Source organism: Saimiri boliviensis, chromosome X (assembly GCF_048565385.1).
Source record: "Saimiri boliviensis isolate mSaiBol1 chromosome X, mSaiBol1.pri, whole genome shotgun sequence".
Taxonomy (NCBI): domain Eukaryota; kingdom Metazoa; phylum Chordata; class Mammalia; order Primates; family Cebidae; genus Saimiri; species Saimiri boliviensis.
Window position 1 is genome coordinate 89,909,290 of NC_133470.1, and position 144,179 is coordinate 90,053,468.

General features: G+C 37.7%; 3 protein-coding genes and 1 long non-coding RNA gene across 7 annotated transcripts; 2 read left to right on the forward strand and 2 right to left on the reverse strand.

The window, feature by feature from the left end:
• Positions 1-30,292: 30,292 nt before the first annotated feature.
• LOC101029412 (large ribosomal subunit protein eL36-like) lies at positions 30,293-30,644 on the reverse strand. The gene has a single exon (XM_039464131.2). The coding sequence runs from the start codon at positions 30,625-30,627 to the stop codon at positions 30,337-30,339; it is 291 nt and encodes a 96-aa protein (XP_039320065.1). The 5' UTR covers positions 30,628-30,644; the 3' UTR covers positions 30,293-30,336.
• Positions 30,645-39,377: 8,733 nt separating this feature from the next.
• FMR1 (fragile X messenger ribonucleoprotein 1) lies at positions 39,378-77,604 on the reverse strand. Of its 3 annotated transcripts, XM_074392061.1 has the most exons (18): positions 72,063-73,076; positions 71,736-71,836; positions 68,238-68,311; positions 67,708-67,760; positions 63,920-64,013; positions 61,341-61,412; positions 60,926-61,074; positions 59,798-59,891; positions 59,599-59,715; positions 57,252-57,422; positions 57,083-57,161; positions 53,167-53,276; positions 52,122-52,256; positions 48,912-48,998; positions 46,264-46,459; positions 44,545-44,727; positions 43,981-44,063; positions 39,378-41,548 (listed from the first exon to the last, which is right to left on the reverse strand). In XM_074392061.1, exons 3-18 carry the CDS (start codon positions 68,250-68,252, stop codon positions 41,387-41,389), a joined length of 1,800 nt encoding a protein of 599 aa, XP_074248162.1. In that variant the 5' UTR covers positions 68,253-68,311; positions 71,736-71,836; positions 72,063-73,076; the 3' UTR covers positions 39,378-41,386. The 3 variants fall into 3 exon arrangements, with proteins under 3 accessions (XP_074248162.1, XP_074248161.1, XP_074248163.1); XM_074392060.1 differs by lacking the exons at positions 71,736-71,836; positions 72,063-73,076 and adding an exon at positions 77,552-77,604; XM_074392062.1 differs by lacking the exons at positions 68,238-68,311; positions 71,736-71,836; positions 72,063-73,076 and adding an exon at positions 64,498-64,634 and having other exon boundaries at positions 67,708-67,731.
• Positions 76,276-77,934, forward strand: LOC141582720 (uncharacterized). Its single transcript, XM_074391571.1, has 3 exons — positions 76,276-76,291; positions 77,005-77,333; positions 77,501-77,934. The coding sequence occupies exons 1-3, from the start codon at positions 76,276-76,278 to the stop codon at positions 77,870-77,872; spliced, it is 717 nt and encodes a 238-aa protein (XP_074247672.1). The 3' UTR covers positions 77,873-77,934.
• A 156-nt stretch (positions 77,935-78,090) lies between these two features.
• Positions 78,091-90,207, forward strand: LOC141582807 (uncharacterized). 2 transcript variants are annotated; one of them, XR_012515712.1, is made up of 5 exons: positions 78,091-78,155; positions 78,814-79,097; positions 84,155-84,241; positions 86,164-86,269; positions 88,129-90,207. It is a non-coding gene; the product is annotated as an uncharacterized LOC141582807 (long non-coding RNA). The 2 variants fall into 2 exon arrangements; XR_012515713.1 differs by having other exon boundaries at positions 78,814-78,892.
• The last annotated feature ends 53,972 nt before the right edge of the window (positions 90,208-144,179 follow it).

The window sequence follows — 144,179 nt, forward strand, 5'->3', positions numbered from 1 at the left end:
GCATCAGTTGGCTGAAGTATCTTCTCCCAGCCTTAGTGCCCAACTAAGACAGAGTAGACAGGACGTAAGAGGGTATTGTTGACTTTTCCTGGGAGATTCTAGTCTATTTGACTTATTTAATTGTTGTTTCTGTATTTTAAAAAACTTTTTATTTTGTAATGCAAAAGTTGTCAAAATCAAAATGCAGTTACTAATGTTAAGAAAACCCTAACACGGTCAGGAAAGGCCATGAAGAGAGGGTTCTCATGCTTGTATGACCAGTGACAAAAAAAAATCTCAAAATACTACAAAAATCACAATTTTATACAAGGGCCATCACAACCTAATACATAAAAGTACTTCTGCAAGAATATCTGCCCAACAACTGCCTGTCCAACCTTGGACTTGTATCCCCCTTGTTATTGATCTTTGTAGCCAGACAATTATTTCAAAACAAATATATAATTTGCCCCATTTTTCCTTGAAAAAGCTTTTGTCCTCCTTTACTTCCCTAAATATGCACATAGTCTGCTATGACATGAGTATTCCCATTATAATACTCTATTCCCAAATAAACCTATTTTCTTTTAAAGAGGTTTCTCTGTTTGTTATTTAGGTTAAAAAAATAACAATAGATTCATGAGAAGTTGCAAAGATAGAAAAGAGGGATCTGGTGTATTCTTCACCCAGTTTTCAACAATAGTTACATCTTACATAACTACAGTGCAATATAAAAACTTGGAAATTGGCATTGGAGCAACATGTGTATATAGTTCTATTCCATTTGATCACATGTGTAGATTCATTGCAATCATCACTGAAATCCAAATGCAGAAATACAGTAACTAAGTGAAATTATGTATAATGAAACCAGTTTGACCACAGGCTAACTGATATAAACAAGAGTCAAGTTTCTATGGCATATTTCTGGTCACAAAAACATCACTGAACTTTTAAACATAGATCTCAAACACTTCTAATATTAAACATTGAAATAAATGAGAGCTATCCTTACATTTTAAAAAGATTCATAAAAACAAGATAATTATTTACCAAATTTTCATTGAATCAGTGAGTGACAGTGGTCATTGTAGTAGTGGATTAAATGAATAAATAAATGTTTGCAAAGTGCACATTGCTAGGAGCACCTCCTCCCACCACTCAGTTCAGAAACAAGCAGTAACAAATATGGCGGGCTCAATAATCACTTTCTTACCATGTCATGTATGGTCAGGTACTTGTAAGATTACTGTAGGCTTTCCAAATTTTTATTTTACCATAATTTGTACTCATTCATTCATTCATTTTCCATCCTAATCATTGAGGATTCCAGAGGGCCAGAGCCTATCCCTGCAGCTCAGGGTGCAAGGCAGTAACCTACCCTGGCCAGGATGCCATTCCATCACAGTGTACACTCACGCACACCTCCACACTCACTGAGACAACATAGACCAATGAACCTAACGTGCACAGCTTTCAGATGTGGGAGGGAACTGAAGTATTCAGAGAAAACCCACCCACGCAGATATGGGAGGAACATGCGAACTCCACACAGAATGTGGCCCTGGCAGAAAATCAATTTCTTTCCTCATGGATATTAAAAGGAAACATTGTTGAATGAAACAATGCTGTGCAAGGGCCTGCTGTATTCCACTACCAGAAAAATCTCCCTAGTGCTAAGCATTTACAGTTACACCCATCCTCCTCCTCTCTACTTAATCTATTTTTAACTATTTAAGGAATGTGCTACTGCAGATGGGATTTTCCTGCTGTGACCTATACCTAAAAACTCCAAGACCAGTTGTGTCATTTTCATGGCAAAGAAATCCCTGACAACTTGTCAAACCTCTGTTTTGAGCCTAAGCTCACAACTACCAGTTTGCTTTACTGCCGTAAAAAAAAAAATCTGAGCTATATCAGGGCCTTTCTAGGGATATTTAACATTCAAATATGTTTTAGTTAATTTATTCTATTCTTGTCCTTATTGAAGCATAGATTTTTTTAAAAAAAATACCCTTAGTAAGCGATTGTTTAAAATGCCTCCTCCAATGACCTAGTTACATGCTCAATAAGACAATGAAATCTAGATCTAAGGCTCTGAGGAATAACATTTGATAACTTTCGATCTCCAACTTGCAAACGAGCTATGGGTCATAAGTGTTTAAAATGCAAATCCTCTCATTACAATGGAAATATTCCCACTGTGTTACCTCTTCCAATCTGCATCATTGTTCTTCTCCTACCCACCATTCTTCCCTTTTTCCAGCTACTCTTCCTATAAGATTTATTTTCCCCACTTATCTACAATAACTTCCTCCCCACAAAGACACTGAAGTCAATTCTACCTGCAGAAGTTTAGCTAGCTATCACAAAAATTTCAAGTACATGAATATGTAATACATTTTTTCCAACAAAATTGGAATTCATCTATATAGAGAGTTTTGTACTCTGCTTTTTTTCACTGTGCATATGAGCATTTTCCCATGCCATTAAACATTTCATTCCTTTTCTTCTTTTTTTTTTTTTTTTTTTGCTTTTGCAACTGGCATATATACCTTTGCAAATAAACATTTCATTATTCTTAAGGCCCAAATAAGGAGAATGGTGGCAAAAGAACAGATTGAGCTGATATAAATATATACTTTATGCTTAAAAACATCTAGGAATGCTGGATAAAATATAATACCTAAACCATCCAACTTTAACATATAGCCTAGCTTGAAAGGAAAGTTAATTTCCAGGGGTCATAAGGAAAGAAAGAAATAAAGAGCCAGAACTAGGATGACTGTCTCAGGTTTCACACAAAATGTTCCACATCCAGGGAAACTCCTCCATCCTGGGGCAACCAGGGTAATTGGCCATCTTTGCCCAATGCAGTACATACGGGGAAGCAAACATGCAATAAACTTGTATGTGGTTCAGGTCACATATGGGCTCTAGGGACTGGGTCTCTAGCACTTTTAATTCTCTTATTGGTCCCAATTACTTGTTGGTTATCTTGGATTTCTATCACGTAAATAATAGTAATTGTCTGCAGATGAGTGGTTGCCTGTTTCAGACTTTAGAAGTCATTTAATTCTCTTATATAACTTCTTTGGCTAGATCCGCCAGTATTATATTAAATAGTAGCTGTGATAACAAGCATCATTGCCTTACTCTTGACCTTAAAAGGAATGCTTCTACGTTTTCTCCATTAAATATTTTATTTTGGTTTACTTTTATAAGGTTAGGGGAGTTTCCTTCCATTTCTAGTGTACTGAGTCCTTTAAATCTGAAATCGTCATTGATATCTAACAATTGCTTTCTTCTATACCTTTTCAGAAAATCATGTAATTTTTCTCCTTTGTTCCGTTAATGCAATTACACTCCTGCACATTCCAGCAGTAAAACGTTGCTTGGACTCCTTAGAATAAAGTCTACTAGTATATTGTGAGTTTGTAGATGATAGATAGATAGATAGATAGGTGATAGACTTGTAAGGTTTTTCTATCTATGTCCTTAAGTTAAATTGACCTCTATCACTTTTTTCTTGCACTACCTTTGGCTGGTTGTGATAGCTACACTGTATTAGTTTCACGAACATGATGAGCAACTTTTTCTGTTCTTCTATCTTGTAGAACAACATAAATAAGATTGGGATTATTTGTTCTGAAATTTCAGTAAAATTCAAGTGAAAAATTTGGGGTCTGACCCTAAGAAAAAGTAGGAGAAAATAAAGATTGCAAATAGCCTTTACCCTAACCACTCCACCATACGTAGGCCCTATCTTGTACAACGCAGTATGTAAGGGGAAGCAGACATATATTGGCTCTGCCCAAAGATCTTTGATAAACTTTTGCTTGTTAGACTTTTAGACTTTTCATTGCTAAGTTTGACACCAAGTTCCATGAACTCCTCTGTCATTCTTTTGGCATTGGCAAAGGGGAATGTTGGGGAGGGAGCCATATATAATAACTTGGTTTGCCAAATATGACAACTTCTGTTCAATATGACCTGGTTTGCTGATTTAAAGGAACTTTGCAAGAGGAAACATAGGCCTTGACGATTTTTGTCAATTGCCTTCATTTGCTCTTACAGCACATTCAGACACTCTTAGCCTTTCCAGTGTCATCTCTCTTTCCTGTTTCTCAAAATTCCTTGAAACTTTGGAGAATGTTTCCCCGCTCTACCCGCCACAAAGAATATTAGGCATCTCTCCTCTGTGTTCCCACAAGCAGTTATCTGTTTATAAGTCTAAGGCACTGTTGACAAATATCTGCCTCATTAGATTGCAAGCTTCTTAAGAAGGACTGTGGTTGTTTATTTCTATCCACTCCCAGTATTTAAAACAGTGTCTAAGATAGAGTAGGAGGCTGTTAAATTGTGTTGAATCATTCACATAATTACAGAGAATGTTATAAACTAATAGTATCTCATAACAACCTAACATATACTGTCTTGACTATTTTCAGAGAACTTTCCTGTAGGAGGAGATAGGCACAACTATTTTTTTTTTTCTTATCATTTAGGCCAGCATCACTCAAGTAGTGTGTACAAGCCATGAGTAGAAGGATTTAGGAATCCTGACTACCAAGCAATCAACCTACCCATTAGAGCTCTACCCCTCATACTTCCCCTTACCTATCAGCTCATAGTTTCAGTGTATTTGTAACAGTATTCTCAACTTTTAAATTTCAAAGGGTCATTTCTGCCTCTTTATTCTTCCTTCACCTATTGTATCCTGGCAGTAAATGGGCAGTGACTTTGTGGTTCTCTCCTCATGATGCAAATAGCCAGTCTTGGCTATTCCAGAGATTATGATGCCTGAAATTAAAATGAGACCCATTTAGGCAGCAAACACATATGTAAAATGTAGAGCTTATGAGAGCAAGAATGTTTGTGCATTTTGCCCACTGCTAATCCCTGGTACATAGAATAGTGCCTGAGAAGAAATAAGGGCCCTGTAAGTATTTCATGAATGAATGAGTGAATAAATGAATGAATGAATTGTTGAGCATAGTGTTCTGATAGTACTATAAACAGTGTACTCTGCTTTATATAGTGCTATAAACAGTAAACTCTGCAAAGTTTAAGCCAATGAAATATTTCAAGAGTCAATTATTCACAATACACCTTGATATCCCTTGCTAGGCACTCCCATCAGTCCTATGAGCTAACCTATTTCTTAAGGCTGGCTTCATGAGTGTGCAACTTATGCCGTCACATAGCACCCAGTTATTACAAGGGCCCCATGCTTGGTTTAATGCTCTGCTGTTGTTGTCTTGAAATACGACCCCATATTTTCATTTTGCACAAGGCCCCACACATCATGTAGCCAGTACTGCTATTCCTGAATACCTTTCCATTTGAGTTTGGCACCCTTGAAGTCATAACTCATCTACAGGTACATTATCTTGGCAAGTCCCCTGCCTGAGATGTGGGGCAGGCAGCAGTTAACCTGGAGTGCCCACATATTGCAGCTTGGACTGGGGCTCTAAATTCAGGCTCGCAATCCCGTAGTAGTATTATCAGTTTTCTTAGTCCCTCCGAGGGAAGTTTGTGTATCATTTCGACCATGAATAGACAAAAAGTATTCCAAAATGTAATAACGAATAAAATATTCCTTTATTACAGTAAAGAGCCACTTATTTCCTAGAGCTTCCATTGTCCATGATGCTGATGCTGACATCCAAGAGAGAGGTTGTCCACATTTTCCAAGTGACTGAACTTTACATATATCCAGATTCTCTACCAAAGTCTGGTTGTCCTAGGGCTGAAGTGAAAGATATTTTTGACCGCTTGGTGATCCTTGGTTTAAAGTTCCTGTGTCTGTGGAAGTAAGGAGACTGACTAGCACCTCTTGGCTTTAAAGCAGTCACCCTAATCAAGTTAAATTCAGGCTGTTCATCAGAGATACTTCTCATTTAGCTAGTGTCTTTTCATTTGGAACAGTATGGTCATGGCTTGAGGGAATGACTCTGTGACCATCAATGTTTGTGCATTAGTGACACACTTATTATCTACCCATTTATGTCTTGCAGGGCTTGAACATCCATGTCAGACATGAATTGGCACTGGATTAGGCACTGGTGTTGGAGACAACATTCTGAACCACCTTATTTCCTTCCCACTCTTGTGAGTCTCTTTGGCATTTAATGTTTAATAATAACAACCTTCAATTGCCTCAATTTTCATCTCTGGTCCAGCATTTATTCTGCATCATTAATTGTTCAACTTTCACTCTAAGCTTACACTCTTTGACCATTTAATGATAATCTTTGTCTGTATACCCTGAAACCTAGCTTCTAATCTGTTAAAGAATAGTTGCAGATGTTCTACTACTTCAAAGTACTACTATTCAAAGTACTACTTCAGATTATAATTATCTTCTTCATAGATTACAAATGTTTTCACCGAAATTTCAATCAAGTTCTAAAGCAGGGGTGTCCAGTCTTTTGGCTTCCCTGGGCCATACTAGAAGAAGAAGAATTGGGCCACACATAAAATACACTAAAACTAAAGATAGCTGATAAGCTAAAAAAAAAAAATTGCAAAAAAATCTCATAATGTTTTAAGAAAGTTTACAAATTTGTGTTGGGTAGCATTCAAAGCCATCCTAAGCCACATGCACCCCACTGGCTGCTGGTTGGACAAGCTTGTTCTAAAGTATTTGTTTTCTCATGTAGTTTCTCTTTATTACTTCTTTCTACACAATGAACTTTTTTGTTCTCTTTTTCATTTAGTTTCTGCTAAATACAGTTCTTAAAATTTACAGCAGCAGTATCAGATTCTTAGGAAATAACTTGCAAAGGAAACACTTGTTTACTGAACTCTGGTGATCATTTGGTATACGTGATGCCTTCTTTCTAAGATTTCAGTGTGCCTTGGAAATGCCTGCTCATCATAGCAAAAGTGAAGAACTCTACAAGTTATCTTTGTTTCTAATCCAATTATACAAACAGATATTTTATTTGTTGAACACCAGACACTGTCCTGGGCACTTTATACTATGATGGTTAATTTTATGTCATAAAATTAAAAAAGTAAAAAGTGTCAACTTGACTAGGCCATGGAGTGCCCAGATATTTGGTCAAACATTACTCTAGATGTGTCTGTGAGGGTGTTTTGGGATATGATTAACATTTAAGTTGTAGACTGAGTAGGGCAGATTGCACTCTCTCAAATGAATGGGCCTCATCCAATCAGTTGAAGGCCTGAGTAGAACAAAAAGGGTGACCCTCCTTCAAGTAAGAAAGAATTTCCCCTGCCAGAATACCTTCAGACTGAGACACTGGCTCTTCCTGAGTCTCAAGCCTGCCAGCTTTTGAATGGAAGCTATCCCACTGGCTCTCTGGGTTCTCAGGCCTTTGAACTCAGACCAGGACTACACTATCAGCTCTCTTGGATCTCCAGCTTGCTGACTCAACCCACATATCTTGGGGCTTGTCCACCTACATAATCACATGAGCCACTTTCTTATAATACATTTATTTGTGTATATATGTTATATTCATATATACATAATACACACACATACACATCCTATTGATATCTATACAGCTTGCTCCCTTACTTCCTAAGATTCTCACTCAAATATCATATTCTCAGTGAGGGCTATTTTGGCCATCTTATCTAAAGCTACAGCCTTCCCTCATACGCCCTAGTACTTTTCCCTGCTTTTTTTTTTTCCTCCTTAGCACATATTATCTAACATGCTATGTATTTTACCATTTGATTTTGCTTCTTTTCTGGCTACTTCTCTAGAGTGCAAATTCCATAAGGGCAGATATTTTTGTATTTTTTTTTATTGCTGTCTCCCCAACACCACAGTACATAGCACATATTGTTGAATAAATGAATACATGACCACATTATTTTCATTTGCATCCAAGTGAGTTGTACTGAATGTGCATTTCAGTTGCACTGAGAAAATTGAACTCCTGATTCAAAAGGGTATCTGCAACAGGTCTCCTTCTGTCTGGTGTCTATCAAACATCTCGACAGCTTCTTCAGAAGGTAATTTCATCACTGCTGCCTTTACATTTTGCAAGGTACACATTGTAGATCTTACCTTTAGCAAGCATTTTCAATTGTGGGGCTTTGTGCTTTGTTGGCTCACATGACACTTCCTGCAATAGAGCCCATATGGAGATGTGCACATTTCCCAGGCATGGTGTCGTTATGAACCTCTGTTTAACAAAAACTCTTTTATTCTCATTATAGCTGCAAGCTTTGGATCTATCTAAAGTTTTTGTAATAAGAGCTTTTTCTTTTCTGATCCCCAAAAACCAAGACTCCTTACCTCAAAAATGCAATCTATTCATATCAGAACTGAATCCTGAGAAATTTGAGTGTCCTACCCTTTCAGTTCTTCTCATTCTCCAAGCGACTACTAGTCTGGGCAGGCTGCCCCTGTTATATGTTCCCATAGAACTTGGTACTCTTCTTATCATAGCCCTGTCGTTACTTCTTTACCTGGCTTCCTCTCTGGGTATACCGTGAGCTCCGTGAAGGCAGGGCCGACTCTGTCTTGCTCATGACTCTATCTCCAAGCGCACAGAGTGCATGGCACACAGCAGGAACTCAATAAATGTTTGCCAAATGAATGAGTAACAAACCCAGGTAAACTTGAGTCTCACATATTTCAAAAGAAAAAAGTGAATCATAAGCAAGACATAATGTTTTAAAAATAAGCATAATCAATTCATATATATTACAGAATGCAATTATTTTCTTTAAAAAGTAAAGAAAATGCAACAAGAGTATTTAGCACTAGATAGTGAAATTACGATTTGATTTTTTTTCTTTATCCTACATATTATTTACCAAATTTCTTATAAGTGTATTTTACTTTTATAGTGGGAAAAAATAACATTATAAACTATAAAATAAAAAACCCTACAAATTATCTTCACCTTTGACCTCTTTTCCTCAAAATAAACAAAGTATCATACACTGCAAAATATGAACATTGGGGTTTTTCTCTCTGCTTGCTGACAGGTGAATAACAACATGGAATTTCTGTCTTATTTAGCACTAACAGAAGTTTATGTTGACAAAATAACCCAAGTTGCAAAATTTATGTAATTCTTTAGAATCTGAAATCCCACCAGTGTATTGGGCATGTTTTTAAAGATTCTGTAGAAACTATTTTTAATAAAAAGAATTCAGATTCTGGTTTGATGCACAAAAACAGAAGTCAGCTTTATATCATATTTAAAAGTAAATATGACAAAAAGAAGAATCAATTTTTAACTTTCCAAAATGCTCCATCAGATTTGGATGGCTAGTCCCCTCTGCTCTGGATAGCTGATGTTGTCTCAAGGGGAAAATAATACTCTGGGAGAAAAGTAAAGCAGGGTTAAACGACTTGAAAGGACTAGTATTCACATAGCACAGTTTTTCATAAAAGGATGTCCCTGCAACAGAATTATCCAATTCTATATAGTGAATGTTATGATTAACTTACGTGTTTTCAGTTTGCCAGTACATCATCTTCTGTTACTGTGAGGCATACATATAAAATAGACTATAATAATTACAGAGATAATTTCTGAATAACAAAGTTAACTTCCATGTCCCAGTGAATGGTCCACAGAAACCAAGTTTTGTTAGTCTAGTTATAATGTTTTATATATATATATATATATGTGTGTGTGTGTGTGTGTGTGTGTGTGTGTGTGTGCATGTGTACCTATGCACACATGTAGTGCATTAAATTAATACAAGGTAATATATTCATATGAATGATAATACACAGGCATCATTATAGTAATATATATTTATGTATTACCTTAAATAAATAATATGTATCAAATATATATAAAGATTTTCTTTTGTTTCTTCTGAGATAAATCACTTTTTCTATTCATTAAATCAACCTTCTCATTTTGAAGATTGGTGAAATGAGGCCCAAGAAAGTTACAGAACTTGCTTAAGCATACCCTGTAAATAATGGCAGAACTGGGACTAAAGCCAGAGTCTCCTGACACTGAATTCAGTGGTGTGTTATTCCCTTCCTTTGCTTCTCTGTAACTTAATATCTTAATTTTGGGTAGTGCATTGCAATTTTCAAAACATTTTCACATACAGTATATGGTTTAAGTTACACAAAAAATCTAAGATGATGTTATCAAGGAACTGAAAGGTTAATTTCCTTGCCCATGAAAATACTACCATTTAATGACCTGGGTCTCCTTACCCCCAGTCCCTGAGGTACACCTTTGTTTCTCACCAACCATTTCATTCTTACTTGGTCCTACACAGTTATTTTGGAAGGAGGAGACCCAGGTCAAGGCTAGGGATCTGTAAGCCTGTGCCAGTGTGACCTGTACAGGTAGTCCCTAGTATATGATTCTGGGATCCCTCTCTCAACTTCTTCTAACACTACGTGGTGCAGGTTTGAAGAACAGGTAGCTGAGACTAACAGCTAAGATCCAGGATTCAGTCTCAGTTCTGTCAGACTCCTAAGGCCATGCTCCTTCCCCTAGATATGTGATGTGGCCATGTAAGAGGACTATGGCCTTTATCAAGGGTGTCTATGAGGGAGCCATAGTCAGAGTGGGCAGATTCAACCTCTTTGCTCCCTCTGAAAAGCTGACCTGTTTATACCATATAAGGCGGCACCAAAACAATTGGCACATTTCTTATCCATTTTCCTGCTATCTAAATATCCCTAGTGACAAATATTTGTTCAGAAGCTGACCCTCCTGTGATCCAAACATTTGTGTGGTCAAAAAAAAAAAAGATGTGTCAGTCAAACCAAGATGATTGTAGAAATATAAAGCTAAGAAGAATCAGAGACTGAGCACTTCAACTTTATATCCTATTGTCAATTACCTTTGGTCTCATCTTTCTAATCTCCTCCTGCCTCGCCCTCTTCTTTGTGGCTGCAGACTCATTTCCGTTCTTCTGACATCCCTTTCTAAATTGACCCATGACCTGTAACATAAAAGTTGAAGTGAAACCTTATTTCTCATTAGTGATAGAGTAACAATGGGAGGGTTATAAGGAAAAAGATATTTGCCCAGATAACTACACTTTCCCACCTGATATTTTTAACTCACCAGATTTAATAAATCTGATAGAAATTATTCCACTTGGCTGGCTCATATGGATCATCCTAGCCATCATTATTATTCTCTGTATGGTCATTTTGATTATGTGACCTTTCGTAACAGAAATGCTCTCCTACTTCCCTGTGCTGACATCAGTGTTACTCACTCTTTAACACTCAGTTTAGAAATCATCTTGTCTTGGAAGCCTTCTCTTCCACTCCTAGTTTAGAGGGATTCCTTCCGCCTATGAACTTCAAATCTAAATAGTAATAGCTCACATTATATTAGCATTTACAATTTTCAAAGCACTTTCACTTACTACTGTTGTCATTGGGTATACAATCTCGTACCTCCTTGTGTTTGTGTGGATAGTTGGTAAAGGGGCACTTGAGGGGCTACCACACGCCAAGAACGTCACTAAGTGCTTTATTCACTTTATCTCATTTAATCCTCACAACAACCCCAGAAGGTGGATAGTGTGTTCCTATTTCGCAAATGATTAAACTGGGGCTTAAAGAGGTAAAATAATTCACTCGAGGTCACAGATCTCTAGTAATGGAGATGCTAGAATTTAAACATAGATCTGTTTGACTCTAACGTACAAGCTTTCTCCATTAGACCACTTTGCAGTGTGAGTGAATAATGGCTAACAGCAGGTATGATAGACTTCCTATGTGCTGAGGCCTGTACATAAGCACTTCGTGTGCATGACCTCATTTAATCTTCATAATGACTTGATGAGGCAGGTACTATTTCTATCATTTTCATTTTTCATGTGGGGAAACTGAGGCACAAAAAGGGAAAGCAACTTGCCGAAGTCATCAAAGTACTCGGTAGTAGAGCCAGGATTCAATCCAGACCTATCTAAATCTAAAGTACAATCTCTCTCCTACTACACTACGCTAACCTGTCTCATTCTCCCCTCAAAGCTTGTAAATTCCTTCAGACTGGAACCTTGCCTTATCACTTTTTATATCCCACAGAGGAAATAAAAATGTTAGTTGATTTTGTAAGAAAACGTTAGTTGATTTTTATGCTATAGGGCTTTTACTTTCTAAAGAACTAAACACAATCCAAGAAGAAAAAAATAGTAATGTTCATGGCAGAGTTAAGAAGAAAAATCCAAAGACAGAAAAAAAGAGAGAAAGATTTGCATACAATATTATGAAGAAGTAATGACATAAATAATCCTATCCTCATCTCATATTAGGTAGCATACAGAAGAAGATACCAGGACCCTGTAAGTGCTACTTAGCTATACAGAAAAACAAGGTCCTGCGCATGTAGGTGCTAGAGATAGATAAGTCTGCCCTTGAAATTATGACTTTGAAGATGGTTACTAACTTTTTTCCCCTAAAACTATCTTACTAGGTTGACACTGATCTCCCCTAGGTAAGAAAGATGTGGAGGAAAGAAACAAATTTTTTCTCAATTAATCATAAAATTGTCTCCAGGCATAAATGAAATGGTAAGGGCCAAAAATATATTTATGATTTATCTACGGCCTGTTTATGTTGCCATGTTGTGAACTGCAGCCTCAAAAAAATAATAACTGAAACAGCTACACAGTTCTCAGTCCCTTGGGGCCAGATGTTTGAGACTGGAACCTTACCTTATCACTTCAGACTGGAACCTTACCTTATCACTTTTCTAAAAACGTAATATAACATGATATACTGAATTTTACATGACATTCCCATGGGGTCTGGGGCAGCATCTCATAATCAAACACAGTAACATTTCTCTAACAAAATATATAAATATTCACTTTAGGAAATAAATAATGACCAGAAGGAATCTCAGTCCAGGTTTGTTGCAAAATGAGCGCAACAAAGTTTTTAGGGTTGCAGAAATGTTTGAATTTCAGGATTTTAGAGAAATTGGAAACTTACGACTTCTTCTAATGATGTGACGTCCATATATCCTACTTTATATAATTAAAATGACTGTTTTCTTTATCCACAGACTTTATTTTAAATTTGGACATGTACATTTTACCTTAATTAACAACAAAAAAAGCAACATGGCCTTATTACTTATTACACTGATGCATTTCCTCATTTATTAAATAAACATTATTTCAAATACTAGAGATATAAACATGAATAAGATATGGTACTTGTCTTTGAGGAGCTTAAAACTTAGAAGGGAAGGTAGATATGTAGACTAACAATTCTATTACATTGAGATAAGTTCAAGTAGAGGTGATCAGAGATTGATCAGGCAGACAGAAAGAAACCTGACCCCATGTGGTCAAGAGGATTGGAGTAAGCTTCCTAGAAGAGGTGACATCTAAAATGAGGCCTGCAGCCTGAGTGGAATGAGCCAGATAAAGAAAAGTGGAGGTGGGGAGATGCATAAGAACATTTCAGTCAGCAGTTACACGTTATGAGACTCAGAGTGACAAGGTGGCATGCTGCTTGTAAACATCAAGTAGAGCGGCATGGCTGGAAATGGTAAGTGAGCCCACTGGAAATTTCTAATGACACAGATCCACATAGCTGTGGGACAGTTTTTTCTTCTAGGAATTCCCAGGAGCCTAGATCTAAGAGCAGAGAAGTGGTATGGATTCAATTTCAATGAAACAAGGGGACTGGAAGCAAGAATAGATTAAAAAACTAGACAATGGGATCCAGGCTGAATTTAAAAAGCAGATGATGTTAAAAAAGATGGCCGACCAGGAGAAATGAGAGCATTAAAGAGGCTGAAGGCCTCAATGAGTTAAAGAACAGATGCAGCAAAAATAAAGCAAGGAAAAGGCTAGAGGACAAGGAACCTATGGTCAAAGAGTAGGATTTTGAACTTTAAGATTTCAGAGATTCAGAGGTTCAATGTTTAGTGGATAACAATGTTCAATATGAGGGCATGAAACTGGGTGGCCAGTGATGAGTGAAGGGGCAATTCATCAGAATTGAATACATCAGGAAACTTTGAGGCTAGGGGCTCAAAGAAACAAAAACATGTATCATTGAAGGAATTTGTTGGGTGTTCTGGAACCTTAGGAGTTTAACATACCTGATCAGAAAGACAGAAATGGCATGAGGACAGAGCAAGATGGCAGAATAGAAGGCTCTACCAATTATCCTCACCCTTCCCCTCCACAAGAACACCAAATTTAACAATTACACAGAAAAAAAAAGTGCCTTCATAAGAACCAAAAATCAGGGGAGCACTCACAGTACCTGGTTTTAACTTCATATAGCTGAAAGAAGTACCAAAGATAGTAGGAAAGACAGTATTGAATTGCCAATGCCACCTCTCCTCTATCCCCTAGCAGTGGCTGCATAGCACAGAAGGAGAACCTGCATGCTTGGAAGAGGAACAGTGCAGCAATTGTGAGACATTACATTGAACTCAGAGCTGCCCTGTCAAAGCAGAAAACAAAACCAGGCTGAACTCAGCTGATCCCTACTCACAGAGGGAGTATTTAAACCAGCTTTAGCCAGAGGGGAACCACCCATCGCAGTGATCGGAAATTGAATCTCGCAAGTCTTGCCACTGTGGGCCACAAGTTCACTAGAGCCCTCAAATAAATTTGAGAGGCAGTCTAGGCCACAAGTATTACAATTCTTAGGTGAGTCATAGTGCTGGCTTGGGTTGAGAGGCAGTAGATTTGGGAGGCACAAAACCTACTGACACAATAGCCAGGGTGGCTAAGGGAATGCTGGTACCACCTCTCTCCTAATTCCAGGCTGCAAAACTCACAGCTCCAAAAGAGGCTCCTTCCATCTGCTTCAGGAGAGGAGAAGGACTTTGCCTTATATCTTGAATATCAGCTCAGTCACAGTAAGAAAGGGTACCAGTCAGAGTCAAGAGGTCCCCTTTTCAGGCCCTAGCTCACAGATGACAGTTCCAGCTACACCCTGAACCAGGAGAGAATGTACTGCCTTAAAAGGAAGGATCCAGTCCTGGCAGGACCTGCTGACTGAAAAGCCTTTGGGCCCTGAATAACAAGCAGTGATATCTAGGTAATATGCTGTGGACCTTGGGTAAGACTTTGAGACTAGCTGAATTCAAGTATGACTCAGCACATCCTCAGCTGTGGTGGCTACAGGGAGAGACTTTTTCCGCTTGAGAAAAACAGTAGGAAAATTAAAGGGAACCTTGTCTTGAACCTTAGATACCAGCATAAAGACAAGGGAGTAGAGCTCCATGTGGACTTTTAGGGTACCCAATCCCAGGCCTTGGCTCTTGGATGGCATTTCTAGACCTGCCCTGGGCCAGAGGGCAGCCCACTGCCCTGAAGGCTGGTGAGTCCCAGGCCAGTAACATTCAGCACTAACTGATAGAAGAGCCCTTGGGCTTTAAGGGACCATTGGCAGTACTCCCAGTGGGCCTGAAGTGATGGTTTCCACAGCGTAGGGCTCCTCTGCCTGTAGAAAGGGAAAGGAACAGTGGAAAGAACTGCATCTTGTGGTGAATACCAGATCAACTGCAGTACAACAGGACACCAGGCATATTCCTAAGGTTTGACTCTAGTTCTTGGCTCCTGGAAGATACCTCAGGACATGTCTGGGGCCTGTGGGAACTCACCACCCTAAAGAAAAGGATACAAGGCTGGCTGGCTTTGCCACCTGCTGTTTGTACAGCCCTAGTGCCTTGAGCAAGCGTAAGCAATAGTCAGGTAGTGATTACAGTGGGCCTTGGACAAGACCTAGTGCTGTGCTCACTTATGGTCTGACCCAGTGGAGTCCCAGTGGTGGTGGCCTCAGTGGGGCTTGTGTCACCTCACCATAAAGCTCCAGGCAGCTCAGCCCAGAGAGAGAGAGAGAGAGAGAGAGAGACTCTATTTGGTTGGGGAAAAGGAAGGAAAGAGAACAAGAGCCTATGATGGTATCCAAATAATTCTGGTTTTAATCCAAGACCATTAAGGCAGTACCCCTACGAGTTTGCAAGAGCCACAGCATCACTGGGTTTGGTGTTCCTCCTAATGTGAATACAGCTTAGCTCAAAATATTCAAGTCCCTTAGAACACCTGGAAAGCTGTCCAAAGAAAGATAGGTACAAACAAGCCCAGATAGTGAAGAGTACAATGAATACCTAACTCTTCAATTCCCAGACACAGATGAACATTCACGAGCATCAAGACCATCCAGGAAAATGCAAAATCACCAAATGAACTAAATAAGGCATCAGAAATAAATCCTGGAGAAACAGAGACATGTTACCTTTCAGACAAAAAATTGAAAATAGCTGTTTTGAGTAAACACAAATAAATTTAATAGAAACCAGACCAGGAATCCAGATTTCTATCAGATAAATTTAACAAAGAGGTTGAAATAATTAAAAATAATCAGGCAGAAATTCTGGAGTTAAAAATGCAATTGACATACTGAAGAATGCATCAGAGTCTTTTAAAAGCAGACTGATCCAGCAAAAGAAAAAAAAATAGTGAGCTTGAAGTTATGCTATTTTAAAATACATTTAATACCATTTAAAATGGTCAGAGGAGACAAAAGAAAAAAGATTTTAAAAAACAATAAATCATGCCTATAAGATTTAGAACCTGGACCCCTTCCTGAAACCTTACACTAAAATTAACTCCAGACGGATTAAATACTTAAACACACGACCTAACACCATAAAAAACCGAGAAGAAATCCTAGGCAAAACCATTCAGGACATAGGCATACACAAGGACTTCATGACTAAAACACCAAAAGCATTGGCAACAAAATCAAAATAGACAAATGGAATCTAACTAAACTAAACGCCACCATGCCCAGCTAATTTTTTTTTTTTTTTTTTTTTTTTTGTATTTTAGTAGAGATGGGGTTTCACCATGTTGGCCAGGATGGTCTCGAACTCCTGACCTCAAGCGATCTGCCTGCCTCAGCCTCCCAAAATGCTGGGATTACAGGCATGAGCCACCACATCCAGCCGATAACATGCATTTTAAAAACACATTATGGCAACTCTAGTTTTAGGTTTTTCCCAAGCTACCATAGTTTCAACATAAAGAACCCAAACATAATCCCTATCTTTCTGAGGTATATTAATAAATATGTCTATACACAAAGACTCATGTTTACTTAGCAACCAGCAAAGAAAAGTTTAGGTTTGCCTACCTCCTCAAGAAAACGTAGCAGCAACATAACAGCAGAAGTCCCATGATCATGACAGTGACTGCACCAGCTACAAACATTCGCGTTATTTATTTGGGCTTTGTTGGTTTAATTACATCCTGTTACTTTTATGACTTAAGCAAGAGAAGTAAATCCAAGCTCTTTCATAAATTCTTTATTTAAAAAAACCTATCAGTTAATAAAGTAAAATGAGGCGGTATTCTTATATGACAGGTGAATATCCTTGCTACTTTATAAGGAACAGAAGTTCATGAAATGTTCTTGAAATACAACTGAAGGCTACACTTTCAATATGTATCCCTTAATGAAGCCTTAACAAAATGATACCACTCTTTTTGTACAATCATTGATTATTATGATACATACCATATATTTCTTCCTCTGGCCCTAAATAGGCTTTTTCCCTTGGCCACATGTTGTACATCCTAGAGCACTTGGGGAGCACATTAATCTGTGAACTGTTAACTTGGTAAATAAATAGCTTCTTGGTAAATGAATAGCTTCGTAGTACTTGGATGGGAGACTGCCTGGGAATACCAGGTGCCATAGGTTTACTTCCAAATTGCAAAACATTAAATTAAACAAGGAATCAAGAATTCACAGGTGAAATAAGCATATTTTAGTGTTACATTCATTGCAAAATGCATTCTAATGTGATTGGGGAATTGTAAGTCATGGTTAAATTTTTTCCTCTTCAAGAACCAAATGTTACTTCATACATAATATGAAAACCAAACTGATAAATGAAGGATAAACAACATGTGACAGTGTTAAAATTGTAAAATTATATTCATGATCAGGTTTTAGTTTTCAGTATTAATGCTACATGTTCCACAAAAAGCTGCAAATTGAATAGGGACTATATTTACTTAAGATATTATTTTGCATGTATCTTTTTTGTAGTATTTGTTGGTGTTTCATCATATTAAATCCATGTAGCATAAGAGCAATGGAAATACATCCCCATTATCCAAATGAAAGTAGCAACAACAGATGGTTCCGTTCTCAAAACTTTGTAAAGAAAAACATATTCAGAACCTAATTTAAAAACCCTAGAACAAGACTTGGTGTGGTGGCCCACACCTATAAATTCCAGCACTTTGGGAGGCAGAGGCAGGAGAATTTCTGGAGCCCGACAGTTTGAGACCACCCTGGGAAGCCTAGTGAAACCCTGTCTCTGTAAAAAATTTAAAAATTAGTCAGGCATGCCAGCACACAACTGTAGTCCCAACTACTCAGGGATCTTGAGCCCTGGAGGTCAAGGTTGCAGTGAGCTGTGATCACATCACCATTGCACTCCAGCTTGGGTGACAAAGTGAGGCACTACCTCAAAAATTACCCAATAAAAAAAAGAAAAACTAATAAGCAGGCCTTAACCAGAAACATTCAAGTCTACTGCATACTGAGATGTCAAAGACAAGACAAATGGAAAGAATTCTACCCAGGAAGAAAAGCTGGGCAAGGAAAAGTAAGCTAAGGCATGACCAACTGGTATCTTCTCTCAGCCATTGAGCATACCATAGAGCCTGGAACCTTTAGGATAAAACACAGAGAGTGACTAAAGCAAAAGAAAAGGTGATACTAATTTTGAAATACCAAAGTCACCATCTAAAGGCTAAGCAGAAACTGCTACTGAATAGAGTCGTGACCACGTCAGGACTGTGTAAGGAGCATTGATCTAGGGCTGGGAATCCCCTCTCCTTTTTTTTTTTTTTTTTTTTTTTTTTGAGTGGTGCGACTATGAGTAATTTATAATTTTTGAACATTTTCTAAATTTTCTATAGGAACAATAAAAATTATTTGTTCCTGTGTACATATTGTAGTTGTCTTATTCTTACTAACAGAGAAATAGTGATGCTATTGCTTTCCTTTGTAGAAAATCAATCCCATCTTCTAGGAAATCTTCATCTTTTTTGCTATCATCCCATTTGATCAGTGATTTATTCTTGGTACTGTAGAATCTTGCCCAAATGCCAAATTAAGTATTAAGTTGGGAAATCCAAATGTGAACGTATGCCATTGTGATCTGTTTATTTAATTTTAAAAAGTAGAAATAAATGAAAGGATGAACTTACCGTCTCTCAATGGAGCATAACATCTGAAGTCACGAGTCTCAGATGACGAAGAACAGCATTTTGCTCTCATACATTCACAATGAGGAAGGTCTTGCAGCTGACTACAAGGATTTACCACCTGATTTTCCCCCACAAAGCAAGCTTTTAGAAACAAAAATTTAAGAAGGAGAATTCAGCATGGTTAATTAGCACTTTTCCTAATTAAATAATTACTGCAAGACAAGAAAAGCTAACATTTAATGGCATATACAACTAGCGATGAGTGCTAAAAGAAAATTAGAATTAAGCTAAAAGTTACCACCAAGTTATTTAACACCACATTTTCAAATCTAGAAAAACTGCAGAAAAATACAAGTTGTTAACAAATAATTGGTAAGGTAGTTTTAAAGGACAATAAATCATGAACTGACTGGTGGAGATACAAATATAACACAGAATAAACTAAATAACAGCAGGTCAAATGCCTTTAAAACACCCCTTGTTAAAACGACCCCACATGTATCCTCTGGTTTATCATTACTAAGCTACAGAAAGTCATTGAATGCATCAATGAGAATGAATGTAAGTAAAAATGAAATCGTTTGCTGCTAGTGACTAAAGTAAGTGATACACTGGTATTGACCTACTTTTTGTGAACACTTATCATATTGGCACTACAATATATTTTAAGATTCTTTGTTTCAGCCTTAAGTTATGACTCTATAATTTTGAATAGGCAATGATTTATGGCATGAACACCAAGATTAATGCAACTTAATAAATTTGTATATACCTGAATCTAAAAGACTTGCAAGTTCAAATAGCTTATTTTCTAAAATATCCTGCTTTATAAGAGAAATGAAAAACTAAAAAGCATGATATAAGATTTTTATTCCAAAACCAAAACCTCCACAGTATGTCAACGTGTTAAGGCCAGAACAGATTCTGTTCAGTCTCTTATACTATCAACAATTACAAACTTAAAAATAGTAACTGATGTTTTATAATCACTCTAAAGCACTTCAACATCAGCAAAGAATAATATAATTGTTTTATGCAAATTTTAACCTCTTACTATATTTTATTACATTCCTCTTTTTGAAAGATTGGCAATTCCTGAAGCCAAGGTAAAAGTAATAATGTCTATCATTCTTTAGGCACCTATTTGGGCCAGGAACATTGCTTTACACTCTTTATTACTAATCTTAGCAAAAGACTCCCAAATTGAATTTTATAACCTCTGTTTTAAAAATAAGAAAATAAAGGATCAAAGTAACTTATGCAAGATCCCAAATTTAATGCACTACCAAGTGACCTAGATACTCATTTTCCAAACATTTTAGACATGAGAGTTGATCCTCCTTGTTATATATTCTAAATAATCTGCTCTTCAATTCTGCTAGGCCCCGAGTGACTCTTCTCCCCTAGGTTGGATTGCATCTAGTGTTCAGTTCTGAAACGGTGACAATAGACAGGACTACTCAGACATGGGATGGACTTCCTTGCATGCTGAATTTCTCACCTTGGGTACTGTTCAAACACCACTTCCAGAAACACTAAACAGAGGGTTAGGGTTAGGGTTAAATCATAGAAGAGACTAGACTATATGATCTCTAAGAACATGTTGATTTATACTTTAAGTGCATCTGATGGACTTTATGTTAGATATTAAAATTAACTTTCAGGTTCATATTATTAAGAGATGTTGGTAATTTTAAAGAATAAAAAGGGTAGAACAATTGTTTTTGGCCAGGCTTAAGTATATAATTTAGTCCAAAGGGAGAAAGATAGGTGATCTCTCAAGCTTCCCTGACACTGTGTCTCAAGGTTATCATTTTAATATGCAAGAGATAAATATTTTACAGATAATAGCCTAATGACAAAACAATGAACTTTTTTTTTTTCATGCTTAAGTGGTAAGAGTGTTTATTTTCAATGATGTGGGGGAGAAATAAATTGGTTAAAATATTTCATGTTTTATGAAGCTGTAATTATTCTCTCCAAAGAAGACAGTACGTACATTTTATAAATATTTAATCATTGTTTGAATCAACCTAGGTCAGATGTTTCTCTTAAAATGTAACAATTTTATTTTGTTGGACAAAATTGTTACTTCATATAATCAATTTTTATTTACTTTATTGCACCAGGTTGAAGAAATATTTGGGAAATGCAGTTATCTTACCTGGACAAGTTTTAAAGGTGGTTTCAGTGTCTGTACAATGTAGTTATTATGGGTAAGTATGTGACTATTTACATCTGTTATTTTCATAAGCTCTAAAGCTAAAATCATCATTAGTTGTTGTTTATGACTAACTTTGACACTCAAACCAGTCTTTCAGCCAATACAACATAACACTTTCTCAGATTTCTTTTTTATTTACTCAATTTGACTATGGCAGTATTTTGAGTTTATTTAAGGAACTTGTTTATTTTGCTATTCTCATTACTAGATGCCTATTTTAAACTTTAATGAAACAAGTATAAAGAAACAAAGAAATTTATTCAAGGTCACTAAAGAATTCAGTGGTAAGACCTGGAATTGAAGAATAGATCTCATTTTGTGCTTATGGCATATACGAAATTTTGTTAGAATAAATTTTGCATGATTTTTCATAAGAGCTTTTTCTTTATAATTCACATATGCCAATTTATATGAAGCTTCTCCTTGTAAGGGCACCACATGCTATACAAAATGAAACGTGTTTATCTGTGGTTAATAATTCTCAGGGGTCATCATGTGCTTGATAAACACATTATATACAGAGTCACAAAAAGATGGTGGGACTTGAAACCTGGGCTTTCTATCATTAAAACAGATGGGACAACATCTGGCATATTCCATAATATCAGTCACACAGTACCCTCACTAATGCCGCAGAAGACATCAATTTCACAATACTAGGTCAGTGACTAAATTTCAGGTAATGCCATTCAGGTAAATTGTGAAATATTTAGATATTTTTGAAGGAAAAGTATTTTATAAACAGTAACAAACATTTCCGAAATGCCTTACGAATATTATCTCAGTTCATCCTCATAATCCTTTGTAGTAAATATCTTCATTTCAAAGATGAGAGCACAGATGTTCAGAGATATTGTCTTGCCTAAGCCAAAGGGCAGAGTCAGGATTCAAACTCAGCTCTGTCCTACCAATGCCAATACCCCACAGTGCTTCCTAAACATTTACTGTTTTCAAAAGAAGAACATTAGAAGGGGGAGAAATCAAACAAGAACTTACTTGTCGGAAACAGGAAATCCAGCAGTGCTTCCAATACGAAATTATTTGCCAAACATTGGACACAATCAGGTTCAGGGATTGCCAGGCTATATTCAATTTCAGCCTCCTTTGAAAATTCTTAAGAAGTAAAATGATTCATCTCAACATATAAAGCATTCATCACTTTCAATGACCCTTTAATAGTAATTACTTTTGCTTAAATTAATTATAGAAAGTCACATAGCTAATAGATACACTTTCATCTTATAACAGCTTAGGTATTATTAATAATCAGAATGCAATTTTGTTGTGAAACTCAAAAGTGTTAAATTTACAAATGCTTAAGCAATAGGCCGACACACTGTAAGCTGATTTACAATAGTCAACTTGCCTCTGACAAATGGCATTGACATTAAGAGGCCTAATCAACTGATGAACTGAAAACAGCATGTATTCTAACTAAAGCAGATCCCATCATAGAAACTCTTGGAAAATATGTTAGCTTACATATATACTGATAAAAATCAAGGCCTTAGACACAATAAAACCTTCCTTATCCTTCTTTCTCACTATTTTAAAGAACTGGCTTTTAGTCTTATTTACACAATTCTCTCCTATGTAAGAGAAGAAGATAACACAGATTTCTCCATATCATTAAATATTTCCCAAAATTATCTTTAATAATCTCACGGAATTCCATTATATGGCTCTCTTACAGTTGAGTTAGTAATTTCCCCATAGGAAGACATTTAGATTGCCATTACATTATCATTAGCTTGCAATGGTTATGATTGAAGCTTTATGTATTTGCAAATATTCACAAAAAATTACTTAAGATAAATTCTTAAGGCATGGTTCTTGACTATGTTCAAATTACCCTCCAGCATGGCTGCCCCAAAACATGCTTCTACCAGTAGTTCAGGCAAGTGCCAGTTTTCTGACACCTCTCCATTCTTTGTTATTATTTGACAATTTGATGGCCAAAATAAAACAAAATATCTTTTGTTATAATATGCAACTTTCATAATCAGTGAGCTTACATCTTTCATATTGTGTTGCATAATAGAAAACTCTTAATCTGTCACATATTTCAAATATTTTTTTCAAGTAGTTGGTTATCCTTACATTTTTTATGGTGCTTGGTGAAGCTCAGAAGCTTAAAATGTTATATGTAATTAAACCTATCAGTCTCTTCCTTTATTATTTTTACCTCTAGAAAGACATTCTACACTCTAATACATCCTTCTAACATTTTCATGGTTGTACTTTTTACATTTAATATTTAATACACCTGGAGTATATTTTGGAATGCGTTATGGAGTAGGGATATATTTTTTCCAGCAGTCTTAAGGCCCTTTATTAAATCCATCCTTTTCTATTATACTTATGAAAACATCATCATACTCTAAATCCTTACATAGTCATAGATCTGCTTCTTAACTTTCTATTCTGTTCCACCAATCTATCTATTCATGTGCCGATACTAATGTTACTATCTTTTTTTTTTCTGAGATGGAGTCTCTCTCTGTTGCCCAGGCTGGAGTGCAATGGCATGATCTCAGCTCACTGCAACCTCTGCCTCCCTGGTTCAAGCGATTCTTGTACCCCAGCCTCCCCAGTAGCTAAGATTATAGGCAAGCGCCATCACGCTCAGCTATTTTTTGGTATTTTCAGTAGGGGCCGGGGGTTCACCATGTTTCCCAGGCTGGTCTCGAATTCCTGACCTCAGGTGATCCACCTGCCTCAGCCTCCATGAGCCACCACACCCGGCCTATCTTATCTCATTATATGTGTTAATAACTGATCTGGTAGTCCTTTATTGTCTCTGCTATCAAAGTTTTATTCTCAGCTCTGGGAATTTTTTAGATGAAACTTAAAATCATTTGGTTGAGCCAAAAAAAATTCCAATAAGATTTTTATGGTAATTGAGTTCACTTACTTATCCTTCATCCAAAAATCATTTATTGTGTGTCCTATGTGCTGGGAATTTTTTCACCTAAGTAGTTTTTTGTTTCTCCATTCACGCAAGTATCTTTTTATGTCCCTGAATAAGGTTTATCAATGTATTCAGATAGGTCCTGCATGTTTCTTATTACATTTATTCCCACATATCATATATATTTCATTGTTTTGTGAATATAATCCATTTCACCACATTTTGTAATGGATTGATGGTACGTAAGACAGCTTTTGATTTTTTTTTTTTTTTTTTTTTGAGATAAAGTCTCGCTCTTGTCCCCCAGGCTGGAGTACAATGGCGCCATCTCGGCTCACTGCAACCTCTGCCTCATGGGTTAAAGCGATTCTCCTGCTTCAGCCTCCGGGCGCCTGCCACCCCGCCTGGCCAATTTTTGTATTTTTAGTAGTAACAGGGTTTCACCATGTTGACCAGGCTGGTCTCAAACTCCTGACCTCAGGTGCTCTGCCCACCTCAGCCTCTCAAAGTGTTGGGATTACAGGTGTGAGCCACTGTGCCTGGTTCTATTGATTTTTATACATGTATTTTCTTACTACCTTAGTTAACTCTCATTAGTTCTCACTGTTCTTCAGTTTCATTCCAGATAGACAATCATATTATCACTAAATATAGATGATTTTGTCTCCTTTACAATATTAACAGCTGAATTATTTTTCTTTTCTCATTGCCTTGCCTAGAAATGTTTAAACTATGTTGATTAACAACTATAACAATGGGCATTCTTGAGTGTTTCCTGACTTTAATGGGAATGTGGTAGTATTTCATAATTAAGTATAATGTTGGCTGATGGTGTAAGTGCTAATGCTTTATATAGGATTCACAATTCAACATTCCTAAATGAAATGTGTCTGCAGTTTTCTTCTGTGTGCTACATCTGTAAATTTGGGTATGAGGGTTATACCTGCTTCATAAAATAACCTAGGAAGCTTCCTGTCGTTTTGCTCTAGACTAAAACATATGAAACAATATAGGAATTATTTAATCCATTAAAGGTTTGGGAAAACTCATCTATAAAAAGTCTGAGTCTTTATTTTTTGGAGGGGGTGGTTCTTTATCTTTTACTTCCTCATGGTCACAGTTAATTTTGTTATTTTTATTTTGTTAGGAAATCATCTATTTGCAAAGCAATTATTAGCATGGAATCCTAAGACTATTCATTTGTAATATTTACATCTCCTTTATATCAATGATAATATCTTCTTTAATATTTTAATGAGAGCAACTTCCATACACATACATTTGAATGTGTACTCTCACATTGAATTCTATTATACATGTTAAATCAAGCTAAATTGTATTATGCAAATTCTCTGTATCTTTATTTTTTTTTTCCTGCCAAGGACAAAAAGATAAACATTAAAGTATCTCACCATGATTGTGGTTTTGACGATTTCTACTTAAATTTCTATAACTATTTGTTTCATACATTCCAACACTGCATAAATATTCAATCATGACTGTTTTATCTTCACTGTATATTACATCTTGACAATATTAAAAATAATCCATTTTTTCCTGCTTGTTTTCTACTAGTGCTTACTCATTAATAACGCCTACTATAGTCTACGTTTTGAGCATATATCAGTGAGAGTCAGACAAGATTCCCGTGGAGAAGACAGACAAAAAAGAAGTCAACTAACAAATTAAATAATTATAAATTGTAGTGAGTGCTATGAAGAAAGTGGATATTGATACGGAATAAGGGAGGGGGGCTACTCTAAATGGGAGCTGGACTCTGTGAGGAGATGATAAGTAGCTGGAGCCTTTCTAGGTTCTCCAGGTTTTCACCTTTTATAGATCTTTTGGTCATTACAATGGGCTTCATCCATATGTGACTTGTTCAGTCAAACAGGGCCCCACACTTGGGAAGCTCCATGCTTGGTTTAATGTTTTGCTATCATCATCTTGAAATCCATGGATTTTGAATGAGAGACTTTGTATTTTCATTTTACAAATTACGTTGCTACCCCCTGCTCTGGTGGGAGTTCTTACACATGAGGAACTGAATGACGGAGTGAGGAGACAGAAAGAACAGTGGCTGACTGTATCAGTTTCTAAAAGATTTTCCTGGGGCTTCAAGTTGAAGGTCTACCTATGCCACTGTCTTTCTGTGTGTTGGCCTCAAACAGACCTGAATTTGCATCTTGGCTCTGCCACATAGTAGTTGGTAAACTTGACCATGTCAGTAAACTTCTCGTTGCCTCAGTTTACTTATCTGCAAAATGGTGATATTTATTTTGAAGTGTTATAAGGATTAAATGAAGTCACATGTGAAGTGTTTAGCACAATGAAAAACAATAGTTTGCTATATGCCTTTTATTATTTTTATTGCTTACAATTTTAAATTTAATATCATTACTTTGTTTTCAGGATATCTATTTTTACTAATAGCTTTCTTAACAGCAAATATGGTCAGCTTTCCATTTATAACTATGGTATACTTCCCTTTTTATATAAATATATTAATGTAAAGCAGTAAGGTAGCTTAAAAGAAAATAAGAATGGCTGGTAGCATTACGATAACCAAGCATTTTGACTGAGCAGGAGAAATGCCTTCCTAGTGAAATTTCTTCATTTTTTTGACAAGACAACTGAAGCCTAAAGAGGTAAAATGATTCATCAAAGATCACACAGCAAGTTAGTGTGAAAAATCAGGACAACCTAGAATTAATGCCTAGCTTAGGGCTCCTAGTTTGAAATGAATGAGCAGAAGAAATGCTTACCTAGTGAAATTTCGTCATTTTTTTTAACAAGATAGCTGAAGCCTAAAGAGGTAAAATGACTCATCAAAGGTCACACAGCAAGTTAGTGTGAAGAACGAGAGCAACCTAGATGTCCTGATTCCTAGCGTAGGGCTCCTCCAACTACACCACATGCACACAGGGTTAAAGCAAAAGCAAGCCTCGTGCTCAATTAGGTACATGGCAGGCAGCCAGGTGTTCTACCTTATTCACTCCCCAAGGATACCAGATAAATGAAGTATTCTAATGATACAGAAGCTAGTTAATGGGATTTGTCCATGGAGATAAGGCAATTTGAAAATATTACCTACTAGTCCATCTTTATTTCTCATGTTTTAAATTTCCCTGAAAAGGATGAGCAATTAGGACTGACTGAATATACGGAGAATTGGTGGAATCAAATTTCCAGTCCCCAATTTGCTTCTCTCCTCATCCTGTAGCCACTGGTCTGTAGGTCTTCTGCAGAAATATAACCTGAAAGGCATTGTGGCTTGGGAATGGAAATGACAATACAAACTGGAGGTATATCCCAGAGTTCTCAGGTCACTCAACTTCAATTCCTCTCAGTAGCATTAAATCTAAGAGAACTCAGTAGGGTCCACTTAGAAATGAGAAAGGGAATTTTAATTTCAGGACCACATGTTTTGCTTTTGCCATAATTTTACAGGGCCATGGACAATTATTTTCCCTTCTGATGTATATTAGTTTTCTAGGGCTGTTGTAACAACATACCATAAACTGGGTGGCTTAAAACAGAAATTTATTATCTCACAGCTCTGGAGGTTAGATGTCTAAAATCAAGGTGTACAATTTATAGTTTTGTTTCTCAGCTTACTTTTTTTAGAGGCTACAAAGACTTTCAGTATTGTACTATTACAAACTCAGTAATTCCAAAGTACTTTGGTGGTGTTTTCGATAAATAGTAGCAATAAACATGAATAATTTGTAGTAATATTATGATTTATAAACGATCATTAAAAAGACCTTAAAATGTTTTCAAAGAACAAAAATCATATTTCCTAACTTATTTCAAATAATTGATAAAAATCAGCATGTACTTTATTGAACTTCAAATTCTATCCCTCACAAAACCTATAAACCCATGTAGTTGTGACATACTGTACAGAAGTCTCTATTGTTTTTAGTTGTGATGGCACTGCCCAATATTTGCCTCCCTCTTTGACTGTGGGTGGATCTTGGTTGAGAAGATGGAAAACCTCTAGGGAGAGCAGAGAGAAAGAGATAGGGAATGAAATAAGGAATGAAAAACTTTTGACAGAAGGCTTGTGAAGCAGGCAAAGGAAAGTCATTATTACTCCATGAGGGAGGTGAGAAGAGAAAGGGCCAAGGGAACCCGTGAAGGACTGTGCTTTCTGGCCCAGATACTACACTTTCCCCACGATTTTTGCAATCCACAGATGGCAATTCCCTCGTGTGCCTATACGAACAGGGCCCAGGGTTTCAAGCACAAAACTGGCGGTTGTTTGGGCAGACACCAATCCAGCTGCAGTTTTTTTTCCTACCCCGTGGCACCTGGACCTCCAGCTTAAAAAAGTTAAAAACATGTTTAAAATGCCCTTTTATTTTTTTCGCGCTGTCACCAGGCTAGAGTGCAATGGCCCGATCTCGGCTCACCGCAGCGTCCGCCTCCTGAGTTCAGGCAATTCTCCTGCCTCAGCCTCCCAAGTAGCTGGGATTACAGGCACTTGCCACCATGCCCAGCTAATTTTTTGTATATTTAGTAGAGATGGAGTTTCATCATATTGGCCAGGATGGTCTGGGACTCCTGACCTCATGATTCACCCGCCTCAGCCTCCCAAAGTGCTGGGATTACAGGCGTGAGCCACAGCACCTGGTCCTCAATTTTTAAAAACTGTGGGGGCCAGGTGTGGTGGCTCACGCCTGTAAACCCAGCACTTTGGGAGGCCGAGGCGGGCGGATCACGAGGTCAAGAGATCGAGACCATCCTGGTCAACATGGTGCAAACTCGTCTCTACTAAAAATACAAAAAATTAGCTGGGCATGGTGGCAAGTGCCTGTAAACCCAGCTACTTGGGAGGCTGAGGCAGGACAATTGCCTGAACCCAGGAGGCGGAGGTTGCGGTGAGCCGAGATTGCGCCATTGCACTCCAGCCTGGGTAACAAGAGCGAAACTCCGTCTGAAATAAATAAATAAATAAACAATAAAAAATAAAAACGTGGCTACAAGGGAACTGAGTATTTTGTGAGGGGAAGTAAGGAAGGCAAGGCTTTTCTTACGGAAAGTTGGTGAGGGAAGGTCTTCCAGAAGTGAGTTTAGGTGGGAAAGATGTCCTGCCGCCCAGGCGTAAGAGAACAGGTCTTTATGAAGGGAGGTGAGAGAGGTCCGGACTTTGTAAAGAGGACTGCTGAGGATCCGGCCTTTCAGGAGGAGAGAGGACAGGAGCGGCAGGAAAGTCTTTGGTTGGTGCCCACCGGTCGCCACACCCCCCCAACCCATTCGCCAGTACCCCACTCTGCAACCATTTCCCGGCCTGGAGGAACCCACTATGCACGTCACTCATGAGAATAAATATAGTTTCCAATGAAGAGCAGGGTCCCGATGCATATCGCCGTGCATAGCATGGTAAGCCATAAGCTTCTTCAAACAAGAAATTTGTCAGACTTCTCCTAATCTCGGCCAGGAAGGCTTCCCTAGCTGGAGGCATGGTCCGCGTTGCCAAGAAAATGGCTGAGGGGGCAACGGTTCTGTGACCCATAAGCCTCTGGGGCAGTCCCTGACCCGTTCTGGCGCAGCCGTGACATAGTGACTGTGGAGCAGTGACACTTGCGTGACTTGTGCCAACCCTCGCGATGTCTGAAACTGATTCCCTCACCATCTTTTCTGCTTCATTCCACAGGCCCAGACCTTATAATCGTTATAACCGCGTGCACGATCTTCGGCCACTGCGACCTTCACCTTCTGGGTTCAAGCAATGCTCTTGCCTCAGCCTCCTGAGTAGCTGGGACTACAGGTGTGCGCCACCATGCCCAGCTGATTTTTGTATTTTTAGTAGAGATGGGGTTTCACCATGTTGGCCAGGCTGATGAACTCCTGACCTCTGGTGATGCCCCCACCTCAGCCTCCCAAAGTGCCGGGATTACAGGAGTGAGCCACCACACCCAGCCAGAGCATTTTCTGGGTTTTTTTTTGGGGGGGGGGTGCAGCTGTTTATTTCAGGGGACAGCAGGGGACTGGCTCAGTCTTTCTTGGCAGCAGCTTTTCACATGGCAGCCAGGACGTTGCTCAGCTCCCGCTTCCTCTTGGCCTGGATGTGTGTCCCCACCCTTTTCTTGATGAACTTGAGGGCCCGTTTGTCCTTAGAGACCTTCAGCAACTCCATGGCGCGCCTCTCGTATGGGACAAAGCCACACACCTCCCGAATTATGTCCCGCACGAACTTGGTGTGTTTGATCAGACGCCCGTGGCGGCGGCTGTGCCTGGGCTTGCTCACATTCTTGGTTACCTTGTGGCCCTTGTTAAGGCTGATGACCATAGGATACCGAAGAGCCATGGCTGCTCCTCTCCAACGGCAACCGTGGTGGAAGCGAGCATTGTGAATAGTGACTAGTGAATATCATAGATATTCAATAGATTGTTACAGTTTAACAGCTACTGCTTACACCTTCTTTCAGTTAATACCTCAGCCTTTTCCTTCTAAACCCTTTAGTGTGTATTTCCTAAAAACAAGAACATTCTCTTACATAACCACAGCACAATCTTCGAAATTAGAAAGGTAGCATTGTTATATTGTGTAATCTGCAAACGTTATTCATATTTAGCCAATTGTTCCAATAATGTCATTTATGACAAAAGACAACATTTTCTGGTTCAAAGTCCAATCTAGGATTCTGTTACATTTAATTACCATGTCTCTTTTGTATCTTTTGATCTAAAATAGTTTTGCAGTATTTCTTTGTCTCTAATGATGTCAATAATTATGAAGAGTGCAAGCAATTCATTTTGTAAAATTTTCATCTATTTGGACTTGTCTGATGTTTTCATATGATTAATTTCAGCCTATTCATTTTTTAGCAGGAACACTACAGAAGTGAGGCTGTGTCCTTCTCAGTGCATCATATGAGAAGGCACATTACATCTATTTGTCTCTGTAATTATTGTTTTATTTTATGTTAATTTCTGTCTCCCAGTATACTTTTCTTCTGTATCTCCAACATCAAACACACTCCCTGACTCATGGTATAGCGTCAATAAACATCAGTTGAATAAATAACATCAGTCTGTTTCTCCAAAAGACATTGCAAATCATAACCCTAGCCTCTTCCCTCGCCCTTTCTTCTCACATGATAATCAGCAAGTCCCACTGATGCCATCTCTTAAATATCGTAAGAATCCCATAATCCTTCTCCATTCTCACTAGCTTAGCATTGGCTCATAATTTTAACAACCTGACCTTTCTGCCTCTAGTTTTGCCCATTTAGTCTGTCTCTGAAAGATAAGTAGAAGAGAGCACTATTGTGTTATGTAGAATGGGCATAAGAATAGGTTTAATTGGGGGTAGCTTACAAGCCAAAGTATTAGTAAGAAGAAGTACATCGTCTTCTGTTCTTCCGGGAGATGTGCCTGCCCACTGGTACTAAACATAAATTGAATTTTTCAATGAGGTTTCTGGAGTTTGTGACTATGCCAAAGGAAATTTTGTAAAATAATAAAGGTCTTAAATAATAGTATAAAATTTATAATAAAAACCTGTAGAGTTCCCTGAGACCTCTAGTCATGGAGCCCCAGCGAAATTATGAGAAAAAGATCTAAGGCTTAGATTGGGGATGTTTTGGAGCCATGTGGCTAACTCCACCAGTCGCTGAGCAATAGCTCTACTTGTATTGAAATATGCACCCAGAATCAGGCTGACCACAATGCACATTGCCTAGTTAGTAAATAATCCAAAGTTATGCAGATGTCTAACACAATCTGACTTAGGGAGTCAACATCTTTGATAGTGAGATCCCCAGCTGTCTCATCGGTAATCTTCCCTGGTGAGCCTTACAAACACAACTTAATGAAAGAAAAACCCTTGTAAAATAACAACGAACTGTATCTGTAGCGCTCCTAAGGAGAGCCAGCTGATGGTACCAGAAGCTGAGGATATAGTCTGTGCCCACTGGTCTTTGTTTTTTGAAGAGTTGAATGACTACCCTCAGGAAGTGGGCAACCTTTTGAAGGTAAAGGCAGGGGAGGCAGGGAAGTTATCTTAACTGCACAGAAAAACGAATCCTGGAAGCTGGTGAAGGGAACACAAATACTGCTTTGAGTTGGGTCCAAGATGATCCTCTGCATTTGTCTGGCATGCACATCACAGGGGATAGACACATGAGTGCAGAAGGACAAGGCAAATGATGGCTGAGGCCTCTTGCCTATAGGAGCAATACTTGAGGCATCATTTGAGAGTGGGTTGCTAATATGATCCCCCATAGCCAAATCCAGTTGGGAGTGACATATTTAGCTTTGTGATAATTGGCACTAGGGGTCATTGCCTCAGACAGGTATAGTCTGTCTCTAGAGTGAAAATCTGCGGAGACCATGGGGGTAACAATTCCTTTATCAAAGGCAGTCTCTTGAGATCCAGGAAGATGGTTACAGCACAGAGGTGACTTATTACATGAGCTTGAGAACCACAGCAGTGTTCTCAAATTGCAAAGGAGGCGTGTGGCAATCCCAGATTCAGAGTTGTCTGGGGGTGTTGGGAGCAGAGAAAGGATACCAGATGTCACTATGTTGCCCAGGCTGATCTCGAACTCCTGAGCTCAAGTGATCCTCCCACCTTGGCCTTCCAAAGTGCTAGGATTGCAGGAATGAACCACCACACCCAGCCAATTTCCCTCCTGTTTTGGGATCCACACTAGCCATGATGAATACCTGGGAAGATTTTATTGCATAGATCATAGATATGTGGATGAACACAAATTTGGAGGTTTTTTCCTTTTTTCATTGAATCTCGTATGAGGAGAACCCAAAGCTCAAGGGAGGGGGCCATGGAATTAAAACTTCAGACCTTTAGGAAAGGGATACGTTTAGCTAGTACTGGTATCTTGGAGGCAGACCCTCATGGGGCTTGGATTTAGACCACTTAGGAGAGGGTGCCAGCCAACTGACGGACGCTCATGTCTGAGGAGGCATGATGATGCTGGCTCAGAAAGTGTGGAGGGAAAAATCTGGGAACTGGATTCAAGTGCTGCTACTGGAAAAGACTCTTTCTACCATCATCTTCAGGTCTCCTTCGAGAGCCCCTTATTGTCAGAACCTAACAGGAAGCAGCTGGTGAAGGAGACATGTGATGTGCAGAGTCCCAGCCCCAGCATCAAAGAGCAGATTATAGAAGGTTAGTTTGGAACTGAGAGACATGCCTATGACGTCTCACCTGAAAATACCTTGCACATCTAATTCTGTCTTGACATCTGCTTCTTGGAGGACTTGAACTACCACATGGAATATGGCAGTGTATACAGCTGATAAGAATTGTACTAGTCAGCCTCACAGAGTTTGTTCTTCAAGCGGCCAATGTGGTTGCTTCTTAAGCTGACCATTCTAGCACTTTATTGCCCCTACTGAATGAGAATGGAAAGAAGATAGGAGTGCCAGTGAATTCCATGCTGACAGGCTCATTGGCCCCTTGTTTGACACTGGCTATAAATGAGTTGTCATATTGTATTGTGTAAGAACAGGTCAACACGTGACAATGGTAGTAAAGTCAGTCACACACTTTATGTGTGCTATCTGACTGGGCCAGGTGGAAAGCAACCCATACCGAGAGCATTTGTCTAAAGCAGTCAAGACCCACTATCTGGCTCTAATAGGGGCAGAGGGCCTATAGAGTAAACCTGCCAGTACGAGGTAGTTCTGAGTCCTGTATGACAGCCTTTCATGATGGTTTTGTTACTGTGGTGGGTCTAAACCTGGATCCAGTAGGTCACCATAAATAGGATGGCTCACAAGCTCAATTGACTTTCTCATTCCAAATGTTTTGCTTTTCTCAGGATGTGGCCCTTTCTAAGAGACAAATACATATGTATTTGTATTGACTTATTAATTGTGCCTGTGGATGAGTTGCATCTGTTTCCATAGGGAGCACCACATGCCTATGACGTTCATGGGCTCTTCCTGGGTGGTCCAACAGCCTGACCTAAGAGCAAGGCCAGTAGCAGCAGCCCATGTCTATATAAAGGCATTTTCATTCAAGGGGCAGAATGTTTTATTGCCCAAAAGCACCACTTGAAGTACTTCTATTAATTGTGCAGAGGACCCAGTGCGATGGAACATCAACACTTATCATCATTATAACCAATGGCTTAGTATTCCATTGAAATTGAAGCCAGTTGCTCAGGCAAAACAGGAGTGAAGCTTTCTCAGTACCTACTGCATAGGCAACCACTTATCCTTGCCGTTTGCTTGACTCTCTATTGGATGTACCATTTCCATTTCACATTTCTTTAGCTTGTCACACTCTGGCAATTTGAAATGTGAGATGTGCTGCTCTAATACCCAAAGAGGCCAAACAGACCGTAGATCACAGGCCTCCTTTTCTTTGTAGTGTCTGCAAGGCTAATAGATTTTTCTTATTATGCTAAGGAATGGCTCTTTGGGCTTTTTTTTTTTTTTTCTTCCTAATACAGCCCCCAAGATATGTACTTGAGTTGCCTAGCTCTGGTATCTATCCTCATTCAAGGGCCAGGCCACCTGTGGACACTTGTACTTAGATAAGATAGCATGCATTACAGTGAGGACAGTTTCCTTTGTGAGGGCCACTACCAAAATGTCATCAATATAATGGAATGGGCTTGCCCAACCCATTACTGATAAACTGCACTTATTTGCTGGAGAAGTGTGAAATTCCCACAACAAACCAGAAATTAATGTTCTGCCAGGTGAAAGTGAAATCTTTCTTCTCTTTCTGGAGAAATTTGGAGAACATTAGCAATATCTAGAGTAATTCTATCCGGTTGAAATATAATGTGAGCCACATATGTAATTTTAATTTATCTAGTGGTCATTATTAAAAGGGTAAAAAAGAGATATAGATACAATGAATTTTCATGGCATACTTTAGTTAACCCAAGAGATTTAAAATATTGATATTCAACAGGAAATATAAAAAAGAGACATTTTTCATTCTTCTTTCCAAACCAAGTCTTCAAAATCTCTTGCGTATTCTACACCTTTGGCATGTCTTAATTCAGACCAGCACATTTCAAGCACTCAACAGGCGTATATGGGTAGTGGCTGAAGAACTGGACTGCGTAGCTCTAGGACATATCACATTGCCAGTAATGGCTGCAATCAGTTCAGTCATCCATTGATTTATCAGGCACTGTGAGTGCCATGGTGGCCACTGTTAAAATCACAACGATGCAGAATGATCTGTAATCTGAGGCCAAGGACACTGGATTGGCTTATTGGCTTAATAGGCTTGGGGAATTGGAAGGTAGTGTAGCCTATCGTTCATTCAAGGCAATGGCAGTAAATCTGGTATGAGGGGAATGTTTTCTTTGTCATCTTTGGTATGTGCCAGCTTTAACTGCACAATCCTGAAAGGATTTAGAAGTGCAGGAGGTTCTGTAGACTCAGTAGGACTGATGTATGATATTCACCAAGACAGACTGCCATGCTTACATCCATTCAGATGCTTTGCTTTGCTGGGCTGAGGGAACTCAGCATGTCCATATCCATTGGGCAGTCTGACAAAGGGATGGTGAGTGAGCATGGTCTCATCAAAGCAGCCAACAGCGTCTGCAGTAATTGTGCTGAGTCTCTTGGTTCTAAGCAAAACCAATCCCAACTCCTGCCAGGGAAATTTATTGTGGACTTAATCAGGTCCAATAACAGCTCCTTGGGCTCCTGTGTTTGGTTAAGTGCAGGCCTGTTGAGTCCTTCCCCTACCTATGTTCTAGGCTCTGTGGGTTAGGACATAAAGTTAGCATCTCTTTGAAGAGGGCAGAGGCACTGGCCCTGGGACAAGTTTGCTTTCGGTTTAAATGGACTTAAATCTGGATTGAAGAGCTCCTCAGCAATCAGCCTAGAAAATCAATCTCTCAGATGACACATAGGCTTCTGGGGGTAGGGTATGTCACAGAGAGTCTTGCTTCAGCAGCGTTAAAATGTGGCTAACTGCTTAGCTTCCTCTAAACCCTTCTAAAAGGACGCAGGAGGCATTGGAGCTTTGCTGGCCAGGCAGTGGGGAAAGTTAACTGCCTCTATCTCCAAAGGGAACACTCCCATCCAAAACCTCCTTGCATCAGCTCTCCTTGCGGGGGCGGGGGGGGGGGAGGGTCCTTAATGCCTACTCTAATACCAGTGTTTCCTGCATCCTCCTCTCTGCAACCTCCTTAGAGTGATTCTACTTTTACTATCTACCTCCTTAGCTAGTCATCACTTTGTTCCAGACTAAGAGTCATAATGTACTGCCTGTGCAAGCCTAGGAAAAGCCTGGAGTGATGCTCTTCCCTTGACTTTTCATTTTTGCTGAGACATGTTATTCTTCCAGGGCTCCTTATCTCATTGCCCCACTTTGGGTGGCACATATCTCATCCTTCACACTTTGGCAGAAGGAGCAAAGTTAGGGATGTCTCCGTATAAGAAACCATCCACTTTTCCAGCAGCATTATCTGAATTAAGGTCATTTGCTTACAAGTTATGCCAGATGCCTAGGATTTCCATACAACCATCCAAAAATGCAAAGTTGTCTCAAAACAAAACAGCTTTAACCTAAGTAGAGTGGTTCCACTTTGCACTATCTCAGGAAGTCTCTTCTTGGTGATTATGTGAATCTGATTTCCTTGATCACCCAATTCAGGTCTATTTGCTCCCTCCCCATTGGTTAACCCAGCAAATTCATCCGGCAAGAGAATCCTGTGATAAAACCCAAGTGCTTGCCATTCAGCTTCACTAGTTTGTGGGTGTAGCCTCTTCATTATATAAGCAATTAAAGACTCAGGTCACTCTTATAACCATTGCTGGGAGTCCAATTCCCTGTTAGTGCTTTTGAGGCCCCACAGGATGTACCTCAATTCCTCCCAAAGGCCCCCGGGTGGCACACTGCACGACAAGTCTCAAATCTAAAAGTGTTGGCTGGGTGCGGTGGCTCAGGCCTGTAATACCAGCACTTTGGTAGGCCTAGGTGGGCGGATCACCTGAGGTCAGGAGATTGAGACCAGCCTGGCCAACATGGCAAAACTGCATCTCTACAAAAAAATAAAAAATTAGCCAGGCGTGGTGACACATGCCTGTAATGTGAGCTACTCAGGAGGCTGAGGCACAAGAATCGCTTGAACCAGGGAGACAGAGGTTGTAGTGAGCTGAGATTACGCCACTACACTCCAGCCTGGGTGACAAAAACCCCGTCTCCAAAAAAAAAAAAAATGTTTAGATTGCATCAACTATTCCAATGGCACTTAGGATTCTTTTCTCCCAACTTCTTTTTCCTTAAGTCTCACAAAGGCTGTCAGACTTGGAATACAAACGGATTAAACTGTCTCAATCTGCCTTACACAGTAGACTTCCCAGGACCTTTGTGGCACATAGACACAAATAAGCACACTAACACGTTTACTAGAGATTTTAGCTTGGCTAGGTTTCCCACCAACAGCCCCAGAAGGGATGCTGTCCATTCCTAGTATTGCTCAGTTGATCCCTTTTGCAGTTTCCAGAAACCCAGAGGTGGAGTATGTGGATTTTACTTCATGTTGGGCACCATTTTTGAGGTGATGGGTTATGGCAAACTGCACAAAGCCACATGGAAGAAAAATGTTTTAATGAGGGAAACCTGTCAGCAAAGGGTAAGAAAGAAACATGGATACTATTCTCTCATGGAAAGGCCAGAGCACTGCTGGCTGCACCCTGGGTCTGTACTCCAGGGGAAGGATATTTCTTCCCTGTGAGCTTGTTTTAACAAAGAGCAAGCCTCTCCCACTACAAGAAAATCCCTTAGCATAAAAAAAATGAATTTTCCCAGTTTCATTATGGTACACAGAAATTGAAAGAAAACTTTTTAAATGCCCCCCAGATAAACATACAGAGAAAAAAGAAATGCCCAAGATTTAAATTCTGGTACATTAAGCCTTATGAGCAATCAAGACTAGCACATGGTAATGGCTATTTCAGAATAACTGGTTATCAGAGGCATAGAGGTTCACAAGGCTGTTTATGGCTCAAAGGGGTCAGAACCATTATGCAGCCTCTAAAAGACACTGTATTCCGAGCCACCAGGAATTCTAAGACCATGATCATATGAGAGAAACGGCTCTGAGAGCCAAGTTGAGTGTTAAGCTGGCTGCCTCCAACAGACTGTTAATGTGCAATGCTGAAAGCAACTGTGAAACAGGGAAAATCCAAACAAGTTACTTGAGTATGGTTTCAGCCTACCCACCACTGATGCCCAGCTGGACAGAATGGGTAGCAAAGAACCCCAGAAAGGTATCAGAATGAAAAACTAGAAAAGTAGAAAATAAAGATTATTTTTCTAGGGGGGAAAAAAAAAAAAAAAACCAACTCATCCATGTAGACGAGACAGTCTAACATCACTTTGGATTCTAACACTGGGTAGAACACTGACACTATCCATTTGTACCTTTTAGGCAGTAGCAGAGTTCCTTGAAGTGATTACAATAGTCTATTCCCAGGCACATTGTACCTACAAACCTGTCATTCATTTTATTATTGAGATATTTAACTTGAATTGTTTTTTAACTCCACAGACACACTTTTTTTCCAAAGGGCAGGGTATGTTTATGTGTGCACAAAGAGGGGTATATGTTTAATATGGTTTAGTGGCATCTTACGTAATGATGTAATAAATGTGTTGAAATTTTATGTCTGAGAATATGGAGAATTATTTTCAAGTGTCTTTGTTTTTGCCTTTTAAGGGCTCATAAAAGATCAGCTGCAACACACATTTGCTTTGCATAACTTTCCCCCCACATATCATTACTTTTTGTCACATGTAGAAATTTAAAACCAGGAGCAAACATCTGTCAGACTAATTTTTTGCTTTTTCATAAGTGCAACTTTTTAATAAAAATTTACATCTAGATAAACAATCTTCAGATTTTTGAAACTTTAATAAGATTTTAAAAACATCATGACTTTGAACTGAAAAACATACACGTTTAGCACACAAATATTTTAATATGAATCAACTCCAACTCCATTTGAAAACATGTGAATCAAAGTACAGTTTTAGAAGTTAGTAATTCACATTTAAGCAAGTTAGCGCCTTGCTGAATTCAGCCTTTGTAAAAAAGAGACTTAGTGCATATTGTAATGGTACGCTGTTGTTTTGTACCATTTGGTTGAGTTTTTCACTTTATTAAACAAGTTCTTGAAAGTTGGTAGATAAAGGCTAACTTCCTATGACGTGAAATTTCCAATGGTAACAGTTACATTTTGTAACAGAACACTTTCTATAGATTTCTTTTCCTAGCTTAAAATTTTAAAAGCAATCATTTGTAAGGATTGCATCAACATCAATTTAGCAGAGGAAGATCAAACTTTATTGAAACTGCTTGCATACAAAATATATTGCACTATAACCAAACAAATGTCAACATAAAATCCAATCTGTTGTCGCTAATATGTACAGAGAATATTGCCCAAGAGCAGTTACATTACAAGGTCATTCTACCTTGGTTAATTATCTACAGTATTTTAAAACCAAACAGCTTACAGATGATGTGTGCAAGGTATCAATTTCTGTTTTCAAATACTACACATTCCCAGAATAAATAACTAGAAATCAACATTAATGTTTGGCAATACTTTTTAAAAGACTTTTTAATATTTGTGAAATCATGTGCAGTTTGTTGCCATTTTTATATGCTTGTTTGTATGCAAGGAAAAGTAACTGTAAAATGAAAATTCAAAGAAACAAACTCACAAAATACATCAGAGGCAGAACTTCAGTTTTCACGGCTCTGTACAGATTCAGTGGTACCCCTACTCGGAGTTACTTTTTAAGAAAAATATAACATCTTAGAGTGAAGGTCCTTCACATATTTTTCCTCAATAAATTTCATTAAAAAAAAAAAGACTCCAAAAACAAAACAAACCCCCAACACATCAAAAAACAAAAGAAAAAAAACATATTACTTGTTAACCGATTCTAGTCTTTTCCAATTCTGCTTATACATTAGACCTTATATTTCAAAAAGTTTACAAAACATTTAACCTGCTGCCAATGTTTCTTAGACAAAGTATCTCCTGTACTTCACAGAATTATTATGCATACATGGAAATGACCTTCCTATCTCTCCAAAATAAGTTTGAAATTAAAATATGGAAAACTTCACAAAACTTGGGGCAGACAAAATTAAAAAAAAGCTCTAAGTTAAAATTGGTCATCAGGCCAAAGAGCAGGCATACCCTACTAACTTTCGACCAGGAAGATTGGTTCCTAGCTGAAAACATTTTAGCCTCTCTCAAATGAAAAGATAGTTATTTCTTCTCCTGTCTATACAGAAAAATTACACATCTCTCTCAAAAACACTATTTATCAAACTTCAGTGCAACAAAACAAAAACAAAAACAAGTCCTATTCTTTATACTGCCTAACCTGATGTTTATGTAAGGAAAAAAAATATGGAAAGCATGCATTCTTCTATAAAGTACTAATGTTTGACAGGGTTTGCTACATCTTTAACATTTAGTGTTTCCAACTTATCTTCCCTGAACTCTGCATCCAAATATAATATTCCTACCTGCCAAGATATAAAAAAGGCACAGATCATACAACTTTTTTTGCTAATGAAAATGACAAATGTCACATCACACACATATCAGGGTCCACTAAAATACTGGAAAAGTGGACCAAAACATAAAGTGACACAGGACATGAAATGACATAGCATTTCATGAAGACTTCTATACAAGATTGAAAACAGAAGTCTAATATGATTACCATAAACGCTATATATTAAGAAAAACTGAGAATGTACTGGTGAATTATCACCCAATGCAGGAAAATGGTCCAAATTAACAAAGAATATCACTGCTCAGTACTTTAGAAAATAAAAATTAATCTGCCCTGAAGTGCTAAGTAGATTTAAAAGCAATGTTTTAAATTTTAAGGTATCTTTTTGTGCAAATCTGAAAATTGTTGCTTATGGCCAATACCCAAAAAATAAAAAAATTATCAGCAGAATTTGTGTTAATTTCATGCCCTGTGCCATCTTGCCTACTATTCGTCTTTGGCCTAACAAAGTTTTCTAATATGGAATAAGAATTACGGAAATGGTACAGGAAATATAACTTCAGAATTATGCAGTTTAGGGTACTCCATTCACAAGTGGTTGCTGGCCGTCCATGCTGTCTGGCTTTTCCTTCTTCTGGTTACGATCTTTACCCGTGCGCAGCCGATTACCTTCACTGGAGGTATTCTGTAATGTTTTAGTGTGGACACTCCTTTCATTATTGCAGTCAACTCTGATCTAAAACAAGTTATAGTTGTTATATATACAGACCATATCCTACTGTAATCTGTAATTGGCCTGAGAAGAAATTTAAACCTGAAGCGCAAATTCCACATGTTAAAAAGAGAAATGGAGATGAGAATAGAAGAAGGGCAAGAAATTAATGTAAGGTAGGATTCTTTATTTAGTTTAGGATTTTAAAACACTCTTCTTCTTTAACTGGAAGACACTGGTCATCCCACTGCATCCAAAGTTAGAGAAAAACTCACAATCCTATCATGTCGTCTTCTAAGTAGAATAAAACAGTGAGAAACAAACAGGTAATGAATTACTATTACTGACTACCAGAAGACATATATGCTTCTAACACTAAAGTTAAAATGAGTTATTCTCCAAAGATTGTGAAACTTAGGAAGAGAGAAAAAAAGTGTTTTCTTATCCTAGCATTACCACTCAACTCACTAACTAGACTTCAGTTTACAGCTTTCTACCTATCACAGGTGTGATTAACTTTCTCTATACTTGATCATACAGTAGGAAAACACAAGCTTTGGTTTCTGCTGGCTTGTATTTCAAATACCTAAGAAAATTCGGATGATACTACAATGTGAACTCTGTCTGAATGAAGAATGTAACAGCATAAAGAAAACTGAATATAATAATTTGTGGAAGGACTGAGATCCTAGGAGAGTAAAAGATTAATGTAATTTTAAAAACAGTGTTTTAAGAGTTATAAAATATTTTAAGTCAATGCTGAACACAACATTGCTAATTCCAGAGGTACAAACGAAGGTTAACAGTGACAAACGGACCTAAAACAACTACATATGCCGATCTACAGCAAGCACAAATGCTAAAAACATCCCCAAATGGTTATAATTTCGAAATATCTTTAAGTAGTGGGTATGGGCATGTGTCTTAAATGCCTGGTTTCCAAGGATTCAGTACTTTGATTTGTATCTATTTTCATACCTAATAGCGGTAACACCTTTTTTTATTCAGTATTCCATTTCATTTATAAATATAAATGTGCATCCTTTTAACCAATACAGTTAGACTGCCAAGTTCATCAAACATGTCAGTTTAAGTGGAAAGTTACAAAACTGGTACATAAATATCTTACAGCTTTGTAAAGGACAGGTACCTACACTAATCTGCCAATCCATCTAGGTCCAAGGGATTTCTATGCTGGCCCTTAAGAACTTACCAATAGGCTGGGCATGGTGGCTCATGCCTGTAATCCCAGTACTTTGGGAGGCTGAGGCGGGTGGATCATGAGGTCAAGAGTTTGAGACCAGCCTGGCCAACATGGTGACACCCTGTCTCTACTAACTAAAAATACAAATATTAGCTGGGCTTGGTGGCGCATGCCTGTAATCCCAGCTACTCGGGAGGCTGAGGCAGGAGAATCACTTGAACCTGGGAGACGGAGATTGCAGTGAGCCGAGATCCTGCCACTGCACTTTGGCCTGACAACACAGCGAGACTTTGTCTCAAAAAAAAAAAAAAAAAAAAAAAAAAGAACCCACCAATAGTTAACACTAACTTTGAGCTGCTAGGAATTCCAAGAAATATTCCATCTTAAACATTTTGTCTTAAAAAGTGTCCCTCACTAATCTTGGGTGATGGTCCCAAATGAATCCCTAATCAGAAGGAACCCTAACTCCTTAAGAATTAAAACTTACAGAAAAAGTAGAAGACAACATACATTTGGAGAATCAGACACTAAAAAATGTGAATATCATTTGGCCATATGCTAGCTATGCGACTGTGGGAAAAGGACTGAAGCTTCAGTGCACTCACCTATGAAGTGGAATAATAAAACTACTTACCTCAGTGGATTAGTGTAGGATTAAATGAGATAAAACATACACAAAGCACTTAGCAGAGGTGCCTAGATGTGCCCAGGGAATAATTTTAAAATTACTTAACAATTGGTTTACTATGGGTGACAGTCAATTGAGTAGGGATCCTCAGTGTAGGTCCTGGCTGTAAATAAACAGATGACTGACTAAGCAAGCTCTGTCTGTCATGATTATTAGTTGTAAGAGAGACATCTTCTTTTCCTTATTTTTTACATAAAGAGAATACCCTATCCCTGTTAACTCGGAGGAGCAAAGACACACAGGGCTTACTGAGGTCTCTAAGTACATTCCAGGATGTTCTTCGTCTGGGGGATTGCAGGACTACCAATGTGGTATTAAAATCATAGTGTGGCTGTCAAGGTCTTTACAAATACTCAGACTGCATATTATCTAGATAAATCCTCTTATTTGTATATTTGTTACAAAGGACTAAGATTGACCACAATTGTAATACTGAAGGTAAAATATTTCACATAAACCAAATTTGCAATCTTTAAATATGTTTTTAATAAAGTAAAAGAAACTCATACATCTCAAATTACCATATTCAAACAATTTAGATGAAAAGAGGCAGACAGGTTTTACCTGAAGGGATCCATCCGCTGTTCTTCCTTTAGCCTCTCTTGGATTACGTGGACGATTATCTGTTCGGGAGTGATCGTCGTTTCCTATGAAAATATTTTCAAAAGTTCAACAGTTACTGATTCTGAAATGCTTACTGGAAGTTCTTATTCTCACATCCTTTATCTAAACCACCCATAGAATCTGAAATGTAATCAATAGTCCAGTGATTACAGTTACATAATGGTTAATAATCCAGCCTGCTGCAAAGCAACAGAAAATATTTCACAGGTATTATAATTCTACATCTACAGGTCAATGTGAGTTAATGAAAAGATGCTGTTTAGACTTACAAAGATGCTCAATTAGTTATCAACATTTATTCATTTATCTATATGAACCATAAGGAAGGCTGCCTAATATTCTTTCTTTCTACAAAAGTGAAGACTGGTCCTTTCTTATGGTGATCAGCACAAAACGAGAGAGATGGGATCTTGATAATACTTAATTGCATCAACAGAATCTTTTATGGAACTTCAAGACAGCTGTTACAATTCACCTTGATTTCTTAATGATGAAGATCTCTACCTTTGAAGCCTCCTCCACGTCCTCTTCCTCCTTGTCCTCTTCCTCCCCCTCCACGCCGCCGTCCGTCTCCTCTGCGCAGGAAGCTCTCCCTCTCTTCCTCTGTTGGAGCTAATGACCAATCACTGAGTTCGTCTCTGTGGTCAGATTCTGTTTCAGAAGCATTTGATGCTTCAGAATTAGTTCCTATCGAGAGTTAAAAGTTATATACCATTGTCTGACTTAAAAAAAAAAAAAAGAGGTTAACAGAAGCTTCCAGAGATGTTTCAGGGGTAATCCAATACTCTTCCCAATTTATAAGCCCACAAAGACTATTATCACCTTCCATTTTGTAAAACATATAATCCTAAAACTCGAAATGAAGGGCTTTGCAATATTTGAGGTAATTTTGGTTATTAACATCTCACTCTCATTTTTAAAAAGGTATTTTATTAGCCACCTAAGTTCAAACCTTACTGAGCCACACCATTAAACAGCTGTGTTCCTTTAAACATCTATGCTCTCTGGAGGAAAAATTATCTACAACAGTTAAGTGTGATACCTTGATAAACAAAACCTCTATAAAGAGAGCTCCTTTTAGCAAGATTTGGCCCAGGACAGAGGGGAATGTATATATTTTGGTCATTTCTGAGAGGGTGGCAAAGGAGGCCACAGTGGCAACCGCATCAGGGAAGGATCTCTTGTAAGGTAAGGGGTTGGATCTAGCCGAAGGTGGATATGCTTGCCTGATGTTTGGTCCACAACCTGCCCTCCCACTCCCATTGCAATAATTGATCGTTAATAAAGAATTACTGTAATAAACTCATTATGTCTGAAGGGGTTAATGACTTAAGAGGACAGGAGTGGAGAAAAAGAGCTCCACGGTGAGGCAGAAATTCATGAGTAAAAAGAACAGACTGTTGGGAGAGGGGTTAGGGGTTAGGTTCAAGGTTGGCCTTAGGAGTAGGTATCTCTCCCCAACTCCAGAATATCAACTCTACTACCTCTCTCTCTTCCTCTGTTGGAGCTAATGACCAATTATAGCTTCACCATTATAGCTTCATTCCTGTGGATCTTGAAGTCTTTTCCATCTTAAAGAGTTCCTTTTTGAAATGCAAATATGCGTGAGATGGATTACATCTTATACCATCATTAGCAAGTTACAAAGTAGATACACAGTTGAGCAAGAAAGACAGTAGGCACTGGCAGGTGGGGACCAGGTTTACTGAAAGGTACTGGGAGAGAAGAAAGAAGCACGGACAGAAAAGCTGGGAAGGCAAAGAGAAACTTCGCCTACTTCTTGACTGTGCCTAGGGCTGACTTTGGCCATGCCACTCAAAATCACCTTATCAGCCACAAGACGCAGACCCCTGATTTACACAGTCCATCCAGCAAGTATGACCAGCACATACCTGACAAAAAAATGAGCCACAGTACACAAATGAAAAAAGTTTTGGCTATACAGTTATAAAATCAGGAGAGGCCTTAAGAAAGTCATCAACACACAAGGGCTTTGCAGATTAACCCCCAATCAGAACATGAACAGAACTTGCACCTACCCTGTGAACTCTAAGTGTTTATTATCCGGTTTTTACTCTGTCTCTTGTAACACAATTTAACCCACTGTGAATTGGAAAGCATGTAGTGACAAATTGTTATAAAGGGGTTCTAATGAATATTAGAGATTAGCAGCTATAAGTCTAGGAACAGATAAAGTTACTGAGTAAAATGCTTAGTTTGTACCTGAAGTATATCCAGGACCGCGTCTGCCGTGCCCCCTATTTCTGTAAGGTCTACTACCTCGACCCATTCCTTGACCATCATCAGTCACATAGCCTTTTTCCTTATCTGTACGATTTGGTGGTGGTCTAGAACTAGCTCCAATCTGTCGCAACTGCTCATCAATTTGTAATCTCTCCAAACGCAACTGGTCTACTTCCTATTTAAAATATACAAGATAACAGTAAAAATAATTTGACATTTTACTTAATAAAACCTTTCTCCTTTTCATCAAATAAAAATATATTGGAAATATTTCAATTTCAGCTCTAAATTTACAGTAAATACTGTTACATAGAATTATCAGGAAACTGAATGATCTCCTTAAAAAGAAAATTACTACAGATAACAGATTACTGATGTCCAGAATTAAAGATATAACAAAAACACTCAGCATTAAAATTATACTGAATAAAATTTAAAGCTGTCTAATTTGGCACTATTATCCAATTATTCTACTGCTAAGGCACAGATACGCTCTTTTGGGGACTTCTTCATGCTAGGATATTAAACAATGCTAAAATGTATGAATACAGATAAATAACATTGAAGGTTCAACCAGCTAACCTTAAAAATCACACATTGTAAATAATCTTAATTAAAGTAGATTTATCAGTTAATATCTAAATTTACAAAGCATTGAGTCTGGGCCATCTTTTGTTTTAAAAGAACATATACTATGGTTAAGGAACAATTATTTTTCATGAACTGAAAATGCTGACTGTTCCTTATGAAGGGAAAACAAAACTATTTAATAGCTGACCAGACAGCTAGGTCTCATATCATGCCTTGAAAACTTCTTAAAGACTGCAATTCTGCTACAAGCACGAGACACAGTATACATTCAGTTGACAGAAATATACACCTGGGGTCCACTGACAGACCCTTACACACAGTGCTTCCAGTATGTTGGGTTCTGTTAAATCCAGGTGAAACCTCACTTCTAACCACTGTCCTTCCAATCCACTCAGAAACATCTTGTTTACTGGCTACAGGGAATCAGACACATAACTATAGTAGCAGTAGGTGTCTCAGTCGAGCACAGGTTATCATAGAGACTGTCTATATAAACAGTCAATGGAGAAGTCCCTGTAAAACTAAGTTTCTAAAATCTTGATTGTGGCAGCTTCTGGAAAAGAAAGGTCAGGTAAGGATTTGGTGAGTTTCACCTGCACTCTGCCATCATTAGCAAGTTACACAGTTACACCAGAATCTGTTTTACATAGAATTTGAGCAAAGGAGAGACTGCAGCTGAGTGACTTCCTCCAAAGGTATAGTAATAGCTCATGGAATGGGGATATCTTGCAAAACAGAACAGTAGTCCAGGTTATCCCACTTGGGCAAAGCAGTCACCTTTTGGTGAGAGATGCCAGGCCCAAACAAGGGAAGTACTGGTGATGTAAAGAATGGCAACAGGGCAGCTGCTGATAACCAAAGAAGATATTCTTGAGAATAAATCAAAGGATCTAAGAAAGAACATTAGTCAAAATAAAAAGGGATTTGATACAATGCAAACCTAACTCTCCAGGTTTTCAAAATGATTTAAGCTAAGAATATGAAGAAACACTAAAGATTACACATAAACATACTGCAAAAAAAAAAAAAAAAAATCAAAGAGGTATTCCCAACCAATGTAAACCTTGCTGGATGAAACCTTCCCTCTTTTAATTAACTGGCCACCATAAGAATGAATGACATGTCCAGTATCACACTTTTTCTTCCTTTCATTCTATTTATACACAAGCAGAAATCACTTTTTCTTTCTTTCAAGAAATCAGCAAAAACATTCCTAATGCCATAAATAAGAGTTGATTGCTTTCAAGGACATTTAATACCAGCTACATTATCATTTTGATATGTATGGATACAAATAAAACATTATAAAAATGAAGTAGATCAGTTTCCATTTCATTAAATTATAGAACATTTTGGCCAAAAGGAATTTCAAGAAGCATCTAGTGTAGGGAAGTCACTTGCCTAAAGTCACACAGCTAGTTCATTGGCTGAAGACTTATAAGCCAATTGCTGGATTGCCAATCCAGTGCTTCCTCAACTACACCCTGTAGACTCCTGGATCCTATCTTCCAGTTTGAAATTTAAAGGAGGCATAACTGCCTAACTCTAAAATGACTATTTATGAGAAAACACAAATAGTTTGTATTTTGAAGAACAGCAAAGAGAAAAATAGAGAGGGTAAACATTTAAACAAAGGACTTCATGAAATGCTTAGATTTCCTTGATAAATGACACAAAAGGAATAATAAAGGCAAGAGTTACAGACACAAATTTTGGCCTGGAAAAACCAAAATGCTAGAAAGGATCAAATCGGTTAAAAGATTATGTACAGGACTACCTAAATGGAGTGTAAGGGTTTAAGAGAAGAATAGGGGGAAGTATAAAATTTTACTGAGAACTGCTATATTGGTCCTTAAATTTGTAATGACTTCCATTTTTAGAAAAATTATAAGCTAAACAACATATTTTCTCTATTATCTTTGACAAGTCAGTGTTTTACACAGGCTAGAATGAATTCTAACTGCTAAAAGATCTATTATAAAGTTTGTATATTTTAGTACAAAAGGATTAGATGTTAAAGTTCTTTCTGTTCTCACCTTTAAATAGTTCAGGTGATAATCCAAAAGAACAGTGGCATTAGCAATGCTGTCTTTTGTTCCCACAAAAACAAATGGTACCATACCCTGAAAAAGAAATTGCAATGATGATCCTAAAAATTAATGATAGATTAAATCTGAAAAATGTAAATAATGACTAATTCCCTAGCACAGGATCTGATGAACAGTAGGTATACAAATGTTTGCTGAAAATATAAATCAACATATGAAAACAAAAGTAGTTGATATACTACTTTACACATCTACTGTGAATAAGAACAGATCAATAGCAACCTCTTAAATGTATCAGATTATTATATTTTGAAGATTAGTATTCAGTAACAGCAAAATAAAATGTATAATTCAAAACTATAGCAGCTTGATGTATAGACAAAATGAACAGTGTAAGATGCTCTAATTCATTTACTAAACATTTTATCATGATCAGTCTTTTTTTTTTTCTTTTCAGATAGGGTCTTACTGTGTCATCCAGGCTGGAGTGCAGCGGCACAACAACGGTTCCCTGCAGCCTTGACCTCCCCAGGCCCTAGGTGTTCCTCCCAACTCAGCCTCCTGAATAGCTGGGACTACAGATGCATGCCACCATACCCTGCTAATTTTTGTACTTTTTGCAGAGACAGGGTTTCGCCACATTGCCCAGGCTGGTCTTGAACTCCTGGGCTCAGCTGATCTGCCCGCCTTAGCCTCCCAAAGTGCTGGGATTACAGGCGTGAGCCACCACACTTGGCCAATCAAATTCTTTAAAAAAAAAATCAAAATGAAATACCAGGGGTACAAAAGTTAAAAAGTAAATCATGTTTTGCTAACCAAGTAAATAGAGTACATATAAAATACAAAAAAAAAAAAAAAAAAAAAAGTTAGGATAAAAATGCACCAAGTAATCTGCTAGACAAAAAAATAGGTACACTGACAAGCATAAGGTTTAGCAAGCCCATACACATTTCAATAATATACTCTGACAATTTTAAAAGGCCAAATCACAAGGGAAGTTTGAACTTCTCTTTATGGATACTTTTTAAAAGGCATATGTATATATTATGAGACAAAAAAACTACCTCTTGTCACAAGTTATAGGGAAACCTAAACATAATTGTGCAAACTAATAACTGGCAATTATGACAGACATTCAAAGTTGACAACAGTTCAATATTTTGCTGCTGAATAAATATAATGGTTACTGATATTAATAAGTGACTAATGAAAAGCATATTGTAGCTCTGATGTGGATTATAATTTTCTAGGCAAAAATAAAAGGTATGAGAAGCCAAGAAACTGTCCTTTAAACAAAATATCACTCTTTCATAAAGAGCAGGCATCTAGTAGGTGTTACTACTGCTGGGCTGCTCTTGCTTGCTTGCATTCAGTATACAGCATCTTATAGGCACGTGGGGGCTGGAATAGGTTTTTTCTCTCCTCATGAAATGTGGATATCAGTGGAGAACAAAACTGAACAATTAGGAAATACTGCTTGCAAACTGACCTTCATTCAGTAGTCAAAGAACTGACTTTGAGTAGCAACGACCACCTGAAGAACCGGTGTCGTTGAAAATCCATGGGCTTCATATGGATTTTTTTTGCATCAAATATATGAATTATGGAAATAATATCAGCCTATGAATCAGATTTTTTTTCCCAAAAACATTATTTTTGGGTGTTGGGCTTTTCCCCAACAAGCTTTATTTGTCACAAAGCGTTTAACCATATTATTTTCCAAAATGCCATGTGATGGAATGAATGCTACACCCTTCCCTCTGGGTCAAACATCACCAAAATAAGCTTTAAAATCCTATGCAACAGATTTAGTTAGATTAACTTTGGAGCAAATTATTTACAAGTATCTTTTCCTGCAACAATCTAAACTGTTGGAGTACCCCAAGGACCACTCTAATTTAAGCACTTCACTAGTAGACCTGAATAGTAAATTAAAATGAAGAAAGGCAAGAATGGAATGGTGGCCTTCAGTACAGATACCAGAAAAAGCTTACTCCTTGTTCTGGAATAAGAACTGGGCTGCCCAGCAATGAGGCATATCCAATCCACTTGGCGTTACAGTCCTCTTGGTAAAATGGCAACTTTGCTTTTAATCCATGAGTCTAAAACATCTTTTCCATAAATAGTTCTCACGGGCTCTCCCTGCCCTCAAGGAACTTACAATGTGGTTGAGGAGATCAACAAGTAAACATCTATGTTTAAGCACTATGCTAGGGGTGAGCACATTGCAAAAGAGAAGGGGAAGGCCCGTGAACCAGTCAGGAAGGTAGGGATCTTTGGCAAGTACACAACGAAAGCTTTATAAGGAGTAAGGACAAAATAAGGTGGCAAGTGGAGGAGAAAAAGCACTCCAGGCAGAGTAGAACTGTATATATGTCTAGAAGCAACATAAGCATGAGAATGTTCAGAGAACTCAAAGTACTTCAGTATGGCTCAAACTTCTCTAGAATCCAAGGGAGAAGACAATTTAAGATGATACCAGACAAGTAACTGGCCCTACAAGTGGCATGAAGGTGTGTTTAAGTTTAACTCCCTTCCAGTTCCTAATCCTGATGATCATTTGTAACCTTTCTTAACAAGGGGAATAAACATTAAAATATAAACTCAAAGTGTATTTCTCAAGGAATGTTTTCCTACCTGCCAAGCCTTGAGTTCAGGTTTCTGGGATTCCCCTGCTACAATTGATGAAACCACTAATACCCAAAGCAGTATAAGGAATGCAAGGGATGTCTTTAACTGTAACAAATGATACACAGAAGACTGAACACAGGACTTTCACTGCAGGACTTTTAAACCCATTTCTAAATAGGTTTGTTCAAATAGAGAAAATTAGTTTCTAAAATATGGTTTTAAGTAGTAACTACTGCATCCAACAGCAGGTATATTTACAGCTACGATAACTGAAAAATTTAAAGAGAGAAGGCATGGAAAAAGGAGAGTCCAACCTCAAAAGAAAAATGTGACTACCAAATGCAACCCCATTATTTTATATTTACAGCATAAGATTTGTCACTGTGAATAAACTGAAAAGTATGTATCACATTGGTTTGTAGTTATCTCATAAGATGGCAATGAGATTTGAAAAATATAGAATATAAGTAGCCTACAAGTCTAACCAGAGAAAACACCCAAAACACCAATTGTGACATCTGGGACTAATTATTTTTAGTGTAATTCTAAGTGACAAGTAATTCTTACCCTCTGAACTTTTGTACTGTTAGGTTGAGAAAAATGGGTGCTGTTTTCCTTTATATCTAAATGTTTTTTTTCTTCCGGGGCATTAGGTCCAACCCTTGAATTATTGGAAGGAAGGGAATTTGGTGGTATAATTTCCTTGGTACAAAACAGAAAACACAAAAGAGAACAAAAAAGAATCAATTTTAAGACTTTATTTCGCTCTATTAATGTATCAATCATCATACTGTTAAAAATGTAAGTTATTATAAACAGTTTTGGCATATAAAATTATAGAATACAAACTATACAGTTAAAAAAATAAACACCCAAAGGATTTAACTTTAGCAAAACAAAATACAAACAAACAAAAAAAGGATTTAACTTTAGCTAAGAGAATCTTTCACAAAAGCAAGCTAGACAATATGTGAAAATTATGGCACTTTGAGGAGACAGTATCTTAGACAAGAGTACTATTGCACAGAAGGGTGCATCCTCACCTCTCTACCCCATGCAAATACTTTAAAAGTTGCTACAAAAAGCAAATATTTTTGAAGATAAAAGGGTTATTGAATTTAAAGGTATGAAGGATGGGGAAGAGATATTAAGCACAGAAAATAACTTAAAGCACACAGAATAAACACACATACTACAAAATCTCCAAACTAAAAAACTGAAAAGATGAAAGCCAGAAAATCTAACCTGTGTTCCAATTTCGCCTTTGTCAGCAACATTAACATTAAATAGTGCTTTACAAAGCATTTTCATATATATTATTAAACGGTCATTAACACTCGACCCAGCCATGTATGTTTCATATTTAAAAATTTATAACTACTCCTTTTAAAAATCAGGAAAAAAGACTAAAATAAAGTGACTAATCCAATCTCACAGCATTAGAGGACAGAGAATGGCCATTATCTATAACTCTAACATTAATTACAACAAGCATGCTTGATAATCAGAATATCTGCATTCACTTTATGCACATATTAGAGGTCTTTAATGTATCACATAAAAAATTTTATTTTTATTAGACAAACCACAAAATATTTGCACTGTAACATACCTCTTCTTGAGAAACATTTTTCTCATTTTCAGCCTCAATCCTCACCCTCACAACTCCTGACTTGTCCACAATCTCCTGAATCAGTTTTCCATTTTTTCCTATTACTTTGCCTAAGAAATAAACAAATCATGTTTGGTTTTAAAAACACATACCTCAAAGCAGTAAGCACAGCCCTACTGTAAACTATTACATTCATATAGATATTTATATGTGTATGTATATGTATGTGTGTGCACTGAATTGTAAGACTTCAAAACTAGAGGAGAGACTCTTCAAGAAGATGGTTAATCTGGTTTTCTGTTTAATTAGGACATCATTGTTTAAACTCCTTTGGTCAGGTACTAGAGTTAATACTTGCAAACTGATTGGGTAATTTTGAATTTTTAAGGCAGTTCAAAGATAGCCTTTGCACAAAAGGGTACACTCTAAACTTGCTGGTACTGTATCATTCTTTCTGCAAAGTTCTATAAAAAGAATTAAGAACAAAGGAGAAATAACAGGAAATATATTCACTTATTCAATAATTTCAATTCTTATCTGTACCTGATTTAAATCTGCTTCTTTGTCTCATGATAAATATTTTCAGAACTCTGTATGGCAGGCACATTTATAAAAGACATTCTAAGTTTCAAAGTGGCTTAAGTTGCTAGACATACATCTAAAAGGAATACAAATTCTTCAAGGCCAATGTGTTAACGGAGTATCACTCCTGTGCATTACTCACAAACATTAGCAATGTATTAAAAGGTGAAGAGATTAGTCACAGGGTAAAAGATTAAGAAAATTCACTTTAAGATAACTCAAACTCCAATGAAAAAGCTTAAAACCAGTTTAAGTATTCTTTCAGTAACATCTATTAAAACTCGAGATTTCAAGTACCAATAAAAAATAGGTACTTACTTTCCTTATTTTATAAAATTCAATCATATACATTACGGGGAAATGACTGCTTTCATAAGCAACATCACACATGAGTGTGAAAGAAAGAAATTATAAACTTAATTTCTAATTCTAGAAATGTACATGTGAACTACATGATTCTGAGGGCTTACACAAGGTATCTAAGTATCCTTACACTGGCCACATCCATCATGTGCTTGACCTCACCATCTCACCTTCCATTTTCTCCCCCAACTTTACCTTGAGTTTTAAAGGCAAAGCTCTAGGCAAACTTGGGGGAAAAGATGAAAGCAAAAATTTGCTTTGAACCAATGCTAGATAAAAACTCAGTGAAAAGCCTTCTCACAAAAAATTCTTGTGATTCTTGTAATCAGAGCACAGCTTTGAAACTCTTGCTGTGTATGGCTGCCTCATTCACCCCTAGAAACTCTTCGACTGGTCAGGGAACAGAACTGACACCACTAAATCAGGATTCTTGGTCTAGGTCCTTCTATCAATTATTTCTGCTCTTTAATAATGTAAAGAGAAAAGGTGAGGTGAGAGAAGTCACCTGGAGTTTTCACACAGTTTGCTTTTAATCTGCAACACTTATATTTTCATGAATTAGTGTTGACTTTAATAAAAATCTGAGTTAACAAAACAAAAAATGAGATTTTGGGATGTTTTTATTAAGATAATGCCTTAACTATCCTAAGTACTGTGTGTTCATTATAGCTGACCAAATAGTTATACCAATTCATTCTTAGTGAGTGAAGAATCCCATTTTAAAGAAAAGTAGATAAATTAGTACACATATTAATAAAGACAGTTTGTGAAAACTAGAGATGATAAATCATGTTGACTGACTCAAACAAAACTAATGCAATACTGATTATGACACCTCTCTAAAGATCTGCCTTGCAAAATCTTATATAAAAATGCTTTCTGGCTGGGCGCGGTGGCTCAAGCTTGTAATCCCAGCACTTTGGGAGGCTGAGGCGGGTGGATCACGAGGTCGAGAGATCGATACCATCCTGGTCAACGTGGTGAAACCCCGTCTCTACTAAAAAAAAAATACACAAAATTAGCTGGGCATGGTGGCGCGTGCCTGTAGTCCCAGCTACTCAGGAGGCTGAGGCAGGAGAATTGCTTGAACCCAGGAGGCGGAGGTTGCGGTGAGCCGAGATCGCGCCATTGCACTCCAGCCTGGGTAACAAGAGTGACACTCTGTCTCAAAAAAAAAAAAAATAAAAATAAAAAATAAAAAAAAAATGCTTTCTGAAAATTCCCAGCATTCCCAGTGTTACAGTGGACCATCTCTAAAACAGAATTCTCTAATTTTATTAACTAGAAACAACAAAAGAAAAACCAGGCTGATTTACTTTAGCAGTCTTTCTGGTTACTTCTGAGATCCTCTTCTTTCCAGGTAACCACAGATAGAATCTACTTTTAATATTTAATAGGAAATAATCCAATTCTACATTCACACTTATTTCCAGATCTCAAAGGACAATTTACTATAATTCTGTTCTACTGAAATGGAGTTGTTTTGAACAAAGGGAAGAACTAACACAGTTCCCTACTATGTCCAGAATTGTCCCCTACTATATCTTCCCATTTAATTGTCACATCAACTCTGTGAGATGGATACTCATCACATTTGTTTGGTAGGTAAGAAAAAGAAGTCTCAGTGACCAATAGGTACACTGTCACCAAAGAATGAAGTAGGACTGAAATCTGGATCCAATTCCAATGCCCAAGCACTTTCCCCGCTACCATCATGCCACCTCCAAAACCAACTTTAATGAATGACACATAAATCTCTACTCATTTGCTATTAAAAAAAAAAAAAAACCTACCGGCTCTTTTTCCATAAGAATTCCTAAATTTACAATAACCTTTCTAACTACAAAAGGTATGCAACTGCTTGACAAGCTGTAAAGAAGAAAATAAATATTATTCATCACCCCACTGTCTTGAGATTACCACTTTATCTTGTGCTATGCATACATTCTGTACACATACAATTGGTATGCAAGTTACCTCAGTACCATTACAAACACATTCTCTTGTCTGTAACATACAGTTGAGCTAACACGTCTGTGTTGTTTCCCTACTATTTGTAGTTTATCTTCAAGCTAATTTTCTTTGGGAGACATATTCATCATTTCTAGTGTTTGTTAATGACAAGGAAGATGTTTATGAATTTTATGCTGACAAAAAAGCAGGCTAAATTAGCATTGAAACCAGGTAAACAGAATGTATGAGAAGTCCTTGCTTTCTTCTTAAAACTTTCCAAAGAACATCTATTACTTTATATAAAATGGTCACAGTCATGATCTCAACTTTAAAAGATAAAAAACATAGGCAGTATGTCAAAATTTTATTTATAAATTAAAAACACATGTAGCTTTCTTGATAAAACTGCACCTGGTTTTGATATGTTCTACTAAAGACATCTGCAGTATTTGGGAGTATTGGTGAAGAGCTCCTAAATATTTGCTGATACTCATGATGGTGATGGTCATAAAACAGTACTCGAGTCAAAATGAAGAATTACTATTGACTTTGCAGAAAGTCCCAGAGACATTTGAAGTTTCTTCTAGCTTTGATACATTTTAGATTTAAGTAACTTATGGTCAGAGCTTCAACCCTGAGATCATTAAAATGAATGCTATCATTTTACAGTACCATAAGAACAAATACAAATCTACTTCAAATTATGAGGCCCCCAAATACCATTCATTTTGAAAAATTATTTAAGATATAAAAAGTATACAGTAAGGAGGCTGGGAAAGATTTATCCTTTCAGGTATTAGTAGGTTTGAACTAGAAAATCAATCTCTTTTGAATACCTTCTGAAAATGTAATCTTTGAGCATCACACTTACCAAATATTTTTTGTATAAGAACAGATCATATTTCAAAGACTATATTTCAATTAAATTATACCCTTCAGTGAGAAAAAATGGAATTCTATCACTACAAACTGTTTACCTAAACTTTGTACTGTACGTCAACAGATATTTCTGACTCACCTACTAAGTTTCTTGGAACTTGTATGACATCTTCAGCAAATTCGAGAAAGCTTCTAGCTTTTTTCACTGCATCCTGATCCTAATAAAAGGGGAAAAGTTTTAAGACAAAAGATTATCCGGCTGAAATACTCTTTTTGGGAAAAAGAATACTATGCAGTAAAATATTTACCTCTCCATAAATATGAAATGTGCAGGTATCTTCATCTAGATCAATAGCAGTGACCCCAGGTACTTTTCTAGCTTGCTGAATATTAGCACCATGAGTACCAATAGCCAGACCCATCAGATCTTCTCTTACGATAAACTGTTCATGAAACCTCGAGGCAAGCTGCCTTGAACTCTGAAGAAAAATGCACGTCTGATGAATACACTTTATCAACTATTAAGACAACTGTATTTAGGTCAGCCATATAAATTATCTTGACCCTGTATTATTAGGGGTCCATAAATTATTAATAGTTTTAGTTGAAAATTAACAGGCTTTAGAAAATACCTCTCACAGCCTAAGTACTTTTTAGGTTACTAAAGGTCTATGTCATTTTATATTTTTTTGTTAACAGGAAAGAACTTGCTGACATTTTCCAAAGTAACTACTGAAAACCTATCTGCAAGGCTACCTTAGTTAACCAATGACATCAACAATATAATAACTAAGAAGCAGGTCAAATGTTCCCCCGTTAAAACCAGCTCACTTGGTCTGACAAACAGAATGTTACTCATTTAGGTTACAAAGAAGTTTAAATACCATCTTTATAGAAAATTTTATTCGCTTCATTTTTATTAAAAGATAACAGTATATATTTTCTGGAAACAATGCCATTTTTTATAACATCACTAGGTACTGTAGTCTAAACATTCCTCTGTTAAAATGACATTAAAATGATACCTCCCTCAAAACCTAAGGAACCAAAACTGTTGGTATAGTAGTTAAACGAAATAATCAAAAAATGTCAAAAATTAAAAACTTACTAAGCATCTGAAAGCTACCATGAGACCAGAGGCTGTAAGACTTTGTGATCTGGATCCACAAGTCTGATGAGCACTTGTAAATACTCAGTGATGATGAAACTAAGTTACACTGACATCCCAGACTTACGGATAATCAGTCTTTAAATACCATTATCAAAATTTAGTGTTTAGTTCTAGTATACCATTAATGAAAACCAAACATATTAGTGATTCATGTCAAAAAATGGGATTTTCTTATAGGAACATGTAAATCTCTTCAATATTAGTAGTGAAGGAGGATAGGCATGCATACTAGTTTCTCATTCAACAGATCTGATAATTTGAATGAATGAATGAATATAACTATTATAACTAATTTTAAAAGTGCAATATCCATTTGTTTTAGACTAGAATAATAAAATGTACAAAATAATCCTAGGACTTTTCAAGAAGTCATGTTTTTTGAGTTCTGCTTCATTAATCTGGTTCATTCTTTTTTATTGTTAATTCACTGACAAATGGTTAGCCAAAAGTATGATAACAGATCATTTAAGAATAATTCAATGTTTAAGAAGAGGCGTATGAGTATATTTTCATAATACAATGAAAGTAAAGAGGCAGTCTGGGCTAAAAGTTACAAGAGAATCACTAAAGAAACCACAAAATTGTGAACACAGGGACATCTTAGAAAGAATGAGGGCAAAAATTAAGAATTAAACAGACCTCCATGGCCTTAATAAAAAAACAAAGTAGCAAAAGGATTAAACTTTTCCCCTTCTGCTAAGAGTTCAGCACCATACACCAAGTTGGCAGGTGGTAAATTTCACAGGGTTTTACAAGAACAGAGACTTCACTACCTTTTCTCTTAAAATGCAGTTTGGAACTCCTTTTCTTCTTTACTATTTCAAATGTGTGGTGTTTTCCTTCTAATGAAATGAATAATGATGAGGAACTCTGGAATCTGACAGTAATAGAATAGAGCTAGCACATTCATCTAAGATCCACTTAGTTTCTATAGTAATGGATGTACTAGATAGTTATCAATGAAAATAAATGTATGGTGGTGAAAATTATTGGAGGATTAATAAAAGTAGATAAAATGCACCTTAAGAGACTAAATAGTAAGTTAGGGAAATAGCCTCTGGCGGGAATCCGAAGACAGGAGTTTTAAAGAATGACAACCAATTAGAATGAAGAAGTTCTATACCCTTTTAAACAAAGATAAACCTACATAATGAAAGGAATATGAGAATACTTAAATATTCTCTAGTACATTAATGATGTTTTATGGAAGAAGCACTGCCTCATTTTATTAGCAGCTTTGATAAACCTCTAGTAAAAGTGAAAAGACCAGAAGCCCCTTGATATACATGAACTGCTGCTTAATTCTGAAACCTCAGGCATGGAAACTTTAGTATGGTTATGCTTTGTACTATTTTCTAACTACAGAATCTAAGGAATTGCTAGGAAGTAGTAAATAAATGACAAGTGGCCCATATTCAAGTTTTGGAACAATAGGGTTATCATTTCTAGTAGCTTTATAAGCAGTGCTAGGGAAAGTGACATACCTCCAGCTGCTTACTAGCTTCTTCATTTCTCAGTATCAGAGACAACTTAGTGCGCAGACTCCGGAAGTGCATGTCAATCAGCATATGTGCTCGCTTTGAGGTGACTTCACTGATGGACTAAATGATTTAAATGAACAACATTATTATCAAGGCAATCGCCCCAGATGAAATAAACCAAAAATAACTCGAAAATGCTCACCAAAATGACAAGCTGATAACTTTCTGGATCATAAGTTACAGAAAAGGCACCAACTGCCTTTTTAAAGTCCTTGTGAGCCGACTCTTTAGCACACCTAGAAATTTAAAAAAAAATTAAGATGAATAATTACCAACATGGATAGCACCTTTTCTGTACGTCTCTGAAACACGGCTTAGATTACCAAAGGAGACATATTCAGGAACTACTTCACACTACAGGTTTCCTGATTTCAGTTACATGTAAGTCAGCAGTTTTCTTAAGTCAATTGTTGAAAACTTTTGGAGACAGCTACCTACAAGGTATCTGATTTCTTTTTTTTCTTGTAGCAGGCCTGTTTCTTTTTTCCTTTTTTTAAAAAAATTTTTAGTTTTGTGGGCATGTAGTAGTATTTATATGCATTTATGGGGCATATGAGACGTTTTGATACAGGCATGCAATATGAAATAAGCACATCATGGAAAATGGGGTAGGAAACTGCTAACCAATCTGAGAAAGAGAAGGAAATGTGTATGAACAAGAAGGCACAAAAATTTATACACATACACAATCTCTAGAATCAAAAGGGAAGATTTCTATGTATTCTGAACTGCAATTTAATGTTCATCTGAGGTGCAACATGTCCAAATCAAATGTATTGTATTCACTTGATAAAATCTGTAAAAAAATGAATCTCTTCTATTGTCTTTAAGCCTTATTCCAGATCATGGATTATAAGATGAGACGACTTTTTAAAGCTTCTTTAGCTCTACTTATTACATTTATCTGAAAACATTTTAAGAAGAAAAATCTTTTAGTCTATAATTTAGTGTGTGACTTATGACAGAATTAACACATTTGTTTGATCAGTTCTTAAATCTTAGAATTCATGAAGTTAGTTTAGAAAACAAATGTATATTATGTACATCAGCCATGTATACAGCCAAGTAAGTTTAAACAAGTGCAAGGCTGCCTTGATTCTATAAGTAGGAAAAGCTAAATAAGTTTTTCCCCATTGCTCTTGCAAACCGAACAATGTTTGCCAAAGTTCACTAAACTTAAAATCAATTTCTACTATTTTAAAATGTATATGCTTTTAAACTAATTGCATATCAGTTCCAAGTTCTCAGAATTTCTTTTGTATCAACTTACATTTGTCGTAAGTCTTCTGGCACATCCAGCTTGATCTTATGAAAAGTATCTTTTGTGGCAGGTTTGTTGGGATTAACCGATCTTAGACGTTCAATTGTGACAATTTCATTGTAAGTTGCATCACATGCTGCATATTCTATCACATAAAACTGAGAAATAAATAAAAATCACTTCTAATCACAGTTTTTAAAGTAAGAGCAAGAAGCTCTCCCTTATTCAGTTATTTTAAAATAAATTATCTATGGGAAAAAATTTATAACCAACTCAAACATACTGAACACATAGTGAAAACATTTTAATAAAATGTCTCAAAATTAGAGATTACTTCAAAATAGAAATCCACATGGAAATGTAGAACCTGGGTTTAAAAAAAGGAAATAGTATAAGAAAAAAATGTAAATAAGCATTTTCCTACCTCGCCCTTTATCATCCTCACTTTAGCTAACCACCAACAGCAAGGCTCTTTTTCATTTGCTCTGGAATAAACCTACACAAAAATTACAACACAGAATATTTCATGATTAACATAATGTTGAAATCTATGGATTATCAGATATTGAGGAACTTTTCTTAAAATGCCCCTAGGTGTCTTTAAAATCACATGTCATATATCTTCAACCAAATTGTACCCTTGCCTACGTACCATAAGCTAGGCAGAGATACATGATCAGAAACTACCTGAGACTGCTTTAAGGTTCCTTGTAAAAATCAGTTTTCCTATATTTCTGATCTACTTCAGCAATAATTAGTACTCTGAAAATAGGTGCTCATAAATATACGCAGATTTTCCTTAGGTACTTAGTGAGTTACAAAAATGTATCTAAAAATGTATAAGTTTATTTTTGTTTATTCCAGTAGGAAAAATTTACTAAAAGTTACTGACCCTGCCCTACTGTCTTGTTGCTTGGTCACAAAGTAAGTAAGATCACTTAACACGCAGCCCACTAAGGATACCACTCTGGCATTCATATCTCCCGGGAACTAAATGGACAGATCCTTGGTCACTCTCTGGTCTCCTGCTTCCTCTCCACTCAAAAGAACAACTTCATGCTGGCAATCCTCTGGATATCACCTTCCTGCTCTGTCACACACTGTGGATCAGTTCTTCTAACTGATCTCTTTGGTGACCACTTCAAAGTTCACTTAAAATGTACAACATGGAACATTTCGTGAAGACCCTAGCAAATCAAGGTTAATAGGAAAGACAATACAGTATACATGGAGAGAAAGACTGAGATACTCAGAAGCAGAAAAGAGAAAGCCGGGAGGACAAGGGGGATAAGGAGGTGAGGTGCAGAAAGGTACAGAGTATAAGGCTGACAGGCAAGTAAAAGCTCAATCTTGTCTCCCTTTCATAAGCAACGTTAATGATCATACAATACACTGACGGAATACAACTTAACATACCTTTCCCTCTTGCTTCCATCATTCTCAACTACTCCAGCCAGGGAAATTACCTCAGCTAATCGGTGTGTAATACAGTGAGGTCATCCTAGCAATGGCATCTCATTGGTCCCCATTTGTCAAGTGACTAAGCTGGGGAGAAAAAGTCCCTTTCATTCCTCCATGAAACACTATTCTGGGTATTCCTAACATAGACCAAAGACCTGGGCCTTGCTTTCTCCTTGGGAAGTGGACAGCTAAGCATACACTGTGTTTCTGTCCCCTATTAAGATCTCTTGTAAAACCAAGCCCAGTTGCTCACACCTAGTAGAGATTGGGTACATTTTTGGGAAAATAAATAACACTTTATCCTATTTCCACTTTAAAACTGTAGAGAGAAAAACAGACCTGGACATTGAGAGACCTTCCCTGACTACCCTCTAAAACAGCAATCCTGCACCTGTATCACCTTTCATCCTCTAGGTTTTTTTTTTCCTTTGTTAAGATTCACATCTGTCATATTAGCTATTCTCACTGGAATGTGATTTCATCAAAGGCGGAAGATTCTGTCCTGTTTTGCTATACCTTTACTACCTAATGCAGCAAATAAGAATTCAAGGACCAGTTGGGTGTGGTGGCTCATGCCTGTAATCCCAGCACTTTGGGAGGTCAAGGTGGGTGCTCACCTGAAGTCAGAAGTTCAAGACCAGCCTGACCAACATGGTGAAACCCCCATCTCTACTAAAAATACAATAATTAGCTAGGCATAATGGCGGGAACCTGTAATCCCAGCTACTCGGGAGGCTGAGGCAGGAGAATTGCTAGAACCCAGAAGCCAGAAGTTGCAGTGAGCCAAGATAGTGACAATGCACTCCAGCCTGGGAGACAGAGTGAGACTCCATCTCAAAAAAAAAAAAGAATTGAAGGACCTAGAACCACTCTGCCTTACCTGCACAAATGTCTAGTTAGCCACATCCTTCATACTACAAATATTCATAAAACAGCAACTATTATTAGCTAATAGTAAGGCATTATGCTTATTATTGTGGAAAAAGTAGAGAAGAAGCTCAAAATGGAGTATGTGAAAGGATATAAAGGAGAGAGGATACCACACGAACTATATAAGGCAAGGTAAGTACCTTAAATATAAAACCAGTTTTGTAGGTTTTTAAAAATATACCAAGAAGATTCACTACTAAAGAAATTATAGTATACTACTCCGTAATAAAGCATGATTTCTTTCCTGTGTAAAATTAATTTTCATAATCAATTTTGCTTACAATGGGGACACAGTTGTAAACAAACAACACATTATTCAAACTAAGATTCAGAAACCGAGAGAAGGAAAAAAGAATTACTAGTGGGCAAAGAAACTTGAGGCAGTGACGTTTAAATATATGCTCTGAGTACTGCTCGAACAGCCAAATGTAAGCATCATGTATCGTTTTGAATTATTAATAAGATGAGTTAGTCAAATGCACATGTCCATTTTAACTGTAATACTCAAAGTAATTTAAACAGTGATAAAGACAAGGTATAAAAAAAAGCACAGATAAATTAAATAACCCCACTTCTTCAGTGCTAAATGACTTTATAGCAGGGAAAACTCACCTCAACTTCATCACTTTCATTTATATCTTTATTATAACCTACAGGAGGTGGGAATCTGACATCATGGAATGGAATCTGCCTTTCAGGCTGCCAGCTGTAAATAAGCAAACATAAAATTATTTAACATGCTTTTCATGTTTAACTGAAACAATGATCACTCTGCCATCAACTTTTGGTTAAGTGTGACCCTCTTTTTCTAGTTTAAAGAAGCAAAAGCTTTAAAATGATCAATTTTTGCTGAGGAGGGCATAATGGCAATATAGTAACATTTCAGCAAAGTCTGCATGCAACACAGCAGCCTACTTCTATTTGGAGTATTTCTCTAAACATAATATGGCAACATTATGATTTTTCAAAACAAGTCTTCTTTCCAGTAATTTCAACTTCTAAGAGCTTTAAACCTAAGACCACAACAGAAATTTCCTTCAACATTTGAATATTAGTGCCAGTAACTGTTAGTAATATAAATATACTTCCACTTGCAGTAGAATTTTAACCACATTCCGAGGACCACAAAAACTGCCCTCTAATTCCCAAGCAAAATGGGGCAGTCAACACATTAGCAATTCACAACTCACTTTTCCCCCTTTAAATTTTAGATCCCACGAGGTGGTCAATTCTTGCTGTGGGTAGCTGGCTGCTGATCAGTATGACGTTATCAGCATGCACTGGGATGGTGGGCTCTCCTAAACCACAGAAACTTGATGGAGACAGCCTATAGGAGTTTAAGTTGCCTATGTTTTTAAACTTAAAATGATATTAAACAACTTTGAAAGATACCAAATTATTTTTTATATTCATAAAAATGTAAAACATTAGGATGCGGTGGCTCATGCCTATAATCTCAGAGCTTTGGGAGGCTGAGGTGGGAATACTGCTTCAGGCCAGGACTTCCAGAGCAGCCTGGGTAACAAAGCAAGACCTCATCTTCACAACAAATTATTCAAAAAAGTATTAGGTGTGGCGGCATGTGACTATAGTCCCAGCTACTTGGGAGGCTGAAGTGAAAGGATAGTTGAGCTCAGGAGTTCAAGGTTACAGTGAGCCATGATCATGCCACTGCACTCTAAGCCTGGGTCAGAGTAAGACCCTGTCTTTAAATACACACACACACACACACACACACACACACACACACAAAATATTAAAAGACAAACTTTGCAAAAACACTGAGGACTCAACTTCTGAAGCAGCCACATCTGGATTCTTTTTGGTGGTTTTCATCAGTAAATACTGAGATATATTCTATGTATAATGTCACTGTTTTGCTAAAGGGCTTTCTTAGTAAAATTCTACTGAGAAAAGCACTAAGTTTTGTTTAAAGAAGAGCTATTATATAAGAGGGCATTGTGGAAGTCTGACTAGGTCCTAAATTAACTGAACCCTCCTCTGAGTTATTATAAACACTTAACAGATGTTATATGTTCATTGCTAAATTTGATTTTAAAGCATATAATAATGTGTAATATAACTTCTTGGTTCCAAAGAAGAAATAATTATTTTAAGTGTATACAGATAAAAATTCAAATTCCTTATTCAAAAATGTGAAATATGGAAACACCTTTATGCTTTATGGAATGTTTAGGAAGCACCTAAAAACAAAGCACCTAAAACAATCTTGGTATCAGCAACAGGAGCTTTTTCATTACTGAAACGAAAGAAAGGGTAAATACAATCTGGTGTTCTACCAAACACTGTTTTCGTTTCATTTCTAACAGAAAACCAAAAAGGAAACACACAAGGAAGGGCAAAGAGATTACTTTGGTAGGGACCTATTAAATCCTATTGATGTGCTCAAACCCAGTGTTTTATCTCAAACATATTCCATGAACACAAGGAAAAATCGATGATCTATTTCAAACTCCCAGGATGACAAAGAGCTTGAAGAGAAACTTTTATGCAGATATGGTACAAGAAATAAATAATGAAAAGGTCCAAAGATGGAATAATTTTAAGTTTATGGTAGAAATCTGACTGACAAACAAAAAGAAGTGATCTGATAAATCAATTTATAAACTAGACAAATTCTTAAATGCACAGAGGAAATGAGTGTTTGCTTAATATTTTGGATTGTAGACTAGAGGAAAAACTAAAAGAGTAGCAAACAAAGACAACTGTCCCTTTATGGGAAACAGCGTTTACCTAGTGATGTAAGTAGATAAAGTGTATAACTATAAGGAAAAAAATACCTCCAAGTTATCAAAGATTTCTCTGTTGGTGTGACACCATTGTCTATTTTGTTATTTCATAACCATGGATATGTGAAACAGCAAAAAGACAAATTCTGAAACTTTAGGCTTTATGTGTTCGGGGAAAGGTATTCTATTATTCAATCTTGTATTCTCGTCTGAGATTATTAGTACAGAGCCAGAAATAGGGTTAGATACTTTCAATCCTTTTATCTCTGTTCCTCTACATGTGTTTCAGGCATCTAAGGATACCACTTTGTCCTGTTGCTGGCCAAAAGAATCTGCTAAGTTCAATTACAAAATGTATTTTCTAGATGCTGAAACACAGGCCTGGTTTTAAATTATTTAGAAGCAAGACGTGTGTATTTATTGCTCAGTATGTCTGGGTCACATACTACGTTTTAGCAGACACAATCCATATATCATATAATTCATCAATTTAAATGTACAATTCAATGGTTTGTAGAATTCAATGGTTTAGATATGTGCAATAATTACCAGTCTATTTTACATTTTCATTGTCACACAAAAAATCCTGAACTCTTTAGCTATGGCCTCCCCACAAGCCCCAGCACTAAGCAATCACTAATCTACTTTCTGTCTCTATAGATTTGCAGCCTGCTTTTGATACTATTAATTCTCTTGGTATATAAGAGCCAAAAAATGGTAACTGTTAACCATCCATAAGAGTTTAGTAAAAATCCTAAGATAACAGCCACATCTACACTTCTACTAAGGAGTTTATATGTACTTTAGAATCTTAAACAGCTACCCTGAAAACAGTCTTATTAGCATTCAAAGAATGTAGTCAAGAGACCTGTCTTCTCCAATAAAATGTTAACATCTATACTATTGATGCTTTCATACAGTTAATATTCCTAGGCCTACAACTATTTTTATTTCCTCATCTAGCGAAAGAGAGCAGAAAAGATCAGCTACTGCTATTACTGAATAAGTAAAACATAAAAAAAATCAGATAATTGGTAAATATGACTGTTTCTGATAAAATAAACTAGACAACTAAAACCATCAGTTTTATATTTAATGTTAAAGAACTCACATACACTTTTTAGGCAATATTCATGAATCCCTTCATTACTATCCTTTTAAAATTTACAAATAATCCTATGCAAACTCTGTTACTGGCCGGGCGCGGTGGCTCATGCCTGTAATCTTAGCACTTTGGGAGGCTGAGGTGGGTGGATCACCTGAGGTCAGGAGTTCAAGACCAGCCTGGCCATCATGGTGAAACCCCATCTTTAAAAACAAACAAACAAACAAACAAAAAAACAAAAAAACAAACAAAAAAAAACACAAAAAACTCTCAGTTACTAACACACAAGAATCTCTAGTTTCTTTCTTCACATTCAAGGGTATTAAGATGTAAGGATCAATATTATACAACAAAGGACGTCTAGGTCATTAGCAGAAACAAGTCATTCCATTAGTTTAATTCTGAGTTGTTCAGAAACTTCTCAGTAACATGAAGATCCATTCCTAAAAAGCACTCAAACTTGACTTGAATTTTTAAAAAATTAAGAGTAGAATTAGCATAAAATATTAAAGAACCTCATCATTAAAATATAACAAGACACTTACTTGTTTTCAAATGCAACTGTTATTGAATCTTCATGAACATCCTTTACAAATGCCTGTGTAAGAAAAAACATTAACTTGTGAGCTTAAAGTTTGTTTGTTTTTAAATTTTACAGTGATACCAAACGTTTTATGTGTTTATGAATAAAATGGAGTTTCATATGAAAGTCAGTTTTTGAGGATTACTTATTCATTAAGCACATCTATATTGCCACCTTGTATATGCTATACCCTAGAGATATAGATAGCTAAAACACTAAACAAGAAAAAATTGCTCCACAGAGTTCAACATCTCAAAAAATAGACAAGTATACTGAAAATTACAATGTGGTGATGAGTGCAAAGCTGGACATATATTTTAGGCTAGAAGTACTGAAAACTAAGAAAATTGTTCCAGAGTCATATATTAGCCAGTATAGATATGTTGAAACCCACCTTTTTCTTCTTAAAATCTTAGAATACCAATAGTCAATGATTAAATGTAACCTCAAATCTATCTATCTATCTACCCATACACACACAAATATACTAACCTTTAACAACCACATGCTGCAAACAACACTAAACGGTCCAGAATTGAATTTAATTCTCAATCTCACAGGCACTTCTAGAAAAAATATATAAAGTCCAGAGGTTTTGATCTTTTAAATCTGATGACACAATTGCTAGTAATCTACACACAGACAGAAAACAGCTAACTAATTATCAAGAATTCTTTAATCTGCATGCTGTAATTTTACAAAATTAAGCTTTTAATAGGCACAGAAAAAGAGGGTTTTTCTTTTGTTTTGGACAATTAGAGGAATAGGACAAAGCATAAAGAAACTCAAAGGCTTTATATCTTAATTCATTTTAAAAGGGCCTGGGGAGATTTAAGCTTCTTACTCAAATTTCTTCTGTATGTTTCTCCCCTTCAATAGTTTCTCCCTACCTGCAGGACCATAGCCAAACTCCTTCTCTGGCTGTAAAAGGCTGTACAGGAGCTGTCCTCTCCACCCCCACCACTTCTCCAAGCTTTATCTTTCATATTCTTAGAGTTTGTAACCCAACAATGCTAAAAACTACTTTTGCCTGACTCTGTTCTGGCCTCTTTCCTTTCCTTCTTTCCCATTGTCCTTCCCTTTTTTACATAGCTATCTCTTATTGGTCTTTCAGATTTCAGTTCAAATGTCATCTTCAATGGAAGAACTGAGAAGTCTAGGTTAAATTCCTGTCCTCTGCATACTCAAAGCATCCTATGCTTATCCCTACAATAAACTTACCCCCTTCTATTATTATAGCCCATTTTCTCACTCATGGTAAATTTTCTGAGGGTGGTGTCAGGTTTTACTTCACGTACAGTCATATTGCAGAGTGCCTAGTGTGAACTCAGTGAGTAGTTATCAAATAGATCATTGCGAAAGAGGTTTCCATCCAGCCTTAGGGAAATGTATGCATGTGGCCCGTAGTGGTAGGTTGATAAGATAAAGGAAAACACACTGAAGAAGGTGAGGTTCCTACTGACCCCTTAAAGCATAAGGAAGGATTAGCTAAACAAAAGAGAGAGGAGGATGGAGAGGCATTCCACTAAGCCTAAGGGGCAGCAGGCATAAAGATTTAGATATTGAAAAACAGCTGGGTTGTGGCAGAAATAATAAATCCTTTGTCAACAAAGAAGTCAAGACAATTCAATGGGGGAAAGAATACTGTTTTCAAAACATGAAGCTGGGACAAGTGGATATTCACATACAAAAAGAATATGTTTCAACCTTTACCTCATACTGCATACAAAAAAAATCAATGAATATGCATCAAAAACCTAAATATAAAACCTAAACATACACAACTCTTGGAAGAAAACACATTAGTAAATCCTCGTGATGTTGAATGTCTGATCTCTGTATTAGATAGTAAGATGATAACTAGTTTGGATTAAGACCATTCTCTAACTTCTGTGTCCTCAGTAAATGGCAGTTTGTGGTTTATAATGGGTGCCCAATACATGTTTTTAAAAACAAATGTTCCGGCCGGACGCGGTGGGTCAAGCCTGTTATCCCAGCACTTTGGGAGGCCGAGGCGGGTGGATCACGAGGTCGAGAGATCGAGACCATCCTGGCCAACATGGTGAAACCCCGTCTCTACTAAAAATACAAAAAAAAAATTAGCTGGGCATGGTGGCGCGTGCCTGTAATCCCAGCTACTCAGGAGGCTGAGGCAGGAGAATTGCCTGAACCCAGGAGGCGGAGGTTGCGGTGAGCCGAGATCACGCCATTGCACTCCAGCCTGGGTAACAAGAGCGAAACTCAGTCTCAAAAAAAAAAAAAAAAAAAAAAAACACCAAATGTTCCAATGCAGATGTCTTGGTAAACAAGTATGTCTTCAAAGGCCTTATATAAAGATTCTTTTAAACAATGAAATTTCCCAAAAATATCCAATTGAAGCATTAATTAGCTGCTCTTAAGAAAAACTATGGAAGCTGAGACAGGGCGCTGGGAACACTGATACAGAAGCAACTTAAAGAGAGATACCAAACTTCTCCAATAATGCTTAAATAAATATAAGTTAAGCTATGCTAAAAGAAAGTTTCCTTGCAAGTTCAAGGTGGACTATAACGGCATCCATATGTTGTGCTATACCCAAGGTGGCTAAATAATTATTTTTAAGTTAAGCATGGGTATATATCCTTAGAGTTGGGGGAGAAATCAACATTTTCTTATCATTTTGATTCTGCTTATTTTTACTCAGCTGTATTTTCTACAGCATATTTTGAGAACTCTAGCTTAATACTGCCAATGATATTTTAGAATTATTAGATTTCATAAGGGATTGTTTCCCTATTACTTCAACAGAGAGGCCTAATTTTGAGTTACGCTGCAGGAATTGGTAACTCTTAGGCTCTTATTTCTATAAGTTGTAAAAATTATGGAGAATGGGAAAGAGGACTCTCCTCTCCCTCATTTCTCCCTTGTCTTTACAGGACAACTAATAACAAACTAACCGTTTGCTTTTTGGGGTGCTTTTAGATTACTAATTAAAATTAAGACACCTTTTAGGAAGTAACTGATCCCATATTTACAAAGGGCAATTGCTTCTGTGTTCATCCCTGTCTAAAGTTTTATAATGTTTATACATCTTGGCAGTAATTAACATTATCTCCTTACTGTATATTATATGCTAAAAACATTAAGTCTTTTAATCAGCTATTAGGACCTTATTACAGCTAGGTAAAGAAATGTTTTCAGAAAATCAAGTGTCTATCCAAGACTCCTGCCCTTGTATAAAACTATGCTATCTACCACAGCAGCCATGCGTCATGTGTGGCTACTTACATTAACATTAAATGAAATTAAAATCAGTCTCCCATTCACTCTTGCCACATGTCAAGTGCTCAACAGCCACATATGGCTTAAGGACTACTGTAGTAGACAGAATCAATTTAAAACATTTAGAAATGTTGGAGACTGCCTTCAGACTAATCACAAAAGCACTATAATATCAGCCTTATCACTACATTGCTATTTTTCTCCTCTTTGCCTAAAAGTTATTGCCCAGTTGAATCATACTTATTCGCAACATTTGCTTATTTCCTAAAATCAAATAATCTCTCAAATCAAAGGAGGAAGATCTGCAAGTGCTGTGGCTATCAAAAAAAAGCTTTAGTGGACTCTGAATGCATTTCTGGATATAATGTCAGAAATGGTTTGAATAATCATCATAGCTCAACAGGGCCACTGACTGAGTTAATGAGGCTTATCTGTATATGGATGCTTGCATGACTGTTTCAAAACTAGTCATTTTAAGTGAATACAGAAGGCATATAATACCTTTGGTTGCTGCCTTACTAAGTGGAATAAAAGAAACTCATAGGTTACCTTTGGTCTACTCCCGCATGAAGGACAAATACCTCCTGTGAATTCTAAGGTCTTTCACTAAATCTTCATTCCAACAAGGTTTCATCTTCCTGTTTCTCATCATAGTTTTTCCAATAGTCCCCCTTTTGGCACTGTCCTTCCCCTTATCCACCACTCACCCACCCACAGACACACTCATACCTTCCTTCTTTGGCCATCTCCAGAGCACTATCACTCCAGCAATCACCAACTTGTAAAACTGTATTTTGCTGTGATCCCTACCTTTCAGGTAAAGCTGATGTCTGTAGAGAAGACAAGTTAAGAAGATTCTTGAGAGGTTTCCAAAAGCAGCATATTGAATGAGTTTGAATAAACATACAAGGGGGATTACAGTGTATTGTGTGAGAGCTAGGGCTCTTATTGGAGTCCTACTAAGTCCTAGAGGACTTAGTAGTTAATGGTTTTGCTGTAAATCAGATCTAGGTTCAAAATCTTGGCTCTAACACATAATAGCTGTGAGACTCTCACCAAGAAGTGATCTCTGGACCTCAGATTCCTCATCTGCAAATAAGGAACTCGACCAGCCTCCTAAGGTTGTTGTGGGTAATGAAATTATACACATGGGTGGCACTAAATAAGAGATAAAGTAGAGAGTGTCATATTTTACAAAAAATACAGAATCATAAATGCTCTTCCATTTGAAAAATGTACATCACAACAAAAGCACACTTTAAAAAAGCTTTAAAAATTGGGATAGAAAAAGAAAGGAATGTTTCCACAAAGATACTCAATACTAAAAGGTTGTTTAGTCTTGGAAGAAAAAAAATGTGACGAAAATCTTGGGGTTTGAGAAAGGTGATAAAGTACAGTTTAAAAGAGATACAGGTTCTTCATCAGGGTGAATAAACAGAAAATAAATCATTAAGGAATCCCCAATTTACTGGCAACTGGGCAAAAGAGGTAATTTAAAAAATCATATTTACCAAAGTATGTAATGCCTAGAGCTATCCATTCAAACATTCTATTATCAGGACTGATGAAACAAAGAAAGTCCATCTCTATTTGGGTAAACTCTCCCCTACTACACCTTACATTCCTTAGCTTAGTAAGGTATCTTACAAACAGGAGCCACTGCTCACAGGAGAGAATATTGTGTATTAATGTTTCAATGTACACCCGACCACCAATGAACACAACTACTACATTATCAGTAAGCTTCTATCACTTACTGAAGACAGAACATGTAGTGCTATGATAACTTTCATTAGGAAAAACTTAACAGCATTGAAAAATATCTCTCCTAAGGAAAACCTGCAGGAGGCTGGGCCTGGTGGCTCACGCCCATAATCCTACCACTTTGGGAAGCTGAGGCAGGCAGATAACTTGACACCAGCCTGGCCAACATGGTGAAACCCCATCTCTACTAAAAATACAAAAAATAGCCGGGTGTGGTGGCACATGTCTGTAATCTCAGCTACCTAGAAGGCTGAAGCACAAGACTGGCTTGAACCCAAGAGGCCGAGGGTGCAGTGAGCTGAGATCCCACCACTGCATTCCAGCCTGGGGCAACAGAGTGAGACTCTATTAAAAAATAAAAAAGAAAGAAGAAAAGAAAAGAGAAAAAAGACAGACAGGAAAAGAAAAGAAAAGAAAAGAGGGAGGGCAGAGGAGGGGAGGGGAGGAAGGTCAAAGACAGAAAGACAGAAAGCGAAACAAAACCAAACCAAACCTGCAGGAGATAGAGAGGACAGGGACATAGAACATGTGATAAAAGTATGATTCAAACCAAAGCCTTCATATATAAAGTAAGTTATCATTTTGTCCCCCTTTTATGGGGACACTAACAACATAAAAGAACAAACACAGACGATAAACCTCATCAACAGTCCTTCCAACCATACCACATATCCAGGACTTCATATAGGCATTTGCCACAAATTATGAGAAAAACACATTCTGCTTCACCCTGACCAAAAGACAACAGAGACATGTGCAAAGAAAACAGTATTAGTTATTAATTTTCCTTGTGTGTATGTATTCTAATTTTTGAATACTTCAGTTTTATGAGCTCCCAATATAACAAGGCAAATTTCCTAGCTGGGTCAAAGATTTCCAACCTTATCGTTCCTTAATAGGGATCCATATGAAGAAGTACAGTGTCAAGGGTCAAGAGGTAACAACGAAAAGGCTGGCACATAAACTAAATTATTTCATGACAGCTTTCTATTAACAGTAAAACATAGTAATATAACCTTGTAACTATAGTTATAGGATGCTAAGGCAGTATTATAACACAAAATACAATCAAAGACCACAATGAAATTGAAAACTGAGAAGGAAATCAAACCAATTTCTTCAAGCTAAATTTCATCATTTCAGAAAGTCAGAATCCTGACCCTTAATGGCCCTGACACTTGGTAGTAAGCCACTTACCTAACCTCGCTATGCATCATTTAAAGAATGGGAATAACAACAATACCTCAAATAAAGTATTGGAGGTAAAGCACTTAGAAGAGTGCCTGGCACCTAGAAAGTACTCATCCCCTGTTAAATATTATTATAATCGTGATCCTGATCTTCTCAAGAAGCACATTCCTACAGCAGGCAGAAATCAGGAACTCTAGTAATATACCACTGAATTCTGCATCTAATTAATAATTTGGAGGTTATCAGAATACTTAGGTATGGAGTTAGAAAATACAAAGGTGAAAAAGGGGAAAATGATGTAGCCACGAGCTCCTAAAAACTAAAAAGGATAATTAAGCTCTAGGAAGGAAAGAATAAATGTGGTTGACCCAAATAATTCACTTCCTCGAAGTACAGAGTAACACCTTTATGCAAAGTTAGCTCAAGAAACTTCAGAGAAAACATGCTGCAAGTTTATTTACACTTTATGCAAGTTGTTTTATAAACTTATAAACCTTATACAAGTTTATTTATAGTAAAACTGATTTTACTACATTTCACTTAGCATCTGAAATGACATGTTAGACCACTAATACCTTCATTAAAGATTTTCTTTTGATTACATACTTTATCATATTTAGCTGCTAGCTGCCATACTACTGCTCACCAAATTAAAGTCTGTCTGTAAATACTGAAAAAATGAAGCATAATCTAACAACAAAATTAAAATGTAGCACAATTATACCATATGACAATAAGGAATCAGAAATCAGAGGCTGTATTTTCAGAAACAAAAGGGTTCTTATGTCTCCAATTTGCGATGTATCCATCTTTAGTAATTTTCAAAAAACCTACAAATCTTAGGATTTATTAGGGCATTCATATTGGAATGATATGCATTCTACATTTAAAATGGAGTTAATTCATTACCATTCTCAATGCATCAAAACTTCTAGTCCAAAGAAAACAAATTATGTGGGGCACATGCCCCTAGAATAAAGGCTTTATTTCATCACTATTCATTTAGAAAATAGTTTGTAAAGATTTCATGAGGTGTAAGTCAAAGTGTCTTCATATCTTAAATAGCACCCGCAGGGCATTGTAAGTTGTACACGGGACCAACTTTTTCTAAGTCAAATACCTAAGCTTAAAAGTAGTGGCTCTGGTAATTACTAAATCTAACTTAAGTTTTTAAGAAGAAACACCAGAAAAAGAGAGCTGTCCTTGGAAATATGGTGGTTATGTTAAGCAAATCAAAGTCTGAATTCAATTATACCTAAGTTGTTTGATTTGTTTAGTTTTTAAAACTTTTCTATTAATTTGAACAAGGTTCCTATTTATTTTTCCATAAATGTAACACTTCTCCATAGTAGTTCATTTATAATTGGTTTTTATTTCACATCTTTCCTGTCCATCCCACTGGACAAGCAACTCAGTTTACTTTCGCTTTACTTTTATAACTCACAGTAATATTATAAGTCATAAAAAAAACTCTGAGCTTTTTGTTACCGAAACCATTTTTCCATCAGTGCAGACCATTTGACATTTTCTTAGAAATCAAAATTAAATAAATATAAAACAGCAATTTGTCTGACACACACTTGTTCAAGTATTACATTTCTCCTCAGGGAACTAAGGGGCAACCAATCTATTCTTCATTTACCTTCAAGTTAAACAGCTTTGTTACAAAACAAAACCCCAAAAGGGGGGAATTAATAGGAAAAACAGAAGAAATTTCTTATATTCCAGTCAGTTTGGAAGCAAAATCACTGGAGCAAATCCTAAGTGGCTGGAAGAGAACAGTAAGTACTTCAAGGCCAGAATGTGCTACTTGTCGTCTGTGGTAAGTAAACTTTAGTGGCATCCAACCTAAGCTGATATCACAGATCAATCAGAATCCTGCTTACCCATTAGCCCTTACTCATACATATATATGTATATACAGAGTTATTAGTGGCAGAAATCTAGTGACCAAACCCACTAATCTAGGACCCTGAACGATTCTACGCAAACTCACCAGAAAAAATTATGGGTCAATAAAATCAATGCAATTAAAATTTTGACTGCAGAGTCAACTGAAACAACTGCATATTCGTGAGACTGTTAAGAACATAAACGTGGGGGTACTTTGTGCCTCCTTTTACAGCGAAAGGTTTTATCTTTGCGCTCAAAGTATGGAACAGTTTACATAGTTTACTCATTTATGAAATATACTGATCTCCAAATGTCTTCATACAATTGGTAAACCCAGAATATATTAAAGTCAAATTGTTTCTTTTCCTAGCCAAACTTGTGATGTTTGAAACATTCAAGTCATTCTATAATAAATTTAAGAATGGTGTTGGACAATGGTAATAGCTATTTTCCATGCTTCCTTCCACGTGCACCTTCTATTGCCAAAATACTGTAGTAAGGTGGGATATTATTTACATAGATTATAGACATTCAAGAGGAAATGAGAATTATAGATTAATAGATCTACAGCAACTACATACCAACAAACGCACTCCTGCTACATCAAATTTGTAAATCTTCCTTTTAAAAATGAAAGGTGTTAGTTGATCTGCAATGGTGTAACTTTAAAAAGCACAGTAAACCCATGGATCCCTAAGACTCAACAATTCAGTCCACTGCCACACCACAAATTCAAAGGAAATATGGTCAGTTCTTAAGGGCACAAAAATATTTTCGCTCAGTTTAAAAAATGTCCTAGTAATATACTCTCTGTTAATTTCCTGAAGTTCCATGGCATATATTTAGGTCTCTGGAAACTTACACACACACACACACACACACACACACACACAAACATACACTTTTTAAGTCACAGAGTTGCTAATGGTTTTAGACGCTGAAGCGTATGCATTCCTGAATTTACCCCGTTTAACAAAAGGGGGGGCAAGAATATTCACGATGATCAACGTCTTCAATGCATTGCTGAGCCATGTTAGGGTCTTCGTGAAACTTTTGGATATAAAATCTCCGAAATCCACAAAGAGAAGCCACTAAAAATCAGTTGCCATTGTGATTTGTGCCGACTACCGCTTCTTACTATTCTTCACAGCCCTCGCCCAGAGCAGGGGAGCTCTCCGAAGTCCCAATGCTGGACCGGAAAAGAGAAGCCAAAGGAGACCTGAAACCCTCTTGTCGCTGCAGGAGGCGGCCCGGCTGAAGCGCCCACCGGTCCTCCACAACTACCCACACGTCGGGCCCGGATCCCGCTGGGAGAAGATATTTAGGAAAGAAGGAAGAAGCCGTCTCCGTCACTTAGCGCGGATTTCGGCCCTTCCCGCCCCGGCTCCTGTACCTGCCGCCTGCCCTCGCCCATCCCCAGCTCACCCCGGCGGGGCTCAGAGCCGAAAGGGAACCCTGTCCTCGTTCGTCTCTCATCCCGTTAGGCGCTAGGGCCTCTCGGAGTCGGAGCGGGGCTCGAGGGGCTTCCTACAGGCCCCAAGTCCAGTCCTTCCCTCCCAATCAACATCCCGCCGAGCGTGCCCTGGCACCCAGGCGCGGAGCTGGGGTAGAGGGCCCCGGGCCTGCCTCCCGCCAACGCCAAGAAGAAAAAGGAGGGAAGGAAGGGCGAAGATGGGGCCTGCCCTGGAGCCAAGTACCTTGTAGAAAGCGCCATTGGAGCCCCGCACTTCCACCACCAGCTCCTCCATCTTCTCTTCAGCCCTGCTAGCGCCGGGAGCCCGCCCCCGAGAGGTGGGCTGCGGGCGCTCGAGGCCCAACCGCCGCCGCCGCCGCCGCCGCCGCCGCCGCCGCCGCCGCCGCCGCCGCCGCCGTCGCCGCCGCCGCCGCCGCCGCCGCCGCCGCCGCCGCCGCCGCTGCGCTGCCGCACGCCCCCTGGCAGCGGCGCCTCCGTCACCGCCGCCGCCCGCGCTCGCCGTCGGCCCGCCGCCCGCTCAGAGGCGGCCCTCCACCGGAAGTGAAACCGAAACGGAGCTGAGCGCCTGACTGAGGCCGAACCCTCGGCCCGCTGCGCGTGTAAACACTGAAACTGCGTCACGTGATCAACGCTGTTCCCTCCCCCCGCGGGCTCAGCCCCTCGGCCCCGCCCTCTCGCTTCCAGTGGCAGGGGAGCGCGCGCATGCGCGTTCCTGGGAACGGGCCAGAGTGCCGGATCAAACGTCAGATGCGCGGGCCGGGCGTGCGCGGGCTCGGCGGAGGGCGGGAAGGCTGAAGGGCGGCGACAGGTCGCACCGCCTCGCTAGGGTCAGAACTCTCATTTCTGCAGAGGTGCATGCTGTGTCGTGTGAAATCAACTTCATCCGGTTATCCCATTGACCTCGCTAGGATTCCGGGGGCATGTCTGGTTTGGTTTGATTCAATGTAGCGCAGAGCCTGATTGAGCGGGAGGTGGAGTGGAAGGTGAGAGTAAGGGTGGAGTAGATTGAAGAAGGCTTTGAACTAGGAACAGTGGCAACCAGGGTGACCTTGGCTTTCGAGACCCATAGAGGCAGAGGGTGAAGAGTCACGCCCTCTCTCACCAGATTTTGGGCTTTCCTGTGGAGACATCCTGGGCCCTTTCAGGGACAATGTATTGAGTCAGGACCTCAAAATGTTAACCTTTCCTCACACCCAGCTGTGACCCACGTACTTGCCTTTCCTCAATTTATTTTCATACTTTCACTTGACACACTTTAAAAAATAGTGTTAAGCACTTCTTAATGTCTTTGAAGTTCGTTTCTACCCCTACTGTATGCGCACCCTGTGTCGGGGTGAGCATGTGTCTGGCAGTCATGGGTCCTGTCTACAGGGACCGATGCACCTGCTTGCAACCCTTTACCTTCTACTCTAAAACAAAGCCCAACTTTTTCTTATTCCTGTTTCTGCGCCGTGCTTATAGCTGTGTTGATCCATGTTTCCTTAGGGATGCTGGTATCCAACTGAGAAGTTTATGGAGCACGTATCATGTGCCAGGCACTGTGCTAAGTGCTAGCGAGAAATTGGTGAGTAAAACAGAAAAGAGAAAAGACAAGATTACCATCATTGAACTTGGAACCTAGCGAAATAGATGGACATAAATTATCCTGGTAAGAAAATGAAGAGTTGCAGTTGCGATAAGGGCTACGAAGAATAGGTGCATCCATGATGACATAACATGACCCAGTCTGGGGTGGAGAATCAGAAATGATTCCAGCTGGAATATGGCAGGTGAGAGTTAACTGTAGCACTGAGTTGGCAAAGGCAGGATGACTGAGTTGGCAAAGGCAGGTGCCCCAGAATGAGAAGCTGTTGGTGCTGGTGGAATGCCAACTTTAAAGCAATGGATTTAGGGCCACATTCCTCAAGGCCATAGTAAACAGGAAAGACCTTTTTGGACTACTGTCTTTGGAGTAGTCACTTGAGACCAAGACTTCAATAGGGCTGAAAGAGAATCTCATCATAGATTGAATGGGAGCAGAGCATTAACTGTACCTCCAATGTATTATAGTAAAACGGGACACATTGATTAGAATAATTATACCTCTCCACGTGTAAGGTGTTGTTCAATTAACCCAGGCCTTAAAAATAGATCAACTCTTCACAACTATCTTTATTGCAAGCCACACTCATCCTGAACCTGTGATGCACTTTCATCCTTTCATGTCTCTACACATCCTTCCTGAGCCCCATAGAGGCCCTGCCCCTTAAGGTCTTCAGCTGGATTCCTATTAGCTAGTTATTTTATTTCAGGTACAGAGAGTTAACTTTGCTCCTCCGTTTTCAGCACATTGTCGTATCAGTCCCTTCAAGGTCCTTGTTTTATATTATTTTATATTGTTTATATGATTTTTTCCTCATCTTTCTCAATTCCCACTCTCATTCTTCCAGACACTAACTGCAATATGTTTGATATAGATCCTTGATAATTTAAGACAGAGAATGTTTTGTTTATACCTCTTGCATTTACAGAGGTGGTGTTGGACTGTAAATCTCTATTTCCCACTGTTTTACTTAACACTATGTTTTTGAGCTATACCCACATTGCTGTGTGTACACCTAGTTTGCTACTGAATATGCTATAGATTTTATTCATACATATCCTTACTGATGGGGCATCTAGCTTGCTGCCAACTCCCTGAAGTCATACTGTGGTGAAAACCCTTGGGAATTTCTTTACAAACCTTTACCAGAACTTATCTTGTGCTCTTGTAGAGCTTTGTGCAAACCTCCTGCCTCCTCATTACACTGCTTGGCATGTAGCAGGGACTCAACAAATGTTGAATACCTCTACTATTGATGGTTAGTATACTAGAATAATTTATTTATATTTTTGTTTTCCTTATTGGATTATTAGTATCTCCCAGCCAGGGCAAATATCTTTTCTATCCTTGTGTCCCTGGCACATTAAAAGTGGTTGATTTCAAGGTATGTTCGATGAATGAATAAATAAATAGTTTTCCTCATTGCTAGTATATACTGAAACTTAGTCTTGCCCACTTGACTCTGAGTCTCAGCCTCACTCTGATCTCTAGCTTTTGATATTTCTCCTTTCAAGATAGCTTACCTGAACTCAGACACTGGGCTCAGGCCTGATCATGAGCCTGCTCTTCCAAAATCCTTTCTCTCCCTCACCTTCTCTCTCTCTCTCTCTCTCTCTCTCTCTCTCTCTCTCTCTCCAGACAACTCTTGCCTTCTAGTTCATTGCTCAAGCCTAAAACTGAGACATTTTCACCTTCTTCCACACATCAAATCCATCAGCATATCATTGCAGATTCCAGAATCTGCTTCTCATCCTTTGCTCAGCTACAACCCATAGTCCAAGCTTCCATCCTCTCTTACCTGCACTGTGGCAACAATTTCTTCGCTGGTCTCCTTGCAGTCACTATTGTCCCCTCTCTGACAGTTCTCAGCACAGAAGACAGAATGCCCTTGTTCAGGTGTCAATCAAGTCATTCTGCCACTCAGAATCCCCCAGTGACTCCCTACATCTCTCAGAGTAAAAGCCAGATTCGTTATTTATTCTGGCTTCCATGCCCTATATACTCTATATACTTCTATTATCTCCTCTATCTCACCTTCTACTTTCCCCCTTCACTTCATTCCAGTGAATGAAATCTAGTTCCCCGAGACTTTCTCCTATGTTATCTTCCAGAAGTTTTACAATTCTGTGCTTTGCATTTAGGTCTATAATCCATTTTGAGTAAATTTTTTTGTGAAAGATATAAGGTCTCTATCTAGAATAATTTTTACATATGAATGGCCAGTTATTCCAGCACCATTTGTTGAAAAGACCATTGTTTCTCATTCCAGCTATAATATTTTCTTTGTTGTTTCTTGAAAATACCAGGCAGGTTCTGTCTGTCTCCTCTCACTAGAGCGTAAGCTCAGTGAGAACAAAGATTTCCATTTGTTTAATTTACTGCTTGTCCCCAGTGCCTACCACAGTGTCGGAAACATAGTGAATGTTTACTGAATATTACATGAATGAACAGATATGTGTTGAGGACCCGGCCAAGGTTGAGTCAGTTCTCATGCCTATATTTATCTGATATTGCAATGATGCTTCAGTGTTTCTAGCCCTGCCCTGGCCCCTGGTTTCCATTAAATTGCTGCCTGTTGTCTTTGCATTGATTTATTCTCTGCTATTTCCTGCTCCTTCGCAATTTGAGCCCTCTAGAGTTTTTTTCATGCTTCAATCCCAGCTGAAAGGCCTTCTGCCCTTTCCAACTCTAAAAATCTTATGTACTCTTCGGGATCCAGCTAAAGTCACACTTCTTTCTTGACACCTTATCTGACAATTTCACTTAACTGTGACCTCTGATTTGAATGAGATATTAGAAAAAAAATTAATTAGTTGGCTTTATTTTTTAGAACAGTTTTAGATTTATGGAAAAACTAAGCAGATAGGGAGCCACTGGAGGATTCTGAGTGGCAGAGTGACTTGATTGACACCTGAACAGGGTCATTCTGTCTTTTGTGCTGAGAAATGTCAGAGAGGGGACAACAGTGACTGCAGGGAGACCAGTGAAGAAGTTGTTGCCATAATGCATGTACTACCTAATCTCCCCTCCTCCTGTACAGTTTCTCCTATTACTAACATCTTGCCTTCGTATGGTACATTTATTACAACTGACGCATTATTACTCACTCTTGGTGTTGCACAGCTCTGTGGGTTTTGAAAAATGTGTAACATATCCACCATTACAGTGTCAGCAGAACAGTTACATTGCACTAAAAGATTCCTTGTATTCCACCTATTCATCTAGTCTACCTGCAACCAACCACTGGCAATCACTGATCTTTTTACTTTCTGTAGAATTTTGCCTTTTCCAGAATGTCATAGAGTTGGAATCATATGGTAGGTAGTCTTTTCATACTGCTTTTATTTTTTTACCTAGCAATATACATTTAACATTCCTCTGTCTTTTCACGGCTTGATAGTTGTTTTTGTTGTTGTTGGGCACAATATTCTGCTGTATGGATGTACCATGGTTTGTTTATCCATTTATTTATTGAAAAACATCTTGGTTGCTTCCAGGCTTTAATAATAATGAATAAGGCTACTCTAAACATTCTTGTACAGGTTTTTGTATAGACATAAGTTTTTACCTCATTTAGGTAAATACCCAAGGAGCATGATTGCAGGATCATATGGTAAGACTATATTTTGCTTTATCAAAAATTACCGGATGGTCTCCCAAAGTGGCTGTAACAGTTTACATTTTCAGCAGCAATGAATGAAACTTCCTGTTACTCCACATCCTTGCCAGGATTTTGTGTTGCCAGTGTTTTGAATTTTGGCTATTCTAATAGGTGTGTAGTAGAATCTCAATGCTTTAGTTTGCAATTTCTATTTTTTTTTTTTTTTTGAAACGGAGTCTCGCTCTTGTCACCCAGGCTGGAGTGCAATGGCGCGATCTCGGCTCACCGCAACCTCCGCCTCCTGGGTTCAGGCAATTCTCCTGCCTCAACCTCCTGAGTAGCTGGGATTACAGGCACGCGCCACCATGCCCAGCTAATTTTTTTTGTATTTTTAGTAGAGACGGGGTTTCACCATGTTGACCAGGTTGGTCTCGATCTCTCGACCTTGTGATCCACCCGCCTCGGCCTCCCAAAGTGCTGGGATTACAGGCTTGAGCCACCGCGCCCGGCCTAGTTTGCAATTTCTTAATTACATACGGCATTGGCATTGGGCATCTTATGCTTATTTGCCATCTATATATCTTCTTTGATACAGTGTCAGCTCAGATCTAGAAGTGTTCTTTATATATTTTAAATATCAGCCCTTTATCAGATGTGTATTTTGCAAATATTTTCTCCCAGACTGTGGCTTGTCTTTTCATTCACTTAACAATGTCTTTTATAGATAAGATGTTTCTAATTTAAAAATATCAACTGTTCAGTTTTTTTCATGGATCATGCATTTAGCGTTGTATTCAAAAAGTCCTCACCAAACACAAGTTCACCTAGATTTTCTCCTATGTTATCTTACAGAAGTTTTACAGTTTTGTGTTTTGCATTTAGGTCTGTGATTCACTTTGAGTAAATTTTTGTGAAAGATATAAGGTCTGTGTCTAGATTATCTTTTTGCATGTGAATATCCAGTTATTCCAGCACCATTTATTGAAAAAACCATTGTTCCTCCATTGGATTCTTTGCTCCTTTGTCAATGATCAGTTGACTATATTTGTATGGGTCTAATTCTGGCCTCTTTATTTTGTTCCATTGATCTACAGTTGCTCTCTGTATCCATGTGTTCTGCATCATGAAACCACAGTGGCCACATGACTTCTTTGTTTTTTGTGTTTTTTTTTTTTTGCAAATATGTTCTAAACATAAGTTTACAGGGAAGTTTCTAGAAAAGCTTTTGCTTTTTTGAGAAAAGGAGACAAATTTGGCTGATATATCTTCTTTTGTAATGCCTGCTTTAGTTGTGGATGTGACACCTAAAGCTAGGGAAACCTTGAGGCTGTGTTTAAGAGAATCGAAAGCCATCATTCCATGTCAGCCTCTCAGGTAGCTGGGACTACAGACATTCATCACCAGGCCCAACTAATTTTTGTATTTTTCTGTAGAGCCGAGGTTTCACCATGTTGCCCAAGCTGGTCTCGAACTCTTGAGCTCAAGTGATCCACCCACCTTGGCCTCCCAATGTGCTGGAATTACAAGCATACGCCACCGTGTCCAGCCACCACCAGACTTATGTGAGAAAAACAAACCTCTGTTTGATTAAGTGTTCCTGAAGTGGCTTTTCAATAACCTGCATCCATATGCATTTCTGATAGAACACCTAACCTATATGGAATCTGAGGTACAAAACCAATCAGACTAATGGATAACAACTATGAAGAGCAGGAGTCAACTTGTCTACGGTGAGTCATGTTGAGGTCCACCCATTCAAAGAACTAAAGCAAAGATCAGTTGCAACATTGTTGAAATTCCAAGGACTAGAGTTTTGCTGATTGCCATTTGTTATGCACATGTGTCACATGAAATGTGGAGGGGATGTTTTCTCTGTAAACTCAAAGTGCCAGTTTCATTCCTGTAATCCCAGCACGTTGGGAGGCCAAGCTGAGAAGATTGCCTGGGAAGAGGAGTTTGAACCAAGCCTGGGCAACATAGTGAGACCCCCCTACTCTATAAGAAAGTAAGAAATTTAGCCTGGCATGGTGGTGCATGCCTATAGTGTCAGCTACTTAGGAGGAGGAGGTGGGAGGATCCCTCCAGGCCAGGAGTTTGAGGCTGCAGTGAGCTAAGATCAGGCCACTGCACCCCAGCTTGGGCAACAAAGTAAAACCCTGTCTCTAAAAACAGTTTAAGAAAGGAAAAAGAAAAAGCATTAAACCAAGGTGCCAGTGATCAGTAACATGAGAAAATGGCAATTTTCAAGGAGGTGGGAGCCATAGCAGTCTCCCTGAGCTGCACAGATGGATCTGAGAAATAAAAATAAAATTCCTAGCTTTCATTTGAATGAACAGACCCCACTTTGGCCAGGGAACTGAAGAGAAACCTTGAAAGCTGAATTCATGGCCATGACAGGATGAGATATTAGACACGGCTCATTATACCCCGTTCCTTGCTAACAGTCATAGGTTTTACTCCCTAAGGGCTAAACAGAAACCAGTCCTTTCAAAAGGCTACTAGATGATTGTCCCAGGTACAGAACAAAGACAAGACGAGGTTAATCATTTATTTACCTCTCCCCAAGAAATTTGCTTTCTCCATTGCCCTTTTTTTAAATGTTCACCTTATTTTATGTCAGTGTGGTTTTACTGGCCATTAAAGTCTCACAAATATATAATTATTTGTCTCACTGCCACCCCTCATTTTTTAAAGAAAATATATAAATACTAAACCTCCTGTGAACCTTTTCGGGAAAGACACAGCCACAGATGCTTCTGTGACTCACATATTTCCTGGGTGCACCCTCAAGCTGGCTCAATAAACCTTGATGTTTCAAGACTTATGCCGCAATCACTCATTTTGGTTATCAAATCCAACCAAAGGATAGATTTCTAAGGTTTTTACGAATTAGAAATGAGGCTCTTCTTTAATCAGTCTTCTTGGGCAATTTACTTGATCTCTCTGTGCTTCAGTTTCCTTATCCATAAAATGGGGATAATAAAAGCATGCATTTCATTGGAGGTGTTGTGAGCATCAAATGAGGTAATCTATGTAAATAAGTCAGCCAGTGTCTGCACACATTAAAGGTCGTTTCAATGATGTTAAAACTGAATTGTGGCCCTAAGTCTCTGCATATATTGCTCACATCTTCCACAAACCCACACAGAATTTTGCCTCTGAGGAGTAGCAGTCATGAGTAGTTGGTTTTCATATCAAGGAGTGCTTTAAGAGAGAGCTCTTAATACTGAAGCAGATAAATATTTCTGAGCTGCAATGGACCTTGGTTTGAGCATTAATTTGGGCTCAATGAGCTGCCAAAGTTAAGTGAACTTTTACCTGAAGGGCAGTAAACAAATTCTTTCAGAAGTGTAACTCCATTTAGAAAGAATAGTGTTTAAGGTTTTTCCAGGAGTTGATTAAGCTGGGAGGTCTGTATGTTCCTTTTGAAATGTGGAAATGTGGAATATTGTCTATCTCCAATCTCCTGGCATCTTTCTCAAAAATTATTTAAGGTAGTTACTGACTGTCACTGTCTATTGCACTTACTAGGTCAGTACATGTCACAAGTATGGCTCTGTTTATTCATCTGGTTACAGTTGACTATATATCACTTAAACCTGAAAAATATTGACTTAAATAAAGCATTTATTTATTCTTTTTATGAAACAAGAAATCTGGAGACAAGAAGTGAGGAAGTAGTCTGGTGACGCCTTCTTCTTCGCGCTAATCTTCCTTGAAATCCCCATGTTTGGAAGTTGACTCTCCTTCTCTAAACCGTGAGTTTACATTTTATGCAGGAAAAAGGATTTAAGAACAGAGTGTGCAAAAGGCACATGCCAGCTGCTCCTTTAAAAAATAGTAATCAAGAAAATACTAGCTCTCCCAGAAGGCACGTTCAGTAGATTTCTGCTTACATCTTATTGCCTGGGCACATGTTACCTGACTACATGTAGCTACAAGGAAACCCAAGGATTGTAGTCAGATACCTTGCTGTCCTAAACAGAACTGTATTTCTTTTGGAAGATGAGGATGATGTTGTTGGGCATGCAGCTTGCTGTGAATGCTACAGCCTTCATCCCGTTACTCAAAATGAGTAGTTCAACAAACTAGGCAAACTAGTTTATGGAGCAGAGTATATGGCTTAAGTGTAGAGATGTTTGCCCCAAGTCTGAATGAAAAGGTTGTCTGTTTTGAACAAGTAAAGGAAAATCCAACCTCAGTAGTATAATCCATGATTGTATTATGAAGCAATATTCTAGCGCTTTCTTAATCCTCTCTATTGACAAATATGCCTTTTTAGAATTAGTGGGAAATAATGTTTTTCATAAATTGTAGTACCTAGGCAGAGCAGGCCTCAGATCCTTCCTGTGGAACTGACATAAAAATATCCCAACCATAGCCTGTGCCACATGGGGAGACATCATCTCTACAAAAAAAAAAAAAAAAAAAAAAAAAAAAAAAAGCCAGGCATGGTGGTATGTGCCTGTAGTCCCAGCTACTCAGGAGGCTGAGGCGAGAGGATCAGCTGAGACTGGGAGGGGGAGGTGGAGGAGGCAGTCAGCCAAGATTGCACTACTGCACTCCCACCTGGGCAACAGAGCAAGACCCTGTCTCAAAAAAAAAAAAAAAAATCCCAATCATTTAAAAATTAAAGTGACAAGACTGAGAAATGTCAGTAGACCAAAGGAGACTAAAAACACATATTGACAAAATACAATGTGGTATCCTGTATTAGATCCTGGAAGAGAAAAAGGAAGGTAGTGAAAAAATGAGCGAAATCTGAAAAAAGTCTGCAATTTAGTTAATAGTAAGATACAGATGTTGCTTTCTTAGTTGTGACAAATATAACATGCTAATATAAAGTGTTAACATTAGGGGAAACTGGGTGAGGGTTATATAAGTACTCTGTATTAGCTTTGTACCTTTTTTTGTAAATTGAAAATTATTCTAAAATAAAAAAGTAATTTTTCTTCCAACATTTCTTCATTAAAAAAATTAAGGACAGCTGAGTGAAGTGGCTCACGTCTATAATCCCAGCACTATGGGAGGCTGAGACAGATGGATAGCTTGAGCCTAGGAGCTTGAAACCAGCCTGGATAATATGATAAGACCCCCATCTCTATAACAAAATAAAAAAAAAAAATTAGCTGGGCTTGGTGGTGTGTACCTGTAGTCCCAGCTACTCTGGAGGCTGAGGTGGGATGATCGCATGAGCTGGGGAGGCGGAGGTTGCTGTGAGCCGAGATTGCACCCTGCACTCCAACCTGAGTGACAGAGCCAAACTCTGTCTCAAAAAAAAAAAAAAAAAAAAGAAAAGAAAAGAAAAGAAAAAACTAAGGGAATGCTGGAGGAAAAACTATTATATGACAAAATAATTATTTACATTTAAAAAACAGCAACTTTAATCAAGATGAATGAGATCCAAATGTACTAGTAGGAGCCTAAGATATTTTCACAGCTGGAATTTTGGCATGTCCACAAAACTGCTAGTAGAATGGTCCACAATAAATCTGTTTTTTCATGAGGAATAGGAGGCCTATTACAAAAGAATGGATAGAGATATCAAGCAAATGTGTTTCAAAAACAGAGGCCTGCATGGACAGGAAGACTGATACTAAGTATATTATAATATCAGTTTTTCAGAATGTGTCCTGGCTCCAGAACCCATGGCCTCCTGCTGGAATTCTGCATATAAAAGAACCAGTAAAAGCATTCATAAAGGTGGCATACTGAGGAGGCAAGGAATCGATTGCACTGAAACAAGATCTTGATGATGATGATGATGATGATGATGATGATGATGATGATTATTAATTTGTAGAGATGGGGTCCTGGTATGTTGCCCAAGCTGGTCTCAACCTCCTGGCCTCAAGCTATCCTCCCTCAACATCCCGACGTGGCAAGCTACACTTTAAACATGCTATTATTATTCATGGAAACTGACCAACTAATTATTCAGAAGAAATTAATTCTTCAACATTAGCATTTGGGGCTGGGATGTTTTCACTAAACCCAGATAGTTACTGAGTATTTTTTCCCAAGGCCACAAGTCTTGGGAAAATAATAGTTTGTTTGCTTTTCTTTTGTTTTCTTTTTCTTAGACTTAAAATCTTGGCTTGAGGCTGTGGTATCTGAGCTGGCAGATGGAGAATTTGGACTGTCTAATAAAAGTTGAGAAAGTGCAGATTGTAAAAGATGGGAGGGGTTGTTACGTAGACAGTATTATTGGATGGGAGGGAAATCTATAGTATTAACAGTTCAGTAGTAGTTCTGGCATTAGGCATACAGGACAGGAATAAACTCAGCAAGGCATCGGAGATCCCCTGGCCCCTAACCCTGTTAGGTCACATTGAGCTCCTCGTGCATGCGTAGCCAAAACCAGCCACAATGAAAGATGCCATAAGTCAGATTGGCAAAGTAAATCAGAAAGACCTGTGGAAGAAAAGCTGCATTGCCTAGCTTCAGAGCTCAAAGAGTCTGACTGCAGGCACCAGGAAGACATAGAATTAGGGAAAAAAGCTTTTCAGAAAACTGAACTCTGGGGAGACAGGCTTGACTGAGCCCTGCCCCCAAGTTAAATTGCTGCTGAAAACAGGTGCTGATTGGACATGCAAACTGAGAACTGCTAGTATTACCAGCCACAAGAAAAGAGTTCATTTGAAGCAGTTAAATTCCTGAAGAATATATTAATGGGTCCCATCCAAGTCTCAGTAGGAATTTCAACTTCTAGTTGACCTCTTATGGTTCTGGCAAAACCATACACCATTCTTGAGGATTTTATGGACTCTTCACCAGATTACTTGGAAGGAACAGGCTTTGTGCTTTATCACTGTGTAGATCATGAGGTAACCACAGAGTGAAAAATAGAGTTATTTTGGATGTTTTTGTCTTTTTTATTGAAGTGCAATTTACATAAAGTACAATTTACAGGCTTTGATGTGTGGTTCTATGAGTTTTGATAAATCATCACAATTGTACAACCACAATCTCGCCCTCTCATACCTAGCCCTGGCAAAAACTTACCTATTTTCTTTCCCTATAGTTTTACCTTTCCCAGAATGTCACATTAATGGAATTATACACAATATGTTCCCTTTGGAGTCTGAATTTGTGCACTTAGAAAAATGCTTTTGAACTTTGTCTATTTTGTTGCATGTTTCAGTAGTTTATTACTTTGTATTGCTGAGTAGTAGTGCATTATGTGCATATATGGACATGTACCACAGCTTAATCATTGTTGAGAAGACACTAGGTTGTTTTCTCTTTTAGGAGATTATGAATAAACATGGTATAAAAATTTGCATAGAAATATGTATGTGAATACAGGTTTTTTATTCTCTCAGGTTAATATACAGAAGTGGGATTGCTGGTTTGTATGGTAATTGTATGCTTACTATTATAAGAAATTGCTAGCTGATTTTTGAAAGTGGTTATTTTGCATTGCCACCAGCGATATATGCTGCTGAACATTTTTGCCAGCACTGGGCATTGTCATTAAAAAAAATTGCCATCCTAATAGGTGTGAAGTGATATCACATATGGGTTTTAATTTATATTTTCCTCATGAGTAGCATGTTAAATTCATGTGTTTACTATCCATTGTATATCTTCTATAGTAAACTGCTCGTAAGTCTTTTGCCCATTTTCAAAAAGGCTGTTTATTTCTCTTAATATTCTGTTTTAATACAGTACAATTTATTTATTCTTTATAGATTGGGCTTTATGTGTCCTACCAAATAAAATTTTTACTTACCCGAAGATGGTAAAGGTGTCTTTCCTATGTTATAGTCTAGAAGTTCTATGGTTTTAGATTCTAGGTTTAGGTTTATCATCTATTTCAATTTTTAAAATTTTGAATCTATTTTTTCTTTTCTTTCTTTTACTTCCTTCCTTCCTTTCTTCCTTCCTTCTTTCTTTCTCTCTTTCTTTTCTTTTTTTTTTTTTTCTTTTGAGACAGGGTCTGGTTCTGCTGCCCAGGATGGAATGCAGTGGTGCAATCTTGGCTCACTGCAACCTCTGCCTCCTGTGCTCAAGAGATCCTCTCACCTCAGCCTCCTACGTATCTAGGAGTACAGGTACATGCCACCACACCTGGCTAATTTTTGTGTTTTTTGTATAGACACGGTTTTACCATGTTGCCTAGGCTGGTCTTGAAGTACTGAGCTCAAGTGATCTGCCCACCTTGGCCTCCCAAAGTGCTAGGATTACAGGCATGAGCCACCATGCTCAGCCTCATCCATTTCAGTTTAACTTTTGTATAAAATTCATTTTTTTTCAAATAGATATCCAATTGTTCCTGAACCAAATGTAGAGGTTAGGCTGAAAGATGGGAGGTGAAAAGAGATAAAGGTCTTTTTAAAGGATAAGGAGATGAGGTTAGGGTGAGGTGAAAGTATTCTAAATGTTTTATCTTACTGACATTGAAAAAAATGGGGAAGAAATAGAACATTGTGATGGAGGCAACATTTACTATTTACTATTTTAAGTAAATACTAAAGAAGTATGTGTATTAGAAGAAAGAAAAAAATAGCAAATGAAGTAAATAGAAGATATAAAGCAAGATGTAAAACAAAATAATACATGTGAGACTTTATATTTGAATGGACTGATCTCTCTCATTAAACTACAGAGACAGAAAGGAGATTTGAAATACACTTAAATAAATTGATACATATTTAATTTAAGGGGATGGGCAAAAAATATTAGGCAAATGCAAATAAAAAAGAATGCAAGTAGAAGGGTTTTTTTTTTTTTTTCTAGTAAATCTGCTTTAGTTCTTTGTAGATTCTGGATATGAGCCTTTGTCAGATGGGTAGATTGCAAAAATTTTTACCCATTCTGTTGGTTGCTGGTTCACTCTAATGATTGTTTCTTTTGTTGTGCAGAAGCTCTTAAGTTTAATTAGATCTCATTTGTCTATTTTGGCTTTTGTTGCCATTACTTTTGGTGTTTTAGTCGTGAAGTCCTTCCCTTTGTCTATGTCCTGTTTCTCGATGGACAGCACACCTGGGCCTGCCTTGGGCCTGGGGGAACTCACCCACAGCACCTTGAAGAGAAGAATAAGAGGCTAGCTGGCTTTACCACCTGCTGATTATAGAGCCCCAGGGCCTTGAGCAAATGTAGGCTGTAGCCAGATAGTGGTTACAGCAAGCTTTGGAAAGCATCTAGTGCTGTGCTTGCTTCAGGCATGACCCAGGGCTGTTCTAGTAGTGGTGGATGCAGGGGTACTTAAAGTCACTCCACCCCTAGCTCCAGGTAGCTCAGAACAGAGAAAGAGACTCTATTTGTTTGGGAGAAAGTAAAGAAAGAGAACAAGAGTCTCTGCCTGGTAATTCAGAGAAGTCTTTCAGATACTACTCAAGACCACCAAGGTGGTACCTCTATGAGTCTGCAAGAACCACAGAGTTACAGGGCTTGGGCTACCCCCTAATGCAGATATGGGTTAGATCACAACACTGAAGTCCTTTTGAGTACCTGGAAAGCCTTCCTAAGAAAGATTGGCACCAATCTTTGAAGACTTTGAAGACTTTGAAGACTTTGTAGACTTTGAAGACTACAATAAATGCCTAACTCTTCAATGCCCAGACACAGATGAACATCCAAGAGTATCAACATCATCTAGGAAAAGGACCTCACCAAATGAACTAAATAAGGCAGTAAGGACCAATTGTGGAGAAACAGAAATGTGAACTTTCAGACAGAAAATTTAAAATAACTGTGTTGAGGAGACTCAAAAAAATTTAACACAGAAAAGAAATTTAGAATTCTATCAGATAAATTTAACAAAGAGACAAAAATAAAGGAATCAAGCAGAAATTCTGAACTTGAAAGATGCAATTGACCTACAGAAGAATACATTAGATTCTCTTAATAGCAGAATTATAAAGCACAAGAGATAATTAGTGAGCTTGAAGACAGGCTATTTGAAAGTACACAGTTACAGGACACAAAACAGAGTGAAAACACAATGAAGCAGACCATACAGAATCTAGAGAATGCCTCAAAATGGCAAATCTAAGGGTTATTGTCCTTAAAGAGGAGGTAGAAAAAGAGAAGGGATAAAAAGTTTATTAAAAGGGACAATTACAGAGAACTTCCCAAACCTAGAGAGAGAGATCAACATTCAATTATAAGGTTATAGAACACTAAGCAGATTTAACCCCCAAAAGACTACTTTCAGGCATTTAATAATCAAACTCCCAAAGGTCAAGGATAAAGAAGGGATCTTAAATGCAGCAAGATAAAATAAACAGATAACATACAATGGATTCCCAATACATCTGACAGCGGATTTCTCACTGAAAACCCTATAGACCAGGAGAGCATGGACTAGCATATTTAAAGTGTTAAAGGAAAAAATATTTTACCCTAGAATAGTATATCCTAAGAATATCCTTCAAATCTGAAGGAGAAATACATTTCCAGACAAACAAAAGCTGAGGGATTTCATCAATACCAGAGCTGTCCTACAAGAAATGCTAAAAGAAGTACTTTAATCAGAAAGAAAATGATGTTAATGAGCAGTAAGAAATCATCTGAAGATGTACAACTCAATGGCAATAATAAGTATATAGAAAAATGCACAATTTTATAACACTGTAACTGTGATGAGTGAAATCCTCTTAAGTAGAAAGACTAAAGGATAAACCAATTAAAAGTAATAACTAAAATGACTTTTCAAGACATAGTACAATAAGATATAAATAGAAACAACAAAAAGAAAGTTGGAGGAAAAGTTAAGATGTAGAATTAGGTTATTAGGTTTCTTTTTGTTTGTCTCTTTGTTTATGCAAACAGTATTAACTTCTTATAAGCTTAAAATAATGGGTTCTAAGATAGTACTTGCAAGCTTTATGGTAACCTCAAATCAAAAAACATGTAATGAGTACAAAAAAAAATCAAAAGTAAGAAATTAAAACCACCAGATAAAATCGTCTTCCCTAAAAAGAATACAGGAAGGAAGGGAAGAAGGAAGAGAAGACCACAAAACCACCAGAAAGCAAATAACAAAAAAGCAGAAGTCATTACTTACCAATAATAACAATGAATATAAATGGGCTAAACACTCCAATAGAGTGGCTGAATGGATTTAAAAAAAAGCAAGACACAATGATTGGTTGCCTACAAGAAGTGCATTTCACCTATAAAGACAGATATAGACTGAAAATAAAGGGATGGGAAAAGATTTTGCATGCAGATGGAAACCAAGAAAAAGCAGGAGTAGCTATACTTACAACAGAAAAAATATATTTCAAAACAAAAACTATATGAAGAGACAAAGAAGGATAATATATAATGATAAAGGGGCCAATTCAGCAATGGGATATAGCAATTGTAAATATATATGCATCCAGCATTGGGGCACCCAGATATGTAAGGCAAATAGTATTAGAGCTAAGGAGAGAAAATGGACCCCAGTACAATAATACCTGGAGACTTTAACACCCAACTGTCAGCACTGGACAGATCTTCCAAACAGAAAATGAACAAAGAGGCCGGGCGCAGTGGCTCAAGCCTGTAATCCGAGCACTTTGGGAGGCTGAGGCAGGTGGATCACTAGGTCGAGAGATCGAGACCATCCTGGTCAACACGGTGAAACCCCGTCTCTACTAAAAATCTAAAAAATTAGCTGGGCATGGTGGTGCGTGCCTGTAATCCCAGCTACTCAGGAGGCTGAGGCAGGAGAATTGCCTGAACCCAGGAGGCGGAGATTGCGGTGAGTCGAGATCGCGCCATTGCACTCCAGCCTGGATAACAAGAGCGAAACTCTGTCTCAAAAAAAAAAAAAAAAAAAAAAAAAAGAACAAAGAAGCATCAGAATTAATCTAAACTGTAGACCAAATGAACCTAATACATATTTACAGAACGTTTCATCCAACATTTGTAAAATACACCTTCTTTCCTCAGCATAAAGATTATTCTCAAGGATAGACAATATTTAGGTCACAAAAGAACTCTTTTTTTTTTTTTTTTGAGACCAAGTTTCACTCTTGTTGCCCAGGCTGGAGTGTGCAATGGTGCAATCTCAGCTCACTGCAACCTCCACCTCCTGAGTTCAAATGATTCTCCTGCCTCAGCCTCCCCAGTAGCTGGGATTACAGGCATGCGCTACCATGCCTGGCTAATTTTTGTATTTTTAGTAGAGACAGAGTTTTGCCATGTTGACCAGGCTGGTCTTGAACTCCTAACCTCGGGTGATCCACCTGCCTCAGCCTCCCAAAATGCTGTAATTGCAGGTGTGAGCCACCGCACCTGGCCAAGAACTCTTATAACATTAGAAAAAAAAAAACCCTAAAATCATATCAAGCATTTTCTCTGACCACAATGAAACAAAACTAGAAATCAACAACATGAAGAATTTTGGAAAGCATGCAAACACATGGAAATTAAACAATATGCTCCTGAATGACCAGTGGGGTTAGTGAAAAAATTAAGGAAATTGAAAAATTTCTTGAAGAAAATGATAATGGAAACATGACATACCAAAACCTATAGGATACAATGAGAGCAGTAATCAGAGGGAAGTTTTTAGCAATAAGTGCCTAAGAAGAGGAAGAACCTCAAATAAAAAAATCTAACAATGTGTCTTAAAGAACTAGGAAAGCAAGAGCAAATCAAATCCAAAATTAGTAGAAGAAAGGAACTAACAATATCAGCAGAAATAAATGAAATTGAAATTTAAAAATACAAAGGATCAAGAAACAAAGATTTGTTTTTTTGAAAACTTAAACAAAATTGACAAATCTTTAGCCAGACTAAGAAAAAAAGAAGACCCAAATAAATAAAATCAGAGATGAAAAAGGGGCCATTATAACTGATACTGGAGGAATTCAAAGGATCATTAATTGCTACTATAAACAACTATATGCCAACAAATTGGAAAATTTATAAGAAATGTATCAATTCCTAGACACATACAACTTTCCAAGACTGAACCATAAAGAAATCCAAAACTCGAACAGACCAATAACAAATAATGAGATCAAAGCTGTAATCAAAAGTCTCCCAGCAAAGAAAAGCCCATGACCTGATGACCTCACTGCTGAATTCTACCAAACATTTAAAGAAGAAATAATACCAATCCTACTCAATCTATTCCAAAAAACAGAAGAGGAGGGACTACTTTCAACCTTATTCCATGAGGTCATATTACCATGATACCAAAACCAGATAAACATACTTAAAAAAAGAAACCTATAGGCCAGTATGACTGATGAATATTGATGCAGAAATCCTCAACAAAATATTAGCAAATAGAAACGATTGCCATATTAAAAAGATCATTCATCATGACTACATGACCTTTACTCCAAGGATATAATGATGGTTCAATACACGAAAATCAATTAATGTGACACATCATATCAACAGACTGAAGGACAAAAACCATATAATTACTTCTTTCCTTTTTTTTTTTTTTTTTTTTTTTTTTTTTTTTTTTTTTTGAGATAGTCTCACTCTGTCCCCCAGGCTGGAATGCAGTGGCACAATCTCAGCTTACTGCAACTTCTGCCTCTTGGGTTCATGCAATTCTCCTGCCTCAGCCTCCTGAGTAGCTGGGATTACAGGCATGCACCACCACTCCCAGCTAATTTTTGTATTTTTAGTAGAGATGGGGTTTCACCATGTTGGCCAGTATGGTCTTGAACTCCTGACCTCAAGTGAGCCACCCTCCGCAGCCTCCCAAAGTGCCAGGATTACAAGCATGAACCACTGCGTGTGGCCTCCATATCATTATTTCAATTGATGTTGAATAAGCATTAGGTAAATTTCAACATCCCTTCATGATGAAAACATTGAAAAACTGGGTATAGAAGGAACATACCACTATATAATAAAAGTCATACACAACAGACCCATATCCAGTATCATACTGAATGGGGAAAAACTGTAAGCTTTTCCTCTAAGATTGGGAACACTACAATGATGCCCACATTCATCACTAATATTCAACATAGTACTGGAAGTCATAGCTTGAATGATCTGACAAGAGAAAGAAATAAAGTACATCTAAATTGGAAAGGAAAGAGTTAAAGCATCCTCATTTGCAGATGATATGATCTTATATTTGGAAAAAACCTAAAGACTCCACTGAAAAACTATTAGAAATAATAAACAAATTCAGTGACGTTGCAGGAAACAAAATAAACATACAAAAGTAGTAGCATTTCTATATGCTAACAGTGAACCATCTGAGAAAGAAAAGAGTAATATCATTTACCATAGCTACATATAAAACAAAATACCTCAGAATTAACCAAAGAAGTGAATGATCTCTATTATAAAAACTTTAAAACATTGATGCAAGAGTAGAAGAGATAAAACAATGGAAAGATACTCCATATTCATAGATTGGAAGAATCAATATTGTTAAAATATTTGTACTACCCAAAGCAATCTATAGATTTAATGCTATCTCTATCAAAATACCAATGACATTCTTCACAGAAATGGAAAAAGAATCTCAAAACTTATATGAAACTTCAAGTGACTCAGAATAGCCAAAACTATCCTCAGCAAGAATAACAAACCTGGAGGAATAATATTACCTGACTTCAAATTATACTACAGAGTAATACACAATGCTGCATTGTACTGACATAAGAATAGACACATAGATCAGTGGAACGGAATAAGGAACACACAGACAAATTCATACATCTGCAGTGAACTCATTTTTGACAAACATGCCACGAACATAGATTGGGTAAAAGGACATTCTCTTCAAAAATTGGTGCTGGGAGAACTAGATATCCATGTGCAAAAGAATGAAACTGGACCCCTACCTCTTACCATATACAAAAATCAAATCAAAATGGATTGAAGTCTTAAATGTAAGCCTCCAGACTATAAGAATAATAAAAGAAAATATTAGAGTGAATCTCCAGGATTTTGAAATGGGCAAAGATTTCTTGAATAATAGTCTACAAGCACAGGCAGCCAAAACAAAAATAGACAAATAGGATGACATCACGTTAAAAAGCTTCTGCACAGCAAACAATCAACAAAGTGAGAGACAACCTACTGAATGGGAGAAAATATTTGCAAACTACTCATATGACAAGGGATTTATAACCAGAATATATAAAGTGCTCAAACATCTCTATTGGAATAAATCTAATAATCTGCTTAAAAATGGGCAAAAGATCTGAATAGACACTTCTCAAAAGAAATGTCACATGGCAAACAGGCATATGAAAAGATGCTACACATCATTAATCATCAGTAAACCAAAATCAAAACTGCAATGAGATATCATCTCAGCCCAATAAAAATGGCTTTTATCCAATAGTCAGGCAACAACAAATACTGGCAAAAATGGGGAGAATAGGGAACCCTCGTACACTGTTGGTGGGAATGGAAATCAGTACAATCACTATAGAGAACACTTTGGAGGTTCCTTAAAAAAATAAAAATAGGGCTACCTTATGATCCACAATCCTACTCCTAAGTATATACAGAAAAGAATGGAAATCAGTGCTTCAAGGTTATATCTGCACTCCACGTTTATTGCAGCACTATTCATAAGAGTCAAGCTTTGGAAGCAACCTACGTCTCCATCAACAGATGAATGGATAATGAAAATATGGCACATATAAACAATGGAGTACTATGCAGCCATAAAAAAGGAATGAGATCCTGTATTTGGCAACAACATGGATGGAACTTGAGGTCATCATGTTAAGTGAAATAAGGCAAGCAGAGAAAGAAAATCTTTGCATGTTCTCACTTATTTGTGGGAGCTAAAAATCAACACAATTGAACTTATGGACATAGAGAGTAGAAGGAAGTTGCCAGAGGCTGGGAAGGGTCGTGGGGTCCTGGACAAGGGGGAGTAGGGCATGATTAACAGGTAAAAAAAATAGTTGGAAAGAATGAATTAGACTTAGTATTTGCTAGCACTACAGGGGGACTATAGTCAAAAATAATTTAATCATACATTTCAAAATAACTAAAAGAGTGTAATTGGGCTTTTTGTAATATAAAAGATAAATGCTTGAGGGGATGGCTACCCCATTCACTCTGATGTGACTATTATGTATTGCATGCCTGTAGAAAATATAGAAAATATTTTACGTACCCAATGAATATATATACCTACTGTGTACCCCCAAAAATTAAAAAAGTAAGATGGGAAAAATTTCATACAGATACATATATATATATGTACATAAATATATATATGTGTACATATACACACACACACATACATACACACATATATGTGATAAAAGAATTTTTTAAAATCAAGTTTTAAAATAAAATTTGGATCCGCCAGCAACTGATTTTTGAATAGGGCATATGGTTGGATATCCAATTGTCCCAGAACTATTTATTGAATAATCTATCTTATCTCTGTAATACCACTCCTCCATATATCATTTCTCTATCATGCTGAGTCTGTTTTACTCACATTTACCTTCTGTCCAAGAGATACTATCAAAAAGTTGTTACAAGGCCAGGCACAGTGGCTCACACCTGTAATATAAGCACTTTGGGAGGCCAAGGCAGATGGATGACTTGAACCCAGAAGTTTGAGACCAGCCTGGGCAACATGGTGAAACCCTGTCTCTACAAAAAATAAGAAAGCTAGCTAGGCATGGTGGTGCATGTCTGTAGTTCCAGCTACTTGGGAGGCTGAGGTGGGAGGATCACTTGAGCCTAGGTGGTCAAGGCTGCAGTGAGCCCTGACTGCATCACTGTACTCCAGCCTGGGTGACAGAGTGAGATACTACCGAAAAAAAAAAAGTCAAATACTACTAGAAATAGAGATGTAAGTGTAATGTGTCAAGTAAGAAGAGGCAAAACAGTAGACTGCAATGCAGTAAGACTAGGCATTTATTGAGGTCTTAATAGTTGCAATTTGGGAGACACAGATTTGGCTAAGAGTCCAATTGTTTTCCAAAGAGAGGAAGGAGAGTAGGAATTTTTCAAAGGATGCCGAGAGTGATTGCACAAGTTGTTTTGAAAGAATTATCATTGGTGGAGGTGGCTGGCTTAGAACATGAGTCCATGGTACATTGGTTGTTGCTATGCAGGAGTTGCAGTGCTAGTGAAATTCAGCTGCTTTCTAAGATGTGATCGTTGTAGTTTAGCCCAGTTCAAAGGTTCAAGGCAAGTTCCTTTTCCTCTTTCTTTCTTTTCTTTCTTTCTTTCTTTTTCTTTCTTTCTCTCTCTCTCTCTCTTTCTTTCTTTCTTTCTTTCTTTCTTTCTTTCTTTCTTTCTTTCTTTTTCTTTCTTTTCCTGCAGGATGGCATGTTGTGTAGGTAGTAATAGAATGGCTTCCTGACTCTGTTTTAGAGCTCTGAACCAAGTGATACTGTTTTGTATATTATATTTCACATTCATCATGTTGATAAAGATGTGATGCGAGGAAGCATTGCTGATAATCATCAGTTGGTCAGCCAGAGATTTGTTATCTGTTTCCCTTGGAGGTAGAAATGCCTGTTTTTTAGAGTGTCATGTTCCACTCTAGAGGTATTTCTAGAGTTTGGGTTATGGAAAGTCAATGTGCATCCAAGGCATTAGAGATTGGTCTAATTCAAGTAACAATAAAGCCATTCTAATAAGGAGATCTGCATTAGTCTATGGTGATTAGCAGTATGTCAGGAGAAGGGCATATTTGATTAACAATGTCTATAGGTCATTACTCAGTTTTCTTTTCTGAAATAGATTATGAGATTTCAGGGAGAGGATAAAGGCAAATTTACCAGGAATGGTGGGGCACACCTGTAATTCTAGCTACTTGGAAGGAAATTCTAGAGAATACCCCCTTGGCCATGGAGCGGGAGGAACAAGACAAGGTTAGATGAACTTTGATTCTGAGGACTTATAAAATTGCTAACGTAACATCCTATTTCTGACGCCTTTTGATTTTCAAAAGTACTCAGCATGCCAAAGTGCCATATTTTGGAAACTCATTTTCTGCAGCCCAGCATTCTCCTTCCTGAAACTTCCCTAGAAGTTTTACACACTAAAAGCTGAGTTGGTGGCTGTGGAGAGAAAAATTGAGTTAATAGCTGAATGCCAAAGGATACCATTAAACTGGTCTCCTGTTTCTGAGAATAGGCCAGTCAATTAAACAGTTGTGTCTCATTTCAGGAGATGATATTGCAGCCAGGCACTCAAACTGAAGCAAAAGAAAGGTTAATGTTTGGAACACTTTTTAAATCCGTTTCTTTAGAGTTTGACGGGGAGCAGTCAGTTGAAGTGCTATGTGTTAGACTCAAACCATCTCCAGTTAAAGTGTAAGTAGGCAGTGGCAATCTGACATATTTTTCTGGCCCGTAGTTTGTATATCACAAGGTTGTTTATATATGAGCTTCAGCTTGCAGGGCCTCAGGAAAAAGCTGCAATGTCTCTGAGTCCAAGTCAGAAAAATGGAAAAATATGAACATATTAGTTTGGAGATTTGTAGCCAGGAAAGAATTCAGGATTCAGTCCAAATTGTTGTAATCAAATAATAAAAACTCACAAACAATGGACGAGGCTAGAATCTAGCAACATGTACTGTGGTTTTCTTCTCAAAAATAGTATTTCTCTCTTTAGTCTCCCATTTCTACCAAAGACAAAACATAGGAAGACCAATTTATTTGCAAAATAACTTTCAGTCTTATTATACTTTGCCTGATTGTTTGCAGTAAGAATAGTGATTGGCTATATAGGGTATTTTTAAGCTGGCCTTGCTGGAACTTTTAAATAAGAAATCCCAGAATAGACTTTTAAAAGCCTCTTGAGGCTAGGACACTAAGCGAAGGATTCATCTTCTGACTGGACTTGTAATACTTGTGTGAATTTCTCTCTTCTTGAGGTCCCCAAAATATCTGAGGTAGCTTGTTTTGTCACAAAGTGACAACTTTTACTTACCACAAGGTCAGGAACCCTGTAAGGGAATAGTGTAGATAAGGTACCCAGCCATTCTTTTTCCAGCTCTGTCGGCTTTAAAGTAAACTGCTATTCTTCAAAGCAGCCTGGTCACATTTGAAAATATGACACAAAATTACCAGTCAAAGCTTTTGTAATATAACCAGCATTTTCAATTGTGTCCTGTTAATGAAGAAAATGCTCTTATTGAGGTAAATGTTTTCATTTTGCTTACAAAAATATACTTCACCTAATTACTATAAGCTATGAATAACTTCATAGCTTATAGTAATATAAGTAATGGAAGAAAAAGGAGGTTTCTTGATTCTGGAAAACAAAATAGAAAAAGAATTATCCATGTTTAAGCAAAAAGTCATGAAAAATCATTTAAGCCCTTCATCACTTTAGTCTCATGTTCTTCTTCTACTTGAGGTTAGGTTAGCAATTTTCTAATTTTATGTCTAGTTTTTCCTTAGACTTTTCTTTTTAACTTTCTACCCAGTCCAATTGTATAATCTCAAAGTCGTAAGCAGAGGACTGTATTTCAGATTACCTGTCAGTCTTTCCCATGAACTTCCTTGAAGACACATCACTTTAGAATTTACAAACAGCTGTCAGAAAAAGAGCATTAGAGTTAAGCAATTTACTGAATATACAAAGATATATCATATTTTAGGAATCTCATGCAATTTTGGAATACATTAATAACATATCCATTTAAATATAACTCAAAGAAAGTTAGATATCATTTTTTATTTGACAATGCTTCCCATATAACTTTAACATACCAAATAAGCCTAATATGTATCTCTTAGACTTTCAGGGGCTCTTTTTGGAATGTCTAAACATTTAGTTCAAGCTTTAAAAAGACTTAATTTAGAATTCGAAATTTGATTTTGGGATGTTTGTCAAATATCAAAGGTTTAAAACATGGTATCAAAATAAGATCACAAGTCACTGTAAAATGTCAGTCATTCATTTAGTCAAAATGATAATTAAAAGATTTCAAAAAGTGAAAAAAAAAACTTTTCTATTTGATAGAGAGGAGATTAAATTTTCCAAACAATCAAAAGACCTAATAAAGAGAGCATAAGGCAAAGTCTTCCTTTTTTTTTTTTTTTTTTTTTTGCTGAAAGGGTGAACAAATGTTTTACCATTTCTTATTAGTATTACGTGAAAATCTTGTTCAAAAAAGAAAAACAAATTGTACTTTGCATCAGTGTATTATTAATACTAAAGCAAATTTAACAAAACATTATAAACAAATCCATCCAATCTCAATCAGCTTTGACCACAGAAAAGATTTACATGAACATTTTATAATCTTTTACAATTTTTCCCATTCTTTTTTTCCTGAACTTTTTATATTCACTCAGTTTTCTGTCATTTTTTAAAAATCTTTTCAACTTAAAGCAGCCTTTGAATAACCTCTAAACTAGAAAAAATACTTTTTCTTTAACAAAACCACATTCTCAATTTTGTGTGTGTGTGTGCACGCGTGTGTGTGTACGCGCACATGGAGATAGGGTCACCTGATGTAGCCCAGGCTAGTCTTGAACTCCTGGGCTCAAGCAGTCCTCCTGCCTCAGCCTCCCAAAGTGCTGGGATTACAGGCATGAGCCACGGCATCTGGCTTCATGTCTTTCTTATAAACTTCCTCACCAAAAACATATCCTACTTTCTTTGTACACTCTATACAGAATTGTTTCTCTTATATATAGTAGTTTTAATTATATTATCTGCAATTTTAACTTTAGTAACCCCAATTTCTAGTGATAAAGCTAGGAAGTAAATAATTTTAATTGTTATGTATCAAATGCAAAGCCCAGGACAAATGACAGAGCTGCAAAGACAGTTAATGGAGGATCTATCCCCCTTCCAGCATGGCCAGGAGGCAGAGCTGGGCCAGGGAGGAAGTATTGGGCTTGACTCTGCCCTGCAGCTGGTGGTCTAGGTGCTATGGAAGCCTCACCATGACCACCTGTCTAGACTCTGGAATCTAAAGGCTCAAAACCAAAGACATATGCTTAAAGACAAACCAAGCAATTATCAAAAATATCACCAAAACAAGCTTTTTGACCTTAAAATATTTAGCAGAAACAGCATACATTCATATGACCAGTAGACTAAGACAAAAAGGTCTAAAACTCTGAAGACATTTCTATTTTATTTTATCAACAATTTAAAAATTTGCTTTTCATATCCAAGATTACTAAAGTCATATGAATTTTAAAAAATCTTTGGGATTAACTATTTAATTTATGAGTACTCATTTATTTATAACTCAACTCAGTACCATGTAGACAATATAAAAACAGACATAGACACCTTTATACATAAAATACAAACAAACACAAATAAAGGTTTTATAGCTTTTGTGGTAGTCTGTTTTATAAAGAAATACTTGAGACTGGGTAATTTATAAAGAAAAGAGGTTTCATTGGCTCATGATTCTGCAGGCTGTACAGGAAGCATAGTGCTGGCATCTGCTCAGCCTTTCATGGGGTCTCAGGAAGCTTTTACTCAGGGCAGAGAGCAAAATGGGAGCAGACATTTCACATAGCAGAGCAGGAGCAGGAGGGAGAGTGGGGGTGGTGCCACACACTTTAATCAACTAAATCACAGGAAAACTCAGTCACTATCCTGAGGACAGCATCAAGCCATGAGAGATCCACTCCCATGGCCCAAACACCTCCCAACAAGCCTCAATTCCAACACTGGGGATTACGATTCAACACAAGATTTGGGTAGGGAAAAATATGCAAACTATGTTTGCTTTTATTTTAAAATTCTAGTCATGAGACAGATAAAACTCACTAGTTTAAAAGGACAGTTAGATTAATTTGCACCTCTGTAAATGAAACAAGTTAAAGATTGTCTGAGCTGGGTGCAATGCCTCATGCAGGAGGATCACTTGAATCCAGGAGTTCAATACCAGCCTGGGCAACAAGGCAAGACCCTGTCTATACTAAAAAATAAAAAAGAAATTAGTTGGGCATGATGGTGTGTGCCTGGGGGTCCCAGCTGCTTGGGAAGCTGAGGTGGGATTTCAGCCCAGGAATATGAGGTGACATTGAGCTAGGATCATACCACTGCCCTCCAGCCTAGGTGACAGAGTGAGACCCTGTCTCTAAAAAATAAATAAAAAAAATATTTTAAAATAAAGTTTATTTGTCCTACATGGTTGAAGTCCTTACTGAGTTTTAGAGAAACCAGGATTGCAAATTTACATCTCAAAGCATGAAGGAGAATTTAAGCTTTTTGAAGAAGGAATTTGGGTATGTTAGAGGACAATTAAAAGGAATGCTAAGGTAACAAGAAATCATTGAGAATGAGTAGATGATTTTATAAGGAGACCAATTTTAGTTAGATAGGTGGCTTTTAGTTTAGTCTCCATTTTACAACAGGACCACTGACCTCAGGGTAGAGCCCATTAATGAATAGGGCAAACAAAGCATTTGCAGCTTCTGAGGCCTAATACTGACACAGGGAAAAGCAGAAGCAGTAGGAAGGCAAATCACCTATATTCTCAGAAATCAATAAACTCATTTTTACATTGAATCCTGGGATGTCAAAAAAGGGGGAGGGGAATGCCACAGGACCAGGCTCTTCAACACTTCCACAGGGCACATCACTGCAAAGGTGACCCAGTGTCAATCAGCCACTTTGTGGTAAGTTTATCCCCCATGGGAGTCTTATCCCTTGATTGCAGTGATGTATCCATAGCCTCCAAGTTTCCAAACCTCACTTTTCTTAAATAAATGCACAAACAAATGAATAGCCCTGTACAGTAATAACCATTCATTGTAACTGCTCTCAGTCACCCCTAGAATTGCAGCTTTTGCTAGTGACCCACTAGCTATCACACACACAAAGATTAAGTTTTCTCTCATAGTACAAAGTAATCCCTGGTACCCTGAAAAGTTAGAGAGATCACGGAATTTAATGCAAAAGAACAGAGGCTTAGACCTGAGAGCAACCAGTCCACAACTCTTGGGGATCCATGAGAAAAATAGACCCCCAAAAGAGGGTGCGTGGCACTTTTTCTGTGTTCCTCAATGGGTGTTAGAGCTGCTAGAAGTCCCTTCTAGATTTCTTTATGTGGAATTGAAAATGGCAAAAAAGAAGGGGGAGTAGAAGTGAAAGAAAATGAAAAAACAAGTCTCAGATGTACCAATTCGGAGATTTTAAGCTTTCCAGAAGGGCCAATGTAGTTTTACATTTTTCTCTGCAAAAATCATGTGAAGAAAAAAAGCATACAGAAGAACCAATCATATAATTAAAAAGGAGTTTCAGTTGACTGAAAAGTAAATCCCAATAGCAGAATACAAAAGAGAAAAAGTAGAAATAACTTTTATTTTTAAAGAAGTATTATAGTCTGTATATCAGCTTTTAATTAAGCTTACTTCTGACTGTAGAGCTTTTTTAAAAAAATCTTTTTCAATTTTTCATGATCAGATTTTAGCTGGGATGAACACCAATATTCTTTGCTTTCAAACATTTTCCCCCAAAATTATCTTTCAAATAACTTACCAAAACCAAAACTCCTTAACCAAGGTTTTGATTTAACTAAGAATACGTGGGACATCTCCAAAGAGATACAAAGCAGTCCTCAAAAGATCTAGGAGCATCTCAAAGGCAGCTAAAGAAAGTTTTGCCAGCCACAAAGTACAATTCATATTTCTTTCCTGCCAAATTCTCTATGATCTCAGCTTCTCAGCTGACCATATACACACAAAAGTCAACCATCCCATGTGCCCCATAGATAAAAGATTTAGTGTCTTAGTCTGTTTTGCATTGCTGTAAAGGAATACCTGAGGTTAGGTATTTCATAAAGAAAAGCAGTTTATTTAACTCACAGTCCTACAGGCTGTGCAAGAAGCATGGCACCAGCATCTGCTTCTGCTAAGAACCTCAAGAAGCTTCCAATTATGGTGGAAGGTGAAGAGGAAACAGGTATGTCACATGACAAAATAGAGAGCAAGAGAGGGCAGGTGTGCCACGCTCTTTTAAACAACTAGCTCTCACGTAAACTAATAGTGTGTGAAATCACTCATTACTGTGAAGACACACCAAGACATTCATGAGGGGTCTGCCCTTATGTTCCAAATACCTCCCACCAGGATCTATCTCCAATATTGGGGATCAAATTTTGAAATAGATTTGGAGGGAGTAAATATCCAAACTATGTCAGTTGGTAAGACAGAAAATCAAAAGTTGTCCATAGAAGGAAAAAGGATCAATAACAAATTAGCACCCCAAAATGTTGAGTCACACAAATATCAAACGAGTTTTTAAATAAGTCTTTCTTCTGATTTAAAAGACTTACATCAGCAGGGAATGGTTTCCTGATTGGGAATCAAACCAGCGAAAAAGCAGTGAAGTGCCAAATCCTAGCCACTAAACCATAGGATGGAGTGCCCGTCCTATATAAATCCCACAGGGAATCCAAAGCAGTCAGTTTGAGCATACAAAGGATTTTAACCTTGTTTTAGGTCAGATCTTTGTTCTTTTATTTTGTCAGAATTTCTAGGGCTAGCCATGACATTATTATGCACCTTAAATATTTTTAATCCTCCCATAAATACAAATATTTAGAATGACAAATCTCTAAACTATTTTTCAAATAAAGGAGTCTTTCTAATTTAAAAGATTCATCTTTTGGCTACTGATGAGTAGAATTTCTAATGGTGTTCCTATTGCAATACTGACTCCATCCAATAAGCCTCTCCATGGAGCCCAGGAGATAATTTTTCCAGTTTAGAACACATTTTTACCACATAAGCAAGAGGGTACAGAGGGTAGTAGTGGGATAGATGGAAGGGGTAGGGATAGGAGCAGGAGGCAACACAAGCCAAAGACAAACAGAGGCATGCACAATTCCAGATTTGTTTTATTATTATTAATAGAAGCTTCTACTTTTTTTTTCTTAATTTAGGGTATTTGAGCTCATTTGGTATTGTTATCTCTTAAGAACACTAGTTTACATTCCTGGAGTCTTTTAGTTGCCTCCAGATACCAAATTAAAGTAGATGTCCCATTTGGGCTTTTTAATCTTTTAATCTTTCTTTTAGCCCTTCTAATTTTCCATGGAGGAAAACAAGTTTCAGGAGATCAAAAGATCCCAGGTTGGCCATTGTAATTCCAAACCATTTTTAGTAATATTGATCCATCAAGAAAGAAATTTATCAAATGAAGGACTATTTTTTTTTTCATGAGAAACCAGCAGCGCTTCCAGAAGGGAATGACATAACCTATACTCTTAGAAGCAAAAGTATGTATGAATACTCATCAAAAAGTGGAAAATTCCTTTGTCAACAGCCAGCAACAAAAGACTCTCAATAAAGGGCTGAACTTAACCAAAGAGGGAGGTTCAAGGACATAAGAGGACTCATCAGTGAGGTCCTGGGCTGTTGGGGAGACGATGGAACACATAGGGATCCTATAGGTACCATGCTTGAATCCATGGCAGTGTCAGAATGCAGGGGAAAGTTGCTTTGTATCCCACTCTATTCTGACACCATTTAATGTCAACCAAGAAGAGGCAAAAGACCAGACAGTAAAGCAGTAAGACAAAGTGTTTATTGCGACCTTAGGAACTGCAATTCAGGAGACACAGATTGGGCAAGAAACGAAATTTTGTCCGAAGAGGAAAAGGAGAGTAGAGATTTTTTTTAAAGAATGCTGATTCTGCAAGTTGTTTTAAAAGAATCATCATTGGTTCTGGTGGCTGGCTTGGTAAGTGAGTCCATAGTTCACTGGTTGTTGCTGTTCAGGAATTGTAGTGCTGGTGAAATTTGGCTGTTTTCCAAGATGTGGTCACTGCAGTTTGGCCTAATTCAAAAGTTCAAGGCAAGTTTCTGCTTTGTTTTTGTTTTTTGCAAGGTTGCAAGCTGTGTAGGTAGTCCTTCTTAGAATGACTTCCTGACTCCATTTTAGGGCTCTAAAGCAGAGGGATACCATTTTGTTTATCACATTTCACAAGTATTTAAAGTTACCTAAGCAACCAGAGGAGAACTAAAAATAACAAAGATCAAAAATCAGGAAGATGAGAGAGGACCAGAGGGACTGTGTGAATTAAGTGCTTGTTTTTCATATCAGGACTATGAGAGGCTCAACAGATACAAACCATGAAATAGTGGTCTAAGCACATCATCCATACTTACAGAGAGCTCAAAGTGCAAAACAGTAAAAATGGACTGCTTTTGAAAAGTGGGTTCAGGGTTGGGGAAGAGTGAGGCTGGAGAGAATTTCGGCCTTTCATCATAGGATTTTCTGTACCTTTTGGTACCATGTGTATTCATTACTTTGATAAAATAAAAATTAAGACAGGGAAAGCAGCAGTTTTTATGTGTTGGATAAGCTGTGTTAGTCTGTTCTCATGCTGCTAATAAAGACATACCTGAGATTGGGTAATTTATTTTAAAAAAAGGTTTAATTGACTCACAGTTCAGCATGGCTAGGAATGCCTCAGAAAATTTACAATCATGGCAGAAGGTGAAGTAACATATCATTCTTCACATGATGTCAGGAAAGAGAAGTGCCTAGCAAAAGGGGGAAAAAGCCCCTTATAAAACCATCAGATCTCCTGAGAACTCACCATCAGGAGAACAACATGGGGTAAATGCCCCCGTGATTCAATTACCTACCACTTTGTCCTTCCCATGATGAGGATTATGGGAACTACAATTTAAAATGAGATTTAGGTGGGGACACAGCCAAGCCAAGTCATAAGCCGATAAGTCGGAATTACCGTAATTCACTTTTAACTGATTGTGAAGAGAGTAAATTTGATTGCTTTTTAAATATTAAAATACAAATTATTTTTATAAATACTAGATTGTAATTAGATCTAGAAATTTTATTATGCTAATAGATTGGATATTTATACAAATGACATTTCCTTATATTATACTTTATATGCTTAAGAGTGGTTTTATCTGAAGAAATCTTTACTGATTAAAAGGAGATACTATTAAAAAAAATAAACAAAAAAAGGAGATATTTTATTAGGTGGCTGGTGTTTTCAACCTTTACATTAAATAAGTGTGGCTCTCAGACAAAATTAAACAAGATTTTTAAAAAACTGGACATTTTTGTGACAATTAAGTGTGGTAAGATGCATACCATTGAGTTAGTCTGTTTATACCAAACTTAGAACACATCCATTTCAGAATCTGACTTGAAAGAATCATAATTAGGCAAAATCTTTTGCCTTCTACTTTTGTACCTGAAAATTTAAAATTATGCTTATAGTTAACAAATTATTCAAGTACTAGTTATTATTCACTTTTCCTTTGTATTTCGTTTTCCTCCCTTCTTCTTCTCCTTCTTCTCTCCCTACTTCAGTCTTTTCTTTGTAAAGGAAAATTAATATATTAAATTTAAAAAAACCCACTGAAGTAAAAACTCACACTGATCTGAGTCCCACATAAACTAATTGTTTGCCAATAGTAATTGAAAATATTTTTCTCTTTTAATTCTGAAAATACACTCTAAGGAGAATATATATACATATATATATATATATATATATATATATATGTATATATTATATATATGTATATGTATATATATACACACACATATATGCAGATTATAAAGAGTAAATTATGATTGAAAAATAATGTTTAAAAAAATTAAAAAATTGCAAATGATTTATAAAGTGTATTTTTTGATAATTTTTCTTTATATTTTACTTTAAGTTCTGGGATATATGTGCAGAACATGCAGGTTTGTTACATAGGTATACATGTGCCATGGTGGTTTGCTGCAACTATCAACTTGTCATCTAGGTTTTAAGCCTTGCGTGCGTTAGGTATTTGTACTAATGCTATCCCTCCCCTTGCCCCTGTTTTTTGATAAACTTTAAGTCTTTTTTAATTGTTAGTTTTGTGAGTACATAATACATGTATATATTTGTGGAATACATCAGATGTTTTGATACAGGCATGCAATATGAAATAATCACATCATGGAGAATGGGTTATCCATCCCCTCAAGCATTTATACTTTGTGTTACAAACAATCTAATTATACTCTATTAGTTATTTCGAAATGTACAGCTATTATTGACTGTAATCACCTTATTGTGGGATAAAATGATATGTCTTATTTATTCTTTCACTTAGCATAATTATCTCCAGTTCCATCCATGTTGTTGCAGATGACAGAATCTCATTCATGTTTCTGGCTGAACAGTACTCCATTTTCCATTGTGCATAAGTACCATATATTTTTTAAGCATTCATCTGTTGATGAACACTTAGGTTGCTTTCAAATCTTAGCCATTGTGAACAGTGCTAAAACAAACATGTGAATGAAGATATCTCTTCAATATACGGATTTATTTCTTTTGGGTATATTCCCAGCAATAGGATTGCTGGATCATACAATAGCTAAATGTTCAGTTTGTCAAGGAACCTCCAAACTGCTCTTCATAGTGGTTCTGCTAATCTCCATTCCCACCAACACTGTACAAGTGTTTTCTTTCTTCCGCTTTCTCTCCAGCATTTGTTATTGCCCGTCTTTTGGATTTTTTTTTTTTTTTTTTTTTTTTTTTTTGAGACAGAGTCTCACTTTGTCGCCAGGCACCAGGCTGGAGTGCAGTGGCACAATCTTGGCTCACTGCAACCTCTGCCTCCCGGGTTCAAGCAATTCTCATGCCTCAGCCTCCCGAGTAGCTGGGACTACAGGCACATGCCACCATGCCCAGCTAATTTTTGTATTTTTAGTAGAGACGGGGTTTCACCATGTTGGCCAGGATGGTCTCGATCTCTTGACTTTGTGATCCGCCCGCCTTGGCCTCCCAAAGTGCTAGGATTACAGGCTTGAGCCACCGCACCCGGCCCGTCTTTTGGATTTAAGCCATTTTAACTGTCATGAGATGATATCTTGTTGCGGTTTTGATTTGCATTTCTCTGATGATCAATGATGTTTAGCACCTTTTAATATTCCTGTTTGCCATTCATATGTCTTCTTTTGGGAAGAGTCTTTTCAAATCTCTTGTCCATCTTTTAATTGGGTTATTAGGTTTCTTCCTATAGAGCTGTTTGTGCTCCTTATACATTCTGGTTATGAATCCCTTGTCAGATGAGTAGTTTGCAAATATTTTCTCCCACTCTGTGCATCATCTCTTCACTTTGCTGATTGTATCCTTTGCTGTGTAAAAGCTTTATAACTCGATGTGATCCCATTTGTTCATTTTTGCTTTGGTTGCTTGTGCTTATGGAGTACTGCTCAATGAATTTTTGACCAGACCAATGTCTTGGAGATTTTCCTCTAAGTTCTCTTGGAATAGTTTCATTGTTTGAAGTGTTAGATTAAAGTCTTTAATCCATTTTGATTTGATTTTTGAATATGGTGAGAGGTAGAAATCTAGTTTCATTCTTCTGCAGATGGATCCCCAGTTTTCCCAACACCATTTATTAAAGAGACTGTCTTTCCCCCAGTATATGTTCTTGGCACCTTTGTTGCAAATGAGTTCACTGTAAGAGTGTGGATTTGTTTCTAGTCTCTCAATTCTGTTCCATTGGTCTGTGTGTTTGACTTTATGCCAGTACCATGCTGTTTTGGTTACTATAGCTCTGCAGTATAATTTGAAGTCAAATAAAGTGATACTTGCAGTTTTATTCTTTCTGCTTAGGATAGTTTTGGCTATTCTGGGTCTTTTGTGGTTCCATATAAATCTTAGAATTATTATTTTTTATTTCTGGGAAGAATGTCTTTGGTATTTTGATAGGTATTTCACTGAATCTTTAGATTGCCTTGGGTAGTATGGGCATTTTAACAATATTGATTCTTCCCAATTCTTTCCGTGGATGTGGAAAATTTTTTAATGTTTTGGCATCTGCTTCAATTTCTTTCATCAGTGTTTTACTGTTTTCATTGTAGAGGTTGTGCATGTTTTGATTAATTCCTAGGTATTTAATTTTATCTGTGGCTATTGTAAATGGGATTACTTTTTAATTTCTTTTTCCAATTTGTTCCCTGTGGCATAAAGAAATGTTACTAATTTTTGTATGTTGATATGTATCCAGCACCTTTTTGAATTTATTGGTTCTCATATTTTTTTTGTTGGAGTCTTTAGGTTTCTCAAAAAAAAAAAATCATATCAACTGCAAATAAGGATTATTTGACTTCTCCCTTTCCAATTTGGATGCCCTTTACTTGTTCTGTCAGGTTGCTCTAGCTGGGACTTCCAGTACTATGTGGGATAACAGTGGTGAAAGCAGATATTCTTGTGTTCCAGATCTGAGCGGCAAGGCATTCAGTTTTTCCCCATCCAGTATGATACTAGCTATGGGTCTGTTGTAGATGGCTTTTATTATATAGAGGTATGTTGCTTCTAGCCACAGTTTTTTGAGGGTTTTTATCATGAAGGGATGTTGAATTTTATCAAATGTTTTTTCAGCATCAATTGAAATGATCATGTGATTTTTATCATTATTTCTGTTTATATGATGTGTCATACTGATTTGCATATGTTGAACCATTCTTGCATTCCAGAGCTTTGTCATCATGAAGGATTCTTTTAATTTATTATTAAATTTGGTTTGCTAGTGTTTTGTTCAGGATTTTTGTATTAATATTCATCAGAGATATTAACCTGTACTTAACATTTTTCATGTGTGTTTGTCTGATTTTGATATCAGGGTAATACTGGCATCATAGAATATGTTTGGGAATATTCTCTCCTCCTGTATTTTTTAGAATAGTTTGAGTAGGATTGGTATTAGTTCTTCTTTAAATGTTTGGTGGAATTCAACAGCAAAGTCATTGGGTTCCCTGCTTTTCTTTACTGGGAGAATTTTTATTACCACTTCAATTTCATTACTTATTATTGATCTGCTCAGATCTTGGATTTCTTCAGGGGTCAATCTTGTTACATTGTATATTTCTAGATATTTGTCTATTTCTTGTAGATTTTCCAGTTTATTGGCATATGTTTGCTCATAGTAGCCACTAATGATTGAATTTCAGCAGTACCAGTTTTAATGTCTCCTTTTTCATTTCTGTTTCTATTTATTTGAGTCTTTTCTCTCTTAGTTAGTCTGGAAAAGGTTTTTTTTTTTTTTAACTTTTCAAAAACCAACTTTTTGTTTCATTGATCTCTTTTATTGTTTTCTTCATTTCAAATCTGTGTATTTTTACTCTGATCTTGATTATTTCTTTTCTACTAATTTTGGACTTGGTTTGATCTTGCTTTTCTAGCTCTTTAAGATGTATCATTAGGTTGTTTATTTAAAGTTCTACCTATTTTTTTTTTTTTGATGTAGGCACTTATAGTAGAAACTTCTCTCTTAGTACTGGTTTTGCTGTATCCCGTAGGCTTTGGTATTTCATGTTTCCATTACCATTTCTTTGAAGAAATTTTTCAATTTTCTTCTGAATTTCTTCATTGACCCACTGGTCATTTAGGAGCATATTGCTTAATTTCCATATATTTGTGTAGTTTCTTAAATTTTTATTATTATTAATTTCTAGTTTATTCCATTGTGGTCAGAAAATATGCTTGATATCATTTTAATTATTTTGAATGTTTTAAGACTTGTTTTGTGACCTAACATATATTTTATCCTTGAGAATGATCAATGTGCTGAGGAGAAGAGTGTGCATCCTGCAGCTCTTGGATGAAATATTCTGTAAATATCTATTAGATCCATTTGGTCTATAGGTCAGATTAAGTTCAATGTTTGTTTATTTTCTGTCTGGAAGGTTTGTCCAGTGTTGAAAGTGTAGTGTTGAAGTTGCAATCTATTATTGCATAAGGGTCCATCTCTCTCTTTAGTGCTAATAATATTTCCTTTATATATCTGGTACTCCAGTGTTGGGTGCATATATACTTATAATTGCTATATCCGCTTGATGAATTGACCACTTTATCATTATATAGTAACTTTCTTTGTCTCTTCCTACACTTTTCATATTGTAATCTATTTTGTCTGATATAATATAGGTACTCCTGCTTCTATTTGGTTTGCATTGGTATGGAATATCTTTTTCCATCCTTTTATTTTCAGTCTATATGTGTCTTTATAGGTGAAATGTGTTACTTGTAGGCAACAGATCAATGGGTCTCGTTTTTTCATCCATTCAGCCAGTCTGTCTTTTGACTGGATAGTTTAGTACATTTATATTAGATGTTATGATTGGTAAGTAAGGACATAATCCTGCTATTTAATCATTTGTTTTCTGGTTCTTTTGTAGTCTTCTCCTTCTTCTTTCTTTCTTCCATGTCTTCCTCTAGTGAAGGTGATTTTCTCTGATGATATGATTTAGTTTCTTGCTTTTTATTTTCCTTGCTTCCATTATATGAATTTTGGTTTGAGGTGAGCACGAGGCTTACAAATACTATCTTAAAAGCCACTATTTTAACCTTATAACAATGTAACACTATTTGCATAAACAAACAAACAATCAAAAAGACAACTTATAAAAACTCTATGCCTTAACTTTGTCCTCCTGCTTTTTGACTTTATTTTTTGTTTCCATTTCCATCTTCTTGTACTACGTTTTGAAAAGTTGTAGTTACTATTTTTGATTGGGACATCACATAATCTTTCTAATTAGGATGAGAGTAGTTTACACAACACAGTTCTCTCTCCTGTCCTGTAAGGTTTCCACTGAAAAGTCTGCTGCCAGATATATTGAAGCCCCATTTTATGTTATCTGTTTCTTTTCTCTAGCTACTTTTAGAGTATTTTCTTTGTCTTTGATCTTTGGGAGTTTGATTATTAAATGTCTTAGACAAGATCCAAGAGAATTTTCTGGATTTCTAGGCAGAGCCTCTTGTTTTCTTCCCTTACTTTTTCCCAAATATTCTCTCTCTCTCTCTCTCTCTCTCTCTCTCTCTCTCTCTCCTCTCTGTTCTGAGAAACTTGAAGCTGAGGATGGAATGCCACAAGCACCCCTGTGGCTACTACCATTATGACTGTGCTGGATCAGACCTGAAGCCAGCACAGCACTGGTTCTCACCAAAGGTCTGCTATAACTACTCCCTGGCTACTGCCTATTTTTGCTAAGGCCCTGCAGTTCTACAATCAGCTGATGAAAAATTCATCTACACCTGTGTACTTCCATTCAGGGCAGTGAGATCCCCCCACCCCTGAGTGGTTCCAGAGGTGCTGTCTGGGAGACAGAGACTAGAGTCAAAAACCATAGAATTCTACCTGGTGTTCTATTGTACTGTGTCTGAGCTGGCACTCAAACCACAAGATGCATCCTTCCTACTGTTCCCTGCTCTTTCTAGAGGCACAGCAACCTCACCCCAGAGGCACCACCATAGTCCAGAGGGAGTTTTGCCAGACTACTGCTGATATTCCCTTAAGGCCCAAGCTTGTGGTGAATGTTGCATGACCTGAGACTCACTATTCAGAGCAGTCCATAGATGCCTTGGCCCAGGACAGGTCCATAGTTGCTGTCCAAAAGTGAAGTCCTGAATATAAGGACCCTAGGAGTCCACTTGGTGCTCTACCCACCTACGGCCATGCTGGTAACTAAGGTACAAGACAAAGTCCCCTTTACTTTTCCCTCTGCTTTTCTCAAACAGAAGGAGTTTCATGCCATAGTTACTACATCTGGTAATGTGCTAAGTGTCACTTGAAGCCAGCAAATTTCAGAATCTCACCCAAGGCCCTTGATGTAGTACCCGGTATCACTGCTAAGTTGTTTAGGGCCCAAGGGCTCTTCAGTTAAGTGATGACTGCTGCCAGGACTAGGTTTTTCCCTTCAAGGCATCTGGTTCCCTCCTGGCCCAGGACATATCTAGAAATATCATCTGGGAGCTAGGGCCTAGAAAGGGAGCTTCATGACTTTGTCCAGTGCCCTATCCTGCTGAGGCTGTGTTGGTATCCAAGATGTAAGGCATAGATCTCCCCACTCTTCTCTCTCCTCTCCTCAAGCAGAAAGAAGAGGTCTCTTTTGCAGCTGAGAACTGTGTAGCCTGTGGTTAGTGGAATGATGATGTCAGCACTCTTTTAGCTGCCCGGGCTGGTGTCTTGGCAGGTCGTGTGAACCATTCCCTGTCTACTGTCTCTGGGCATATTTCAGCCCTAGGACTCACCTAAGTGTTGCAATATTTATGGCTTCGGTGACCTTTCAAGTTTTCATGGAAACCTAGAGCACTATTGACCTCTGTGTGAAGTTTGCAGGAATTCAAGTTCACACTGCTGGGATCAGCAATTCGCTGTTGGCTACGGCTGGTTTAAATGCTCCCTCTTTGGGCAGGCATCAGCTGAATTTGGCGTGGTTTTCTTTTCTGCTCTAACAGGACAACACTGAGTTCAGTGCCTCATAATTGCTGTGCTCTCCCTCACCCAGCACCCAGAGATACCCTCCACCCCAATGCTGCTGCTGCAGGGTTGGGGAGCAGTGTCGGCAATTCAGGCTGCTTTTCTCTCTTCAGTGCCTTTATCAGTTATATGACGTTAGAGCCAAGTACTCTTAAGTGTGCACTTGATATATGATTCTTATGATGGTATTATTTCTGTGTAAATAGTTGTTTACTTGGTGTCCTTGAAAAGGGGTTGATTGGTGGAGACTTCTCTTGCACCATTTTGCTCCCTATTTGTGAAATTTAGGTTAGAATTATAAACTCCTTTTATCATGTCTTCAACTGTATCATGTATCTTATAGCTCAAATTTAAGACATATGCTGTTTCAGAAAATAACACTGCTTTTTAAAAATTAACTTTTTGCACACAGTTCACTAATGTTGAATTACAGATACAATATTATTTGATTGCCTACTAGGATCTCTATTCCATTAAAAGATCTCATTGAAGTATGCATAAATCCAGGGGGCAGAAACTTTTATAATTGAATTTTTCTGATTGTCCAAGGAATCCTTGCCACAGTTGGAATCTACCTTGGTGAAACTGACAAAATTAGCATATTCTAGTGATTCCTGCTTTTATTAGTCTGTTCTCACATTATTATAAAGAACTCCCTGATAATGGGTAATTTATAAAGAAAAGAGGTTTAACTGGCTCACAGTTTTACAGGCTGTACAGGAAGCATGGCTGGGGAAACCTCAGGAAACTTAACAATCATGGCAGAAGATGAAGTGGAAGCAAACATGTCTTACCATGGCAGAGCAGGAGAGAGAAGGAGGAAATGCTACACACTGTTAAACAACCAGATATCATGAGAACTCACTCACTATCATGAGAAAAACATGGGGGAAATCCTCCCCCATGATCCAGTCACCTCCTACCAGGTCCCTTCCCCCAAACTGGGAATTACAATTCAACATGAAATTTGGGTGGAAACACGAAGCCAAACCATATCACTGCTCATATAGTTATTCTGCTCTGAAATACCAATGTAATGAATTATTGAATTAGTCGAGACTTTTGATTTTGACAGAAACTTATCTCAAATGAGCATGAGCTTAAGCAAAAAGGAAAAACAAGGAGTCTGATGGCTCATATAATCTTGTATCACCAAAGGTGAAGCTAGTTGCAGGCATTCAAATAATATCATTTCAATTCTATTTTTCTCTTTCCATCTCTTTGTTCTGTTTCCCTTAGTGTTGGCTTCATTCTTAAGCAGTCCTCTCACACTAGGCTACAAAGGCAGAATACGACAACTCCAGGCTTATATTGTTCCTGGTACTCACAGTGTTAGAAGAGGCACTTTCATAAACAGTCTCTGTATCAATCCTCAAAAAGATCCAGGTTTGGCTTTACATGTACTAACATTGTAACAAACAACATGTTCAGGAGGATGGTATATATTGATCAAATAGACAAGTACATACTCTTGAGGTAGGGGAAGCAGAGTTGTGTGATGATGGATTTTCTCCCCAGTAAGGCAGAGGAAGGTTTCAAAAAGAAAAGATGTAGGGCAGTCAATTCTATAGCTTCCACTAATCTACTTCCTATCATCATGGATTTGCCTATTCTGGACATTTAATATCAATGGACTCATAAAATATGTGGCCTTTTGTGTCTGGTTTTTTAACTTAGCATAATGTTTTCAAAGTTCATCATGTTGTAGCATGTGGTTTTGTCCTTCCTGAATAGTTCCTGCTTTCCCTGAGTTTTTTGTTTGTTTGCTTTGGATTCTATCTTTTATGTTGGAAGTGTTCCACGAATGTCTGATAAGCCTTGGATGCTGCTAAATTTTAAAAGAGAGAGACCAGATGTCCATTGGAATATCTGAGAGTGTGTGGGCTTTGTCAACTTCATTTCATTATACTGTGTATGTATGGTGAGGCCATTTCAGGGAGAATTCTGGTATAGAAGTGTATTCATTTCTTAGGGCTCCCATAACAAAGTAGCACATACTGAGTGACTTACATAACAGAAATTTATTTTCTCACAATTTCAGATGTCAGAAGTCCAAGACAAGGTGTTGTCAGGGTTTGTTTATTCTAAAGCAGGCGTCCCCAAACTTTTTACACAGGGGGCCAGTTCACTGTCCCTCAGACCGTTGGAGGGCCGCCACATACTGTGCTCCTCTCACTGACCACCGATGAAAGAGGTGCCCCTTCCTGAAGTGTGGTGGGGGGCCGGATAAATGGCCTCAGGGGGCCGCATGTGGCCCGCGGGCCGTAGTTTGGGGACGCCTGTTCTAAAGTCTCTCCTTGACTTGTTGATGGATATTTTCTCCCTGTATCTTCACCATAGCCTTCCCTCTGTATATGTTTGTGTCCAGATTTTCTCTTATAAGGATACTGGTCACATCGGATAAGGGTCTACCTTAATGACTTCATTTTTAACAAAATACTCCTTTAAAGATCTTATCTCCAACTACAGTAACATTCTGTGGTAGGAATTCAACATATGAATTTTTGGAGGCCCCAATAAGCCCATAACAAGTACATGTCTCTCTTCTTGGGCTACTCAGATTCCTTCCAAATTCCTTCCTGGAAGATGATAAACCTGGCAACTACAGCTCTGGAAACTGAGTAGGGAAAAGGAGCTGGAGATCTTGGTATTAACTGAATCCATCCACTATTAGCACAGCACCCTCAGTCCACAAGTGTGTCTGGTGACTCCGTCTGGAGACATTTCATTTTATTCTCTTCAGAAAATAAGCCTCCAACTCCTGCTGGGGTTGTGGAAAGAATCAGGAGCTTTAAATGCTTCCTAAGTAAACTTTATAGTGATCTTTTCTTTCATCCCTTCCAGAGGTATCCACATCTACTAATTAGTTTATCATAAGGGATGGGAGGTCTGCATTGTAAATTTGCTTACCAAACACTGTTGGTTTGGGATTCAGCTCCATACTAAGTCACCATTCAAATGCTTTCTATCTTCCAAAATTTTGTTGCTGTTCCTCCCTCCAGTTATTTTTTCCTCATCAGTTTGTACCTTTTAAAAGATCTTTTTATTGTTGTTTTAGTGGAGTTTCAGGAGGAAGTAAAAGCAAACGTAGGTGTTCAATCCATCATCTTTACTCAGAAGGCCTACACATTTATATTTTTAAATGAGCTCATGCTATACAGACTGTTCTATAATCTGCTTTTATCATCAAATTCTAGTGAATATTTATATTTTTTCCATGTCAGTAGATAGAAATCTACACCAGTGCCTCTTAAGCTTGGCTGCACATTAGAATCAGTGGGTGGTGGGGGTGAGGGTAGATTTAAAAAGTACCGATCCCTGGGCCCCACCTCCAGAAATACTGGTTTACTGGATATGAGATATGGCTGGCACTAGGAATTGTAAAATCTCCTTAGGTGATTCAAATGTGCAGCAAATATGCAGAGCTACTTATTCCATTTTTCATCATGCTGATATAGTGTTCCATGGAAAGAAGAGCGAGCAATGTATTTTAATCAGTCACTTTCTTGACGTATAGGCTGTTTCAAATGGTTTAATATTATAAGCAATGCTGTTATGAACATCTTTGGACACAAAACATTATCTACAATTTTGATTATTTTATTGGCTGTATTACTAGAAGTAGGATCACTTTGTTAAAGTGTATAAACTTTTTAGTAGAATTGACCATATTTCCCTCTAAAGTATTTTGGCCAGTTTAGACTATCCCCAATAGTATGTGAGAATCCCTGTTTCCCTGCACTCAGAACCAGCAGATCATCATGAACAAAATTAATAAAAAACGTTTAAATGTAGTCAGTTTTAAAATGGAAAAATAGTATTAATTATTAATTTAAAATATTACTTTTCTGATTTTTAACATAGTTATTATGGTAACATATATATTACACAAAATTTACCAGTTTTACCATTTACCATTAAGCATTTTTAAGTGTACAGTTCAGTTGCATTAAGTACATTCATATTGTTGTGCAACCATCACCACCATCCATCTCCAGAACTTTCTTATCTTTCCCAGCTGAAACTCTGTACCCATGAAACACTATCTCACCATTCCTCTTTCCTTCATCCCCTGGAAACCACTCTTCTACTTTCTGTCCCTATGAATTGGACTACTCTAGGGACCTCATACAAGTGGAATCATACAATATTTGTCCTTTTTGACTGGTTTCTTTCACTTGGCATAAAGTCTTCAAGGTGGGTATTTTTAACATGTTTTATTATTTGTGAAGTTGTATTAAGTTCTCCAGAGAAAGAGGACCAATTATATGTATGTGTACATATATATATGTATACACACACACACAAACACACACATATATAAATTTAATATCAATAAATGAAATTATACATCAATGTATATGTATGTATATGTATATATATATATATATATATATATATATATATATGTATTTATGAGGAGATTTATTATAGGAATTCACTTATGTGATTATGGAGACCTAGCAATTCCATGATCTGTCATTTGCAAGCTGAGAAATCAGGAAAGCCAGTGTTGCAATTCACTCCAATTCATTTCAAGTCTGAAGGCCTGGGAAACAGAGGAGCCAATGGTGTAAGCCCCACTCTGAGCCCAAAGGCCCAAGAACTGGGAGCACCGATGTCCTAGGGAAGGAGAAGATGGAGGTCTCAGCTCAGATAAAAGCAAACAGATCCTTTCTCTGCCTTTTTGTTCTATTCAGGCCCTTAACAGGATTGGATGATACCTACTTGCATTGGTGACAGCAATCTTTTGTTATTGAGTCTACCAACTTAAAGGCTAATCTCTTCTGGAAATACTCTCACAGAAACACCGAGAAATAATGTTTCATCAGCTATCTGGGTATCCTTTATCCAAGTCAAGTTGACACAAAAAATTAACCATCACGAAAGTGAAATAATATTCATAATTATTGTCCATCTGTCTCTCACTTTTTGTGTGTGAATTGCTTAATCACGTGAGGAACATCCATGAAAAATGCTTTTGGCTCAAAGTATCTGAAACCTTATTAACAGTGGCTTAAACTAATAAGGGTTTATTTTTTTCTCACACAAACAGATGTCTTGAAGTAAGCAGCTGCTGATATTGTTTTATCTGCAAGCTGAGGAATCAGGAAAGCCAGTGTTGGAATTCAGTTCAATTCAGTTCAAGTCTGAAAGCCTGAGAAGCAGAGGAGCCAATGGTGTAAGTCCCAGTCTGAGCAGCTCAGGGATATCATGTTTGCAAGATAACTGCCCAGCTTCAGTCATCCCATCCTTCTGGAAGGAAGAATGAGGTAAGTAATGTATGTGATGTCTGTATTTTTAATCAACGTAGCCAGGTTTCCTAGTAATGCCTCTCTCCTCCAGCAGATACTTACTCGCAAGATTGTGTCACATTACTACCTCCACCCTTGTGTCATTTTGCCAGTGACTCACAAAAAGGGTTAATGTTGTTAATATACAAAAGCTTTTATAAACCAATACAAGAAAGTTATATTTTTGAAAAGATAAATAGGCAAAAGACCATATACTGTTGTTTGGCAAACTTACTAAGTTATATTTTTATTACATTTTTGCATATCACATATGTTTGGTAAATATATTTTACCAGCTTTTTGTTTATAATTTAATTTTGTTTCAACATACAGAAGATTTGCATTTTTTAGTTGTTAGATCCACACATCTTTTATTTCATGACTTTTCGTTTTTGCTCTTGTGTTTGTAAAAGTCTAGCCCATTCTAAGAAAAGATTAACATCCTTCCATGTTTTCTTCTTGATCTTTCATGGTTTCCTTTTAATTTAAAATAGCTGAAATGGTACCCTCTTTCACTTCTTATTTGAGACTAGGAAAGGAGTGATTCAGGGAGGTGGGTACAAACAAATAGAAAAAAACAAACTTAATCTACTACCACTGAACATGGGAAGCCAGTCCTGCCAACTATGTAAAGAAATATTTTATGTTAAAATGTTTATTGGCAGGTAGTGATGGCAGCTAAATGAGGTAAATCCTGGGTGGGGGGGTCTATTTAAAGACAATAAATGTTTTGTGGCAAACAGACCTCAAATGTTGATGAGAAAGAATATGAATGCTGGTTCAATTTCAAAAATAAGAGATGAGTATAAACATACAAATGGAAAGACAACACAGAAATTGATTTTGCAAGTAATTGTCCATGGAAAATCCTGTAAGCCTGATATAGGATCCAAAGTTTGCTGAGAGAGAGGCACCAGAAGAGTATAGCTGAAACTTCCCTGGGCACACTGGTTAGAAGTAGTTTTTATGAAGGGTAGTTTTTATGAAGGGTAGAGAAAAAAACAAGCTGTGTAGTGAAGTTGTTTTATATATTCTGCATTTTTCCTATAGTGGAATTAACCTAGACCTAGATACGCTCTATGTCCCAGATGAAATTACTTTAAGGTAGCAGCCAAGTGAAAGTCCAGCCCTGTATACTAATGAGAATATACACAAATACACAAGACATTTTAGGCTTAGAAAAAAATCTTCCCATGTGTTTGCATCTAATTCCATCTGTCTTTGATATAGAAAGATGAAAAATGGAAACTGAGAATGAATTTTCTAAATTATTTTTCTCTAATCCAAATAGAAACTAAAGAATGGCCTAAAGAATAACCTGTAAATCCCTGCCCCCTAGCATGAAAAACAGCATCAATCATAATATTTTCCAGTTATCCTGAAACAGCAAGACTAAATTGGGGGGAGAATTATATGATAGTTCAATATTTTTTCATATTTAAATTGTCTTTTCTGTATTGGATCTATTAGATTGGGTATTTGGACTTATGGATGGTTTGATATAAATTAGTGGATTAGCTGTAGAAGAAACCTCTGATGAATATTAGCCTTAGGAGGGTCCTTTGAGTTCAACCACTTGCTTACTGAACTCTCGTCATCATTATTGCACAAGGTAGCTGTTCCTTAAGACTTTTGCTCACTTCAGAGGTGCTTGTTTATCAAGGTGAAGGTAGAAGAAAACACTCATTTAAAAAATTAGTCCACCCCAACTGGCTTTTCGTAACACTCACTACTTCCTCAAGAGTTGGTTTGTGCTTCTTGTCATGTTTTAGCCAAATATTTTCCTGTCTACTGGACTGGCTACTTTAGCTTCAGGTCATTCTAGTAAATTGAATAAATATAGTCTTGTTTATAACTGCAAACCTTTGGATCACAAGAACACTTAGCTTTGTTTTCCTTAGTACAATAGTCCTTGAAAAGATGGGTGAATTTGACATCATACTATGTACCTATCTTAATACATTTTGTCCCCCCACAGGATTTATTAGTGACTAATGTTACAGGCTTTGAATGATCCATCTCTGCTTTTGTCCAAATAGTGCTTTCGATCAGTTAGATTCAAAGAACAACTGGCTTAAGGTGTCTTATTTTTAAAAATATGTTATTTTCATCTGTACACAAGGGGGTCTAGGGCACTTTATTAATGAGCATGTAAAAGAGAAAATTGTGACCTAATGATTCACAAGGGTATTAGCAGCAGGTCTCTTATCTGATATCTACTCAACATTTCAGCAACTTCAGATGCTACCATGGTTATCAAGGCTGTTGCCTTGGTAGATCTTGCAGTGTTCTATCTGTGGATCTTACCTTTAGCAAGCATTTTTAAATGTGGGGCTTTGCGCTTTGCTGGATCAAATAGCACTTCCTGCAACAGAACACATATGCACACAGGCACATTTCCCAGGCACAGCAGTGGTGCCCAACCTTTTTGGAATCATGGACCAGTTTCATGGAAGACAATTTTTCCACAGACTGTGGGATGGGGGAAGATGTTTTAGGGATAAAACTGTTTCATGTCAGATTATCAGGCACTAGATTCTTATAGGAGCATGCAACCTAGATCCCTCCATGCACAGTTCACAATAGGGTTTACACTCCTATGAGAATTCAAAGCCTGATGATCTGACAGGAGCTAAAGCTTAGACAATAATGCTCATTTGCCCACCACTCACTTCCCACAGTGCAGCCCGGTTTCATTATCCTTACAGGCCATGAAAGAATACCCATTCATAGCCTGGGGTTTGGGTCAACTGATGTATAGGACAATAACTCCTTTATATTTATTATGTTTGCAAGTTTGGGATCTATCAGCTTTTGCTGGCTGGAGACTTTGGAATTGATGGAGCTTGACATGGATTGGCTCTGTATCTCTATCCAAATCTCATGTTGACTTGTAATTCTCAATGTTGGGGGAGAGAACTGGTGGGAAGTGATTGGATCATGGGGATACATTTTCCCCTTGCCGTTCTCATGATAGGAAGTTCTCATGAGATCTGATGGTTCAAAGTGTATGACATTTTCCCCTTTGCTCACTCTTCCTCCTGCTCCAGCCATGTAGGACGTGCCAACTTCCCCTTCACCTTCTGCCATAATTGTAAGTTTCCTGTGGTCTCCCCCAGCCATGCTTTATATATTGCCTGTGGAACCATGAGCCAATTAAATCTCTTTTTTAAAAAGGTAAGTTACACAGTTTCAGGTATTTTTTTATAGCAGTGTGCAGAGCTTCTGTTTCTTGATGCTTTAAACAGGCTTCACACTGCTTATAGATGCAATTTGTATCATTGTGTTTATACAAATTTTTATTTTTTAGAGGCAGAGGTCTCACGGTATTGCTCAGGTTGGCCTCAAACTCCTGGGCTCAGGTGATCCTCCCACCTCAGTTTCCTGAGTAGCTGAGGTTACAGGTGTGTGCCACCATGCCCAACAGCTTTTAAAATACAATGTTCAGCTTGGAATGATTTTACACTATTAGTAATCATGCCCTAACAGTGGCAACACAGACTTTGATTTCTGGAGAACTGTTGTGTTGTTCTATTAACAACATTAAAGAGGTCATATATTGAGAAGATTGTGACAGCATGACAGATCTCCTGTGACGTGGTGAGGGGGTCAGATACTTGACTAGAAGAGTGCTAAGTCTCTTTAACATCTCTTTTGTATTCATGACCTTATTTGCAAAGATGAAACTGAACTGTTGCTGTGGTATTGATTCATTCCATGTAACCCCAAGAGACAACAGTAAGCTTTATGGTGATGGATGGGCACTTCAAGATCATGGACACTTCAAGCCTTGTTTCTTAGCTTTTCTTCTTAACGACTTCATTGTCTTCAGGCTCAACTGATGATGGTGCTGAGCTCCAGGAAAGAGAGGGTTAAGAGGGGAGGGAAGATGTACCTTAAGAGATAGATCAGCACTCTGGTACAAGTTTCACTAGGTTCATTCCTCAAAGTAATAATGAAAGTAGATAGGGAATAAATGTTGAAATGTACCATGTGATCACAAATGTGTGAAAAAATATGCATGGCAAAACAAAGGAAAAAATACATCAATATGTCAATGGCTGTTAATATTGTCTGTGAGCATAGAATGACTGGCTTGTATTTTCTGCAGTTTTTGAATTTTCCATGTTGATTTTGCATTATTTATTTATTTTAATAAAGAAGAGAGGTTTAATTGACTCACTGTTCTGCATGGCTTGGGAGGCCTCAGGAAATTTACAATCATGGTGGAAGGTGAAGGGGAAGCAAAGCAAATCTTACGTGGTGGTGAGAGAGAGAGAGAGAGAGAGAGAGAGAGAGAGAGAGAGAGAGAGAGAGAGCGAGGAGGGAAGTGCTACATTTTTAAATCATTAGCGCTCATGTGAACTCTACAATTAGAACAGCAAAAGGGAAGGCCATCCCCATGATTGAATCATTTACCACCAGCCCCCTCCACTGACACATGGGGATTGCAATTTTACATGAGATTTGGGTGGGGAATGCAGAACCAAATCATATCAGACACTTTATGAGATCTGATACAACACTTATACCTTTCAAAAGTACAACAACCATTGAAAGAAAAATGAAGAAATTTTTAAAAGATAGGAATCTGATGGTGAGACTATCATTTGTCCTCACCTTACAGCTTTAACACAGGCTAGCCAGCCACTTGGAGGTTTGCATTTAGGTGAATTGGTGGGTGACCTCAATCATATTCCATCCTCAGTTATTTCTTGGCTTCCACTGGTAAGAATTCAAAGTGCAACAGTTCTCTAGGATATTTTATTTCCCTTGTTCCCTGCATCTTGAGTGGAAAGCTCCAGAATGGTGCAGTAATTGCCCAATGACATAAAATTTTCCAAAAAGTCAGAGAGCCAAAGTCAGCCAGGTGAGAAAACAAATGAAGCAAATACTAAAATAACATTGAGGGCAGAGGCCTCCCCACAGAACCTGACAAAAAGATATGAAGTTTGATTAGAATAATTATTTTAGTTGAATTATCATTTTAAATCAATTAAAGGAAAGGATTTCAATTGAAGAATGCCAAATCCTGTGCATGGGATCCATTCTTTGGGCTGTGTGTTGGGAGCCTAAATGGTCTGCATGATGGCTGGGCACATTCATGCCCTTTTTAATAAACACTCTCAAAACCTCTCACAACTGAGCTTCACACCCAGGGCTGCAGACCTGGGCTCTGCTGAGCCCTGTAATGGGATAACTGAGTGTGATTATGTGGTTTAGTAACTATCCATATTTAAGGATAGTGTTTGAAGGCTGCCAATAACAACTTCAGTTTCCCATTATATCCAAGAGAAGTGAATTAATTCTTTTAAGAGTTCGGGGGAAAGGCAAGCCAGGACAGAGAAGATTAGTTCCTTCTATTTCTTCTCTCCCATAATTGGTTACCTTTCTGGTCCCTCCCAGGGCACTGGAAGTGTTTCACACAATCTCTGTGTCTCAATAATAATGTACTTCGAAAAGGAGGCTGATTACGTTGACTGAAATCCATCCTGGCAAAAGGCTTTTGCTATGCATTATTTTTTAGTGGGAGAAAGAATTTTATGAATTAAACATGTAGATAAAAGACTTCAACATGTGATAGATAGGTGAAGCAAGATGGCAGAATAGAAGACTCCATAAATCATCCCCCTCTTCAAGGACACCAAGTAAACAACTATCTACACAGAAAAAAAATACCTTCGTAAGAACCAAAAATCAGGTGAGCACTCGTGGCACCTGGCTTTAACTTCATATCACTGATAAAGGCACTGAAGAGATTTAAAAAAAAGTCTTGAAGGCAACGCCACCCCTCTCTCACCCCCAGCAGCAGCAGCTTGGTGCTGAGAGTGTCTCCTGGCACTGCAGGGGAGGGAAAGCACAGCAATTAAGTGTAACTGAACTTAGTGTTTTCCTGCTAGAGCAGAAAAGAAAAGTAGACCAACTCAGCTGATACCTGCCCATTAAGGGAGCATTTAAACCAGTGCTAGCCAGAGGGTAATTGCTGATCCCAGTGGTCAAACCTTGAATTTCTGCAAACCTCGCCACCAAGGGCTACAGTGCTCTGTGTGCCTAAATGAACTTGAAAGGCAGTCTAGGCCATAAGGACTGCAACTCATAGGCAAGGCCTAGTGCTGAACTAGACCAAGAGTCAGTGGACTGCGGGAGGTACCTGACATACTGAGACGCCAGCTGGGCAGCCAAGGGAGTGCTGACGTCACCCCTCCTATAACCCCAAGCCACACAGCTGGAGCTCCAATACAAACCCATTCCTCCCACTTGAGAAGGGGAGAGGGAAGAATGAGGAGGACATTGTCTTGCATCTAAGACACCAGCCAGTATGAGGCACCCATACCAGGACGTAGGTCCCGGATGATATTTCAAGAAACACCCTGGGGCAGAAGAGAACCTGAGACCTTGAAGGGAATGACCTAGTGCTGGCAGCATTCATCACCTGCTAACCGAAGAGCCCCTGGGCCCTAAATAACAAGCTGCAAAACCCAGGTACTACGTTAGGGACCTTTTGTGAGCATGTGAGACTTGCTGGTTGCAGGTGAGATTCAGCACATTCCCAGCTTTGGTGGCTATGAGGCAAAACTTCTTGAGAAAAGCAGAAGCAAAAGTAAAGGGGACTTTGTCTTGCACCTTAGGTATCAACACAGCCACAGCAGGGCAGAGCACCAAATGGGCTCTTGGGTTCTGCAATACTAGGACTTGACACATGGACTGCGTTTATGGACCTGTTTTGGGCCAAAGGGCAGCCCACTGCTCTGAAGAGTGAGTCCCAGGCCAGGCAACATTTACCACAAGCTGGCTTGAGAGCCCGTGGGTCTTAAGAAGACTGTTGTTTGGCAGTCAGGCAGTACTCCTCATGGCCTGGGGTGGCAGTGGCTACAGGATGAGGCTTCTCTGCTTGTGGAAACGGGAGGAAAGAGTGGGAAGGACTGTGTCTTGTGGTTTGAGTGCCAGCTCAGCCACAAGAAAATAGAACACAAGGTAGACAGGTGACATTCTTCAAAGAAATAGAAAAAATGCTAAAATTTATATGGAACCACAAAGGACCCAGAATAGTCAAAACTAGCTTAAGCAGAAAGAACAAAACTGCAGGTATCATTTTACCTGACTTCAAATTATACTACAGAGCTATAGTAACCAAAACAACGTGGCACTGACATAAAATCAGACACATTGACCAGAATAGAGAAACTAGAAACAAATCCACACAGTTACAGTGGGCACAAACTTGCAGTTGTGTAAAATGAATAACTCTAGAAAGTGAATGCACAAGATGAAGATTATAATATTGTGCTGTATACTAAAGAGTAGCTAAAAGAATAGATTTTAGATGCTTTTTCTATAAAATAAAGGTAACCTATGTGAGGTGATAGATATGTTAATTGCTTGACTGTAGTAATCATTTTACTGTGTAGATTTTTATCAAAACGTCATGTTGTACACCTTAAATATATATGATAAAAATAAATAATTAAATAAATAAAAACTTCACTTGCCAAGATAGATTTACCTCTTGATTTAATATTAATATATTATGAAATATAATTACTAAATATTTTTTCCTATTCTTGGAAATAAATAACAACATAACATTTTCACTTTACTCAGCATTTTTGAAAGAACACACACTTAGAGCAGCAAAAGTACATTGCTGACTATGACTCGAAAACCAACAGTGTTTCATAAACAATTTACAAAATTCGGTAGAAAATAAGCTGAATGTTAAGAATCCTTAAGATACGCAGGTTGAAGAAAAATCCTGTCTTCATATGTATCAGCCTTATTGAGATACGATTCACATACCAAATAATTCATCCATTTAAGGTGTACAATTAAGTGTGGTTTTTAGTGTATTCACAGAGTTGTGAAGCCATTACCACAATCAATTTTAGAACATATTTATTACTCCAAGAAGACACCCCACATCACTTACCCATCACTCCCTCTCCCTCCTATCCTCAAACTACCCCAGCTGCTGGTAACCACTAATCTACTTCCTGTTGCTACAAATTTTCCTGTTCTGTGTTTTCTTATAATTGGAATTTCATAATATGTGATATTTTAAAACTGACTTTTTTTTTTTTTTTTTTGCAAATATTCTATTTTATTCAGGCTTCTATGCTTGCTAAAATATGCTATTAGTCTTAGGTATTTTTTGTGGGTAATCTATCTTTTTCCTTGGAACTTGTATAATTTATTTGTTTCTGATCTTTGTTATCCTGCAATTTCACTATAAAATTAATTCTCATTGGGATTACTTGCATAATTTTAATATGAGGACTTATATCTTTCTTGAGTTCTGAAAAATTCCAAGTCAGTATCTTTTTGAATATTGTATCTTCTTATTTTTTTCTAAGATGTATATTAGATCTTCTTATTCTAACTTTCATCTTTTTTTTTATTGCATTTTAGGTTTTGGGGTACATGTGATGAACATGCAAGATTGTTGCATAGGTACACACATGGCAGTGTGCTTTGCTTCCTTCCGTCCCCTCACCTGTATCTGTCATTTCTCCCCATGCTATCTATTCCCACCTCCCCACCCCCCACCCCTCCCCCATTTCCCCCCAACGGATCCCAGTGTGTAGTGCTCCCCTCCCTGTGTCCATGTGTTCTCATTGTTCAACACTCGCCTATGAGCGAGAATATACGGTGTTTGATTTTCTGCTCTTGTGTCAGTTTGCTGAGAATAATGGTTTCCAGGTTCATCCATGTCCCTACAAAGGACGTGAACTCCTCATTTTTGATGGCTGCATAATATTCCATGGTGTATATGTACCACATTTTCCCTATCCAGTCTATCATCGTTGGGCATTTGGGTTGGTTCCAGGTCTTTGCTATTGTAAACAGTGCTGCAATGAACATTCGTGTGCATGTGTCCTTGTAGTAGAATGATTTATAATCCTTTGGATATATACCCAGTAATGGGATTGCTGGGTCAAATGGGATTTCTATTTTTAGGTCCTTGAGGAATCGCCACACTGTCTTCCACAATGGTTGAATTAATTTACATTCCCACCATTAGTGTAAAAGTGTTCCTATTTCTCCACATCCTCTCCAGCATCTGTTGTTTCCCGATTTTTTAATGATCGCCATTCTAACTGGTGTGAGATGGTATCTCAATGTGGTTTTGATTTGCATTTCTCTGATGACCAGTGATGATGAGCATTTTTTCATATGTTTGTTAGCCTCCCGTATGTCTTCTTTTGTAAAGTATCTGTTCATATCCTTCGCCCATTTTTGAATGGGCTTGTTTGTTTTTTTCTTGTAGATCTGCTTTAGTTCTTTGTAAATTCTGGATATCAGCCCCTTGTCAGATGGGTAGACTGCAAAATTTTTTTCCCATTCTGTTGGTTGCCGATTCACTATACTGACTGTTTCTTTTGCCATGCAGAAGCTGTGGAGTTCGATTAGGTCCCATTTGTCTATTTTGGCTTTTGTTGCCATTGCTTTTGGTGTTTTGGTCATGAAGTCCTTGCCTACACCTATGTCCTGAATGGTTTTGCCTAGATTTTCTTGTAAGGTTTTTATGGTATTAGGTCTGATGTTTAAGTCTTTAATCCATCTGGAGTTAATTTTGGTGTAAGGTGTCAGGAAGGGGTCCTGTTTCTGCTTTCTGCACATGGCTAGCCAGTTTTCCCAACACCACTTATTAAACAGGGAATCCTTTCCCCATTGCTTGTTTTTGTCAGGTTTGTCGAAGATCAGGTGGTTGTGGGTATGTTGTATTTCCTCTGAGGCCTCTGTTCTGTTCCATTGGTCTATATCTCTGTTTTGGTACCAGTACCATGCTGTTTTGATTACTGTAGCCTTGTAGTATAGTTTGAAGTCCGGTAGTGTGATGCCTCCTGCTTTGTTCTTTTTGCTTAGAATTGACTTGGCTATGCGAGCTCTCTTTTGGTTCCATATGAAGTTTAAGGTGTTTTTTTCCAGTTCTGTGAAGAAGGTCATTGGTAGCTTGATGGGAATAGTGTTGAATCTGTAAATTACTTTGGGCAGTATGGCCATTTTCACGATGTTGATTCTTCCTAACCATGAACATGGAATGTTTCTCCATCTGTTTGTATCCTCTCTTATTTCGTTGAGCAATGGCTTGTAGTTCTCCTTGAAGAGGTCCTTTACGTTCCTTGTTAGTTGTATTCCTAGGCACTTTATTCTCTTTGTAGCAATTGTGAATGGCAGTTCGTTCTTGATTTGGCTCTCTTGAAGTCTATTACTGGTGTATAGGAATGCTTGTGATTTTTGCACGTTGATTTTGTATCCTGAGACTTTGCTGAAGTTGTTTATCAGTTTCAGTAGATTTTGGGCTGAGATGATGGGGTCTTCCAGATATACAATCATGTCATCTGCAAATAGAGACAATTTGATTTCCTCCTTTCCAATTTGGATACCCTTTATTTCTTTTTCTTGCCTGATTGCTCTGGCTAGAACTTCCAGGACTATATTGAACAGGAGTGGTGAGAGAGGGCATCCTTGTCTAGTGCCAGATTTCAAAGGGAATGCTTCCAGTTTTTGCCCATTCAGTATGATATTGGCTGTTGGTTTGTCGTAAATAGCTTTTTTTGTTTTGAGATACGTTCCGTCAATACCTAGTTTATTGAGGGTTTTTAGCATAAAGGGTTGTTGAATTTTGTCAAAAGCCTTCTCTGCATCAATCGAGATAATCATGTGGTTTTTGTCTTTGGTTCTGTTTATGTGGTGGATTACGTTTATGGACTTGCGTATGTTGAACCAGCCTTGCATCCCCGGGATGAATCCTACTTGATCATGGTGGATGAGCTTTTTGATATGCTGTTGCAATCGGTTTGCCAGTATTTTATTGAAGATTTTTGCATCTATGTTCATCATGGATATTGGCCTGAAATTTTCTTTTCTTGTTGAGTCTCTGCCGGGTTTTGGTATCAGTATGATGTTTGTCTCGTAAAATGATTTGGGAAGGATTCCCTCTTTTTGCATTGTCTGGAATAGTTTCAGAAGGAATGGTATCAGCTCCTCCTTGTATGTCTGGTAGAATTCAGCTGTGAACCCATCTGGACCTGGGCTTTTTTTGGGTGGTAGGCTCTTTATTGCTGCCTCGACTTCAGACCATGTTATTGGTCTATTCAGGGTTTCGGCTTCTTCCAGGTTTAGGCTTGGGAGGTTGCAGGTGTCCAGGAATTTATCCATTTCTTCCAGGTTTACTAGTTTATGTGCATAGAGTTGTTTGTAATAATCTCTGATGATGGTTTGGATTTCTGTGGAATCTGTGGTGATATCACCTTTATCGTTTTTTATTGCATCAATTTGGTTATTCTCTCTTTTCTTTTTTATTAATCTGGCTAGTGGTCTGTCTATTTTGTTGATCTTTTCAAAAAACCAGCTCCTGGATTTATTGATTTTTTGAAGAGTTTTTTGTGTCTCTATTTCCTTCAGTTCTGCTCTGATCTTAGTTATTTCCTGTCTTCTGCTAGGTTTTGAGTTTTTTTGATCTTGCTCCTCTAGCTCTTTCAATTTTGATGATAGGGTGTCAATTTTAGATCTCTCCTTTCTTCTCATGTGGGCACTCATTGCTATATATTTTCCTCTAGAGACTGCTTTAAATGTGTCCCAGAGATTCTGGTATGTTGTGTCTTCGTTCTCATTGGTTTCGAAGAACATCTTTATTTCTGCCTTCATTTCATTGTTTATCCAGTCAACATTCAAGAGCAAGTTGTTCAGTTTCCATGAAGCTGTGCGGTTCTGAGTTAGTTTCTGCATTCTGAGTTCTAACTCTATTGCACTGTGGTCTGAGAGACTGTTTGTTATGATTTCTGTTCTTTTGCATTTGCTGAGGAGTGATTTATTGCCAATCATATGGTCAATTTTAGAGTAGGTGTGATGTGGTGCTGAGAAGAATGTATATTCTGTGGATTTGGGGTGGAGAGTTCTGTAAATGTCTATTAGGTTTGCTTGTTCCAGGTCTGAATTCAGGTCCTGGATATCCTTGTTGATTTTCTGTCTGGTTGATCTGTCTAATATTGACAATGGGGTGTTAAAGTCTCCCACTATTATTGTGTGGGAGTCTAAGTCTCTTTGTAAGTCATTAAGAACTTGCCTTATGTATCTGGGTGCTCCTGTATTGGGTGCGTATATATTTAGGATCGTTAGCTCTTCTTGTTGCAGTGATCCTTTTACCATTATGTAATGTCCTTCTTTGTCTCTTTTGATCTTTGTTGCTTTAAAGTCTATATTATCAGAGATGAGAATTGCTACTCCTGCCTTTTTTTGCTCTCCATTTGCTTGGTAGATCTTCCTCCATCCCTTTATTTTGAGCCTTTGTGTATCCTTGCATGTAAGATGGGTTTCCTGGATACAGCACACTGATGGGTTTTGGCTTTTTATCCAATTTGCCAGTCTGTGTCTTTTGATTGGGGCATTTAGTCCATTGACATTTAGGGATAGTATTGTTATGTGTGAATTTGATGCTGTCATTTTGATGCTACCTGGCTGTTTTGTTGGTTAGTTGATGCAGATTCTTGATTGTGTTGATGCTTTTTTACCATTTGGTGTGTTTTTGGAGTGGCTGGTACTGGTTGTTCCTTTATATGTGTAGAGCCTCTTTCAGGAGTTCTTGTAGAGCAGGTTTGGTGGTGATGAAATCTCTGAGTACTTGCTTGTTCACAAAGGATTTTATTTTTCCTTCACTTATGAAGCTTAGTTTGGCTGGATAGGAGATTCTGGGTTGAAAGTTCTTTTCTTTGAGGATGTTGAAAATTGGCCCCCAATCTCTTCTGGCTTGTAGGGTTTCTGCTGAGAGATCTGCTGTGAGTCTAATGGGCTTCCCTTTGTGGGTAACCCGACCTTTCTCTCTGGCTGCCCTTAGCATTTTCTCTTTCATTTCAACCCTGGTGAATCTGACGATTATGTGCCTTGGGGTTGCTCTTCTTGAGGAATATCTCTGTGGTGTTCTCTGTATTTCCTGGATTTGAATATTGGTCTGCCTTGCTAGGTTGGGGAAGTTTTCCTGGATAATATCCTGAAGAGTATTTTCCAGCTTGGATTCATTCTCTTCATCACATTCAGGTACACCTATCAGATGTAGATTAGGTCTTTTCACATAGTCCCACATTTCTTGAAGATTTTGTTCATTCCTTTTTGTGCTTTTTTCTCTGTTCTTGCCTTCTCTTTTTATTTCATTGAGTTGATCTTCGAACTCTGATATCCTTTCTTCTGCTTGGTCAATTCGGCTGTTGAAGCTTGTGCATGCTTCACGAAGTTCTCGTGTTGCGTTTTTCAGCTCCATCAATTCATTTATACTCCTCTCTATGCTGTCCATTCTCGTCAGCAGTTTGTCCGATCTTTTTTCAAGGTTCCTATTTTCTTTGCGATGGGTTAGAACATGTTCTTTTAGCTCATTGTAGTTTCTTACTACCCACCTTCTGAAGTCTGATTCTGTCATTTCATCACCCTCCTTCTCCATCCGGTCTGGTTCCCTTGCTGGTGAGGAGTTGTGGTCCTCACCAGCAAGGGAAAACAAACAAGCCCATTCAGAAATGGGCAAAGGATATGAACAGATACTTTACAAAAGAAGACATACAGGAGGCCAACAAACATATGAAAAAATGCTCATCATCACTGGTCATCAGAGAAATGCAAATCAAAACCACATTGAGATACCATCTCACACCAGTAAGAATGGCGATCATTAAAAAATCGGGAAACAACAGATGCTGGAGAGGATGTGGAGAAATAGGAACACTTTTACACTGTTGGTGGGAATGTAAATTAATTCAACCATTGTGGAAGACAGTGTGGCGATTCCTCAAGGACCTAAAAATAGAAATCCCAGTTGACCCAGCAATCCCATTACTGGGTATATATCCAAAGGATTATAAATCATTCTACTACAAGGACACGTGCACACGAATGTTCATTGCAGCACTGTTTACAATAGCAAAGACCTGGAACCAACCCAAATGCCCAACGATGATAGACTGGATAGGGAAAATGTGGTACATATACACCATGGAATATTACGCAGCCATCAAAAACGATGAGTTCACGTCCTTTGTAGGGACATGGATGAACCTGGAAACCATCATTCTCAGCAAACTGACACAAGAGCAGAAAATCAAACACCGTATATTCTCGCTCATAGGCGGGTGTTGAACAATGAGAACACATGGACACAGGGAGGGGAGCACTACACACTGGGGTCCGTTGGGTGGAAATGGGGGAGGGGCGGGGAGGTGGGGAGGTGGGAAGAGATAGCATGGGGAGAAATGACAGATACAGGTGAGGGGACGGAAGGCAGCAAAGCACACTGCCATGTGTGTACCTATGCAATAATCTTGCATGTTCATCACATGTACCCCAAAACCTAAAATGCAATAAAATAAAAAATAAATTCATAATATGTGATATTTTAAAACTGACTTCTTTTACTTAGCACGATGTTTTCAAGGTTTGTCCATATTGTGGCATATATCAATACTTCATTCTTTTTTTATGGCTGAATAATATTCTGCCATATAAATATACCACATTTTATCCATTCATCAGTTGATGAACATTTGGATTACTTCCACTTTTTAGCTATTATAAATAGTGCTTCTATGAACTATTTTGTGTGGATATTTGTTTTCATTCCTCTCTGATTACACTTAGCAGCAAAAGTGTTGAATTATACGGTGACTACGTTTAATGTTTTATAGAACTGACAGACTGTTCTGCAAAGCCATTGCACCATTTTACATTTCCAACAGCATGTATGAGGGTTCCAATTTCTCCACGTCCTCATCAACACTTTTTTTTTTATATAGATATTTTGTAGAGATGAAGTCTTGCCATTTTGCCCAGGCTGGTCTCAAACTCCTGGGCTCAAGCCATTCTCCTGTCTTGGCCTCCCCAAATGCTGTAATTACAGGCATGAGCAACTGCAACCAATACTCACTTGTTATTATCTGTCATTTTGATTATAGTGTTCCCTATCCCAGGGTTATATAGAACAAATCAATACCACAGCAGCAATTCAATTTCTACTTTGCAAAGGAGGTCATGAATACAAATGGAAGCTGTAAGGTGTGAAGCAGTATCTCATTCTGGTTTTGATTTGTATTCCTGTGATGACTAATGATGTTGAGTATCTTTTCTTGTACCCCTTGACCATTTCTATAATCTTTGGTGAAATTTCTAATGAAATCCTTTGCCTGTTTTTAGTCAGGCTTTCTTACTGTCGAGCTGTTGTGTAATGGGAAGGGTGTGAAGCCTGATCATTCTGGATTTGAAGCTGAACTCCAGCATTGATTATCTGAGTGAGGGTACTCAACAACTGAGAACCATTCTTACCGTTTATTATTGAACTATAAGGGATACCGTATTCTCTGTGAAGGAATAGAGTATTATCTATGAAGGAATGGGGTAGTGTCTGTAAATGCGTTTTCTCACCATAACTAATGTCTATCTCTTTGTTTTCCCCAAAATTGGAAAAGTTCTAAAATGCCTCATGCACTTTCTGTGCTTTATTCACCATAAAGTACTTAACCTGATTTAACCCTTTCTTGATGATGCCTTGGAACATTATAGATTATATTTTATTTGTAGCCCTGTAAGGGCACTCAGGGTCCACTTAGAGGGTTTGCACAGGCTTCCGTGGTCATCTAGTGACTTTTCTCTCTGTTTGTGGTTCATTAATGAACCTTCTCACAGTTTTCTTTCGCAGCCCTCTCATTATTTTATACATAATTCAAAAACAATAGTTCTTAGTTGAAAGTCTGAAGAGTAGCTTCCTCACCTACTACTTGCTAAAGTACATGGCCTTTGTTACAGTTTCCTTAAGGGCTCAGGGACACTTTCACTTACCTTCATTGTCTAGTTTGAGCCAGTTTGAGCTTGTTGGTTAAAGTTGCTGGAAGTTAAACTAGGCGGTTGGAGTATTACACTTGCTTCATATTAAATAAGAGCTTTTGCTTCCTTGTCAATATTCTTTCAGGGAAATGAAACTTTCAAAATTCAAAACCACCTAGGATCAAATTTTAATTTTATTAAAAAAAAAATCAGCCTAAACAAACCTCCAACTGTCCATTAAATGAGAAAGCTTTCTTAAAAAAAAAAAAAAAAAAAAAAACTTTTAATCATCCAAAGGTAAAATATTTAGGCTTACTGAAGGCAAATATTATCTTCAATGTATCTTGTTTAGGTGTTTGGATCAATGAACAGCATTCTTTGCTGAAAGTTAACACTTATTCCATGCATTATTATTTATTGATTCTTTTTTTGCATGTAACCTGCACCCTAACAGAAAACATTATAGTTCCACGGAAGGATTGGAACCCTGATTAACATGAAAGGGTTAACTGTATTGGCTGAGGCCTACTAACCAAACCAGACTGCTGTGAGGAGGTTTGTGCTTTGGGGGATGGGTTGGCCTGCAAGTGCCTGGCTGTGTCAGATACTATGCTGTACAGTTTATCTGTTCAAAAATATTTTTCAAGGATTATAGGATTATGTTTTTGGTCATGAGAAACTAGCTTGAAACTTTTCTGACAGTTTAGTAGATGTGGGCTTAATAAACAAGCCGATGGAATGCAAGAGAACTCAGCCTGGGATCCTGCTAAAACTGCAGAACCAGGTGTCACATCCCTTGGGGGAAACTGTGACCTGTAGGGTTAATTGCTGGTACCAGCTTGCCTGGAGTGAGTTCAGCTGCAGGCAGGAGATGGCTGAAGAGGCCCCCACTGCTGAAATCTCCCAGAGTCAGCTTGGTGGGGATGATTTAAGAGAGCAGGCTCTGTTGGAAGAGTGTTCTCCTGGGAAGGTTATTTAGGAATCTCTTTTGTCTAGAAATCCATGCCCCATTATAGCAGGCACACCTTGTTCTAGGTCCTGGTTCTGTCTGTCCTACCTGATCACACTGGACATATATTTTTTTTCATGCCTGGATGCATCATGAAATATTATGAAATATTAAAGTGGTACGCTAGGTTTCAATTCTTTTTTTGTTTGTTTGTTTGTTTGTTTGTTTGGTTTGGTTTTCTTTTCTCCCTTGACAACACGTGCTATCCCTACTTTGGATATCTCACTGGCACTTGATAGTAGACATCTGGGGCTCTTAGAGTCTCGCTAAGTTTTCCTTTCATCTTTGATCCTGATGCAAAAGCATATGCTTTGTATTCCAGTTTTCTGCCGCTGTTACTGCCACTGTTCCCGTGGCTATTGTCATTCACACTGTTTTCTCTTGACCCCTGCATATTTGTTCTTTGTGCTGTCTTTGGGATAGTTCCTTGTGTCTCCATTTTTTGCCTGCAATTATCTCTCAATACTGCACAATTCTTCAAAAAGGTGGGCTGTAGGTCACATGATCCTTCTGAGAAACTCCACCTTGGTTGCATGACCACAGGGTCCCACTCTCACTGGGAACACTGACTATTGCTCTGAGAGACAGCCCTGACTCCCACGCCACCTTGCCCAGTTGCCACTGACTGACCATTACAGCTTCCTGGCTTGTGTTACACTCAAACCGGACATTCCGGCTTTTAAACTGCTGACTTCCATGAAGCTCTGTTTCCCACCACAGTTCGACTCTGTTTGTTGGCCTCTGCCTTTCATCTTCCCCGTGGCTTTAGCCAGAAAGGAATAGCAGTGTCTGGGCAGCGTGCCACAAGAAAGACTATTCCCTCAAGAGGACCACTTTTTCTGCTTCTTATTTTCAAATGTCCCTGCTTTAAATCTTTTTCTTCCCCACTACTGCATGCAGATTACAGAAAAGGAGATCTGAATATAATCTGCATGTGGTAGTGAGGGAGAAAGATTGAGATATGTTTTAAAATGTTATGCAATGCAGTAGTCATGATTAATATCTCTTAAGAAATGTTCCCCTTTTGGTATATGTGTTCCTAGGTAGGTATACACACACACACACACACACACACACACACATATACATATGCACACACATATATACGGTAGGTACATATATTCCTACCTAGTATATGTACTATCTAGTACATATATACCATAAGGGGAAAAATTCATAAGAGATAGTAATCATAACTACTGCAGTGGGTAAAATTCAAATCATAAATTAACTAATGAAAAGCAAAGAGGATTTGCCAAGAGTTTCTGATAACCCTGACCAAGGAGTTATACCGAGTATACTCACTTTATATTTGGGAAATATGCACATTGGTTTCTGGGAAACTATCACTCAGAAACTAATGTGCAACTGTTAATAGAATGCAATTATTCCATCACAAGATAGCCAAATATTCTATAAAATTAACTTTTATATGAACATTCTGTATTAGGAACATTCTGTTATATGAACATTCTGTATTATGTTTATCAGAAAGCTTCCAGTGGGACAATTTTGAGTTAACATCTTCAAAATTAGTTTTCAGTTTAAGTAACTATTAAAATTATTGGATACACAGTGGCAACTTATGTTGCTCAGTTTTGAATATGGAGGAGACTCACTTTACAAAACATGTGTTTTCCTGAAAAGCTTTGTGTTGATACAACTTTGGAAAATCCAGTCATATCTTAAGGGCACTGAGGGAGCAGGCTTTTTCAAGGAACTGAATTCAGTGAACTTTTTTGTAACATGAATAATCCTCATCTAATATGTATATTTTCTGAGTTTTGGTTCTCTCAAGACATGGTGCTCCTTCATTTTTTTCTTTTACCTTAATAATTTTATGGGAAAAACTTTGAAGAATGCAGAGTCAAGTTTTAATTATTTGTTGATTAATTTAAAAGCAAATGTACATAACAAACCTGTGTACAGCCTGAAGGAACAGCCATTTAATTGAATCCATCAACAGCAGAGTTTGACATGTCGCTTTCTTTTTAGTGTTTAAACTACTTAGTCAACTTTCTTACGAGCCTCAAGCCACTTTTGACTGGTCTCAAAAATCTGTTCCTTTAGCAACTGACATAATTTTCTGTTGCAGAACATTCTTTACTGAAAGCTTTTGAACGACCATGGCAGTCTTTTTCTTGAGCAAAAAGAATCCGGATAGGAATGCGGCATGGTTGTAAAAATGCACACACAAGCACATGCACACACACGTGTGTGCATATACATACCCATGGGCAAAATTTCAGCATTTCTCTGGATAAAGAAATGTCATATCAGGGTCTCTAAGAAATGGGGGCTAGGATAATTTAATTTTTCATTCATTAATTCATTAAAAAATATCTGTTGAACATCTGTGTAGAGCCAGGCACTGTAGTTATTCAACATTTTCCACCTTCCATATGGGGAACAACAGAATATAGATAATAGAACACTACGTTTGGAGAAGATGGGAAAAAGAAAGGGCCACATCAGTATTATCCTCATCCCTACTATGTTAAGTCAGTGGGCAATGCTCATTCTCATTATTGCAGCTTATAGAGTGTTAAGGTTGAAAAGAACTTTTGCAATCCCAAGATGAAAGTCTGCATTTTACAGAGGAGCAAACTGAAGCACAGAGTGGAGAAATGACTTGATCAGGATCACATGGTGAGAAAGCAATAGAGCCAGAGCAAAAATTTATAACAATATAATCTGTCTTATAGGAGAGTTGAGAAGATTCAATGAGCTCATACTTATAAAGTGCTCAGAATAGCGTTTGGTACTTAGTAAACACAATATTAGTATCTGTTTAATAATAATAATAATAAACCAGGTGCAGTGGTGCACACGTATAGTTCCAGCTCCTCAGGAGGCTGATGTGGGAGGATTGCTTGAGCCCAGGAGTTTGAGACCAGCTTGGGCAACATACTGACACCCCATTTCCAAAAATAAATAATAATAACAACAATAATAATTACAGTGTAACATGCTGCATCTCAGACAGATCAAATCTTACCTCCTTTACTCCTTCTGATGCCTTCAGAGACACTTACAGAGGCCTTCAGAAACTTGGAGGCTCCACCAAAATGAGGTAAGCGCCTCATTATGATGGAGTTGAGCCTGCAAGGGAATATGATAAACGGTGTTTAGGTCAGAATTTGGAGGCGTGGAAGGCCACAAGTAGGAGAATCACATTCACACATCCTGGGTAGTGCAGGTTATTCTTGATTTCACCTTCTATCATGTTATCCCTGTAAGAACATTTGCCTTTTTCAAACCCCATGTAATGTATTTATTTATTTGCTTATTTATTAATTAATTCTACTTTAAGTTCTGGGATACATGTGCTGGATGTGCAGGTTTGTTACATGGGTGTACATGTGCCATGGTGGCTTCCTGCACCCATCAACCCATCATCTATGTTTTAAGCCCAGCATGCATTAGGTATTTGTCTTAATGCTCTCCCTCCTCATGCCTCCCATACCTTGACAGGTTCTGGTGTGTGATGTTCCCCTCCCTGTGTCCATGTATTCTCATTCTTCAACTCCCACTTATGAGTGAGAACATAAGGTGTTTGGTTTTCTGTTCCTGTGTTAGTCTGCTGAGAATGATGGTTTCCAGATTCACCCATTTCCCTGCAAAGGACATGAACTCACCTTTTTTATGGTTACATAGTATTCCATGATGTGTATGTGCCACATTTTCTTTATCCAGTGTAACATTGATGAGTTTTTGGGTTGGTTCCAAGTATTTGCTATTGTGACTATTGCTGCAATAAACATAAATGTGCATGTGTCTTTGGAGTAGAATGATTTATAATCCTTTGGGTATATACCCAGTAATGGGATTGCTGGGACAAATGGTATTTCTGGTTCTAGATCCTTGAGGAATCACCACTGTCTTCCACAATGGTTGAACTAATTTATACTCCCACCAACAGTGTAAAAGTGTTCCTATTTATCCACATTGTCTCCAGCATCTGTTGTTTCCTGACTTTTTAATGATCACCATTCTAATTGGTGTGAGATGGTATCTCACTGTGGTTTTGATTTGCATTTCTCTAATGACCAGTGATGCTGAGCCCAAAACTCCTTAAGCTGATAAGCAACTTCAGCAAAGTCTCAGGATACAAAATCAATGTACAAAAATCACAAGCATTTCTGTATACCAATAATACACAGAGAACCAAATCATGAGTGAACTCCCATTCACAACTTCTACAAAGAGAATAAAATACCTAGGGATACAACTTACCAGGGATGTGAAGGACCTCTTCAAAGAGAACTACAAACTACTGCTCAAGGAAATAAGAGAGGACACAAACAAATGGAAAAACATTCCATGCTCATGGACAGGAATAATCAGTATCATGAAATGGACATACTGCCCATAGTAATTTATAGATTCAATGCTATTTCCATCAAGCTACCATTGACTTTCATCACAGAACTAGAAAAAAAAGCTACTGTAAATTACATATGGCACCAAAAAGGAGCCCATATATTTAAGACAATCCTAAGCAGAAAGAACAAAGCTGGAAACATCATGATACTTGACTTTAAACTATACTACAAGGCTATAGTAAAAATAGCATGGTACTGATACCAAAACAGATATATAGACCAATGGAATAGAACAGAGGCCTTGGAAATAATACCACACATCTACAACCATCTGGGGAAACTGGCTAGCCATATGCGATACATAGAAACTGGACCCTTTTCTTATACCTTATACAAAAATTAACTCACATAATGCCTTTAAATCAACTCACTGAGTGTTGCTAAGTGCAATGGATGTTTCATACTCCTTATTTTATTTGATCTCTGGGCAGCATTTGACTATTTTGATTATTCTCTATTGATTAAAGAAAGTTTCTGTGACTTTACATTATGTTTTCCTCCTATCTATCTGGATGATATCTCTCATCCCTCATCCTCCATTCCTCATCCCTTGTCCCTTTCCCTCTCCCTCTCCAAGTCATAGAAAATTTCACATGTATACAAGAATAGACTAGTATAGTTATATTTTTGAGGTTTTGTCACCACGCTGTAAATGGTTATGTTCATTTGCTTTGTTTTGCTTAGAATTTTATGAATTTGGCTCATGCCTATAATCCAAGCACTTTGGGAGGCCAAGGCAGGAGGATCACTTGAGGCTAAGAATTCAAGACCAGCCTGGGCAACATAGTGAGACATTGTCTCTACAAAAAAAAAAAAAAACACAAAAGTTAGCCAGACATGGTGGCACATGTCTGTAGTCTCAGCTACTTGGGAGGCTGAAGTGGGAGGATCACTTGAGCCTGAGAGTTTGAGGCTGCAGTTAGCCATGATCCTGCCACTGCACTGTAGCCTGAGAGAAAGAAGGAGACCCTGTCTCCAAGAAATAGAATTTTGTGGATTCCTTTTAAAAATTTAATTTTGCATTATGATTATGTAAAAACATT

Bases quoted from the DNA above. Each gene is read 5' to 3' on its own strand.
- FMR1 (XM_074392060.1), bottom strand. The intron at 64,014-67,707 runs GTAAGTGTCTTG...GCTTATTTACAG, and splicing joins ACAGTTGCATTTGAAAACAA to CTGGCAGCCTGAAAGGCAGA. The intron at 57,423-59,598 runs GTATGTCACTTT...ATTTTTCTTCAG, and splicing joins AAGCTAGTAAGCAGCTGGAG to AGTTCAAGGCAGCTTGCCTC.
- LOC141582720 (XM_074391571.1), top strand. The intron at 77,334-77,500 runs GTTAGGCGCTAG...AACGCCAAGAAG, and splicing joins CCTCGTTCGTCTCTCATCCC to AAAAAGGAGGGAAGGAAGGG.
- LOC101029412 (XM_039464131.2), bottom strand. From the start codon at position 30,627: ATGGCTCTTCGGTATCCTATGGTCATCAGCCTTAACAAGGGCCACAAG.